The 141,988-nt window shown below is 45.4% G+C and overlaps 2 protein-coding genes, 1 long non-coding RNA gene, 1 other non-coding gene and 1 pseudogene across 8 annotated transcripts; 2 read left to right on the plus strand and 3 right to left on the minus strand.

The window, feature by feature from the left end:
- Window positions 1-16,964: 16,964 nt before the first annotated feature.
- Window positions 16,965-21,303, minus strand: LOC141021673 (uncharacterized). The gene is made up of 4 exons (XM_073497524.1): window positions 20,220-21,303; window positions 17,352-18,911; window positions 17,072-17,259; window positions 16,965-17,027 (listed from the first exon to the last, which is right to left on the minus strand). Exons 1-4 carry the CDS (start codon window positions 21,301-21,303, stop codon window positions 16,965-16,967), a joined length of 2,895 nt encoding a protein of 964 aa, XP_073353625.1.
- Window positions 21,304-22,392: 1,089 nt separating this feature from the next.
- LOC120963667 (small nucleolar RNA Z247) lies at window positions 22,393-22,531 on the minus strand. Its single transcript, XR_005755418.1, has one exon. It is a non-coding gene; the product is annotated as a small nucleolar RNA Z247 (small nucleolar RNA).
- A 29,185-nt stretch (window positions 22,532-51,716) lies between these two features.
- On the minus strand, window positions 51,717-70,817 carry LOC109735113 (uncharacterized). Of its 2 annotated transcripts, XM_020294323.4 has the most exons (12): window positions 70,687-70,817; window positions 70,531-70,602; window positions 69,881-70,054; window positions 69,656-69,784; window positions 68,779-68,918; window positions 68,180-68,263; window positions 54,061-54,186; window positions 53,527-53,679; window positions 52,991-53,092; window positions 52,366-52,536; window positions 52,202-52,281; window positions 51,717-52,074 (listed from the first exon to the last, which is right to left on the minus strand). In XM_020294323.4, exons 1-12 carry the CDS (start codon window positions 70,739-70,741, stop codon window positions 52,053-52,055), a joined length of 1,308 nt encoding a protein of 435 aa, XP_020149912.1. In that variant the 5' UTR covers window positions 70,742-70,817; the 3' UTR covers window positions 51,717-52,052. The 2 variants fall into 2 exon arrangements, with proteins under 2 accessions (XP_020149912.1, XP_040242637.1); XM_040386703.3 differs by lacking the exon at window positions 68,180-68,263 and having other exon boundaries at window positions 51,723-52,074.
- A 15,890-nt stretch (window positions 70,818-86,707) lies between these two features.
- Window positions 86,708-91,041, plus strand: LOC109735114 (uncharacterized; annotated as a pseudogene).
- Window positions 91,042-127,788: 36,747 nt separating this feature from the next.
- LOC109735115 (uncharacterized) lies at window positions 127,789-132,536 on the plus strand. 4 transcript variants are annotated; one of them, XR_006662211.2, is made up of 6 exons: window positions 127,818-128,342; window positions 128,433-128,561; window positions 128,707-128,787; window positions 130,114-130,166; window positions 131,843-131,924; window positions 132,018-132,536. It is a non-coding gene; the product is annotated as an uncharacterized lncRNA (long non-coding RNA). The 4 variants fall into 4 exon arrangements; XR_012181403.1 differs by having other exon boundaries at window positions 127,827-128,342; window positions 130,114-130,175; XR_012181402.1 differs by having other exon boundaries at window positions 128,160-128,342; window positions 130,114-130,218.
- The last annotated feature ends 9,452 nt before the right edge of the window (window positions 132,537-141,988 follow it).

Here is a 141,988-nt window from a genome sequence, read left to right on the forward strand (position 1 = left end):
GGGAGTGGGTACAGGAGCCCCAGATGGGGGAGCTGGTAGCTTTGACTGCCTAGATGGTGGAGGAGGCAGACGCGGTGCAGCATAAGATTTCCTGGGAGCAGGTGCATTTGGACGATACATGTTGTTCGGGATCCATATCTTACGCTTCTGTGAGGGCGAGCCCGAAGATGAGCCCGTGTCACGGTTGCGCCTCTGAGAGCTCTGGTATTCCTGCATACCAGTTTCAACATTGATGGCCTTGTTCACCAAGGTGGTGAAATCAGCAAAGTCATGCACTAGAAGTGCGAGCTTGATGTCAGCTTGAAGGCCATCACGGAACTTCTCCTGTCTGCGTGCATCAGTTGCAATGTCTTCTTCAGCATAGCGGGACAAGTCCAGAAACTCCCGCTGATAAGCTTCGACAGTTTTGTTGCCTTGGGTGAGGTTGCGGAACTCACGCTTCTTCCGGTCCATGACTCCCTGAGGAATGAAGCGGGCACGGAAAGCAGCTTGGAAGTCTGGCCAGGTGATGATTGTTCCAGCTGGCAGAGTACGCCTGTGGCTGTCCCACCATTGAGCTGCGGGTCCCTTCAAGAAGAAGGAAGCAAAATTGACATAGCTGGCAGGGGCTACATCAGCAGACTCCATCTCATAGGTGATGTCACAGAGCCAGTCATCAGCATCCAGAGGCTGAGTTGAGCTGCGGTAGATGGTTGGGTTGAGGCGTATGAAATCTTGAAGAGTCACTTGGGCTGGCTGCTGGTTCATATTGGGGCGAGGAAACTGAGCCATCATATTTTCCATGAATTGGCGGTTCAGTTCAAACTGTTGGATCATACCAGCCATGTACTCAGGTGGTGGTGGGGCATCGCCACCACGACCACGACCACCTGGTCTAACCATCCTGCTAATATATAACAGGGGTAGTTCAGCATTGAGAAAATTTGCAATGACAAGAATCATTCATGATGAAACATGCATAATTGAAAGGAGCACGATAGCTACTACATAGTAGTCGGCATAGTTTACAAAAGGGGTCATGCATAGAGTTCAGTACACAGAGTTCAGGACATAGACTAAAACATCATAGGCGGCACACAGGCTCGCGGCGAATGCATCTAACACTACAAGCAAGCCTACATCAGTCCCAAGAGGTACTGTGGAGGTAATCGTAGCCCGACAGCTGGTAGTGAGGCAACGGATAGCCCTCGACGTCAGCAGACTGGGGGCCGCGGATACTCAAGTGTAGAGCCCGGTGCTCAGGTGGCAGAAAAGGTCCAAGTGCGGGAGAGTAGCCTCCCACCTCTGGCCAACCAACACCGTGGGGCATCACGGTCCTGGCTGGGTAGATCGCAGTACGCGGTACCTGTCCAGACCGGACAAAGGGGTGCAGCAGCGTCAGAGCACGGTAAAGGTGCTGACGGGTGGTGTACATCTCGTGACGAAGAGCTCGGTTAGCTCGATCCAGCCCATCAGCATGCAGAACCAGGTGCTGATGGTAGAAGGGCTCCCGGGTGACAGTGGAGTAGGCAGCAGTATAGTATCCCTCCGCACCAACATCAGAGGCGATAGCAATGTGCCTGAAAGGGGAGATGTCCAACTCCTGATACTCTCCACGAAGACGTGTCAGAGCAGCATAGGCAGCATCGTGGACAGCCATATCGATGGTCACACCAACACCATGTGCGGTGTGCAGCACAGTAGTGGAGTCGTACTCCCGAGAGTAGAGGTGGACGATGGCACGGTACTGCTCCTGGTTAAAGTCCTGGTACTCCTCGTAGACGGTGAACTCAGGGTGCCAGCGATAACCCAGATAGGTCATCATCTCAGCTAGCACCGCAGGTGATCCCGAGGCACCAATGGCCATCGTGTGGCGAACAACCTGCCTCGTGGGTTCCATCTGAAAGCAAAGACGTTTCAAAGGAGTCAAATGACAGTGTGTGAATTGGTCAAAATACTATTCTAAGAAACAACTAAGGCTTATCCATCTTTGGGGTGAACGCGGTCACGGGATCCTAGTGTCAGAGTTAGTAAATTCGTTTAACCCGAGTAGAAGAGAGTTCAGAGTCCCAGAGTAAAGGTCGAGGAGTAAAAGATCCTAGTACCACCCAATGGCGACGTGGGCCCGCAAGACACACAGCCATGTTAGTAAAAGTTTTTGTAATGTCTAGACTCGACTTCGGCCAAGGAGTGTGGAAGGGGGTTTCCTATAGGCAGTCGGCTCTGATACCAACTTGTGACGCCCCCGATTTGACCGTACACTAATCATGCACGCAAATGTGTACGACCAAGATCAGGGACTCACGGGAAGATATCACAACACAACTCTAAAACATAAATAAGTCATACGAGCATCATAATACAAGCCAGGGGCCTCGAGGGCTCGAATACAAGTGCTCGATCACAGACGAGTCAGCGGAAGCAACAATATCTGAGTACAGACATAAGTTAAACAAGTTTTGCCTTAAGAAGGCTAGCACAAAAGTAGCAACGATCGAAGAGGCAAGGCCTCCTGCCTGGGACCTCCTAACTACTCCTGGTCGTCGTCAGCGGCCTGCACGTAGTAGTAGGCACCTCCAGTGCCGTAGGTGTCGTCGTCGACGGTGGCGTCTGGCTCCTGAACTCCAGCATCTGGTTGCGACAATCCGGTATAGAAAGGGGAAAGGAGGGAGAAAAGCAACCGTGAGTACTCATCCAAAGTACTCGCAAGCAAGGAGCTACACTACATATGCATGGGTATATGTGTAAAGAGGCATATCAGTGGACTGAACTGCAGAATGCCGGAATAAGAGGGGGATAGCTAGCCCTGGCGAAGACTACGCTTCTGGACATCTCCATCTTGCAGCATGTAGAAGAGAGAAGATTGAAGTCCTCCAAGTAGCATCGCATAGCATAAACCTACCCGGCAATCCCCTCCTCGTCGCCCTGTTAGAGAGCGATCACCGGGTTGTATCTAGCACTTGGAAGGGTGTATTTTATTCAGTATCCAGTTCTAGTTGTCATAAGCTCAAGGTACAACTCCGGGTCGTCCTTTTACCGAGGGACACGGCTATTCGAATAGATAAACTTCCCTGCAGGGGTGCACCACATAACCCAACACGCTCGATCCCATTTGGCCGGACACACTTTTCTGGGTCATGCCCGGCCTCGTAAGATCAACACGTCACAGCCCCACCTAGGCTCAACAGAGAGGTCAGCACGCCAGTCTAAACCTATGCGCGCAGGGGTCTGGGCCCATCGCCCTATGCACACCTGCACGTTGCGAACGCGGCCGCGAGCAGACCTAGCAACCCACACGATCACGGCGGTTACGTCAAAGCGGTCCAACACGGCGCGCGCCACTCAGTCGCTGACGTCAAAAGAGCTTCGGCTGATACCACGACGTCGGGATACCCATAACTACTCCCACGTAGATGGTTAGTGCGTATAGACCAAATGGCCAGACTCAGATCAAATACCAAGATCTCGTTAAGCGTGTTAAGTATCCGCGAACGCCGACCAGGGCCAGGCCCACCTCTTACCTAGGCGGTCTCAACCTGCCCTGTCGCTCCGCCACAAAGATCCACTTGCGGGTACTCCTACGAGCCGACCCGACTTTAGTCATCACATGTGTCATGTATATAGTATATAAGTATGTACCCGCGATCACCGCCCAGGTGATCACGGCCCGATAGTGTAGCACAGCAGACGGACAAGAATGTAGGGCCACTGATGGAAATCTAGCATCCTAGACTAAGCAGTAGGATAGCAGGTAAGGGGAACAACTGTAGCAACAATGACAGGCTATGCAACAGAATAGGATTAATCGAAAGCAGTAACATGCTTCACTACTCTAATGCAAGTAGTAGAGAGTAGAGTAGGCGATATCTGGTGATCAAGGGGGGGGCTTGCCTGATTGCTCTGTCAAGTAGGAGGGGTCGTCGACTCCGTAGTCAAACTGGGCAGCAGCAGTGTCGGTCTCGTAGTCTACCGTAGAGAAGAGGGGGAAGAAACAGTAAATACAATGCAAACATAAGCATGACGATGCGTGACATGACAATGAGCGGTGCTAGGGGTGCCCTAACGCGACAGTAGGTGGTACCGGTGAAGGGGGGGAACATCCGGGAGGTATTCCCGATGTTTCACGTTTTCGGACAGACGGACCGGAGGGGGAAAGTTGCTAGTTCGATAGGTTAGGGAGGTGTGGTGGACGAACGGACTGCGTATTCGGATTCGTCTCGTCGTTCTGAGCAACTTTCATATAGAAAACATTTTCATCCGAGTTACGGTTTAAAAGATATGAATTTTCAAAGTTTATTTGAATTTCTGGAATTATTTATATTAAGAAAAATGAATTATGACGTCAGCATGAGGCAATGCTGACGTCAGCAAGTCAACAGGTCGGCTGACCAGTCAAACCAGACAGGTGGGTCTAGTGGGACCCACATGTCAGCCTCTGTTAGTCTAATACTTAATTAAACTAATCTAACAGTATAATTAGAGGGATGGGCCCCACATGTCAGTGAGTGTTTAGCTAAACTAATTATTTTTATTTATAAAACATTTTCTTTTTCTTTATTTTTTTAATTTCTGCGGCGGGGCCCGCATGTCAGTGACTGGGCCTGCCCAGTCAGCAGTTGACTGGGTCAACCCAGTCAACTGGGGCCCGTGGGGGCCACTGGCAGTGACCCAGGGGTGGCCCCAGGTGTGCCACGTCGGCGGCCGACGCCGGAGCAACGCCGGCGACCGAAAACACGGCGGAGGCGCTCGGGACCTCGCCGGAATCCACGTACAGGGCACCGTTCAGGGAGTTTTTGGTCGCGTTCGAAAGCTACGGCTGCGCCGCGTCCAACGGTGGTGGTTGTGGCGGCAGGGGTGACCGGAATCGAGCGCGGCGAGCTCATCGGCGGACGACCGGAGTCGGACGCCAGAGGAAAGGGCGACGCAGCATGCTAGCGAGCGAACGGAGAGGCTAGGTGGGACGTGCGTTAGGAGGCGAATGCAACGGGCGCTGGCCCGTGACCATTTGGTCACCGGAGGCACGCCGGCGACGAGCGCAGGCGGCAGCGCGTTCGGGCGCTCAACGGAGGCTATGCTAGGAGGCACGGGGAGGCACGGGCGTGGGCTCGTTGGGCTCCTGGGAGCTCCAGGAGTTTGACTACGAGCTCGGACGCGAGCTCAGGCCACGGTAGCCACGGCGGCGAGGTGATATGCGGCGGCGAGCTCAAAGCAACGGCGACGAGCTAGCTAGGGAGGCTCACGCAGTGCGAGGAGGAGAATGGAGGGAGGGAGGAGCTCACCGAGCGGCTACGTAAAGCCTGCGACAGCTTAGGAGCGCAGAGGTGGCCGGAGACGACGGCGGCCACCGACGCCCGAGGCGGAAGGGGGAGGCTCGATCCGCTGCCCGCGGTGCTCCCCGGCTTGCGTTCGTGGACGGGGACGAGGAAGCCGACGACGGTGGAGCTGCTGGACAGGTTGGCGAGGCGAGGCGAGGTTGGTTGCCGCGGTTGCGACGGCGGACGGCGACGGAGGTGCTCGGGATGATGGGGGGAGCACGGAGCGGCGCGAAGGAGAGGGGATGAGGGAGGCGCAGGGGCCGAGAGTGAGCGGGGTGAGTGGGAGAGAGACCCGAGGAGGCGCGGGGGCTGGCGCCCTTATCCCCTCCGGCGTCGGTGCCGGCGAGGTGGTCGGGCGGCAGCGCGCCCCTGTTCCGACCCGGTCGGGGGAACAGGAAGGGGACGCGGGGGTGAGTTGGGCTGGGCCGGGGTCGGGGCGCGGGTGGCGGCCCAGTTTGGGCCGGGGTTCGGTCCAGACGGGCCACGGGTCCAGTGGGGGGGGGGAAAGGGCTTTTCCTTTTATTTGTTTATTTTCTTTTCTGTTTTATTTCTTTTAAAAGTAATTAGGTATTTTATAAAAATGTGTTTCCTCCACCATAATTACCAGTGTATTATTTAGCACCCACTGAACATTTTTGTTTGAATTTTTGAAAACTTTTATTTTCCACTTTTAAATTTAATTGAAGTTTGAACTAGGAGTTTGACAAGGTTGTGGTTCAAATGTGATCAAGCCCTGTTTAGCAACATGATTAGCTAAATCACAGGGGGTTACTATAGCATGATTCTCAGAGTGTTACACAATCGTTGATGGTTACAAACAGCAACGCGTGCAGGTTAAATTCCTCCTGTTTGTGCTCATCCCACGTACGTACACCGTTTCCATTCCACAGCTGTAAAAGTTCTTCAACTAATGGCCTTAGGTACACATCAATTTTATTGTCGGGTTGCTTAGGGCCTTGGATGAGAACTGGCATCATAATGAACTTCCGCTTCATGCACATCCAAGGAGGAAGGTTATACATACATAGAGTCACGGGCCAGGTGCTGTGATTGCTGCTCTGCTCCCCGAAAGGATTAATGCCATCCGCGCTTAAACCAAACCATACGTTCCTTGGGTCAGCTGCAAACTCAACCCAGTACTTTCTCTCGATTTTTCTCCACTGCGACCCGTCAGCGGGTGCTCTCAACTTCCCGTCTTTCTTACGGTCCTCACTGTGCCATCGCATCAACTTGGCATGCTCTTCGTTTCTGAACAGACGTTTCAACCGTGGTATTATAGGAGCATACCACATCACCTTCGCAGGAACCCTCTTCCTAGGGGGCTCGCCGTCAACATCACCAGGGTCATCTCGTCTGATCTTATACCGCAATGCACCGCATACCGGGCATGTGTTCAGATCCTTGTACGCACCGCGGTAGAGGATGCAGTCATTAGGGCATGCATGTATCTTCTGCACCTCCAATCCTAGAGGGCATACGACCTTCTTTGCTGCGTATGTACTGTCGGGCAATTCGTTATCCTTTGGAAGTATCTTCTTCAATATTTTCAATAGCTTCTCAAATCCTTTGTCAGGCACAGCATTCTCTGCCTTCCACTGCAGCAATTCCAGTACGGTACCGAGCTTTGTGTTGACATCTTCGCAATTGGGGTACAACCCTTTTTTGTGATCCTCTAACATGCGATCGAACTTCAGCTTCTCCTTTTGACTTTCGCATTGCGTCCTTGCATCGACAATGACCCGGCGGAGATCATCATCATCGGGCACTGGTTCCTCTTGATCTTCAGCAGCTTCCCCCCTTGCAGCATCATTGGGCACATCATCTGGTTCCTCTTGATCTTCAGCAGCTTCCCCCGTTGCAGCATCACCGTATTCAGGGGGCACATAGTTGTCATCGTCCTCTTCTTCTTCGCCGTCTTCCATCATAACCCCTATTTCTCCGTGCCTCGTCCAAACATTATAGTGTGGCATGAAACCCTTGTAAAGCAGGTGGGTGTGAAGGATTTTCCGGTCAGAGTAAGACTTCGTATTCCCACATGTAGGGCATGGACAACACATAAAACCATTCTGCTTGTTTGCCTCAGCCACTTCGAGAAAATCATGCACGCCCTTAATGTACTCGGAGGTGTGTCTGTCACCGTACATCCATTGCCGGTTCATCTGCGTGCATTATATATAATTAAGTGTGTCAAAAACCATTACAGAACATCATGAATAGATAATTAAGTGACCAAATTAATAGAATTTCATCATCACATTAAAACCAAAGTACATACATAGTTCTCATCTAACAACCTATAGCTCTCCAGAGCATCTAATTAATTAAACCATACATTGAAACTATGTAAAACATTTCAATGCGAAAACAAATGCGATCACAGTCGCAACCAAGGTAACAATTGATCCAACGGCATAATGATACCAAGCCTCGCGGTATGAATGGCATATTTTCTAATCTTCAAGCGCATTGCATCCATCTGGATCTTGTGATCATCGACGACATCCGCAACATGCAACTCCAATATCATCTTCTCCTCCTCAATTTTTTTTTATTTTTTCCTTCAAGTAATTGTTTTCTTCCTCAACTAAATTTAACCTCTCGACAATAGGGTCGGTTGGAATTTCCGGTTCAACCACCTCCTAGATAAATAAAATCTATGTCACGTTGGTCGGCATATTTGTCATAAATAATAAATGAACCAAATAGTTATAAAAAGATAATATATACCACATCCGAATCATAGACAGGACGAGGGCCGACGGGGGCGGATACCAAAACCATCGCACTATGTAATAAGAAGGAATAATAAAAGTAACAAAATTAGACAAGTATCTATCTAAAGTAAGAATTTTTTTTCTTTCAGAAAGAAGATAAGAACAAGAGGCTCACCACGGTGGTGCTGGCGACGAGATCGGCGCGGGCGATCGACGGCGGTGAAGACGAGGACGGGACATGACGGACCGCTAAACCTAGACAAATCTCGGGGAAAATGGAGTTCGGAGGTCGAGTTTCGAGAGGAGAAAGATTAACTAGTGTGGCTCAGACATTTCATCGAACACCTCATGTGCATAGGAGGTGAGCTAGAGCACCCAAATGCCCTCCCCTCGCCGGAAAAACAGAGCACTGTGGAGTGCTCTGCTGTGGCGATGGGGTATATATAGGCAACTCATTTGTCCCGGTTTGTGGTAGAAACCGGGACTAAAGCTCAGCCTTCTGTCCCGGTTCGAGCCACGAACCGGGACCAATGGTTGTGGGCCAAGAGCGAGGACCATTGGTCCCGGTTCGTGCCTAGAACCGGGACAAATGGGTCCATACGAACCGGGACCAATGCCCACGAGGCCCCGGCCGGCCCCCTGGGCTCACGAACCGGGACGAATGGCCCCATGGGTCCCGGTTCATGACTGAACCGGGACTAATGGGCTTGCCATGCCCGAACGAAAGCCCTGTTTTCTACTAGTGGTGCGACTTTCGCCCTCATGTCCTCGATCACCTATCAGGTGGTTTCGACTACACATGGCATAGTCTACCAGCTCGTGGAAGTTCTGGAGGAATCCTTCTTGGGATAATGACAACAACCATGGACTTGTTGCCTTTTTCGATCGTTGAATTTCATATAAAATTTCACCTGCGGAATAGAGCTGACAATTTTATATGGACTCTTGTCGCTGTCTATGGGGCTGCCCAAGATGAGCATAAATCTGCTTTCCTTCGGGAATTGGTTAACCTGGGTAAGAATAACCTGTACCCAATGCTTACTGGAGGGGACTTTAACATTCTGAGGTACCAGGAAGAGAAAAACAATGACCACTTCGACACTCATTGGCCTTTCCTATTCAGTGCTGTGATAGACAGTTTGGATCTTCGGGAGGCCGGTATGTCGGGGCGTCAGTTCACTTGGGCAAACAACCGATCTGTGCCGGCATACGAGAAGCTCGATAGGGTACTAATGGATACCGAATGGGAACTAAAATTTCCTATGGTAACCGTGCGAGCCCTAGAGCGTATTGAGGCCTTATCGGATCATGCACCCATCATTCTGGATTCTAACTCTACGAACCCAGCCACCCAGCGCCCTTTCAAATTTGAATTGGGATGGCTGAATAGGGACAGATTTGTAGACATGATCAAGAATGTTTGGGAGAGGCCCGCTGTTGGCCGTACACCTATTCAACGATGGATCTTTAAAATAAGAGCCATGAGGCGGCACCTCTCTGGATGGGCAAAACACACCAACGGAATTTATAAAAAAGAAAAACAAAGGCTCTGTACCATCATTGATGACCTCGACAAAATTGCAGAGACGCGCACATTATCTCCGCAAGAGATTGAATTGAAAAATCAATCTAATGAGATGGTTGCCCGTCTACTGCGAGAAGAGGAGATCAAATACTACCAGAGATCCAAAGCTGATTTCATTTTAATGGGTGATAGTAATACAAGATACTTCCAATTGGTCACCAATGGGCGGCATAGGAAGAAATGTATTTACAGTCTCCAACAAGATGAGGGGAGAATCGAAGGTCAGGAGGAGCTCAAAAAGTATATCACCAAATACTCAAATCTCTTTTCGGAGCGCCGAGTGAAGGGAATTTCACCCTTGATGGGACCCGAATAGATGATATTCCACATGTCACGGCAGAAGAAAACTATATCCTAACGGCACCATTCTCAGAAGAGGAGGTATGAGCTGCGGTGTTCCAAATGGAACATAACAAAGCTCCAGGCCCTGATGGTTTCCCCGCAGAATTCTATCAGAATTTCTGGGATATCATCAAGTCTGACCTTTTGGACTTGTTCAATTGTTTTCATGCCGACCGACTTGACCTATTCAGACTTAATTTTGGCGAGATTGTCTTGTTGCCGAAGATTAAGGAGGCCGAACTTATTCAATAGTTCAGACCCATATGCCTCCTTAATGTCAGCTTCAAGATTTTCACCAAAGTGGCGACGAATAGATTAAACTCGGTAGCTGACCATGTTGTTCGGCCATCTCAAATAGCTTTCATGCAAGGAAGGAACATACTCGATGGCGTAGTAATCCTGCATGAGACCGTCCATGAGATGCACCGGAAAAACATGAGTGGAGTAGTATTCAAAATAGACTTTGAAAAAGCCTATGACAAGGTCAAATGGTATTTCCTCCAACAGGCCCTAAGGATGAAAGGCTTCTCCGATAAATGGTGCAAGTGGATCCACAATTTTGTAACTGGAGGAAGTGTGGCCATCAAAGTCAATGATGATGTCGGCCATTACTTTCAGACAAAAAAAGGACTACGACAGGGTGATGCCATATCCCCAATGTTATTTAACATTGTGGCTGACATGTTGGCTATTCTGATTGAGCGCGAAAATCAGGACGGGCAGATTACATGACTAGTGCCACATCTAGTGGATGGTGGTCTCTCTATTCTGCAATATGCCGATGACACAATTCTCTTTATGGAACATGACCTAGACAAGGCTAGAAACCTGAAACTTCTGCTGTCAGCGTTTGAGCAAATGTCGGGTCTTAAGATTAACTTCCATAAAAGTGAATTGTTCTGCTTTGGAGAAGCCGTTGAGGCAACGGCCGATTATGCTGACCTTTTTGGTTGTGCACATGGACAATTCCCAATTAAATATTTGGGAATACCAATACATTATCGACGTCTCACCATTGCGGAGTGGAAGCATGTAGAGGAGCGGCTAGAGAAACGCTTGAGCAGCTGGAAAGGCAAGTTGCTCTCGGTTGGAGGACGATTGGGTTTAATAAACTCTGTCCTCACAAATATGGTTCTCTATATGCTTTCATTCTTCCAGCTCCCAAAAGGGGTCTTGCAAAGACTGGACTATTTTAGGTCCAGGTTCTTTTGGCAAGGAGATGGTGAAAAGAAAAAATATAGGCTGGCCAAATGGAGTGTGGTTTGTAGGCCGAAAGACCAGGTCGGCCTCGGTATTCATGACCTGCAGGTCAAGAATGAGACCCTACTTAGTAAATGGTTGTTCAAACTTATTACTGAGGATGGTGTTTGGCAAACCATGCTGCGCAATAAGTATATAGGCCAAAAGGCAGTTTCTTAGGTATATTGGAAACCTGAAGACTCACACTTTTGGGCCGGCCTAATGGCGGCAAAGAAACATCTCTTTCGCTTTGGGTCTTTCGTAATAAAGGACGGGTCAGAAATTCGTTTTTGGGAAGACATCTGGCTAGGCAATGCTAGCCTCCGAGAACAATACCCAGCCTTATACAGCATTGCACGCGATAAGAATAATACTATTGCGCAAGTGTTCAGCTCATCCCCGCCAAATATTTCGTTCAGGCGGGATTTGATTGGCGCCCGACTTATGTCATGGAATAATCTATTGTCCCGTCTGGATTCGATTATCCTGACACAAGGTCGCGATGTGTTTCGCTGGAACCTTACTACATCGGGGTCTTCCACAGTAGACTCTATGTATCGTGCACTCACGCATTCTGAGGTACCGGTGAGTAATAACAAAAAAAATTGGAAAGCGAAGGTACCACTTAAAGTCAAAATATTCATGTGGTATCTCCGTAGGGGAGTTGTGCTAACAAAAGATAACCTCGCACGACGCAACTGGTCGGGAAGTAAGAAGTGTTGTTTTTGTACTCACGACGAGACAATCAAACACCTCTTTTTTCACTGTAAGTTTGCGCGTTCTACGTGGTCAGCCATCCAAATAGCGTCAAATTTGTATCCGCCCACAAGTGTTGCCAATATTTTTGGTCATTTGCTGGACGGTATTCCAAATAGATACAAAACGCTAATAAGGGTGGGAGCGTATGCCTTACTATGGTCGCTTTGGCTATGTAGAACTGATGTTGTTTTTAATAACAAAACTGTTTCTCCTTTGCAGGTTATTTTCCGTTGTACGCACTCGCTTCGTACGTGGTGTACGCTACAACGAGCGGAGTACCAACCGCTGTTCAAGGCGGTGTGTACGCTGTTGGAGCAGGTGGCTACAGAGGTTTTTACCCAACATGGATGGCAGCATAATCTCCGGCTCGGTCCACCATCTCTTTCGACATGGGCATAGTGTCGGTCTATGGACTCTATTGTTGCTGAATTATCGGTCTTTTATCTTTCTATTTATCAAACTACTGGTGTTTGTTGTGTGCATCCTAATTATGCAGAGGCCGGGTGATACTCTTAATGCTTTGTATCACTTTGATGCTACATTTTGAGATAATAAAAACGCCCTTTATCAAAAAAAAAGTCCAAATATTGTTTAGGAATGGAAAACGACAGTTGTGCTTGTAAATGGTTGGAAATAAGTTTGTCCACGGTGAATGGTCTGTGTTATGGGGACATGTACGGATCATTTTCAGAGATCAGCTTGTAAAATTGGATGTAACGTTGTTGCCAATCAGGCCGACGGTTTCCTGTTTATATATGCGAGAGAAGCCTCACGTAAATATACAGAGTCTGATACAGCTTGGAATCCAAAACAGAGAAGAGGAGATCTATTACAGGAGGTATTCGGATAGAATACATAATGAATGAATGAGAGAGAGAGAGAGAGCTCCTAACACATACAAAGCTATCCTTTTAACACCCTCCTTTAATCATAGCGGAGCTAAGTTGAGTTTACGCTTGAAAGATTCAAAACTCCTTGTAGGCAATGCTTTAGTGAAGGCATCTGCAATCTGATCTCTAGAGTGAACTAATCTGATTTTTAGTTGTTTATTAGCAACTCTTTCACGAACAAAGTGAAAATATATCTCAATATGTTTTGTCCAAGCATGAAAAACAGGATTAGTAGAAAGGTATGTGGCACCAAGATTATCATACCATAAACAAGGAGTCTATCCACGACTTACTCCAAGTTCCTTTAGCATGGACCAAACCCAAATGATTTCTGCTGTAGCATTTGCTAGGGCTTTGTATTCTGCTTTTGTACCAGACCTTGAAACTATAGCATGTTTCTTTGCACACCATGAGATTAATTTTGGTCCATAAAACACTGCAAAAAACCACCTATTGCTCGCCTATCATCAAGGCACCCTGCTCAGTCAGAGTCAGAGAAAGCACTAACAAGAGTGGATAATGACTTGCTAAATGTCAGACAAATACTTGGACCATTTTTAATATATCTCAGTATACGCTTTGCAGCCGTCCAGTGTGCTGTGGTAGGTGCATGAAGAAACTGACATACTTTATTGAGAGCAAATGAAATATCAGGCCTAATAAGAGTCATGTACTGAAGTGCACCAACTATACTCCTGTATTTAGTACCATCTTCTTGATTCAAGAGCTCCCCTTCTGTAAGAGACAATTTTTCTGTGCTCGATAAATGTGTTGGACATGGTTTACAATCCTGCATGCCAACTCTAGCCAGAAGATCATATGCATATTTCTCTTGAGAGAGATGAAGACCCTCCCTAGTTCTTTTTACTTCAATGCCAAGGAAAAAAATCAAGTCCCCTAAATCCTTATGACCAAACTCAAAATTTAAGTCCTTTAGCAATCATGTCACTGCCTGATGAGAAGAACTTGTAACAATGATGTCATCAACATATATAAGCACAAATATGGATGTATTTGACATACTATAAATAAACAATGATGTGTGAGACTTGGAGGGAACAAAACCAAGTTTCTACAATTTGATGCTCAAATGAGAATACCATGCAATGGGAGCATGCTTTAGACCATAAATTGCTTTGTCAAGTCTACACACACGAAAAGGAGCATTCTTGTCTTGAAAACCAGGTGGTTGTTTCATGTATACTTCCTCTTCCAGATCACCATGAAGAAATGCATTCTGCACACATCTAGCCGTCGGAGACTCCAGCCCCTAGATACAACCATGGACAAGACAAGACGAATAGTTGCAACTTTGACAAATGGACTAAAGTTATCCTCATAATCAATACCACACCTTTGTTTAAAACCTTTCGCAACAACTCTGGCCTTATAACAATCGATAGTTCCATCGGACTTTCTCTTAATTCTATAGACCCAGTTGCAATCAATTAGATTTTTACCCTTTTGTGGAGGAACCAAATGCCAAGTTTTGTTCTTCTGAAGTGCAAGATATTCTTCCTCCATTGCCTTTTTCCACCGTGCACCACCAAGTGCTTATTCAAGATTATTCGGTTCTCCTGTGGAACAAGCTAAGCCATATTTTGTAATATGCTTATTATTAACAGGTTGAATAACTCCCTTTTGTAACCTTGTACGGGTAGGCATAGGCAATCCTACACAACCTGCAGGTTGCACACAAGATCCGAATGCATGTACCCATATCCTGAAACATGCGATGAAGAAGCGGCAGCACTTGGTGCACACAATCCTGAAGTAGTCGCATCAGGCTGATCCTGTCACGGCGTACTTTCTGTGATTTTTCCTAGGTTGTGGTTGTGCAGAGTGGCACAGACGATCCCAGGCCTCCATCATGCGCCAATGATTGCACGGCAGCCGAGGGTTGGGCCATACTGGACCCAAAAGCATTATTGCCGGTGGGGGCACGCATGGCACGCGGTTCGCCCGGAAAACGCGAGGCGGCTCGTGGAGTAGCAGGCTGACACGTGAATGGAGAAGACATGGCCGGGTCCAAGTATGTGACTGCCGCGTCCTGGCGTGGAGCGAATCCCGAAGGCGATTCAGCAGACTGCAAGCGTGACGATCCCGGGGTGGATTCTGCTTCGTATTTGTTCCCCGTCGGGATACACATGTGATAATGCTCATTTGGGGTTGGATTTTCACCAATTTCGCGAGGATTTTCTTCTAGTCCACCTGTATCATCAGTAACATCCTGTAGCTCACGTCCAGAATTAGTAGTAGGATTAGTCATTGATCATCATAATTATCACCCTCGTGATCAATGCCAGTTTAAATGAGACAAAAGGAGGATCTCTTTGCAAAGGAGAGCGCCTGCATTAGGATGAAGATGTGCAAAGGGAAAAATGTCTCATCAAAAACCACATCACGAGAGATATAGACACGACCAGTTGGAACATCAAGACACTTGACCCCTTTATGGTGTGGACTATACCCGAGAAGAACACATTGTTTGGAGCGAAACATGAGCTTACGATTGTTGTAGGGACGAAGATTGGGCCAACATGCATACCCAAAAACTCGAAAAGATTTATAATCTGGTATAGTATGAAGCAATCGTTCTACCAAAATTTCATTGTTGATGACACGACTAGGAAGCATGTTGATAAGGTAAACATCAGTCAAGAACGCTTCGTCCCAAAACATAAGAGGCATGGAGGAACGTGCAAGAAGAGCTAATCCTACCTCAACAATGTGTCTATGTTTGTGTCCAGCGAAACCATTCTGTTGATGAGAATGGGGACAAAGAGACATGATGAGAAATACCTAATTGTTGAAAGCAAGAATTTTTGAGTTTCTCATATTCACCACCCCCAATCAGATTGGAGGGCAATAATTTTATGATCAAATTTTCGTTCAACAAGTGCTTGAAAGTTTTGAAAATCTTGAAAGACATCGGATCGTTTCTTGAGAAGGTAAATCCATGTATGTTTGCTATAGTCATCAATAAAACTAACATAATAAGTGTGACGACCAACAGAAGTTGGAGAAGGACCCCGCACATCAGAAAAGACAAGTTGCAATGGTTGAATAGAAACACTAGTAGAAATAGAATATGGCAACTGATGGGACTTAGCCCTCTGACATGAATCACAAATTGTTTCACTACTATGCTCACCAACAAACATGAGCTGATTATTTCTAAGCACTTGTTGAGCTATAATAAAAGAAGGATGTCGCGAGTATGTCATCTCTCCGATGAAAGTTTAGTGACACCATATGCTTGTTTATTTGAGCTTCTAAAGGAAGGAATCAATGGGTAGAGCCCTTGCACACATCTACCTCAATAGAGAATTCTCCTCGTGACCTGATCTTTGATCAAAAAGAAGAAAGGATGAAACTCTAGAAAAACTTTACTGTCAATGGCAATGTGATGAACAGAAAGAAAATTTTGCGAAGCACTTGGGATGTGCAATTTTTTTAGATGTAGATTTTTATACGGGGTTTTGATAATAGAACGACCAATATGACTAATCTGCATACCTGTTCCACTGGCGGTGTGAACTTGGTCATGGCCATGATGCTTCTCGTGCATGGTTACTTTATCTTGTTCGCTAGTAATATGATCTGTAGTATGCGATAGCTGGAAACGTCTTAGCCTGTTGAGGCTGACGGGTTCGTGTTATATAGAGTGGGGCGCACCTCCCAACCATAGCGCATACATTGTTGAGATTACATATGATAAGGAGATATTCAAGGAAGGGATAGAACTTGGAGAGAAAGGAAAGAAACAACCTATCTCTATCTAGCTATCCTAACAACCTGGTGCGCCGGGGTGCACAACATATCATGTGTTTAACACCCTCCCTTAATCACAACTTCATTAAGTTGAGATTATGCTTGAATTCTTCAAAACTCCTTGTGGGCAAAGGCTTGGTAAATCCATCTGCAATCTGATCCTTGGAATGCACAAACCTGATGTCAAGTTGCTTTTGAGCAACTCTCTCTCTCTGACAAAATGAAAATCTATCTCGATGTGCTTTGTTCTGGCATGGAACACAGGATTAGCAGAAAGGTAAGTAGCACCAAGGTTGTCACACCACAAGCATGGAGCTTGTTTGCTTTTCACCCCAAGCTCTTTCAACATAGACTGCACCCATATGATTTAAGCTGTAGCATTTGCTAATGCTTTGTACTCTGCCTCAGTACTTGACCTAGATACAGTAGCCTGTTTGCGTGCACACCATGATATTAAATTAGGTCCAAAAATACTGCAAAACCACCTGTTGAGCGCCTGTCATCCAGGCATCCTGCCCAGTCAGAATCAGAAAAGGCACTGACAAGTGTAGAAGATGACTTGCTGAAATTTAGACCTATGTTTAGAGTATTTTTGACATATCTGACTATGCGCTTGGCAGCTGTCAAGTGAACATCAGTAGGTGCATGCAAAAACTGGCAGACTTTGTTAACAGCAAAAGATAGATCAGGAGATACTGAAGAGCTCCTACAAGGCTTCTATATTTTGTGCTATCTTCCTGGCCCAAAAGTTTACCTTCTGTGAGGGACAATTTTTCTGAGCTGGATAGTGGAGTGAGTGATGGTTTACAACCTTGCAATCCTGCCTTTTTAACCAGATCGGCTGCATACTTTGATTGAGAGAGATGAAGTCCGTTCTGATGCTTCTTTACCTCAATCCCAAGAAAGAAATGCAAGTCTCCAAGATCCTTTAACGCAAAATCTGCACTCAAGTCCTTTAAGAGACCTCTGATTGCTTCATCAGATGAGCTGGTCACAATAATATCATCAACATAGATGAGAACAAATATGCATGTATTGGATCTGTTATAAATAAATAATGATGTGTCTGATTTAGAGGGAACAAATCCAAGTTTTTGCATCTTGTGACAGAGACGAGAGTACCACGCCCTTGGAGCTTGCTTTAATCCATATAGAGCTTTATCAAGCTTGCACACATAGGAGGGAGCATGCTTACTTTCAAACCCAGGAGGTTGTTTCATGTACACATCCTCTTCCAGAACACCATGAAGAAACGCGTTCTGAACATCAAGCTGCCTGAGACTCCAACCTCTGGAAACAGCAATGGACAAAACAAGGCGAATAGTTGCAGCTTTTACCACAGGACTAAAGGTATCCTCATAGTCTATACCATATCGCTGTTTGAAGCCTTTTGCAACTAGCCTAGCCTTATAGCGATCAATGGTTCCATCAGATCTCCTCTTAATTCTGAAAACCCACTTGCAATCAATTAAATTTTTACCTTGCTGTGGAGGAACCAGGTGCCATGTTTTGTTTTTCTTTAGTGCCATGTACTCTTCATTCATTGCCTTCTTCCACTTATCATCACAAAGTGCTGCATCAAGGGTTTTTGGCTCATCTGGTTCTCCTGTGGAACAGACCAAACCATATTTAGTTATATGTTTGTAATTTACCGGTTGAGTAATCCCTTGTTGCAGCCGTGTGCGTCGCGACGGTGGAGCAGCAGAGTCCATAGCCGCAGAGGATCCAGGGAAGGCAGGATCATCAGCTGCAGTTGCAACTGATCCCGAGGAGGATCCTGTCGCGGCAGCAGCTCCAGCGGCCGCAGAGCTGGCCGGATCTTCTGTGGCCAACCGCTGAAGCACCGCGTCCACGCGAGGCACAGAGGATCCCAAGCCCCGCACCTCTGCTTCAGTGCCGGTCGGCCCACCGCTCGTGGGGGGACCCGCTGGGTCCACGCCCTCCCTGGTGTCGGTCGGCCCACCGCTCGTGGGTGGACCCACTGGGTCCGCGCCCTCCCTGGCGCGTGCCGCGTCCCGCTGCTTGTACATGACCGGTTGGGCGCCATATCGCGCGCCACTTGGAGGAGGCCGCGTGTCTGGCGCGGGGTCGTCGCGGCGTGATTCCAGCGCAGAGGCGCGTGCGCCTGCGCCTGTCCCCTCTGCGGCGGCTAATCCCGAGGAGGATCCGATCTCCTGCACCGCTGCCGATCCCGAGGCAGATCCTGTCGCCTGAGCCGCTGCCGATCCTGAGGCGGATCTGTCTCCTGCCACGGGACACATGGGATATAACCCAAATTTTGCACCATTTGCTTCATTTTCTTCACAGTTTTCTCCTGTTTCATCAACACAGCGCTCATGCATGCCATTAGGTGAGTTAGTCAGCAAATGATCATCAACATTTTGTCCCCCTTGATCAAAACTAGTGAGATGCGGTGGTAAGAGAAGGATTTCTTCTCCAAGACGAGCACCGGCATTAGGGTAAAGATCAGCGAAGGGAAATTTTGTTTCATCAAAGACTACATCACCGGATATGTAAACACGTCCCGTGAAGACATCGAGGCACTTGACCCCCTTGTGTTGAGCACTGTAGCCAATGAAGACGCACTGTTTTGATCGAACATGATTTTGCGATTATTGTAGGGACGTAGGTTGGGCCAACATGCACACCCAAAAACACGAAGAGACTTATAGTCTGGTTTGGTGTGGAGTAGCCGTTCTACCGGAGTTTCATGATTGATGACACGACTTGGAAGCATGTTTATGATATGCACGGCAGTGAGAAAAGTCTCGTCCCAAAATTTAAGAGGCATGGAGGCACCTGCTAAAAGGGCAAGGCCAACTTCAACTATGTGCCGATGCTTTCGTTCGGCTGACCCATTTTGCTGGTGAGCATGAGGGCATGAGACGTGGTGTGAAATTCCGAGTGTCTGGAAGAAGGAGTTCAATTTTTCGTACTCCCCTCCCCAGTCGGATTGGACAACAATGATCTTGCTGTCAAATTTTCGTTAAACGAGAGCTTGAATTTTTTTGAAAACTTGGAACACGTCAGATCGTTTCTTTAAGAGATAGATCCAAGAAAATTTGCTAAAGTCATCGATGAAGCTAACATAATAATCGTGTCGACCAACAAAAGTGGGGGCAGGACCCCAAACATCAGAAAAAAATTAACTGTAATGGTTTGGTAGAAACACTTGTAGAAATTTGGTAAGGCAACTGATGACTTTTAGCTCTCTGACATGAATCACAAATTGTTTCATTATGACGCTCACCAACAAACGGGAGCTTATTTTTCCTGAGCAACCTTTCAACTAAAGAAAAAGAAGCATGTCCTAAACGATCATGGCATCGTGTGGAGGAAAGCTTGATAGCACCACAAGCTTGTTTATTTTGTCTTCTAAACTCCGTAATCAACGGATAGAGGCCACCAACACATCTACCGCGATAGAGAATTGTCCTCGTTGCCTGATCCTTGATCAAAAAGAAGTAAGGGTGAAATTCAAGAAAGACATGATTGTCAATGGCAATTCTATGGACAGAAAGAAGACTTTTGTTGGCACTAGGAACATGCAAAAAATTTCGAAGATGAATGTTGCGATTAGGGGTACGAAATATTGAGTGACCAAAGTGACTTATACTCATACCTTCTCCGCTGGCAGTGTGGATTTGATCCTTGCCGCGGTACTTCTCCTTCATGGTAACTTTCTCGAGCTTGTTGGTGATGTTGTTCGTGGCTCCGCTGTCGACGTAACAGTTCGTGTCAACACCATAGGAGCCATCGGCAGCGGCAGCGACCTTCTCCTCATCTTGTGAGTTGTAGTCGTCCTCCTCATACCGGTACCAGCAATCCTTTGTTGTGTGCCCGGGCTTGCCGCAGATTTGGCACCGGGGAGTGTCTGGGCGGTTCCTGCCGCCACCGCCAGCACCGCGTCGACGGCGACCGCGGCCACCAGATTGGGGTGGCGTGGCGCCACGGTTGCCGCCACCAGACCTACCCTTGTTGCGCGATGGACCACGCGATCGGGAGCCGCCGCCCCGCCCGCGAGTGACCACGTTGGCAGAAGATTTTAAGCCGCCGCCGCCGGATCCTTGGAAGTGAGCCATGCGCTGATCGAAGTTGGATAGCATAGCAAAGATCTCATCAAGTGTTACCTCGGTGACGCGAGCGTCTAGGGCAGAGACCAGGGGCTGATAGTCGGCGTCGAGCCCGTGGATGATGTAGGAGGCGAGCTCGTCATCGGGGATCGCCTTGCCCGCGGCGGCCAGCTCGTCGGCGTAGCCGCGCATGGCGGCGAAGTAGGAGGCGACGGAGAGGTTCCCCTTCTGCGCGTTGATGAGGGAAGTTCGGATGTTGTTGATGCGGCTAGCAGATTGCGAGGAGAACATGCCGACGAGCGTCGTCCAGAGCGCGCCCGCGGTGGTGACCGTGGTCACCGTGAGCAGCACCTCGCGCGTCAGATTGTTCAGCAGGTATCCGAGGACCTGCTGATCCTCCCTGACCCAGATTGGGTGGAGAGGGTTGGGCGATGAAGTCTCCTTGCCGTCCTTGTCGGTGGTGACGAGGAGTTTCGCCGGCTCCGGCTGAGTGCCATCGACATAGCCGAAGACACCGGCGCCACGCAGCTGGGGAATGACTTGCGTGCGCCATAGCACATAGTTCGTGCGCGTCAGCTTCTCGGTAACCTGGCCATTGAGGCTGGTTTGGGAGGCGTCGGAGGAGGAAGACATGGCTAGGGCTAGATGGAGTTCGTATGGAGCTTAGATGGGAAAAGGATGGCTCTGACTACCATGTGCGACAGCTGGAAACGTCTTAGCCTGTTGAGGCCGATGGGTTCGTGTTATATAGAGTGGGGCGCACCTCCCAACCATAGCACATACATTGTTGAGATTACATATGATAAGGAGATATTCAAGGAAGGGATAGAACTTGGAGAGAAAGGAAAGAAACAACCTATCTCTATCTAGCTATCCTAACAACCTGGTGCGCCGGGTGCACAACATATCATGTGTTTAACATGTAGCACCGCTGTCAACATACCAATTTGTGTCAACTCCATATGAATTCTCTGCAGCTGTGGCCACTCGTTTTTTTTATAGTTGTTGTCCTCGGCATAGCGCCAATTGCAATTTTTGGCAATATGATTGGGTTTCTTGCAGATTTGGCAGGGACCAAAATCATCGATGTCGTATCCTCGAGATGAGTTGTACTGAACAGGCGAAACTACTCTGTGGACGACAGTTGACCGCACGAACTTTGAACGATGGACGAATTAACGGTGCTATCCAGTATTTGATCAATGCATGGACAGCTTGATGTACTGTGTCGTCTGAAAATCGTTCAGATGTTGTCCTCCTCCTTGGCGGCCCCTGTTGTTGGTGTAGAAGGGGCGCCCATTTCCCGAGCGGTTATTGCTACCATCGCCACCGCCACCTTGCTGGTGGTAGCCACCACCACCATGGTTGTAGCCGTGAAACTGCACAGCGGACGATACTGACGCCCGATGCTTGGACGACCAGTTAATCGAGCGGCTGCTGTCCTTTGACTCCCATGCATGTGCCGCTAGATTAACAAGGTCGTGCACGAATGGTGCAATATTTGTCGTCCGTGTAGCACGGTTCTAGCCGCCTCCTTGCTGGTTGTGGCCACAGCCGTTGTTTTGCTGGTTGTAGCCGCCGCCACCACCACCAGGTGATCCACCAGAATTGTTTCGATATGGGCCACGATAACCTTTGGACGAGCGACAGCCACCGCGTGCAGCAACATTCGCAGAAGATTTGAAGTTGCCGGCGGCGCCCTGAAACAGCTCGACCCGTTGGTCTCGAAGTTGGACATAAGCGCAAAGAGGTGGTCGAGGGTGAGTGGCTCGGTGCAGACGTCGAGGGCGGAGATGAGTGGCTGGTAGTCCATGTCCAAACAAGAGAGGATATGGGAAATCAGCTCATCGTCTTGCAGGGGACGGGCAGCAACCGCTAATTCATCTGCCAGAGATCTCATGTGGGCGAAGTAAGCCGCCACACTTTGCTTACCCTTCTGCGCGTTTGTGAGAGAGACACGAAGGTTGTTGATGCGTGAGCGTGATCTGGAGGAGAACATGTTGGCGAGGTTAGTCGAGAGGGCGCGCGATGTAGGGATCGAAACAATCTGGACGAGTACCTCCTTCGTCAGGTTTGTGATGGTGGTGTCCTTGCCTTCTTTGTCCTTGACGACGACGGTTTTGGCTGGTTCCGCATCTGATCCGTCAAGGAGGCCGTAGAGCAAGTTTGACCACTGGCAAATGGTCTGTGTTCTGGGGACATGTACCATGGTTGTCCCATATCATTTCCAGGGATCAGCTCTGGTTTGTAGGAGGGCAGAATGATGGCTGCTACTAGCACCTGCGTGCTCTTTCTGTCTTTAGTTTGTTTTATACTCTGAAATCAAGCCATGGCCGCTGATCATGCACTCCTGTATATCCATCCCAAAAGTCACTGCTAAGTTTGAATTTTTCTAAGTTTGGTGGCAGCTTTGTGTACATGGCCAATAGCTAAGTTGATACTTTGTACGTTTCGCAGGAATAATTATGCAAGATATTTTTTCTTTCTATAGTATTTTTTGCATCAGTATGTGTGCCGAGGCTTCTTGTAGAGCTAGCTGTGCTGTGCTGGTACGTGGTACCTTATGGGATCTTGTATTTTTTTTTCATCTGGAGGCTTTTTCCTGGGACAAGAGCCTAAAATCAGATTTTGCGCAACTAGATGTCATTGCCACAGCGTCTCTAAGATCAGTAAATTCTCCCAACAAGAACTTCTGATACATCTTCAGTAGTACATAGAGCAGCTGGAATCTTGCATTAAATTAACATTGAAGAAGGTTTCTCTTTACATGTTACAACATGCAGCACTTACCCAAAGGCTCATGAGGTCATGATATAAGAGGGAGTAGCATTACTTATTCCCGTCATTCTTATATCCGTCCATATACTAGCAAGCAGAAAATACAAGAGAGAGAGAGAGAGAGAGAGAGAGAGAGAGAGAGAGCAAGCTGAAGATGATTCAAGTTTATTGCCTTGTCCATTGGAATGAGAGGGATCAGAAACACATATGCTGCTGCTGACGACGATGAAGTAGTAACAGATGACATTGTTTGACAGCGGTATGCACCATCAGTCAGAGTTTAAAGGATCAGAGTACAGCTGGTCTGCCGCCTACAAAGTCATCATCCTCCTCTGCTGCCAAAGTCCCTGGCCGCCAATACCACAACCTTCAGAGCCCCTTGCCTCTTCTGTCTATGATGCTAGCTGACGTGCCAGCTCCCCGCCGGCTCCCCCCAATCCCAAGTTGCTACGTCATGAACTCATGATATGGCAGGCTCTGTGTTTTGCTTTGGAAGAAACTAGGTGCTAATGTAGATTATTATTACTAAGCAAGCCTTTGGTCCTGGCAATGCATGAAACTGCTAACTGCAAATTGTTCAGTTCAGTTTGTTCTGAAGGTTGCAGAGTGAGCTGTTGTGTGATCATTTCTCCTTTGCCAGTTTGTCTACAAAGTGTTTCTGTGAGTAACTTGTTATTAACTAACCATCTTATTTTGTTATTAACTTATAATCCGTTGAATTGAAGAAGCTGATTGCGAGGACGGTAAGATGTAGAAGGTCTAGACTCTAGAGACCTCTCTCTTGATTACGCACGTCCTAGTAACTTGCAACTGAACATGTACGTGTATATTGTATAAACAGACAAATACAGTAAATCACATGTTGTGTTGGAACGTCCGCGGCCTAAGCGATCCCTTCAAGCGCACTCTCTAGTTCGTGCACCAATCTTTTAGATCGTGTCTTTTTTTACATATGTATTTATCGGACGAAGAATGTAAGCTCAATTTTTCCTAGTATTTGTTGCATCAGCAGGTACGCCAAGGCTTGTGGTACAGCTAGCTGTGTGTGCTGGTACTTTATGGGATCTTTGGTTCTTTTGTCATCTGGAAGTTGTCGCCTGAGAGGCCTAAAATCAGATTCTGTGTAGCTAGATGTCATTGCCACAGTATCTGTATGATTAGTAAATTCTCCCAACAACATCTCAATAAATAAATAAAACTTCCAACAAGAAGTTATGATATATCTTCAGTAGTAGATAGAGCAGCAGGAATCTTGCATTGAATCAACATTGCAGAACATTTTTCTTTACATGCATGTTACAGCATGCAGCACTTACCCAAAGGCTCATGAAGTATGATATAAGAAGCTACTAGCAAGCATTACTTTCTTCCTTCACTTCTCATACCCATCCATATAATACAATAGCTAGCAAGCAGAAATACAAGAGATAAAACATGTTGAAGATGATTCAAGTTTAGAGTCATGTTCACTGGAATGGAAGGAACCAGAAACACATGCTGCCTCTGTTGGATGTGTAGGCTGAGAGACAGACTTCGATGTAGCTCAGCTTTCATAAGCTGGACTATTGTGTCAGATCATCTATGATGTTTCTCATGACGTCGTTTACGCTTGGTGATTGTTACTTGAAAACTTTGGCATTTCTGGAATACCAGATTTTCCAGAGTCACTACTGAACAGTTTAACGGCTGACACAGCAGTAATAACAAACCAGGGAGGCATGCAGGCCACTACCTACGAGCAAAACAAGGAAAAGGACGCTGACCGGGAAAGCACCAACGCATCCCTAGGACAACGCGGCCTGATCCGTGTGGCAGATGAAGATCGCCGTGGGCCTTACACGGAGAGATCAGCAGCTCGGTGGCCTCCATGTTGCAATCCTTAGTCAATCATTTCCATTGTTGTAACAAAGACATAAGTTTGAAGATAGAATCAGCAGATTTGTTAGGTAAATATGCGCAATCGTAAATTTGTTCCTAGTAGTTCACAACACCCAGCAAACGGCCGAGAACCCAACCAGAATAAGCGTCTAACTTGCCAAGAAGGGCCGTCCCGTAACTCCGCAAAGGAATTAGAGGCCCATTAACATCAAAGCACGACTGGATGCAGCACCAGAACATGGCAGCTAAGTCACATTTGAAGATGATATGGTCCGTGTCCTTGGTGCAGCCGCACAAAGCGCATAACTCAGATCCCGGGCCATTCCTCTTACAAATTTGGACAGCAGCATGAAGTTTGCCCCTCATGGCTTGCCACATAAAAATCTTAACTTTCAAAGGGGTCCTAGCACATCCTTGTACCGAAAAGTCGATGAACCTTGGACCAGCTTGGAATAAAGAGACTTAACAGAAAAGCTGCCCGAAGCAGTATGGGGTTAGGTCACCGAGTCCTTAGTCTCCGAGAGCAAGGGGAAAACGACAGCAAGTGATGCCAGTCATCCAACTCTTCAAGAGACAAGGCTCGAAGAAAAACCAAATCCCAATTATTACGAGAGAGATCCAAGATGGAAATCCCAGGAGTGGCACGATAAAACAAAAGCACCGGGAGTGACAAACCGAGAGGACTATCACCACACCAATCAAGCAAAAATGAGTTGAGGCCCCATCGCCCACCACAAATCTATTAAGGGAGCCAAAATCATTGCGGACTTTGATCAGTTGACGCCAAAAATGGGAGCCGCCAGACCTCAAGCAAGGGGTGGCCATTTTGGAAAGTATTTTGCCTTAAGGATGTCAAACCGCAGGACCGAGGCTTCGTATGCAAGATTCCCCACCACTGGATGATAAGGCATTTATTCATAATAGAAGTGTTTTTCTTTAGAAAAGGAGGAATCACCCCCCGCCTCTACATCTGGAAGATGCATGCGGACATATTATTTATTATTCACAAAGACCTTACAAAGAATACAACAGTAAGCCTGAGGCCACCATCTAGACGACATCTGTCGCTACTCCTATCCTCTTGATGAAGAGGTGCCGAATGTCCGGGCCAAATACCAAACAGACATCGCATAAAAGCCTAACATCTAACGCTGGATGTCCCATCCAAGCCATAGGCGGGACTGGGTAACACTCCGGTCCGGCGCACTCTCAGTGAGTACCACACGCACACGCTGCAAAGGGCCGTCACCTCCGTCTTCCCTCGATCCATCCTCAAAGCATGTACTGATGCATCGACATTGTCAGGCCTCTCTGCCATCGACGCCACCACGACGCCAGACAATGTCGACCTCCTGCGCGTGTCCATGCCACACATCTGATGCCAAGCCTCCACTGCTCCATGCCGCCGAGAACCGCCGCCATGAATACGTAGAAATAAACACCGCTCCACCGAAGAAGCCATCCGCTGGTCCCTCGGGCCCAAGTGCCACTCCAAGAATGCCGCCCCCAAGGGGGTAACGACACATGAATGCCGCCGTCATCCGATCAGCCTTCATGAAGGAAACGATGATAAGGGCATCGTCATCACCGGCTCCGGCCAATGACCGAAGACCAAGTTTTCACCTGGATCCCTCCCAAGAAATCCACCCGACAACCTATGCACTGTCTCGACCGCCTTCAAAGCCCTAGATCTAGCCGCCTAGATCCGGCGACCAACCGCAACAGCAGTGCCACCGTAGGAGTCCTGGCGCACCGGCCACTGCCTGAGTGCGCCACCACTGGAGCCCGGGAGGAGGGCTCTCACCCCACCTCGCCAAACCGCGAGAGCCGCCGAGATGATCCCGCGCACTCATCACCGTGTCTGATCTGAACCAATCCGCAGCAAAACCACGAGATCGGCGGTGCAGATCCGCCTTGGATAGGGATAGCACCACGCCATGCCGCCGCGGGAAGCCTGAGCTTCACCTGCCGCCACCTTCCAGGGCCGCCGCCCCGGGATCCAGCCGCCGCTGACAGGCCGAGCCGCCGGCCACCGCGACCAAGGCCGCCATGACCCCGCGAGCCCATCGAACGATCGGCGCCACCAGATCTTCCTCGGAGCCTAGCAGCTCCGCCGCCCCCGCCCAGCACCACGCCGCTGCCTTGCGCCGTCGCCTAGACGCGCCGCCGCGACGCAGATCGGAGGAGAGCGCCCCGGCGCCATGGGTGACCCGCCTCACCTGATCTGGCCCGGGAGGGAAGAGAGCCTCCGCCGCCGCCATCAGCCACCTGGGGCTTCGCCCGGCGACCTCCTCTAGCGGCGGCGGAGGGGAGGGGAGGATGGACGTGCCCGGCGGCGGGGGCTAGGGTTTCCACCCGAGCCGCCCTAGCGGGAGGGCGACGCGGGGGCGAGAGAAATGGTCGATTTGCTGGATACCAAAATTCATAATAGAAGTGTTAGTGACATCCAACCCCCCAAGGTTTTTTAGACGACACATGATAGACCATTCAACTAGCCAATATTTTTTCTTATTACCAGAGGAATTAATAGCACCCACGCCATGGCATAACCAAATTAGCCGGTTAGCAACTAAGCCGGTTAAATGGATGGGGAAAAGTCTTTGGAGCACAACTGAAAAGGGGAAATGGGTAAGCCAAGATAGACAAAAAGGGTACGATCCCACGTTACAACTAAGCCGGTTAGCAACTCTGCATTCCTCTGCAACAGAACAGCCAATAAGGATAACTTCGCTCTTAAAAGAACTTAGTTGAATGTTGGGAATACCCAGAGGGCAGCATGTTGGATACAATTGGAGAGATGTTCCCAGCAACCGCAACCCGATTGAGAATGTACACCAAGGCATCAGCAAAAACATTGAACAAGATGGGAGAAATATGGTGTCCTTGCCTGAGGCCCCGGCCATTTTAAAGAAAGGGCCCACAACCCCACTAACAGACACAATCCTGTGGCCCCCACCAACCAGCTACATAAGACTATGGACATATGCCCCCTCAAAACTTTTGGCTAATAAGACATCACAGAAGAAGGGCCAACTAACCGGGTCATCGACTTTTTCAAAATCCAGTTTTAGAATGATGTCCTTGCTTCCCCTAAATCGCAAATCGTGTACAACCTCGTGCAGACAAAGGATACCATCCAAGATGAAATGACCTTTACTAAAGGCAGATTGATATTGCACAATCGCCCTATGAGCCACTGGGACAGCCGTGAGGCAAAGCCTTTGGAGGGAAATTTGGCAATATTGTTCATAAGGGCAATGGGTCTAAATTGACGAATGAAATCAGCCCCTTTAACCTTTGGGATGAGAGAGATAACCACATAGTTCAGACGAGAAATATCAACGGTACCAAGGCAAAACCCCGAGATAATGGCATAGCTAGGTGTTTTAACATGGGCCAGAATTTCTTAAAGAAAGGATAAACATTTACATCAAACTTGTGCATAAAAAAACCTACCTAGAAGACCTCCAAGAAATTATCTTACCACAAATGAAGCAAAACAACAATTTTCAAGGAGGGCCTTGATATTTTCATAAAGGGGCAAAGTATAGATGATGCAAAATCATGTATTTAGAGGTCAAAATCATATATAGTGCCGTTTTTTTTGCGAAAATAGAACTTCTCACTCATCAATCAGGGTTGTAACATTCAAGGTTACACAAAGGGGTAATTTCCACAGGTGCATGGCGGAGCCAAACGGCTGTGTGTGGCGCCCTACCCATCTGAGCAAGCTCATGGCTAAAGTGATTCCCATCTCTCCTAACATGTGTTATCCCATCCTCACATCCTAGACCCAGCAAACGCTTTGTTTCTTCCACTAGCGATGCAACTGGCGACCTATTAGCTGCCGCCTCAGCGATCATAGCTACGGCAGTTGTACTGTCAGTCTTCAGGATGAAAGGATCAGAGCTCCATTCAAGTGTGAGAGATACACCCTCCATACATGCTGCGATCTCAGCTTCAAGCGCACTTGAGCACCTCGGCAGGAATCGACAGGAGGCCAAGATCACAGCGCCGTGATGATTTCGCAGGATCATACCTGCAGCTCCGGTCCCATCCGCTTCAGCAAAGGCACCGTCAACGTTCAGTTTGCACCAACCTACAGGGGGCTTGGATATAACATTTGGACTTGAGAACACACACACACACACACACACACACATTCTCCTTGAGATACAACTGTGATTTCACAGTGCTCCACAACTAATACTATTGGTTGCGGCCACATGTCACATTAGACTAATATAATGAGCAAATTACACGGGATGACCCAGTTAAGAAAAGTGTAGAGCTAACAACAACAACAAGGAACATGAACAATGTTTCAGTACCGTTCACACGGTTTGGTACATGACTCGTAAATTCTCCCAATAAATGAACTTATGATATATCTTCAATTATAGTAGATAGAGCAGGAATCTTGCATTGAATTAACATTATAGAACTTTTTTGCTTCATGTTATTTCAACACTTACTCAAAATCTCATGATATAAGAGGATGTAACATTGCTTGTTTTCCCCATCTCTTCTCATACACATACATAGAATAACTTAGCTAGCTAGAAGAAATACAAGAGAGAAAACAAGCCAGGAGAAGATAATTCATATCTAGAGTCTTATTCATTGGAATGAGAGGAATCAGAAACACACGATGACTTTGTTGGATGCATAGGCTGAGATAAAGAAGTCCACACAGCACATCTTTCTTGCGCCGGACTTGTATTAAGGCATGACAGTACCACATATATTGTTGGCAATGGCACGGTTATAAACTAAGTGGTACTAGACCATAATGTTTGGCATCCAATCGGCATCCTAGGTCATATTTTAAATGACGTGGGTACATGATTTATGTTTTTATCTGAGGACTAGCAAATAAGTACTTGCGTTTCAAGCCATGTCATGCTTTGTCTGTGTAGAGGCAGAGGCAGTCTTTTAGGATAGCAAGCAACACAATAATAAAAGTCATTTTCATCTATATCCCCCCCTCTCTCCAATAAACATGCCATCATGTTTAATTACCTTATGAGAGAATTAAACAAAACAACAATTTTTGTCGTTGTGTAACAGTAACAACAATATATTTGTGTAATCTCTCAAAACGACTATTGCCATTTGGCACCTTCATTTTTAGGGTTTGAAGAAAAGACCATTTGACTTTATTGTAACCTTTTTAGAAGTCAATCCTAAATATCATTCCCGCATGTTTTTTTTTGGGTGCATTTTATGGATGATCTCATGTAGGATAACAATTTCATCCAGCATGTTTCGTCCTTGCATAAATGTCGCTTGAGACGGCTGAACCACGTGATTTGCGGCCACATTAATCCTCTTGTTGGCTGCATTGGTGAAAAATTTGAAGCTACGTTTATTTTATTTTATTTTTTTGAGAACTGCGTTTAGGAGACATATAGGACTGTATTGTTGTCCATTTTGCGTCCTTTAGTGTCTTCGGCAACAAAATGACTCACCAAAGTTTGGCCTTGAAAGATCTAGCTGGGCGCCATGCAGAAAATTGAACATCCCAGTAAGATTTGTCTTAATGACATCTCATAAGTTCTAGTAGAACTCACTGGAAAAGCCATCAGGACCTGACACTTTATCGTGATCCATCTAAAACACTCTCCGCTCGCACCTCTTCTTCTGAGAAGGGTGTGAGGAGTTCATTTTCCACATTTGAGATCTGGGGTATATCCTTGGTTTGGGACTCATCTAGGGAAACATGATCCTCCTCGTGAGCCCCAAATAGAGTTTTGTAACATTCGGTTATATACTATTCGACCTCCTCCGCTTGACCTTCAATCAAACCTTCATCCTGTTAGAAACTATAATTGCACATTTTTCAATGGTGGCCACTAGCTACCATATTGAAATATCTCCCGTTGTTGTCTCCTTCACGATGAATTGAGCTTTGGACCGTTGTACTCCTACCATTTAACTTCCTCTTCATGTAAGAGACATACCATCTACGCATTGTCAACATGCACTAGTAGAAAACTGGGCTTTGGTCACAGGGAAATATTCACATTAGTCCCGGTTCGTGCGGCCAGGGGCCTGCCGGGCCTCGTGGGGGCATTGGTCCCGGTTCGTCCGGCACCTTTGGTCCCGGTTGGTGGGACAAACCAGGACCAATGGGCCACGCTCCTGGCCCACCACCCTTTAGTCCCGGTTCATACCACAAACCGGGACTAAATGGCTGGTCCTAGTTGCGGCCAGTGTTTAGTCCCACCTCGCCAACCGAAGGGCGCTCACACCAGTTTATAAGCCCGTCCCTCTCTGCCTTGTTGAGCTCTTCTCAAAGTGAAAATAGATGCCCTTATACAGAGAATTTGACCTAAATTCACAGTAAATTTCTTTGAATTTCATAGAAATTTATTATGAATTTAGGTTGAATTTTCTCTATAGGCGCATCTATGTTCATTTTTTATAGTAAATAAAATAAATAAACCTTAATAAAATAAATAAAAATAAATAAATAAACCTTAATAAAATAAAATAAAATAAACTATAGTAACTAAAATAAATAAACCTTAATAAATTATATAAAAATAGCAGCAGTAAAATAAATAAAAATAGTAGCAGTAAAATAAATAAAAATAAAATAATTAAAGTAAAATACATAAGTAATTAGATATAAAATAAATAAGTTTTTTGTTGTAAGTATAAACAAAACAAAACAAATAAAGCAAAAGAGAAAACAAAAATAGAGAAAAAAAACTATGCCACCTACTGGGCCACCACGGCCTGAATACGACTTGAAACCCATCCATGGGCCAGGATTCAGGCCCGCAGAAGGCCCAATAGGCCCCACAGGCAAAGAGAACGGTTAGGCCCGAAAGCCTGCAGTTGAGAGGAGCTCGAGAGGGTGGGCGCAGCAGCGCTTATAAACCACTCTCGAGCCCTCTCAACTAGCGAGGTGGGACTAAACTTTTGACGCGGGGCAGCACAAGGCCTTTGGTCCCGGTTGATGCCACCAACCGGGACTAAAGGGGGTCATTGGTCCCGGTTCGTGGCACCAACCGGGACCAAAGGCCTTTAGTCCCGGTTGGTGCCACGAACCGGGACCAATGAGTTCCCTATATATACCCCATCGCCACAGCAGAGCACTCCACAGTGCTCTGTTTTTTCTGGCCGGCGAGGGGAGGGCATTTGGGTGCTCTAGCTCACTTCCTATGCACATGAGGTGTTCGATGAAATGTCTGAGCCACACTAGTTAATCTTTCTCCTCTCGAAACTCGACCTCCGAGCTCCATTTTCCCCGAGATTTGTCTAGGTTTAGTGGTCCGTCACGTCCCGTCCCGTCTTCACCGTCGTCGATCGCCCGTGCCGATCTCATCGCCAGCACCACCGTGGTGAGCCTCTTGTTCTTATCTTCTTTCTGGGCTGGTAGCAGCGGCCACGTGGAGGACCTTCTGTCCCGGTTCGTGTAAGAACCGGGACTAAAGGGTTAGGGCTTTAGTAACGACCCTTTAGTCCCGATTCGAAAACCGGGACAAAAGGCCCTTACAAACCGGGGTAAAAGTCCCTTTTCCTACTAGTGATGGTGCCCAGCCTCGTCAGCTGTGGGTATAATGCTCCTAACCCCACACTCGACTAAAAAAAATCGCCCACTGCCTATTCTTGTACCACCATTTGGGTGCCAATTTGTTTCCATACCCATACCCGACCTGGTAAGAAAATACCCACTTGTAAAAATATCAGCCCTGCCCATTCAACATTCCAGCACATATTGTTAACTCAACGTACAACTGTACAAGGCAGGAGAAGTTTAGCGATTACGGAGAGATCATGCGTCCGCACGTACTAGATCATGTGTTGCCTACTTGCCTGCTTGCACAAAAAAAGGTCCAAAACAAATTTTACACTCACATCTGCTAGCCAATTCATGAGGCACCTATCTTGCTTAATCTAGAATCAAAAGCATCCGTGTACTCGCACCTGCCCTACCTGACGGGTATATATATATTTTTCCCATTTATTATCTATGGGTATTTATTTTTCTCATGCTTTTACCCTAATGAAATGGGATAAAAACCCATCAGGTAATCGAGTAGTGGGTATCCATTGCCATGTTGACCTTGTGTAGATAACATTCACGTCTACGTGATTTTATCGAGGTCATCAATAATGGCCCATAGACAGTTGTCTTTCTTTTTTATATATCCTGCTAGTGTGCTTGGCCCATCTCCCATCGCAAGAAAGAAAAATACGGTCCTATCTCAAATAGTCTTAACCTAGTGCGCAAAGCCATTCCGCTGTAACCATCCAAATTCGGCGTGCAGCTAAACTATTTGTAAACCTCGAGTGGAGAATGATTGAGGCATGGTCCGGCAACGACTCAATGCGCTCAAGCGCATGTACAGTTACTAGAGGAACCATAAGCAGCTCGTAGCTTCTCCTGGGCGGGGACAAAGAAAGACATGCAGACAACGGCCCATCGATCCTTGGTGCGTAAATGGTGGATTTGGTAAATAAACATCTAAGCTTATCAAGTACTCCCTCCGTCCCATAATGTAAGATGTTTTTTTGACACGTTACATTATGGGACGGAGGGAGTAGATGGTAGAAATGAGGTTTTGATCATCTGTGTTGGCTCAAAGTACACTTGTATCTGTATGAAGCGGCTAAATCGGGTAGACGTGGAGGAACCACAACAAATGTCAACCCTCGCATGCAGCTTCGTGAGACCTATGAAAACAGGGAGAATATCTGATGCATAGGAGTTTGCGGTGCTACCGGCGCGTCGAACGCACATTGTGCTTTTAAGATATTCAAAAGATTCTAAAAAAATTTAGCACACTCACACAACATCAATGTAGGTTGTCACAAAATTTCAAGTCCAAATTTAAAACATAACTCGAAAATAAAAATGACAAATTTAACATTGAATAGTACATAACATAACTTGTGCTTTAGATTTAGCCCACTATCACACTGATATGAAATTTGTCATTTTTGTATCTCAAAAAATATTTTAAATTTTTATACAAATTTTTGTGACATCATACATTGACATTGTGTTAACATGCTAGAATTTTAACAGATTTTTTAAAATATTCTATGGCATCCAGTGCACCGGATACATTTCCTAAAAACATCGACGAGCCTCATTAGGGACATAAGGGCATCTCTAACGCCAACCCACAAACCGCCCCTAACCATCCGGACCGCGTTGTCAGACTACGGAAGCCATTCAACGTGGTCATGTATCGGTCCGCGGCGTGGTTCGGACGTATTTTCTGCCGCAAAGCGAAGAAACGAGAGGGCGGTTTGCGGGCATCGGGATAGCACCCAAGCCCGCTTCTGACCACACTGTCCCATCCAAACCCCCTCCTTCTTCACCCACGCGTGTTCCCGCTCAGCACCAGCTACCTGCATTCATGCCGCTGTAGAGCGCACCGCTCCACATTGAAGCCGGCATAGAGCGGACACGACCTCTCACTATGTTCGTCATTGAAGCGGCGCGTCGGCCGAGGGCGCCGCCAACGATGCATCTCCAGTGTCCGCGCATGTTCAATGCCGGAGACGCGTTACTGGACGGGACGAGACAGATATCTACCATGCTCGTTGTATGCCCAGTCCGTCCGTATGCCGCTAGTAAGCAGGCTTGCTGGCCGAGAAACTTACTCCGGCACCACACATTGACGCACACGAACGCCTTGCCTCACCGGAATCCGCTATTTAAAGGCGGCCACACCCGGCTAACTCCATGTCACAACACAAGCCGTTCCCCATCCTCCTCCCTTGCACTGCATTCGCCATGGCTGCATGTGGCGAAGCTCTGCGGAAGAGCCATTCCATGTAGGCACGAGGTGGCCGCCCTTAACGCCGTTGTGCCAGGTGGATCGAGGACGGCTTGCCAGCCAGCTCGCCCGAGGTCTCAAACAACGAGGACGGCCCCATGATGGAGACGGGCTCCGACAACACCGCCTCCGTGTTGAGTAAATAGGCAATTTCTCGATTAAATTAATCCACGAGTAAATCACTAGCATGGCATTGACACATATAATCGTATACTGATATTCAGTCAAACTAGCACATACTACGCTAATTGCAGAAAGATCTACGTATAACGCTAGCATGGCTAAAACAGAAAACAGTAGGAGCGGGATAAACGAGTTATACCCTCCAGTAGGCCATGCAGAGGCCGCGGCTTTGGTGGCAGCAGCGGCGTCCTCGGCGGCCTTCTTGTCAGCTTCAGCTTTCTCGGCGGCGGCACGTTCGGCGTCGGTGGACATGGTGATGATGAAGGCGACGCGGACGTGGAGGAAGTAGACGATCGGAAGTGAGCAGTCGCGTAATCGCTGCCCAAAAACCTATTCGCCCCTCACCCCGTACAGGAACCAGAAGGGCGTGGTTTCGGAGACCTGCTCTCCCGTCGACCGTGTACGCGGCGGACGGGATGGAGTCACCGGCGGCAGCAGCAGCAAGGGAACGACGGTGGGCGTGCGCGTGGAGCAGATGTGATCTGTTCGTGGCGGCTAGGGTTAGGAGACACCGCACACTTATATAGGCGCAGCCGCGTGGAGAGACGTGGGCTCGACCCACGATCCGACGTCTCAGATCGTGGCCCAGCTGTCAGAGAACTCTCCGTTAGTGACTGGCAAAAATAAGCGCGTAGGTGTGAGCTCGGCTCGGCTCAATCCCGCAACCCGCGGCGCGGCGCGTCGTGACGAGGCGTGGCGAGGCGGGCGGCGGAGGAGGAGTGCGCGAGGGCCTCTTCTCTTCTCAAGCTCCAATAGCATGTAGAAGAGAAACCCTTATAAGGAGGTCCAACTCCTCTTCCACTTCCGGGGTGGGACTAAACTTCCCACTACACCTAGTGCCATATAACCCACATGGGCCCTTAGAGATTTTTCAGAAATTGCTACATGGGCCTAGAGCCCATCTCAAATTTCAGCAATCCCCCACCAGATCTCGAGGGCCCATTGTGTCCTCTGTTCCAATTACTGTTTCGATATACCAGTGTTTCAGTGAAGACCTGTTAAGGTTGAGCTTCACCTAGAGCAAGTAGCTACACTCCTTCACAACTGAACAATGGACTATGCCTTGAATTGTCAGTTTGGCGTAAAGAAGTTTCACCACATGTCTCACTAGTACTGGGCTGCTGAAGGCTGACCCCTCGGGTGGAGCATATAAGTCACACTCCTGGCCTATTCATGAGCTTACTAGAGATCACCCCAATCTCATAGACTGTGACCAGCAGTCGGACTCATATAGGTGTGTTCCTCCAAAGATCACTCTGTAGGATAGCATCTTGCTTATATAAGCTTCGGAACACATTAAGACAGTAGTCATCCTACCATACAGTATCGAGAGTATTGCATCTCCAACGGAGTGGGTTAGTATAGTTACTCTCCTCAGTTCACCACTGGCTTGTTTTCCCAGGTCCTAATTCACGGGATCTCCGATCACATAGGTTGGGTTACTACCATGGCAACTCATGTGGGTCTCATACCCATCTCCCTCGATGCATTATCTATCACAACACGTGATAGCCCTTTCGTAAAGGGATCTGCCAGATTCTTAGCCGTATGGACATAGTCCAACGCTATCACTCCGGAGTTTCTTAATTTTCTGACAGCTTTTAATCTCATTCTTATGTGTTTGGTGGACTTCATGTTGTCCTTTGAACTCTTCACCTTGGTGATGACAGTCTGATTGTCACAGTTCATAAGGATAGCCGAAACCGGTTTATCAACCAATGGCAAGTCCATCAAAAGATCTCGAAGCCATCTCGCTTCAACACCAGATGTGTCTAATGCCGTTAATTCTGCTTCGAGGAAGCGATCTCGTTAAGATCGTTTGCTTGCAAGACTTCCAGGAAATAGCGCCACCTCCAAGAGTAAACATATACCCAGTTGTGGCCTTCATCTCATCAGCATCAGAGATCCAATTTGCATCACTATACCCTTAAAGTACCGACGGGTCTCCGGTATAGTGAAGTCCATAGTTCATAGTACCTTTCAGATAGCGCATAACTCGTTCAACAGCATGCCAATGTACATCACCTGGTTTGGAAACAAACCGGCTCAGTTTGCTCACAGCAAACGCGATGTCGGGCCTCGTTGCGCTCGCTAGGTACATCAGTGAACCAATGATTTGAGAGTATCTCAACTGATCTATAGCCGTGCCTTTGGACTTTCGAATCAACACGCTAGGATCATATGGTGTTTGAGATGGTGTGCAATCCGAATATCCAAAACGACTCAACACCTTCTCAACACAGTGGGATTGCAGAAGTGTAATCCCACCCTCATTATCTCTCAGTAGCTTGATGTTCAAGATAACATCAGCCACACCGAGGTCTTTCATCTCAAAGTTCTGAGACAAAAACGACTTGACCTCCTCAATGACTTTGAGGTTGGTTCCGAATATCAGTATGTCATCAACATACAAGCACAGTAGAACTCCTTCGCCCCCACCATGGCGATAGTATACACATTTGTCAGCCTCATTAACAACGAAACCAACAGATGTCAGAGTTGTATTAAACTTATCATGCCATTGCTTAGGTGCTTGCTTCAGGCCATATAAAGATTTCAGCAACCTACACACCTTTCTTTCCTGACCATCTATCACAAAGCCATCTGGCTGTTGCATGTAGATTTCCTCGTTTAGCTCTCCATTTAGAAAAGCCGTCTTAACATCCATCTGGTGGACGAGAAGACCATGCGAGGCTGCCAACGAGAGTAATACTCGAATGGTGGTCAGTCTAGCTACAGGTGAATAAGTGTCGAAGAAATCTTCCTCTTCTTTCTGGTCATAGCCCTTGGCCACAAGCCTAGCCTTGTACTTTTCAATCGTACCATCGGGCCTAAGCTTCTTCTTGAACACCCACTTACATCCTAATGGTTTGCAACCATAGGGACGTTCAGTGATCTCCCATGTCCCGTTAGCCATGATGGAATCCATCTCATTACGGACCGCATCCTTCCAGTAGTCAGCTTCTGAAGAGGCATACGCTTCTGAAATAGAAGTGGGAGTATCATCCACGAGGTACACGAAGAAATCATCACCAAAGGTCTTTGCAGTCCTTTGTCTCTTGCCCCTACCAAGGGTTTCCTCGTCATCCTCCTCAGGATTTTCATCATGTGTTTGTTCATAATATTCCATAGGGATGGCAGGTTCAGGAGTCTCCTCAGATTCCTGTCTAGAAGTGCTTTGCATATCTCTCATAGGAAAAGTATCCTCGAAGAATGTAGCATCCTTAGACTCCATAATTGTACCGACCTTCTGGTCGGGTACCTCAGATTTCACTACTAGAAATCTATAGCCAACGCTGTTCTTAGCGTAGCCCAAATTAACGCAGTCCACAGTCTTGGGTCCAAGCTTACGCTTTTTGGGGATCGGCACATTGACTTTCGCCAGACAGCCCAAGTGCGCAAGTACGAGAGTGTTGTCCTCCTCTTTGCCCATTTCTCATAGGGAGTGATCTCATTATCCTTTGTCGGAACTTTATTCAGGACATGACATGCCGTCAATATAGCCTCCCCCCACCATGCCTTGGATAAACCCGATGTATCTAACATGGCGTTAACCAAATCAGTTAGAGTACGGTTTTTCCGCTCGGCAACCCCGTTTGACTGGGGTGAATAGGGAGGCGTCCTCTCATGAATAATGCCGTGTTCCGCACAGAAGGAATCAAACTCACTCGAGAAGTACTCTCCACCACGATCTGACCGGACTCGTTTAATTTTCTTTTCAAGTTGATTCTCAACTTCTGCCTTATAGATTTTGAAGTAGTGTAGAGCCTCATCTTTAGTATTTAACAGGTACACATAGCAATATCTAGTGGAATCATCTATCAATGTCATGAAGTATTTCTTTCCACCTTTAGTCAACACACCATTCATCTCACAAAGATCAGAATGTATGAGTTCTAATGGTGCCAAGTGTCTCTCCTCCGCGGCCTTGTGAGGCTTGCAAGGTTGCTTAGCTTGCACACATGAAAGGCACTTAGAGCCTTTGGCTAAAGTAAAACTCGGGATTAAATCCAACTTGGCTAGCTGCGTCATAACACCGAAACTAATGTGACAAAGACGTGAATGCCAAACCTCAGATTCATTAACATTCGAATGAACATGGTTCACGACTTTATTACAAAAATCTGCGAGGGAAAGGCGGAACATCCCTCCGCTCTCATAACCTTTTCCAACAAAGAGTCCATATTTCGTAACAACAAATTTATTAGACTTGAAAACCAACTTAAACCCTTCTCTACATAGAAGGGAGCCACTAACGAGGTTCTTCTTGATGGCGGGGACATGCTGCACGTTCTTCAGCTGCACGATCCTTCCCGAAGTAAACTTCAGATCGACCGTGCCAACACCATGAACAGAAGCACTCGCGTCATTCCCCATCAATACGGACCCGTGGCCTGTGACCTGGTAAGAAGTGAACAATGACATGTCAGCACACACATGTACACCTGCACCTGTGTCCACCCACCAATCGGTGGGCGGAAAAACTGAAAAAACAGTAAATAAATTATCGTACCCAGGTGCACCATTCTCATTGTTGTCCACAATCATGTTGACGGACTTGTACTCATGTCCTGACTTCTTGTACTTATTTGGGCACTTGTTGGCCCAATGTTCAACCAAACCACAAGTAAAGCAGCCCTCGTCCTTCTTGTTCTTCTTGAAGGTCTTCTTACCCTTCTTCTTAAATTCGGTATTGTGTTGGACACCGTTCTTTCCCTTGGGCTTGTGGGAGTTGAAGTTCTTCTGGTTCACCATGTTGGCGACAGAAGTCCCTTCGGCCCCTTTTCCGTGCGAGTCCTTTGCCCTTGAATTCTGCTCAACACTCAGATGGCCAATGACATCCTCCACAGAGAATTCACGCCTCTGATGTTTCAAAGTGGTGGCAAGGTTCCTCCAGGAATTAGGGAGCTTAGCGATTATGCAGCCCGCGACAAACTTGCCCGGTAACTCGCACTTAAGAAGTTCAAGCTCCTTAACAATGCATATTATCTCATGAGCCTGCTCCAATACAGGACGGTTTTCAACCATCTTGTAATCATGGAACTGCTCTATAATATACATCTCGCTTCCGGCATCGGCTGCCCCGAACTTAGATTCGAGCGCCTCCCACAAGTCCTTGGCGACATGCACATGTAAATATGCGTCGACCAATTTGTTGGGGAACGTAGTAATTTCAAAAAAATTCCTACGCACACGCAAGATCATGGTGATGCATAGCAACGAGAGGGGAGAGTGTTGTCCACGTACCCTCGTAGACCGACAGCGGAAGCGTTATCACAACGCGGTTGATGTAGTCGTATGTCTTCACGATCCGACCGATCAAGTACCGAACGTACGGCACCTCCGAGTTCTACACACGTTCAGCTCGATGACGTCCCTCGAACTCCGATCCAGCCGAGTGTTGAGGGAGAGTTTCGTCAGCACGACGGCGTGGTGACGATGATGATGTTCCACCGACGCAGGGCTTCGCCTAAGCTCCGCAACGGTATTATCGAGGTGTAATATGGTGGAGGGGGGCACCGCACACGGCTAAGAGATCTCAAGGATCAATTGTTGTGTCTCTGGGGTGCCCCCCTGCCCCCGTATATAAAGGAGCAAGGGAGGAGGAGGCCGGCCCTAGGAGGGGGCGCACCAAGTGTGGAGTCCTACTAGGACTCCCTAGTCCTAGTAGGATTCCACCTCCCATATGGAATAGGAAAAGAGGAAGGGAAAAAGAGAAGGAAGGAAGGGGGCGCCCCCCTTCCCTAGTCCAATTCGGACCAGACCAAGGGGAGGGGTGCGGCCACCCTTGAGGCCCTTTTTCTTCTTTCCCGTATGGCCCAATAAGGCCCAATACGTATTCCCGTAACTCTCCGGTACTCCGAAAAATACCCGAATCACTCGGAACCTTTCCGAAGTCCGAATATAGTCGTCCAATATATCGATCTTTACGTCTCGACCATTTAGAGACTCCTCGTCATATCCCCGATCTCATCCGGGACTCCGAACTCCTTCGGTACATCAAAACTCAATAAAACTGTCATCATAACGTTAAGCGTGCGGACCCTACGGGTTCGAGAACTATGTAGACATGACCGAGACACGTCTCCGGTCAATAACCAATAGCGGGACCTGGATGCCCATATTGGCTCCCACATATTCTACGAAGATCTTTATCGGTCAGACCGCATAACAACATACGTTGTTCCCTTTGTCACCGGTATGTTACTTGCCCGAGATTTGATCGTCGGTATCTCGATACCTAGTTCAATCTCGTTACCGGCAAGTCTCTTTGCTCGTTCGGTAACAAATCATCCCGCAACTAACTCATTAGTCACAATGCTTGCAAGGCTTATAGTGATGTGCATTACCGAGTGGGCCCAGAGATACCTCTCCGATAATTGGAGTGACAAATCCTAATCTCGAAATACGCCAACCCAACAAGTACCTTTGGAGACACCTGTAGAGTACCTTTATAATCACCCATTTACGTTGTGACGTTTGGTAGCACACAAAGTGTTCCTCCGGTAAACGGGAGTTGCATAATCTCATAGTCATAGGAACATGTATAAGTCATGAAGAAAGCAATAGCAACATACTAAACGATCGAGTGCTAAGCTAACGGAATGGGTCAAGTCAACCACGTTATTCTCCTAATGAGGTGATCTCGTTAATCAAATGACAACTTATGTCTATGGCTAGGAAACATAACCATCTTTGATTAACGAGCTAGTCAAGTAGAGGCATACTAGTGACACTCTGTTTGTCTATATATTCACACATGTATTATGTTTCCGGATAATACAATTCTAGCATGAATAATAAACATTTATCATGATAAAAGGAAATAAATAATACTTTATTATTGCCTCTAGGGCATATTTCCTTCAGTCTCCCACTTGCACTAGAGTCAATAATCTAGTTCACATCGCCATGTGATTTAACATCAATAGTTCACATCACCATGTGATTAACACCCATAGTTCACATCGTCATGTGACCATCACCCAAAGGGTTAGTTCACATCGCTATGTGATTAACACCCAAAGAGTACTAAGGTGTGATCATGTTTTGCTTGTGAGATAATTTTAGTCAACGGGTCTGTCACATTCAGATCCGTAAGTATTTTGCAAATTTCTATGTCTACAATGCTCTGCATGGAGCTACTCTAGCTAATTGCTCCCACATTCAATATGTATCTAGACCGAGATTTAGAGTCATCTAGATTAGTGTAAAAACTTGCATCGACGTAACCCTTTACAACAAGCCATTTGTCACTTCCATAATCGAGAAACATATCCTTATTCCAGTAAGGATAATTTTGACCGCTGTCCAGTGATCTACTCCTAGATCACTATTGTACTCCCTTGCCAAAATTAGTGTAGGGTATACAATAGATCTGGTACACAGCATGGCATACTTTATAGAACCTATGGCCGAGGCATAGGGAATGACTTTCATTCTTTTTCTATCTTCTGCCGTGGTCGGGTTTTGAGTCTTACTCAATTTCACACCTTGTAACACAGGCAAGAAACTCTTTCTTTGACTGTTTCATTTTGAACCACTTCAAAATCTTGTTAAGGTATGTACTCATTGAAAAAACTTATCAAGCGTCTTGATCTATCTCTATAGATCTTGATGCTCAATATGTAAGTAGCTTCACCGAGGTCTTTCTTTGAAAACTCCTTTCAAACACTCCTTTATGCTTTGCAGAATAATTCTACATTATTTCCGATCAACAATATGTCATTCACATATACTTATCAGAAATGTTGTAGTGCTCCCACTCACTTTCTTGTAAATACAGGCTTCACCGTGAGTCTGTATAAAACTATATCCTTTGATCAACTTATCAAAGCGTATATTCCAACTCCGAGATACTTGCACCAGTCCATAGATGGATCGCTGGAGCTTGCATATTTTGTTAGCACCTTTAAGATTGACAAAACCTTCTGGTTGCATCATATACAACTCTTCTTTAATAAATCCATTAAGGAATGCAGTTTTGTTTATCCATTTGCCAGATTTCATAAAATGCGGCAATTGCTAACATGATTCGGACAGACTTAAGCATCGCTGCGAGTGAGAAAATCTCATCGTAGTCAACACCTTGAACTTTGTCAAAAACCTTTTTCCGACAAGTCTAGCTTTGTAGATAGTAACACTACTATCAGCGTCTGTCTTCCTCTTGAAGATCCATTTTAATCTCAATGGCTCGCCAATCGTTGGGCAAGTCAATCAAAGTCCATACTTCTCATACATGGATCTCATCTCAGATTTCATGGCCTCAAGCCATTTTGCGGAATCTGGGCTCACCATCGCTTCTTCATAGTTCGTAGGTTCGTCATGGTCTAGTAACATAACCTCCAGAACAGGATTACCGTACCACTCTGGTGCGGATCTTACTCTGGTTTACCTACGAGGTTTGGTAGTAACTCGATCTGAAGTTTACATGATCATCATCATTAACTTCCTCACTAATTGGTGTAGGAGTCACAGGAACAGATTTCTGTGATGAACTACTTTCCAATAAGGGAGCAGGTACAGTTACCTCATCAAGTTCTACTTTCCTCCCACTCACTTCTTTCGAGAGAAACTCCTTCTCTAGAAAAGATCCATACTTAGCAACGAATGTCTTGCCTTCGGATCTGTGATAGAAGGTGTACCCAACTGTCTCCTTTGGGTATCCTATGAAGACACATTTCTCCGATTTGGGTTTGAGCTTATCAGGATGAAACTTTTTCACATAAGCATCGCAACCCCAAAATTTTAAGAAATGACAACTTTGGTTTCTAGCCAAACCACAGTTCATAAGGCGTCGTCTCAACGGATTTTGATGGTGCCCTATTTAACGTGAATGCAGCTGTCTCTAATGCATAACCCCAAAATGATAGTGGTAGATCGGTAAGAGACATCATATATCGCACTATATCTAATAAAGTACGGTTACGATGTTCGGACACACCATTACACTGTGGTGTTCCAGGTGGCGTGAGTAGTGAAACTATTTCACATTGTTTTAACTGAAGGCCAAACTCGTAACTCAAATACTCTTCTCTACGATCAGATCATAGAGACTTTATTTTCTTGTCACGATGATTTTCCACTTCACTCTGAAATTCTTTGAACTTTTCAAATGTTTCAGACTTATGTTTCATCAAGTAGATATACCCATATCTGCTCAAAACATCTGTGAAGGTGAGAAAATAACGATATCCGCCACGAGCCTCAATATTCATCGGGCCACATACATCTGTATGTATGATTTCCAACAAATCTGTTGCTCTCTCCATAGTACCGGAGAACGGCGTTTTAGTCATCTTGCCCATGAGGCACGGTTCGCAAGCATCAAGTGATTCATAATCAAGTGATTCCAAAATCCCATCAGTATGGAGTTTCTTCATGCGCTTTATACCAATATGACCTAAACGGCAGTGCCACAAATAAGTTGCACTATCATTATTAACTTTGCATCTTTTGGCTTCAATATTATGATTATGTGTATCACTACGATCGAGAGCCAACAAACCATTTTCGTTTGGTGTGTATGACCATATAAGGTTTTTATTCATGTAAACAGAACAACAATTGTTCTCTAACTTAAATGAATAACCGTATTGCAATAAACATGATCAAATCATATTCATGCTCAACGCAAACACCAAATAACACTTATTTAGTTTCAACACTAATCCCGAAAGTATAGGGAGTGTGCGATGATGATCATATCAATCTTGGAACTACTTCCAACATACATCGTCACCTCGCCTTTTACTAGTCTCTGTTTATTCTGCAACTCCCGTTTTCGAGTTACTACTCTTTAGCAACTGAACCAGTATCAGTTACCGAGGGATTGCTATAAACACTAGTAAAGTACACATCAATAATCTGTATATCAAATATACCTTTGTTCACTTTGCCATCCTTATTATCCACCAAATAGTTGGGGTAGTTCCGCTTCCAGTGACCAGTCCCTTTGCAGTAGAAGCACTTAGTCTCAGGCTTAGGACCAGACTTAGGCTTCTTCACTTGAGCAGCAACTTGCTTGCCGTTCTTCTTGAAGTTCCCCTTCTTCCCTTTGCCCTTTTCTTGAAACTAGTGGTCTCGTCAACCATCAACACTTGATGTTTTTCTTGATTTCTACCTTCGTCGATTTCAGCATCACGAAGAGCTCGGGAATTACTTTCGTCATCCCTTGCATACTATAGTTCATCACGAAGTTCTACTAACTTGGTGATGGTGACTAGAGAATTCTGTCAATCACTATTTTATCTGGAAGATTAACTCCCACTTGATTCAAGCGACTGTAGTACCCAGACAATCTGAGCACATGCTCACTAGTTGAGCGATTCTCCTCCATCTTTTAGCTATAGAACTTGTTGGAGACTTCATATCTCTCAACTCGGGTATTTGCTTGAAATATTAACTTCAACTCCTGGAACATCTCATATGGTCCATGACGTTCAAAACGTCTTTGAAGTCCCGATTCTAAGCCGTTAAGCATGGTGCACTAAACTATCAAGTAGTCATCATATTGAGCTAGCCAAACGTTCATAACGTCTGCATCTGCTCCTGCAATTGGTCTGTCACCTAGCGGTGCATCAAGGACATAATTTTTCTGTGCAGCAATGAGGATAATCCTCAGATCACGGATCCAATCCGCATCTTTGCTACTAACATCTTTCAACATAATTTTTCTCTAGGAACATATCAAAAATAAACACAGGGAAGCAACAACGCGAGCTATTGATCTACAACATAATTTGCAAAATACTATCAGGACTAAGTTCATGATAAATTTAAGTTCAATTAATCATATTACTTAAGAACTCCCACTTAGATAGACATCCCTCTAATCCTCTAAGTGATCACGTGATCCATATCAACTAAACCATGTCCGATCATCACGTGAGATGGAGTAGTTTCAACGGTGAACATCACTATGTTGATCATATCTACTATATGATTCACACTCGACCTTTCGGTCTCCGTGTTCCGAGGCCATATCTGTTATATGCTAGGCTCGTCAAGTTTAACCTGAGTATTCCGCGTGTGCAACTGTTTTGCACCCGTTGTATTTGAACGTAGAGCCTATCACACCCGATCATCACGTGGTGTCTCAGCACAAGGAACTTTCGCAATGGTGCATACTCAGGGAGAACACTTATACTTTGATAATTTAGTGAAGGATCATCTTATAATGCTACCGTCAAACAAAGCAAGATAAGATGCATAAAGGATTAACATCACATGCAATCAATATAAGTGATATGATATGGCCATCATCATCTTGTGCTTGTGATCTCCATCTCCGAAGCATCGTGCTTGTGATCTCCATCTCCGAAGCACCGTCATGATCACCATCGTCACCGGCGCGACACCTTGATCTCCATCGTAGCATCGTTGTCGTCTCGTCAATCTTATGCTTCTACGACTATCGCTAGCGCTTAGTGATAAAGTAAAGCATTACATGGCGATTGCATTGCATACAATAAAACGACAACCATATGGCTCCTGCCAGTTGCCGATAACTCGGTTACAAAACATGATCATCTCATACAACAAATTATATCACATCATGTCTTGACCATATCACATCACAACATGCCCTCCAAAAACAAGTTAGACGTCCTCTACTTTGTTGTTGCAAGTTTTACGTGGCTGCTACGGGCTTAGCAAGAACCGTTCTTACCTACGCATCAAAACCACAACGATAGTTTGTCAAGTTGGTGTTGTTTTAACCTTCGCAAGGACCGGACGTAGCCACACTCGGTTCAACTAAAGTGAGAGAGACAGACACCCGCCAGTCACCTTTAAGCAACGAGTGCTCGCAACGGTGAAACCAGTCTCGCGTAAGCGTACGCGTAATGTCGGTCCGGGCCGCTTCATCTCACAATACCGCTGAACCAAAGTATGACATGCTGGTAAGCAGTATGACTTATATCGCCCACAACTCACTTGTGTTCTACTCGTGCATAGCATCAACGCATAAAACCAGGCTCGAATGCCACTGTTGGGGAACGTAGTAATTTCAAAAAAATTCCTACGCACACGCAAGATCATGGTGATGCATAGCAACGAGAGGGGAGAGTGTTGTCCACGTACCCTCGTAGACCGACAGCGGAAGCGTTATCACAACGCGGTTGATGTAGTCGTATGTCTTCACGATCCGACCGATCAAGTACCGAACGTACGGCACCTCCGAGTTCTACACACGTTCAGCTCGATGACGTCCCTCGAACTCCGATCCAGCCGAGTGTTGAGGGAGAGTTTCGTCAGCACGACGGCGTGGTGACGATGATGATGTTCCACCGATGCAGGGCTTCGCCTAAGCTCCGCAACGGTATTATCGAGGTGTAATATGGTGGAGGGGGCACCGCACACGGCTAAGAGATCTCAAGGATCAATTGTTGTGTCTCTGGGGTGCCCCTGCCCCCGTATATAAAGGAGCAAGGGAGGAGGAGGCCGGCCCTAGGAGGGGGCGCACCAAGTGTGGAGTCCTACTAGGACTCCCTAGTCCTAGTAGGATTCCACCTCCCATATGGAATAGGAAAAGAGGAAGGGAAAAAGAGAAGGAAGGAAGGGGGCGCCCCCATTCCCTAGTCCAATTCGGACCAGACCAAGGGGAGGGGTGCGGCCACCCTTGAGGCCCTTTTTCTTCTTTCCCGTATGGCCCAATAAGGCCCAATACGTATTCCCGTAACTCTCCGGTACTCCGAAAAATACCCGAATCACTCGGAACCTTTCCGAAGTCCGAATATAGTCGTCCAATATATCGATCTTTACGTCTCGACCATTTTGAGACTCCTCGTCATATCTCCGATCTCATCCGGGACTCCGAACTCCTTCGGTACATCAAAACTCAATAAAACTGTCATCGTAACGTTAAGCGTGCGGACCCTACGGGTTCGAGAACTATGTAGACATGACCGAGACACGTCTCCGGTCAATAACCAATAGCGGGACCTGGATGCCCATATTGGCTCCCACATATTCTACGAAGATCTTTATCGGTCAGACCGCATAACAACATACGTTGTTTCCTTTGTCACCGGTATGTTACTTGCCCGAGATTTAATCGTCGGTATCTCGATACCTAGTTCAATCTCGTTACCGGCAAGTCTCTTTACTCGTTCCGTAACACATCATCCCGCAACTAACTCATTAGTCACAATGCTTGCAAGGCTTATAGTGATGTGCATTACCGAGTGGGCCCAGAGATACCTCTCCGACAATTGGAGTGACAAATCCTAATCTCGAAATACGCCAACCCAACAAGTACCTTTGGAGACACCTGTAGAGTACCTTTATAATCACCCATTTATGTTGTGACGTTTGGTAGCACACAAAGTGTTCCTCCGGTAAACGGGAGTTGCATAATCTCATAGTCATAGGAACATGTATAAGTCATGAAGAAAGCAATAGCAACATACTAAACGATCGAGTGCTAAGCTAACGGAATGGGTCAAGTCAACCACGTCATTCTCCTAATGAGGTGATCTCGTTAATCAAATGACAACTTATGTCTATGGCTAGGAAACATAACCATCTTTGATTAACGAGCTAGTCAAGTAGAGGCATACTAGTGACACTCTGTTTGTCTATATATTCACACATGTATTATGTTTCCGGATAATACAATTCTAGCATGAATAATAAACATTTATCATGATAAAAGGAAATAAATAATACTTTATTATTGCCTCTAGGGCATATTTCCTTCACAGTTTATCTCCGATCACGCTAAGAACTGCTCCGAGAAACACAACGGTAGCCTCCTTGAACGCCTTCTCCTGTTCAGGAGCAATCGTTCCCGTGGAGACACCGGTGACCCAGAACACGTTCATAGCCGTGAGCCATTACGTGGTCTTAGTCTGCCAACAGTTAAAGCATGTACCGGTAAACTTATCCGGTTTCAGTGCAGCGGCAAAGCCACTTGCCGAAAAATTCCTACACAGAATAGGTTTTTGGATTGTTGAGTAAATAGGCAATTTCTCGATTAAATTAATCCACGAGTAAATCACTAGCATGGCATTGACACATATAATCGCATACTGATATTCAGTCAAACTAGCACATACTACGCTAATTGCAGAAAGATCTACGTATAACGCTAGCATGGCTAAAACAAAAAACAGTAGGAGCGGGATAAATGAGTTATACCCTCCAGTAGGCCATGCAGAGGCCGCGGCTTTGGTGGCAGCAGCGGCGTCCTCGGCGGCCTTCTTGTCAGCTTCAGCTTTCTCGGCGGCGGCACGTTCGGCGTCGGTGGACATGGTGATGATGAAGGCGACGCGGACGTGGAGGAAGTAGACGATCGGAAGTGAGCAGTCGCGTAATCGCTGCCCAAAAACCTATTCGCCCCTCACCCGTACAGGAACCAGAAGGGCGTGGTTTCGGAGACCTGCTCTCCCGTCGACCGTGTACGCGGCGGACGGGATGGAGTCACCGGCGGCAGCAGCAGCAAGGGAACGACGGTGGGCGTGCGCGTGGAGCAGATGTGATCTGTTCGTGGCGGCTAGGGTTAGGAGACACTGCACACTTATATAGGCGCAGCCGCGTGGAGAGACGTGGGCTCGACCCACGTCCGAGTCCGTGACAGCCCACGATCCCGCAACCCGGGGCGCGTCGTGACGAGGCGTGGCGTGGCGAGGCGGGCGGCGGAGGAGGAGTGCGCGAGGGCCTCTTCTCTTCTCAAGCTCCAATAGCATGTAGAAGAGAAACCCTTATAAGGAGGTCCAACTCCTCTTCCACTTCCGGGGTGGGACTAAACTTCCCACTACACCTAGTGCCATATAACCCACATGGGCCCTTAGAGATTTTTCAGAAATTGCTACATGGGCCTAGAGCCCATCTCAAATTTCAGCACTCGGCTCCCGCGCCTGTGCACGCGGACTTCACCATGAAGTAGGCGCATACGCACTACAACGCCACCATGGTGGAGGTGCAGCCTGCATCGGCACCTTTGTCGGCGTTCCAGCAGGCGCAGGAGGAACAACAGTACAACATGTTCCTCCTAGAGCAGCACCGTCAGGTGGAGGGCCAGATCTACGGCGAGCGCACGAGCGAGGAGGCCGCGGTGAATCCCAACTTCTTCGCGGAGCAGCGTGCCATCTATGATGTCGTCCGCGCTCAAGTCATCGCCACCAGGAAGCGGCCGCCGCCGAGGCGTAGCTCGAGGCGATCGCGGAGGAGAACAACGCCGGCTGCGCCTCCTACGCGCCGCCGACGAACTATCTGGCGGCCCGGCGGAAGAAGGACAGCCTGAGCGCCACCATTTCCATCATGGACATCGCGTCCACCAACAACGGACAAGGCGCGGACTCCTCCGAGGATAAGCAGGGCACGGGAGGCGGCAGGGCCTTGTGTCCCATGTGGGTCAGTCTGTCTCCCATGTTCTACTCTTCCTCGCCGGAGACCGCAGCTTCACTTCATCGGTCTTATCGCTGGTGCTCATGGAGACGGCCGATGGAGGACGACAAGGGCTTGGATGCCGGGCGCCACCACCGTAGGATAGGTTTACAGTCGAGTAGGGTTTTTTTGTTTTGTTTCTAAATGTTCAAAATCCAATGAATATCCACCATGCTTGCATGAATGTAGTCCGGTTTTGTATGAAATCCGTTGTGTTTGCATGAATTTCATCTGGTCTGTTGAAAAGTGTTTAAAATGTATGTGCGCAACGTTGGATCGCAGCCTCTCGCATCCATGTCTGCGGACGGACGCGGAAGGAAATTTGCGGGTCACCTTTGGAGATGCCCTAAATGAGTATAATGGGTATTCTCCGTCCATGTTTGGTTCAACTAAATGAACTAAAATATCAAAATCGTATCGCCTTTGAACAGTGGAGCATGGCAAATCCAAGAATAAGAATGTACATCAAACTTGTACAGAAACAAAGAAACCCCTACCTAGAAAACCTCCACAGAGTAATTATCTTACGAGAAATGAAGCGGATCAGCGTAAGAGTCATGTATGTGTGCAATGATGTTACCAAAAATGAAGCAAAACAACAGAAATTTCGTGAGGCATCATAATTTCGCAAGAAAATTAAAGTATAGATGATGCAAAATCAAGTATTCAAAGGCTAAAACTAATCATATATAATGCTGGATGTAACACTTGGACTTGAGAGGAGGCACACAGGCACATTCTAGTTGAGGTGATACAGCTATATATGATTTGACAGGTGCTCCACAACTAATACTTTTTGATGCAACCACATATCACATCAGACTAACTATGATGAGCATATTACACGTGATGACCAGTTAAGAATAGTATATGGCTAACAGCAACAAGGAATATTAACAGTGTCCACGCAAAAGAAAAAAAGGAACATAAACAGTGCCAATGATTTTCCCTAAGTAAAATATCAACAATTTGCGAATTCATGCTAGCAGCTTATCTCAATTATCAGTGCAAAGAACCACTCTTCGACAAAAACGTGCAGGAATTGGCAATGCAAAGTAGCATGATCTTCTGCCAACATTTCGCTCCAGCAATAACCAATTCAATTCACCACCACTGCTGCCACGCTTCCATACAGAACAGGATGTGAGTTTCATAAAACTCAAAATAAGTAGCCACTAGTCAGAAACATGTTTTCCTGTAAGCTGCTGCTGCTGCTATTGTCCATGGATTACATCAAAACAGAGGGCGCCATAATTCGAAGTTCAGTGCTTTTGTCTGAGAATGCAAAAGAAAAAAAAGAGCTTGAGATTTAGCGTGAGCTTCTCTCTGCAGCGGGCATGCAGGGCATGATCACTTCAGTTCCATCGCCTTCCTGCATGAATCAGTTCATCACAACATTTTAAAAGAAATTCTACTAATACATTTTAAAAGAGGGCTCAAATTCTATGCAACATCTAGAATTACTCAAGAAAGAAGAAGATGAAAGGTGAATCCCTTACCTGAATAATTTCTCAATGTCTTTGTTTTCTGGGTCCAACTCTAAAGCACGCGAGAGTGCTTCATAAGCTCCACCATATACCTAAGGCACACACACAGCAGAATCAGATAACAGATACGAAAGATGCAATGAAATTGTCAGTTTGAACTCCATCTCTGAGTGCACCTTCATGAACATTAGAGCTGCTCCTTGCCGATAGTGCGCCTTTGCCCACTTCGGGCAAATTATCTTGCGTTCAGTTGCATCATCATAAGCCCTTTGTCCATCACCCATGCGAAGCCAGCAGAGGCTCCTGTTTGATAACAACTTAGGATCGAAGTTATCCATCTTCAGTGCCTGCAACAGACAAAACAGTGCAAAATAGCTATTGGAAATGCTGCTCAGTTTAGAGACCCAGCGGTGTGTCATTTGTTTCATAAGTACATGAAACAAAAAATGAAGCTGTGACAAAAAGAGCAACTCCGACCTGAAATTCCTCCCAGTGAAATGGAAGACCAAGATGAATGTGTATTCATTCTCTTTTTTTCACACAATTATCACAATTTTTGTTACCCCTAGCTTTGGCGTGAAACTTAAGTCTACACTGTGTAGCTAAAACCCCATCCCCATATTGCTATGAGATGCGCACATTAGTAGTGAGTAGTGACTTATCTTTCAACAGGTGAGTCTGTTGATAAATGGTCAATATTTATCCATTGCCAAGGTGTGAACTAATGCTAATGATAAACCAACCAAATCAATGCTAATGATAAAAACTAAATCGTAATGGAGGTTCCACTGGTATATGCACCTGTGTGTAGAGCACTGATGCATTTAGATAACTTTGCTTCTTAAATGCTTCATCTGCTTGGAGTTTCAGCTCGGACATCCTCTTTTTCACAAAATTGTCATCCTAGGAAATTCATAAGAGCTCAAGTCTGGTGCGTGAGGGAGAAACAGCACTATAGCAAGATATCAAGGTGAAGTGAACAAATACAAGAAACAGTTTTAGTTAATTCAAGATTTCACAATCCCACTTGCAACGCTGATAGGAAATGAAGTAAGAGAGCTATTTAAATAAATAAAATGAATTGGTCCACCTGTTATTTTGAAACAAAATAAGAATTAATGTATTACCATTTGAGCAAGGCAGGTTATCAAATAAAGCATCATTAAAATAAAATGATTTTTCAGGAACAATGCAAATGCAAGAAAACACATGCGGATTCGATGAGTTTCCTATATGAAGTTTTGGTTAAACATCAAGTTGGCACCACACCAATACTGTTCAGAGTTAGCATGAACAAAATAGTCATAGGTGTGCAAGAAAATATGCTAGTGACATACCTCAAGTTGCTTGATTTCCATCTCCACGTGACTAATGATTCCATCAACGCTCCAATTTGCCGCAGTTGAAACAGGAGAGGTGAAAGGAAAGAGAAGCTCAACGTCTTCCCGTGTACCATACTCAACAGCCAACTCTATTGGCAACCTACCAAACTGTAGAGAAACAAGGAAAGCTTTACAAAAGCAATATTCAACATTAAGAAATAAGCTTTGTTCTAGACATGATCAATGCAAACCGTATTGAATTATTGATGGACTACCCTCACATTAGGTCAATGTAATGGTAGTGTGTCGCATCTATACATACCTGACAAAATTAAGGACACGGCACAAAGGAGGAAAGGCAAAACGATAACAAGCTTATACAAATATGGCAACTTAGCACAGCATTTTATTTTTCTTTTGCAGATAGCATCATGTAGGCCTATTTACCGCATAACTCTTACGTTTGTTGCATATCAATACAGGACAGGTCTACCTAAACTACAAAGCCAAGCCAGAGACAAGAATATGTGACAAAAAGAGCATTCTCACCCTGTCAAAAACATTTGGGTTTGCACCAGCTTCCAACAAGCACTTAATAGCTTCAGTTAAGCCCTTTTCTGCAGCCGTCAGCAAAGGATCATAATAAGGAAAAACACCGCTCACATTAGCTCCACCCTATCAGAAAAAGGCGTAGAAGAAAGTCAATCATACAATTGTGTGGTCGTTGATACAAAGATAACTAAATCAAACCTCAGTTATATAGAAATTGTTAAATTGTGATCCAAATTCTATTGTATTGGACTAGACGTAGTACATACGGTGTGGGCCTTTGCGTTGGTACAGATGCGTACGAGTACAACTCGTTTACTTGTCCTCCAAGGACTCTCATATATTGCCCTCATATATACCCCATGTAGTCGCACCTCAGACGGCATGTCGTCTCGTGCTTGTAATACTCCTCCTCATAGTGATTGCGCCTTCGTGCGTCCGTGGTTTTCTCCCGTAAGGGTTTCCACGTAAAAATCCATGTCTCTTTGTCTCGTTTATTTCTCGTTATTATCTAACAAGTGGTATACAGAGCCAAGTTACAGATACAAGATTTGAGATCGGGAAATTAGGGTTGCGGCCTCCAGTGCGCCGCCGCCGACGCGACCTGGCGATCCGAAGCCAGATCGATTAAAAGTCGAGACCGACAGTTTTTCTACTGCTGATCCGATTCCTACCCGAGCAATCCACGCTGCTGTCAAATCACAAGATTCACTGAGTTCCGCTGCTGTTTCCCGTCCACGACAGCCGCGCAACGGAGTTGCTGCTGCTCCAAGTCTACGTACAGGATCAAGTCCCGAGGCCTATCCGCCGAGTCGCTGCAACTCCAGGTGAAGACCGAATCAAGCAAATCAAATTGCTACTACTATTAGTACTTTTACTAGTAGTGCTACTCATGTTCATCACGTGAAGCCAAGATCAGATTTTGTTCCCGATTGCTACATGCACACACTACCAGGTGCTATTTACTCTGTTTGTTTGACCGCAAATTAATTCTGTCCAGAATTTTTTCTACCGGCTTGTACTACTTTGTGAACACAGATTTAATCTACTCATGGCATCCATGAAGTACGATCTTCCGCTGCTGGACCGTGACACAAGGTTTACCCTATGGCAAGTCAAGATGCGGGCGTTGTTGGCACAGTCTGACTATGATGTAGCACTGGATAGTTTTGGAAAGAATAGAATTCAGGACTGGACTGATAAGGAGAAAAAAATTGATTCTAAGGCTTTGTCACTAATTCAACTCCATTTGCATAATAATATTTTGCAGGAAGTTTTAAGCAAGAAAACTGCCGCCGCTCTATGGTTAAAGCTGGAAGGGATTTGCATGACTAAAGATCTCACCAGCAAGATGCATCTGAAGCAAAAATTATTCCTGCACAGGTTACCCGAGGGAGGTAATGTTTTGAATCATATTTCAGAATTTAAAGAGATCATATCTGATCTAGCGGTAATGGAGGTTAAGTATGAAGAGGAAGATACTGCTTTAATGTTGCTTTGTTCACTGCCAAGTTCTTATACCAATTTTAGAGACACCATATTATACAGTCGTGATACTCTCACACTTAATAAAGTTTATGAAGCTTTGAACTCTAAGGAGAAGATGAAATTAATGGTGCCTCATGATGGTTCAAGTTCATCCCAAGCCGAGGGATTATCTGTTCGTGGCAGGACAAAGGAGAAGGACTCACATAATGGAAACAGAGGCAAAAGTAAGAACGGCTATAGGGGCCGGTCGCAATCCAGAGACAAGAAGTATTGCAGGTATTGCAAGAGAGACGGGCATGACATCTCAGAGTGTTTCAAGTTGCAGAACAAGGAAAAGAGAAAAGGTAACAAACAAGGTGACAATTCTGCTAACGTTGCTCGTGATGATAGTTCCGATGATGCTCTTGTCGTTATTGCTGGATGTGCTGAGACCAATGATGAGTGGGTACTTGACACCGCATGCACTTTTCATATGTTCCACATAAAGATTGGTTTAACACTTTTGATTCCAACACTTCTGCTGGTTCTGTTTTGGGTTTTGATAATTCACCATGCAAGATTGAAGGCATTGGTTCCGTTCGAATCAAGATGTTTGATGGCACAGTCAGAACTTTGACAGATGTTCGTGTTGGAAATATGCCCTAGAGGCAATAATAAATAAGTTATTATTATATTTCCTTGTTCATGATAATCGTTTATTATCCATGCTAGAATTGTATTGGTAGGAAACTCAGATACATGTGTGGATACATAGACAACACCATGTCCCTAGTAAGCCTCTAGTTGACTAGCTCGTTGATCAATAGATGGTTACGGTTTCCTGACCATGGACATTGGATGTCGTTGATAACGGGATCACATCATTAGAAGAATGATGTGATGGACAAGACCCAATCCTAAGCCTAGCACAAGATCGTGTAGTTCGTTTGCTCAGAGCTTTTCTAATGTCAAGTATCATTTCCTTAGACCATGAGATTGTGCAACTCCCGGATACCGTAGGAATGCTTTGGGTGTACCAAACGTCACAACGTAACTGGGTGGCTATAAAGGTGCACTACAGGTATCTCCGAAAGTGTCTGTTGGGTTGGCACGAATCGAGACTGGGATTTGTCACTCCGTGTAAACGGAGAGGTATCTTTGGGCCCACTCGGTAGGACATCATCATAATGTGCACAATGTGACCAAGGAGTTGATCACGGGATGATGTGAGTTACGAAACGAGTAAAGAGACTTGCCGGTAACGAGATTGAACAAGGTATCGGGATACCGACGATCGAATCTCGGGCAAGTAACATATCGATAGACAAAGGGAATTGTATAAGGGATTGATTGAATCCCCGACATCGTGGTTCATCCGATGAGATCATCGTGGAACATGTGGGAGCCAACATGGGTATCCAGATCCCGCTGTTGGTTATTGACCGGAGAACGTCTCGGTCATGTCTGCATGGTTCCCGAACCCGTAGGGTCTACACACTTAAGGTTCGATGACGCTAGGGTTATAGGGAAAGTATGTACGTGGTTACCGAATGTTGTTCGGAGTCCCGGATGAGATCCCGGACGTCATGAGGAGTTCCGGAATGGTCCGGAGGTAAAGATTTATATATGGGAAGTCCTGTTTTGGTCACCGGAAAAGTTTCGGGTGATATCGGTAATGTACCGGGACCACCGGAAGGGTCCCGGGGGTCCACCAAGTGGGGCCACCAGCCCCAGAAGGCTGCGTGGGCCAAGTGTGGGAGGGGACCAGCCCCAGGTGGGCTGTTGCGCCCCCCCCCCCCCCACCAAGGCCCAAGGCGCATGGGTGAGTGGGCGGGGGCAAACCCTAGGTCCAGATGGGCCTTAAGGCCCACCCTAGTGGCGCCCCCCCTCTCCTCCCCTTGGCCGCCCCCCCTAGATGGGATCTAGGGCTGGCCGCCAGCCCTTGGGGTGGGAACCCTAGAGGGGGCACAGCCCCCCCCCCCTATATATAGTTGAGGTTTGGGGCTGCCCATACACATGAGAACGTCTCTCTTTCGGTGCAGCCCTACCCCTCTCCCTCCTCCTCCTCTCCCGCGGTGCTTGGCGAAGCCCTGTGGGATTGCCACGCTCCTCCATCACCACCACGCCGTCGTGCTGCTGCTGGATGGAGTCTTCCCCAACCTCTCCCTCTCTCCTTGCTGGATCAAGGCGTGGGAGACGTCACCGGGCTGCACGTGTGTTGAACGCGGAGGAACCGTTCTTCGGTGCTTAGATCGGAATCAACCGCGATCTGAATCGCTACGAGTACGACTCCCTCATCCGCGTTCTTGCAACGCTTCCGCATCGCGATCTACAAGGGTATGTAGATCCACTCCCCTTCCCCTCGTTGCTAGAGTACTCCATAGATTGATCTTGGTGATGCGTAGAAAATTTTGAATTTCTGCTACGTTCCCCGACAGTGGCATCATGAGCTAGGTCTATGCGTAGTTTCTATGCACGAGTAGAACACAAAGTAGTTGTGGGCGTAGATGTTGCCAATTCTTCTTGCCGCTACTAGTCTTATCTTGTTTCGGCGGCATTGTGGGATGAAGCGGCCCGGACCGACCTTACACGTACACTTACGTGAGACAGGTTCCACCGACTGACATGCACTAATTGCATAAGGTGGCTAGCGGGTGTCTGTCTCTCCCACTTTAGTCGGAACGGATTCGATGAAAAGGGTCCTTATGAAGGGTAAATAGAAATTGGCATATCACGTTGTGGTTTTACGTAGGTAAGAAACGTTCTTGCTAGAAACCTATACAAGCCACGTAAAAACTTGCAACAACAATTAGAGGACGTCTAACTCGTTTTTGCAGCATGTGCTATGTGATGTGATATGGCCAGAAGATGTGATAAATGATATATGTGATGTATGAGATTGATCATATTCTTGTAATAGGAATCATGACTTGCATGTCGATGAGTATGACAACCGGCAGGAGCCACAGGAGTTGTCTTTATTTTTTTTTGTATGACCTGCATGTCATTGATTAACGCCATGTAAATTACTTTACTTTATTGCTAAGCGCGTTAGCCATAGAAGTAGAAGTAAACGTTGGCGTGACAACTTCATGAAGACACAATGAAGGAGATCATGATGATGGAGATCATGGTTTCATGCCGGTGACAAAGATGATCATGGTGCCCCGAAGATGGAGATCAAAGGAGCAAAATGATATTGGCCATATCATGTCACTATTTGATTGCATGTGATGTTTATCATGTTATGCATCTTATTTGCTTAGAACGACGGTAGTAAGTAAGATGATCCCTCACTAAAATTTCAAGAGACGTGTTCCCCCTAACTGTGCACCGTTGCGAAGGTTCGTTGTTTCGAAGCACCACGTGATGATCGGGTGTGATAGATTCTAACGTTCGAATACAACGGGTGTTGACGAGCCTAGCATGTACAGACATGGCCTCGGAACACATGCGAAACACTTAGGTTGAATTGACGAGCCTAGCATGTACAGACATGGCCTCGGAACACAAGAGACCGAAAGGTCGAACATGAGTCGTATAGTAGCTACGATCAACATGGAGATGTTCACCGATGATGACTAGTCCGTCTCACGTGATGATCGGACACGGCCTAGTTTGACTCGGATCATGTATCACTTAGATGACTAGAGGGATGTCTATCTGAGTGGGAGTTCATTAATCAGATGAACTCAATTATCATGAACATAGTCAAAAAGGTCTTTGCAAATTATGTCATACGCTTTAGTTCTACTGTTTAAGATATGTTCCTAGAGAAAATTTGGTTGAAAGTTGGTAGTAGCAATTATGCGGACTGGGTCCGTGAACTAAGGATTGTCCTCATTGCTGCACAGAAGGCTTATGTCCTTAATGCACCGCTCGGTGTGCTGAACCTCAGCGTCGTCTGTAGATGTTGCGAAACATCTGGCATACACGTTTTGATGACTACGTGATAGTTCAGTGAGTAATGCTAACGGTTTAGAATTGTGGCACCAAAGACGGTTTTTGAAACGTCGCAGAACATATGAGATGTTCCGAAGATTGAAATTGGGATTTCAGACTAGTGCCCACGTCAAGAGGTATGAGACCTCTGACAAGTTTCTTAAGCCTGCAGACTAAGGGAGAAAAGCTCAATCGTTGGAGCATGTGCTCAGATTGTCTGAGTGCCACAATCGCTTGAATCGAGTGGGAGTTAATCTTCCAGATGAGATAGTGATGGTTCTCCATAGTCACTGCCACCAAGCTATTAGAGCTTCGTGATGAACTATAACATATCAGGGATAGATATGATGATCCTTGAGCTATTCGCGATGTTTGACACCGCGAAAGTAGAAATCAAGAAGGAGCATCAATTGTTGATGGTTAGTAAAACCACTAGTTTCTAGAAGGGCAAGGGCAAAAGGGATACTTCATGAAACAGCAAGTCATTTGCTGCTCTAGTGAAGAATCCCAAGGTTGAACCCAAACCCGAGACTAAGTGCTTCTGTAATGAGGGGAACGGTCACTGAAGCAGTACTACCCTAGATACTTGGTAGATGAGAAGGCAGGCAAGGTCGACAGAAGTATATTGGATATACATTATATGAATGTGTACTTTACTAGTACTCCTAGCAGCACCAGGGTATTAGATACCGGTTCGGTTGCTAAGTGTTAGTAACTCGAAATAAAAGCTACGGAATAAACGAAGACTAGCTAAAGGTGAGATGACGATATGTGTTGGAAGTGTTTCCAAGGTTGATGTGATCAAGCATCGCATGCTCCCTCTACCATCGAGATTTGGTGTTTGCGTTGAGCATGATTGGATTATGTTTATCGCAATACGGTTATTCATTTAAGGAGAATAATGGTTACTCTGTTTATTTGAATAATACCTTCAATGGTCTTGCACCTAAAATGAATCTCGATCGTAGTGATACACATGTTCGTGCCAAAAGATATAAAATAGTAATGATAGTTCCACATACTTGTGGCACTGCCATTTGAGTCATATTGGTATAGAACGCATGAAGAAGCTCCATGTAGATGGATCTTTGGACTCACTCGTTTTTGAAAAGATTGAGACATGCGAACCATGTCTATTGGTATATATGCATGAAGAAACTCCATGCAGATGGATCGTTTGGACTCACTTGATTTTGAATCACTTGAGACATGCAAATCATACCACATGGGCAAGATGACTGAAAGTCCTCGTTTTCAGTAAGATGGAACAAGAGAGCAACTTATTGGAAGTAATACATTTTGATGTATGCAGTCCAATGAGTGCTGAGGCATGCAGTGGATATCGTTAAGTTCTAACTTCACAGATGATTTGAGTAGATGTTGAGTGTATTTACTTGATGAAACACAAGTCTGAATTATTGAAAGGTTCAAGTAATTTCAGAGTGAAGTTGAAGATCGTCGTGACAAGAGGATAAAATGTTTGTGATATGATCATAGAGATGAGTATCTGAGTTACGAGTTTGGCACACAATTAAGACACTGTGGAAAGTGTTTCACAATTAATACCGCCTGGAACACCATAGTGTGATGGTGTGTCCGAACATCATAACTGCACCCTATTGGATATGGTGCATACCATGATGTCTCTTATCAAATTACCACTATCGTTTATGGGTTAGGCATTAGAGACAACCGCATTCACTTTAAAAGGGGCACCACGCAATTCCGTTGAGACGACACCGTTTAGAGAAACCTAAGTTGTCATTTCTTAAAAGTTTGGGGCTGCGATGCTTATGTGAAAAAGTTTCAGGCTGATAAGCTCGAACCCAAAGCGGATATATGCATCTTCATAGAATACCCAAAACAGTTGGGTGTACCTCCTATTTCAGATCTGGAAGCAAAAGTAATTGCTTCTAGAAACGGGTCCTTTCTCGAGGAAAAGTTTCTCTCGAAAGAATTGAGTGGGAGGATGGTGGAGACTTGATAAGGTTATTGAACCGTCACTTCAACTAGTGTGTAGCAGGGCACAGGAAGTTGTTCCTGTGGCACCTACACCAATTGAAGTGTAAGCTTATGATAGTGATCATGAAACTTCGGATCAAGTCACTACCAAACCTCGTAGGACGACGAGGATGCGTAATACTTCAGAGTAGTACGTGATCCTGTCTTGGAAGTCATGTTGTTGGACAACGATGAACCTATGAGCTATGGAGAAGCGATGGTGGGCCCATATTCCGAAAAATGGTTAGAAGCCATGAAATCCGAGATGGATCTTTAAGAAGAAGACGGACGTGGACGGTAATGTTACCGTCTATGAAGCTCGACTTGTGGCTAAGAGTATTTCCACAAATTCAAGGAGTTGACTACGATGAGATTTTCTCATCCGTAGCGATGCTTAAGTCCGTCGGAATCATGTTAGCATTAGCTGCATTTATGAAATCTGGCAGATGGATGTCAAAACAAGTTTCCTTACCAGTTTTCGTAACGAAAGGTTGTATGTGATACAATCAGAAAGGTTTTGTCGATCCTAAGGATGCTAAAAGGTATGCTGGCTCCAGCGATCCTTCCATGGACTAGAGCAAGCATCTCGGAGTCAGAATATACGCTTTGATGGAGTGATCAAAGTTTTTGGGTTTATACAAGGTTTGTTGGAAACTTGTATTTACAATAAAGTGAGTGGGAGCGCTACAACATTTCTGATAAGTATATGTGAATGACATATTGTTGATCCGAAATGATGTAAAATTTCTGGAAAGCATAAAGGGTTGTTTGAAAGGAGTTTTTCAAAGGAAGACCTGGATAAAAGCTACTTACATATTGGGCATCAAGATCTATAGAGATAGATCAAGACGCCCGATGATACTTTCAAAGAACGCACACCTTGACATGATTTTGAAAGAGTTCAAAATAGATCAGCAAAGAAGGAGTTCTTGGCTGTGTTACAAGGTGTGAGTATTGAGTAAGACTCAAGACCTGACCACAACAGAAGAGAGAGAAAGGACGAAGGTCGTCCCCTATGCTTTAGACGTAGGGCTCTACAGTATGCTATGTTGTGTACCGCACATGAAGTGTGCCTTGCCATGAGTTGGTCAAGGGGTACAATAGCGATCCGGGAATGGATCACATGACAGCGGTCGAACTTATCCTTAGTACCTAGTGGACTAAGGAATTTTCTCGATTATGGAGGTGAAAAGGAGTTCGTCGTAAAGGGTTACGTCGATGCGAACTTTGACACTAATCCGGATGACTCTGAGTAGTAAACCGGATTCGTATAGTAGAGCAGTTATTTGAAATGGCTCCAAATAGCGCGTGGTAGCACCCACAAGATGACATAGATATTCGTAAAGCACACGGTTCTGAAAGGTTCAGACCCGTTGACAAATAACCTCTTTCACAAGCATAACATGATCAAACCAGAACTCATTGAGTGTTAATCACATAGTGATGTGAACTAGATTGTTGACTCTAGTAAACTCTTTGGATGTTGGTCACATGGTGATGTGACCTATGAGTGCTAATCACATGGTGATGTGGACTAGATTATTGACTCTAGTGCAAGTGGGAGACTGTTGGAAATATGCCCTAGAGGCAATAATAAATAAGTTATTATTATATTTCCTTGTTCATGATAATCGTTTATTATCCATGCTAGAATTGTATTGGTAGGAAACTCAGATACATGTGTGGATACATAGACAACACCATGTCCCTAGTAAGCCTCTAGTTGACTAGCTCGTTGATCAATAGATGGTTACGGTTTCCTGACAATGGACATTGGATGTCGTTGATAACGGGATCACATCATTAGGAGAATGATGTGATGGACAAGACCCAATCCTAAGCCTAGCACAAGATCGTGTAGTTCGTTTGCTCAGAGCTTTTCTAATGTCAAGTATCATTTCCTTAGACCATGAGATTGTGCAACTCCCGGATACCGTAGGAATGCTTTGGGTGTACCAAACGTCACAACGTAACTGGGTGGCTATAAAGGTGCACTACAGGTATCTCCGAAAGTGTCTGTTGGGTTGGCACGAATCGAGACTGGGATTTGTCACTCCGTGTAAACGGAGAGGTATCTTTGGGCCCACTCGGTAGGACATCATCATAATGTGCACAATGTGACCAAGGAGTTGATCACGGGATGATGTGAGTTACGGAACGAGTAAAGAGACTTGCCGGTAATGAGATTGAACAAGGTATCGGGATACCGATGATCGAATCTCGGGCAAGTAACATATCGATAGACAAAGGGAATTGTATACGGGATTGATTGAATCCCCGACATCGTGGTTCATCCGATGAGATCATCGTGGAACATGTGGGAGCCAACATGGGTATCCAGATCCCGCTGTTGGTTATTGACCGGAGAACGTCTCGGTCATGTCTGCATGGTTCCCGAACCCGTAGGGTCTACACACTTAAGGTTCGATGACGCTAGGGTTATAGGGAAAGTATGTACGTGGTTACCGAATGTTGTTCGGAGTCCCGGATGAGATCCCGGACGTCATGAGGAGTTCCGGAATGGTCCGGAGGTAAAGATTTATATATGGGAAGTCCTGTTTTGGTCACCGGAAAAGTTTCGGGTGATATCGGTAATGTACCGGGACCACCGGGAGGGTCCCGGGGGTCCACCAAGTGGGGCCACCAGCCCCAGAAGGCTGCGTGGGCCAAGTGTGGGAGGGGACCAGCCCCAGGTGGGCTGGTGCGCCCCCCCCCCCCCCACCAAGGCCCAAGGCGCATGGGAGAGTGGGAGGGGGCAAACCCTAGGTCCAGATGGGCCTTAGGGCCCATCTAGTGGGGCGCCCCCCCTCTCCTCCCCTTGGCCGCCCCCCTTGATGGGACCTAGGGCTGGCCGCCTCCTCTTGGGGGTGGAAACCCTAAGGGGGGCGCAGCCCCCTCCCCCCCTATATATAGTTGAGGTTTGGGCTGCCCAAGACACACGAGAACGTCTCTCCTCTCCCGCGGTGCTTGGCGAAGCCCTGTGGGATTGCCACGCTCCTCCATCACCACCACGCCGTCGTGCTGCTGCTGGATGGAGTCTTCCCCAACCTCTCCCTCTCTCCTTGCTGGATCAAGGCGTGGGAGACGTCACCGGGCTGCACGTGTGTTGAACGCGGAGGCACCGTTCTTCGGTGCTTAGATCGGAATCAACCGCGATCTGAATCGCTACGAGTACGACTCCCTCATCCGCGTTCTTGCAACGCTTCTGCATCGCGATCTACAAGGGTATGTAGATCCACTCCCCTTCCCCTCGTTGCTAGAGTACTCCATAGATTGATCTTGGTGATGCGTAGAAAATTTTGAATTTCTTCTACGTTCCCCAACAGTTCGGTATATTCCGAAGATGAAGAGAAATCTTATCTCTGTGAGTGCCCTTGATGCAAAGGGGTACAAGTATTCAGGTGGAGATAGTGTTTTGAAGGTCACCAAAGGTTCCCTTATTGTGATGAAAGGTGACTTAAGTTCGACCAATGGTCTTTATTACCTTCGAGGTTCTACCATTTCAGGTAACGCTACTCCAGTTATTTCAAAGAATTCTGATTGTGATGCTGCTAACCTTTGGCATATGCGTCTTGGACATATGAGTGAACTTGGTTTGGCAGAGTTAAATAAGAGAGGTCTTCTTGATGGATATGAACCTGGTAAACTGAAATTTTGTGAGCATTGTATCTTCGGCAAGCACAAGAGGGTGAAGTTCAACACTTCGACTCATACAACCGAAGGTATTCTTGATTATGTGCATTCTGATTTATGGGGACCATCTCGCAGAAAGTCACTAGGTGGTGCTAGTTACATGCTGACTATTATTGATGATTATTCGAGAAAAGTTTGGCCTTATTTCTTGAAGCATAAATATGAAGCATTCTCAGCTTTTAAGGAGTGGAAGATTATGATTGAGAGACAAACTGAAAAGAAGGTAAAAATACTTCGCACTGATAATGGTATGAAATTCTGTTCTAAGCAATTTAAGAATTATTGCAAGTCTGAAGGCATTGTCAGACATTACACCGTTCCTTATACTCCTTAACAAAACGGTGTTGCTGAGTGTATGAACAGGACCATTATTTCCAGAGCCCGTTGCATGTTGTCCAATGCAGGTTTGCATAGGCGTTTTTGGGCTGAGGCCGCTTCCACTGCTTGTTATCTCATTAACCGTTCACCATCTATTGCTCTTAATAAGAAAACTTCAATTGAGGTATGGTCTGGTTCACCTGCTGATTATTGACAGTTGAGAGTTTTTTGTTGCACTGCTAATGCTCATGTTGATAATGGAAAGTTGGAGCCTAGAGCTGTTAAGTGCATCTTTCTTGGTTATAAATCTGGTGTTAAAGGTTTTAAATTGTGGAATCCTGAAACCCAGAAGGTTGTTATTAGCAGAAATGTTATCTTTAATGAATCTGCTATGTTACATGATGTTTCATCTACTAATGTTCCCGTTGAGAGTGAACATCAGCCTATTGTTCAGGAGCCTACTGTTCAGGTGGAGCATGTTATTGATTCAGGTGATACATCTGGTAATGAAATTATTGATGCACATGATGAACCCGTCGTTAATGATGATAATGTCACTCCCACTCCAAATCAGCCTATTGTTCCGCCCAGTTGGAATCTCGCACGTGACAGAGTTAGACGGGGTATTAATAAACCGGACAGGTTAATTGAAGAGTGCAATATTGTTTCTTTTGCTTTATCTGTTGCAGAAGAAATTGAAGGTAATTCTGAGCCTTCTTCATATTCCGAGGCTATTATTTCGGGTGATAGTAATAAGTGGATGACTGCTATACATGATGAGATTGAATCACTTGAAAAGAATGGCACTTGGGATTTAGTAAGATTACCTAGAGAGAAGAAACCTATTCGTTGCAAGTGGGTTTTCAAGAGGAAAGAAGGTGTTTCTCCTAATGATGATACAAGATATAAAGCAAGGTTAGTTGCTAAAGGTTACAGTCAAATTCCAGGTATTGACTATAACGAAGTCTTTTCTCCTGTTGTGAAGCATAGCTCTATTCGCACTTTACTCAGTATTGTTGCCATGCATGATTTTGAGCTGAACAATTGGATGTTAAGCATTTTTACATGGAGAATTAGAAGAGGATATTTATATGGAACAACCTGAAGGTTTTGTTATTCCTGGAAAAGAAAAGCTTGTATGTAAGTTAAAGAAATCTCTTTATGGATTGAAGCAATCCCCTAGACAGTGGTACAAGAGATTTGACACCTTTATGCTCTCTCAAGGTTTCAAAAGGTCTAATTATGATAGTTGTGTTTATTTGAAAATTGTCAAAGTTTCAACTATTTATTTGCTCCTTTATGTTGATGATATGCTTATTGCTGCAAAGTGTATGTCAGAGATTAATGAACTAAAGAAGCAATTGGGTAATGAATTTGAGATGAAGGATTTGGGTGCAGCAAAGAAAATTCTTGGCATGGAAATATCCAGAGATAGACCATCTGGAAAAGTGTATCTTAGTCAGAAGGGATATATTGATAAAGTTCTTCGTCGTTTTAATATGCATAATGCCAAGCCAGTAAGTACTCCGTTAGCTGCACACTTTAAGTTATCATCAGCCTTATGTCCTAAGTCAGATGCAGATATTGAGTACATGTCTAGAGTTCCCTATTCGAGTGCAGTTGGTTCACTTATGTATGCCATGGTTTGTTCTCGTCCGGATTTATCTTATGCATTGAGTGTTGTCAGTAGATACATGGCTAATCCTGGAAAAGAGCATTGGAGAGCAGTTCAGTGGATTTTCAGATACCTGCGAGGTACTTCTAATGCTTATTTACAGTTTGGGAAAACTAGAGATGGACTTGTTGGTTTTGTTGATTCTGATTTTGCTGGTGATTTGGATAAGAGAAGATCACTCACAGGTTATGTTTTCACCATTGGTGGTTTTGCTGTGAGTTGGTTAGCAACTTTGCAGTCTATTGTGGCTTGTTCCACTACTGATGCCGAGTATATGGATATTTCTGAGGCATGCAAGGAAGCTATCTGGTTGAGAGGTTTGTACGCTGAGCTTTGTGGAGATTCATCTTGCCCTACCATATTTTCTGACAGTCAAAGTGCCATATATCTTACAAAGAATCCAATGTATCATGAGAGGACAAAGCACATTGATGTCAGATTTCATTATATTCGAGATGTTGTTGCTGAAGGCGATTTGAAGGTATGCAAGATAAGTACTCATGATAATCCTGCTGATATGATGACAAAGCCAGTTCCGACCAATAAGTTTGAGCTTTGCTCAGGCTTAGTTGGTATTTCTCACTAGTCCTATGGACTTTGACGCACAAGGTGTTTATGCTGATTTGGATGGAGTTATTTACTTTTTCGACTACGGGAGGGAATTTGGCTCAAGGTGGAGATTGTTAAATTGTGATCCAAATTCTACTGTATTGGACTGGACGTAGTACATACGGTGTGGGCCTTTGCGTTGGTACCGACGCGTACGAGTACAACTCGTTTGCTTGTCCTCCAAGGACTCTCATATATTGCCCTCATATATACCCCATGTAGTCGCACCTCAGACGGCCTGTCGTCTCGTGCTTGTAATACTCCTCCTCATAGTGATTGCGCCTTCGTGCGTCCGTGGTTTTCTCCCGCAAGGGTTTCCACGTAAAAATCCATGTCTCTTTGTCTCGTTTATTTCTCGTTATTATCTAACAGAAATCCTACATTCCTACTGCAATATAAATAGGGGTACTGTACCTGAATCAATAGCTTCACACAGGACACGAAAGATTTGTCTAATGCCATGTTTAAAGGTCCAAGTATACGAGTAACAATGTTGGGCTGGCAAAAAAACAAGAACTTCATTTTCATGCCGGAATAAGCAATTCTAAGAGAAAAATGGAGTTTGTATGGAAAGGAGATGAGCTTCTTTGTGGGATTACAACTTATATAGTGATATGTCCCTTTGCTTCAACTGATTTTTCAGAGTTGTTGTGTGGGTTATTGAAACCACCATGTCTGGTTCGGCTCACACATTAAAGCTACGAGAAAGGCTTCTTTGGTTGTTTTTTGAAGGTTGCCAATATTTGCCACACTTTTTCCTAACATATCTAAGGTTACATGATGAAAATGAATGTTATACTTTGCAAACCTAAGAATCCTACCACACTATTTCTGAGTCGGTGACACAAGCGACCCAAGTTGCAGGAGGTGACTAACTCAAACTTTTGGAATGGCATGGTTAGTCACCAACCAAAAAGACCTACAGGTGAGAACAATTGGGGAAGTAGCAAAACCCAGAAAAGGGAAGAATTTGGAGTTAAAGACAACATATCAACAAAGAGTTTCAACAGTACATCTGACTTGTGCTCCAAAAGGATCTTGACAATACTAGGAAATCTTCTAAGAGTAGCATCCATGAGTGGTGTCCCAAGTTCTGACATAGCATGGACATTAGCTCCCCTCGCAAGAAGAAACTTCACTATTTCATAGTACCCTGAAGAGAAGAAAGAAAAAAAGTCATAACCATGAACAAAATCGTTTTTGCGCAAAAAAGTTTCAATAACTAGTGGGGGAATGATTTTTGTTGGTTCACATTTCTCTGAATATGAATACCATAATCAGTTAACATAAGAAGGCAGTAACATACTCAATACGTATCTGAGAACAGAAAATTAGGAATCACTTTGCAGAGAAATGTGAACCAACAAAAATCATTCCCCCACTATCAGTTCCTAATTTTCTGCTCTCAGATAATTCACTCATACTCTTGATCCTCTAAAGGTTCTTCTCTGTCAGTAACAAAAAGTACATCTAAGCCTTGCGGAAGCACTTTAGAGTGCCTAGAAGCTAAACAATCTGCTTCTTCTTTTCTCTAACCTAGAGCACTCTTATTTCAATACATACGAAGAAACTCCATGAAAGCCAGCTATCACTCCTATGAGACGGCTAACTCATAAAAGATTGATCACTTTGCAGACGCCGATGAACAGGAGAAACAAATAAGATCAGGCTACTTTTAATTTATGGCAACAAGAAAATTGTTTATATTAGGCTAGCTAATTAGCACTTGGTATAGTAAACCCACTTTTATCACCCTTGTAGGTCCAGCATAAAAACAATTTTGAGAAAGGAAAAGCTCAAGCACAAAACAAGGGAGCAAGGCAATAGTAAAAGACTGTGAGAATGAAACCAAGGAATATTCGGGCCAACAAGTGAAGTTCCATTTCATACCATGAACTACAGCCATATGAAGAAGGGTGATTTTTCCACGTCGCTGATGCAGATCAGCGCCATGATCCAGAAGGTACCTGACAGCAGGAAGGTGGCCATACATGATGGCATGCGACACGGGCGTAAACTCTAGCATTAAGACACACACAATCCATTGAATCAGTTCATGATCAGGTCATAAAAACTACATATGCTTTAGGATCGGGAAAGGCGTGCACGAATTACCCTGAGCGGTGTCAGGCATGTCGACATCCATCTTGACCTCCTCGACAAGATGCCGGTAGATCGGCAGCTTGCCGCCGCCGCCCGCGGCGTGTAGCGCGTTCATGCCCATGTAGGTGGTGTTGGTCACCATCGTCCGGATCCCATGCCCCTGCACGTCCAGCTCCTTTGCAATCTCTGAATTTCACACAGAAAAGGGGGACACTTTCAGTCAGGAATCGTGACAAGAACCCAGTACTGCAGCGCATATACAGTGCAATCAGAATCAGTAGGAAACAAAGGGGGCAATTTTAGTTACCAACCATGGCAAGAACGTAGTATATATATATATACACTACGCTGCAATCAGAATCAGGAAGACAGCGCCCAATCAAAACGTGGTACGGTATATACTATGCTGCTGCGTGGTTCTTCAGTAGTTGGTCAGAAACCCCCGATTTAATTGCAAGGAGAAGACCCAAACCCCGGGCATCCCAACCTAAATCACAAGCTAAATCCACATCCTGGAGACGTAATCTGCGGCAAGAACAGAATCGGAGCACAGACGGCGGCGAAACCCTAAGGCCGCGGCCAGATCTAGCGAGCAAATGGGCACAGGACGCCGGAGAGGGAGGGAGAGGGGTTGGGGAACTTGGTTAAGATGCGGCCCTTACTCTTGATCTCGCGGACGTCGCCGTTGTGGGCGGCTTCGAGGAACCTGGCCTCCGGCGGCCACCGGTCGCGCTCTGCACGGCAAGCGGAACGAACGATGAGACGGCGTGGGGGACGGAGCCGTACGTACAACTGAACTGAGGGTGTTTGTCGGTTACCTTCGCCGTGGAGGACCTCATACAGGCGAGGCAGCGGCCACTCCCGCATCCCCATCCTCCTCCCTCTCTCTTTTCCTTCGCCGGCGGTCGGGGTGGCGGTGGGGGTGGCGGTGGAGGAAGGGAGCTTCCGGAGTGGGTGGAGGGGGGTGGGGAATAAAAAGGGCGGGAGAGAGAGAGAGAGCAGGTGGACGACGCAATGGGATGCCGACACGTGCCCAAGCACGGGTCGTACGATCTGACACTCGTGCCAGGAGAAGCACGGCGCATGGCGGCCTCTTCCTTATGTTTCGAGTTTTGAAATTTGAATTCAAACTTCACAATCTTCTCCTTTCCACGGTGATTAGAGCAAATCTAGCAAGTCGCCATATTGACGCCCCATATGGATATGGTAAACGGCCCTTGCCAGGCGACTGGCTAAGACTTTGGCCGACCGCTTGCGCTATCGGATCAAAAGAACATCCTATATATGACCATAGCCGAAGCTCCACACACGCCATGCTTCAGTAGGACCCACGTGCCACTCAACCCTCCCTCAATGTTATCTCTTCCCTAGCCAGTCACTCCTTACCTTTTTTTCGTCGGCGACCATGGCTGATCTCCATCCCTCTTTCCAAGACGCCAGCGCGGGGTGGCCGCAGACATGAGCGTTGTTCGACGCCTCGCCCCGAGTTGTAGGAAGTGTTGGAAATATGCCCTATAGGCAATAATAAATGGTTATTATTATATTTCTTTGTTCATGGTAATTGTCTATTGTTCATGCTATAATTGTGTTATCCAGAAATCGTAATACATGTGTGAATACATAGACCACAACGTGTCCCTAGTAAGCCTCTAGTTGACTAGCTCGTTGATCAACCGATAGCCATGGTTTCCTGACTATGAACATTGGATGTCATTGATAACGGGATCACATCATTAGGAGAATGATGTGATGGACAAGACCCAACTTAAGCATAGCATAAAAGATCGTGTAGTTTCGTTTGCTAGAGCTTTTCCAATGTCAAGTATCTTCTCCTTAGACCATGAAATTGTGCAACTCCCGGATACCGTAGAAGTACTTTGGGTGTGCCAAACGTCACAACGTAACTGGGTGACTATAAAGGTGCACTACGGGTATCTCCGAAAGTGTCTGTTGGGTTGGCACGGATCGAGACTGGGATTTGTCACTCCGTATGACGGAGAGGTATCTCTGGGCCCACTCGGTAATGCATCATCATAATGAGCTCAATGTGACTAAGGCGTTAGTCACGGGATCATGCATTGCGGTACGAGTAAAGAGACTTGCCGGTAACGAGATTGAACAAGGTATTGGGATACCGACGATCGAATCTCGGGCAAGTAACATACCGATTGACAAAGGGAATTGTATACGGGATTGATTGAATCATCGACATCGTGGTTCATCCGATGAGATCATCGTGGAACATGTGGGAGCCAACATGGGTATCCAGATCCCGCTGTTGGTTATTGACCGGAGAGGCGTCTCGATCATGTCTGCATGTCTCCCGAACCCGTAGGGTCTACACACTTAAGGTTCGGTGACGCTTGGGTTGTAGAGATATGAGTATGCGGAAACCCGAAAGTTGTTCGGAGTCCCGGATGAGATCCCGGATGTCACGAGGAGTTCCGGAATGGTCCGGAGGTGAAGAATTATATATAGGAAGTCAAGTTTCGGCCACCGGGAAAGTTTCGGGGGTTATGGGTATTGTACCGGGACCACCGGAAGGGTCCCGGGGGTCCACCGGGTGGGGCCACCTATCCCGGAGGGCCCCATGGGCTGAAGTGGGAGGGCAACCAGCCCTTAGTGGGCTGGGGCGCCCCCATGGGCCTCCCCCCTGCGCCTAGGGTTGGAAACCCTAGGGTGGGGGGCGCCCCACTTGCCTTGGGGGGCAAGTATCCCCCCTGGCCGCCGCCCCCCATCCAGATGGGCTCCTGGCCGGCGCCCCCCTCCCAGGGGGCCTATATAAAGGGGGGAGGGAGGGCAGCAACACAACAGCCTTGGGCGCCTCCCTCCTCCCCTGCTACACCTCTCCCTCTCGCAGAAGCTCGGCGAAGCCCTGCCGAGACCCGCTACATCCACCACCACGCCGTCGTGCTGCTGGATCTCCATCAACCTCTCATTTCCCCTTGCTGGATCAAGAAAGAGGAGACGTCGCTGCACCGTATGTGTGTTGAACGCGGAGGTGCCGTCCGTTCGGCACTCGGTCATCGGTGATTTGAATCACGGCGAGTACGACTCCGTCATCCACGTTCATTGGAACGCTTCCGCTCGCGATCTACAAGGGTATGTAGATGCACTCCTTTCCCCTCGTTGCTAGTATACTCCATAGATGGATCTTGGTTAGCATAGGAAATTTTTAAAATTATGCTACGATTCCCAACAGGAAGACGGTGGGGGAGGGGGCAACACTGCATGAAAGCTGCCACTGCGATGCTGTAGAGAAGGTGAGGGGTGAGGGGCGATGCTGCAAGGGGAGCCTCAATGCTGCTGATTGTTGTGAGTCAGCGCAGGGGACGGTAACCTATGTCGACGACCATGTGGATTGCGGCGGTGACAGTAACCAGATGTGGCTACAACCCTCAACGCGGACGAGCTACCACTGTGGCCACCGTGGAGCTGCGATGGGAGGGCCCCATGCTACAACTGTTAATGGTAGATGCTACATCCGGAGACGATGGGACCTGCAACCACAACGGTCAAGAGCTGCGGCAAGGACGGTGTCCCCATGCTACAACCATTGATGGCAGAAGCTAGATCCGACATATGCAAAAGCTACGATCGGCACCTGCAGAAGCTGCAACTGGCGAGGCGACGGGTGTGTCTAAAGGCTGGAAAGCTGCAACCGGCATGTGTGGAAGCTACGACCAGCACCAGCTGCAACTGACGGCTTGAAAAGCTTTGACCATGGTGGGGAAATCTGTAACCGGGTACCGTGAACAGGGTCCCCTCTCCCTCCGTCTCCCCAGCAGACGCTCGCGTGAATAGGTCCGCATACGCCCGTGAACGGACGGTGCTCCCGCAACCTCAACCAAGCTAGGGAGGATACAAGTAATCAAACGTTGTGCACAAAATGAATTTTTATCTCTGCATCTGCTTAATCAGACCCAACTGAGTCATACTCCCTCCGTCTTTGAAAGAGTGTAATTTCAACTTTGTTGGAAAGTCAAACATTTTTATGTTTGACCGTATTTAAACAATAATAGACCAACATTTAGGGGGAGTCCTCTGGCTTGTGAAATCCTCGTATCCAGCCTCGGAGTCCAGCCGAACGGTTCCAATCCTGGTTATTGGGCCGAGAAGCTGGCTCTGGACTACGTGCAAAATTGACGGAGTCGAGGAGCTGGAAAAAGGTGGCTCCACGAAAATTGGGAAGCGAGAGTTGGCTCAATTTACAACTGATTGCCTGACCGTAGGTACCGCTTCGAGGCAGCGCTCGTCTCCTCCCTCGACTCGATCCACTGCTCCCCCGTTCCCCTCCACGCCCGCGACGAACCCTAGCGCGCCGCCACGACCACCCAACCGGCGCGGGAACCGGCGACCGCCCTCCCCACCGCCACGCTCGCCCTCCTCCACCTCCCTTCTGACCGGAACTCGACCCCGCCGTCCCCGACCGGAGCTCTTCCCCGCCGCGTCGACCGAAGTTCTTCGAAGCCGTCCCGACCGGAGATCGACCCCGCCGTCCCCAACCACCGGAGCACGCAGGCTGCGTTAGACGAGCTTGTCCCCGACCTCCTTCTCTGCCTCCTCGAGTACCTCGTCCGTGTCTCTGAAGAAAAAATCGAATTCATTTCACAGTAGCCCACGTATGCCCAGGCCGAAGAGAAAGGAGGCCTGCTAAAATGGGCCGAACAAGCACTTTCTGGCCTTTTGGCCTCGTCGATCGCTGCCTGCGAGAAGCTGCCGCACCGAATATATCAGTAGCTCCAGGAGTTTACGTGGGAAGATGGCGGCTGGATCTGGGTGGCGGATTTAAGGATTTTGCAGCCGTGGGAAACTACCGAACACGCCCTTATGCCATCAAATTAATAGCATTAGATTCATGATAAAATATATTTTTGTCATATATCTATTTGGTTTCACAAGCATTGACATATTTTTGCACAAATTCGGTCAAACTTTGAAATAGTTTGACCCTTCAACAAAGTTGAAAATACACTCTTTCAAGGACGAAGGGAGTACATGTAAAGATGAAAAAAATGCCCCTACCCAAACACGCGCCTAGTAGGGACGAAAAACGGAGCGGAAACGGACGGAACTGAGTGCTATCATATTTGTTTTCATTTTTTTTTGCAGAAGCGGAAATGAATACGGAAACACCGGAAATGAATACGGAAACAGATACTATCGGAAACGGACACGGAGCGAATACAAAGCGGATACGGAAATAGAAATAGGCATTGATCGAAACTTAAAAACCCTTAAATCATAGAGAAATACACACAAAAACAAACAAATCTAATGAGTTGTTAACATGGCTACAAAATAATATCATTATGTTAGCAACTTAGCGTAGTATTGTAGTAGTACCGGACAATTGCGTATAGGGTCAAGCTGAGTACATGTGTGGTAGTAGAAGTTGGGCCTTAGATCCATTCTACTAACTGTGTCATTGGGTTCTCTTTGGTGGTTGGGCTACAAAGCTGTAGCGACCAGACCTCAAATGGTCTGTGCTGCTGTGCACCAGTGTCATCCCTGGATCAGTAATGCTGACACGCACAGTACAAATGGAGGATTTATAACAGAGTAGCAATCACACACTTATTACATTGAATATCTCCGAAGAGATTAAGTATGATAAATATGGCTTAAGGCCATCTAATAACGATAACAGGGGAAGACTTGGAAGATAAGTGAGTCCATCAACTCCAGCGGCATCACTGAGTATAAGACCACGACCTAAGGCACCTTACTCGTCGTCTGAAAAGTCTGCAACATGAAACGTTGCAGCCCGAAAACGGGTCAGCACATAGAATATGCTGGCAATGTAACACATAGAGAGTAATGAACAATAATAATGCTATACTACATGCATATAAGGCTGGTGGAAAGCTCTACGGTTAAAGTTTATGCGTAAAGCCAATTTTTCCCTACTGCAAAGGAATAAATTTTATTTAACTATCATGGTGGTTGTTAAACATTGAGAAGGTACCTCCAACTCAATCCCAATTAAGTATCATCATTAACCCAACAAAATTAATTAAAAGTAACATGGTGATGAGATTCAAATGATAATCCAGGTACTAGATACTCAAGTTGTCCATAACCGGGGACACGGCTAACCATGATTAGTTTGTACACTTTGCAGAGGTTTGCGCACTTTTCCCCACAAGACTCGATCGCCTCCGCTTGATTCTCGCACTACATGATGTTTGAGAAACGGATGACCGAGACACAGTCTTTCAGAAACAATCACTCTTTACTCTGGATGGACCGGTATACCTACTTTCCCCTACATCTGCTAGCCCACCTCTTCAAGAGATCATGTAACCTACTCAACTATGCTAGAGCCCATAATAGCTTGTGGCTGCACACGGAAGTTTCTAGCATGAATAATCTTATGATCCCTTTGAGCCTGGGTGGCGGACCTTATAAAATCAGACAACACTGGGTTCTCCAGGTGCCTCAATCCACCCAGATGTGAGTTTTAGTTGCCACCTTAAGTTGAACCATTAATAAACATCTCACATCTGTCATGAATATCTCTCAAAACCCAATCCACCTCTACGAGCATAGCATGGCAATATAATAGCAACGTAGAAGTAACTCCCAAGGGTTTGATAAGAAAACAGGTAATAGGTACTACCTCAACTACTTCCCAGTTCCCACAATTTAATCAGGTCCTAATCATGCAATTGTTTGAGGAATAGATCTAATGCAATAAAACTGGGTATGGAAAGTATGATCAAAGTGTTACTTGCCTTGCTGATGATCCGCAAAACCTAGCGATTCGAAGTAACAAGCGGCACACTCCGGGTACTCTATCTCAGACAAACAAGCAAACAATAAGTACTCATCTAATGCACAGGTAAAACTCGAATGAAAGATCCAACCAGAACGTTCAACTTAAGAACTCCGGTTTGCAAAAAGAATCAACTCGAAAGAAGCAACGAAAGTCAAACGGCGAAAGAAACAAGCTTCGTTTACTAATCTGGATCTAGGTCAAATTTTACTGTAGCAAAAACTTGTTTGAGTAGGTTAAACGGAAAGAGAATTTCGAGACGAAACTCTAGGCGCTTGAATCGCCTAATTCCGATAAACGAGCGAGAAGTTAAACAAAAACGAAGATTCGATCAGAAATCGAATCTGAGAAAAATAGCGGAAAAATCCGACGAAAAAGAAAAACGGACGAACGGTTAAAGAACGGACGTTCGTTAACAGAGAAAAACCGACGAACGCGTTCGTTAAAACGAACGGTTCGGTGAACGCTTGCAAAATAACAAAACCGAAAAAACCAATCTAGGGTTTTTTTTAAACGAACGGTTTTAAAACAAAAAACAAAAACCGGCGACGAATGGCGGCGAGGTACCTCGTCGGGGGCGGGCTCCGGCGGGGCTTGGCCGGCTCCGGCGAGGGCGGCGGGGTGCGGGGGTGCTCGGGGGGGGGGGCGAGGGGCAGCGGCAAACGGCGGCGGCGGCGGCTCCCGTGCTCGACTCCGGCGGCGGCGGGGCGGGCAAGTGCGGCGGCGGCGGGGGTGAGAGAAGAGGGGGGGGCGGCGGTATTTATATGGGGGGTGGAGGTGGCTTGGGGAAGGGGGCGGGCGGCGGCTCCCGTGTGCGAGCGGGACTCGGCGGCGGCGGCTCCCGTGCGTGAGGAGGGCGACGCGGGGATGGGCCGGCGGGCTGGCGCGGCTGGGCTCGGCCCAGTCGGGCGCTGCGCTGTTTTTTTTAAATACGTTCCGCGGAAAATAATTCGTAGAAAAATAAATAAAAGTCCAAAAAAGATAAAATAAATTTTTCCCGTCTAGTTAGAAAATCTAGAATAGGGTGAACATTTTTTAACACAAAATAAATATTTTGAAAACATGCAATATTTTTAATGCAATAAAAATTGCAAATAAAATCCGAATAAAATCCAATAGATGATTTTAACATTTTTCCTCCGGTATTTCAATTGTTTTGGAGAAGTCATATTTTCTCCTCTCATTTATTTTGTTTAATGAAATATTTTTCCGGAGAGAAAATAATTAAAACCAAAATCCTCGTCTTATTATTTGATGAAAATCAAATATGAAAATTCGAGAAAATCCCCAACTCTCTCCGAGGGTCATTGAGTTGCTTAGGATTTATCGAGGATTTGTCAAAATGCAATAAAATATGATATGCAATGATGATCTATGTATAACATACCAAATTGAAAATTTGGGATGTTACAAACCTACCCCCCTTAAGATGAATCTCGCCCTCGAGATTCGGGTTGGCTAGAAAACAGGTGGGAGTGGTCCTTCCGTAGATCTTCCTCTCGTTCCCAGGTGGCTTCATCTTCCGTGTGGTGACTCCACTGGACTTTGCAAAACTTGATAACCTTACTGCGGGTAACTCGGCTGGCATACTCAAGAATCTTAACTGGTTTCTCCTCATAGGTCAAATCACTTTCCAGCTGAATCGCTTCCAGTGGCACAGTATCTCTCAGTGGTATCTCAGCCATCTCTGCGTGGCACTTCTTCAACTGGGAAACGTGAAATACATCATGAACTCCCGACAATCCTTCGGGCAATTCCAGCTTGTAGGCAACCTCTCCCATACGTTCCACAACTCTGTATGGTCCGATAAAACGGGGCGCTAACTTTCCCTTAACTCCAAAGCGCTTCACTCCTCGAAGTGGTGATACTCGAAGATACACTCTGTCTCCGACTTCGTGAACTATCACTTTTCGTTTAGAATCAGCATAACTCTTCTGCCTGGACTGGGCTACCTTGAGCCTGTCGCGAATCAACCTTACTTTCTGTTCAGACTCCTTAATCAAATCTGGTCCAAACAACTGACGGTCTCCAACTTCGTCCCATAACAACGGTGTTCTACACCTCCTTCCGTACAAGGCTTCGAAAGGGGCCATCTTCAAACTGGTTTGATAACTGTTGTTATACGAAAACTCTGCATATGGCAAATTATCGTCCCAACTAGATCCATAATCTAGTGCACATGCTCTCAACATGTCCTCCAAAATCTGGTTGACTCTCTCGGTCTGTCCATCTGTCTGCGGGTGGAAAGCTGTACTAAATTCCAGCCTGGTTCCCAATGTTTCATGTAACTGCTTCCAAAACTTCGAGGTAAATTGGGTTCCTCTGTCTGATACAATGGTCCTCGGAACTCCATGCAAACATACGATCCTGGTCATGTATATCTTTGCCAACTTAGCACTGGTGTAAGTGGTCTTCACTGGAATGAAATGAGCCACTTTCGTCAAACGGTCGACTACAACCCATATTGAGTCATAGCCTGAACGAGTCCTGGGCAATCCCGTGATAAAATCCATGCCTATTTTATCCCACTTCCATTCGGGTATTGGCAATGGTTGTAGCAATCCTGCTGGCTTCTGATGCTCTGCCTTCACTCTCTGACATACATCACAAACTGCTACATACTCAGCAATATCCTTCTTCATTCCGGTCCACCAGAAAGTATTCTTCAGATCCAAATACATCTTGGTATTCCCTGGGTGAATCGAGTACGGTGAATCATGGGCTTCTTGCAAAATCAACTTCCTGATCTCCGGATCATTTGGCACATATACGCGGTCCTCAAACCATAAGGTATCGTGCTCATCCTCACGAAATCCCTTGGCTTTTCCTTTGCTCATCTTCTCCTTTATCTCTTCGATCTCCTTGTCTGTCTTCTGAGCTTCTCTGATCCTTTCCATCAAGGTAGACTGTATCTCCAATGTCGCTAAATAGCCTCTTGGGACTATCTCCAAACATAGCTCGCGAAGATCCTCGGCTAACTCCTGAGGTAACTCTCCTGTCATGAGGGTGTTGACATGACTCTTGCGGCTCAACGCGTCTGCTACTACGTTAGCCTTTCCTGGGTGATAATGCAATCTCATATCATAATCCTTAATGAGCTCCAACCATCTCCTCTGTCTGAGATTTAACTCCTTCTGCGTGAAAATATACTTCAAACTCTTGTGATCCGTGTACAGCTCACAATGGTTCCCGATGAGAAAATGTCTCCATGTCTTCAATGCATGCACCACGGCTGCTAATTCCAAATCATGCGTAGCATAATTCTTCTCATGGGGTTTAAGTTGTCGTGAAGCATATGACACAACTCTTCCTTCCTGCATAAGCACTGCTCCAAGTCCTCGACGAGAAGCGTCGCAATAAACTTCATAATCCTTGCGTTGATCTGGCAGAATCAACACTGGTGAGGTAACCAATCGTTTCTTCAACTCCTGGAAACTAGCTTCACATTCCTCAGTCCAATTGAATTTGGTGTCCTTCTTCAATAGCTCAGTCATGGGCTTAGCAATCCTTGAGAAATTCTCGATGAATCTCCGATAGTATCCTGCAAGTCCAAGAAAACTCCGGATTTCTCCAACTGTCGTGGGTGATTCCCAACTTGTTACTGTGTCAACCTTGGCAGGGTCTACTGCTATTCCTTCTCCAGAAATAACATGTCCGAGGAATCCAACTTTTTTCAGCCAAAATTCGCATTTGCTGAATTTGGCATATAACTGATGTTCTCTAAGCTTCTCAAGTACTAATCGCAAATGCTCCTCATGCTCTTCCTCATTCTTGGAAAAGATTAAAATATCATCAATGAACACCACGACGAACTTATCCAGAAATTCCATAAACACTTTGTTCATCAGGTTCATAAAATAGGCAGGCGCGTTAGTCAGACCAAATGACATAACGGTATACTCATACAATCCATATCTGGTGGTAAATGCCATCTTGGGTATATCCTGCTCTCGAATCTTTAACTGATGGTATCCTGATCGTAGATCGATCTTGGAAAATACTTTAGCTCCTTGTAGGCGGTCAAACAAATCATTGATCATCGGCAGCGGGTACTTGTTTTTGATGGTCACTTCATTCAATCCTTGGTAATCAACAACCATCCTCAGCGATCCATCTTTCTTCTCCACTAGAAGTACTGGTGATCCCCAAGGTGACGAACTTGGGCGAATATAGCCTTTATCCAGTAACTCCTTGATCTGCTTCTTAATTTCCTCCAAATCCTTTGCGGGCATCCTGTACGGTCTCTTAGATATTGGCCCTGTGCCTGGCAAAAGTTCAATCAAAAACTCAATGTCTCTATCTGGTGGCATGCCTGGCAACTCTTCTGGAAATACATCCGGGTAATCCTTCACCACTGGTACTTCCTCCTGTACAACTCCTGATAAGGAATTCACTTGAGTCCTCTTCGGCATATGCCGGGATACATACTTGATCCTTTTTTCCTTTCGGGGTGGTAAGCAAAATCGTCTTGTTGGCACAATCGATGTTTCCTCCATACAACGATAGCCAATCCATTCCCAAAATCACATCCAAACCTTGCGACTCCAAAACTATGAGGTCTGATGGGAAAACATGCCTTCCAATGGCCAATGGTATCTGAAAACATCCTTGGCTGGCCATATATTCTGCTCCTGGCGAGGTTACTAACATAGGAGTTTTAAGAACTTGGGTGGACATCTTAAACTTATTCACGGATCCCCTTGATATGTATGAATGCGATGCACCAGTATCGAAAAGAACGGTTGCAGTAAATGACTTAACCAAAAACTTACCTATTACTGCATCAGGCTGAGCTTCAACCTCCTCCACGCTCACGTGGTTCACATGTCCTTTGTTGAACGGGTTCGGCTTCTTCCCAGAGCTTCCATTGCCATTTCCATTTTGGGCTTCAGGACAATCAGTTGCATAATGTCCAGTCTTCTGGCACTTGAAACAAGTAATGTGGCTTAGATCCCTCTTGGTTGGGGTAGATGGGTTGGTGCGGTTCTGTCCGTTGCTTCCTCCATTCCCATTACCATTCTTGGAGCCATTATGGTTGTGCGAACTACCTCCTCCATGGGTATGCTGAAACTGTCCTCCCGGTTTCGGGGCAAATCGTGGCTTCTGCTGAGCTCCGGAATTATACTTTCCTTGTCCATACTTCCTCTTGCGGTTTTCAATCTGTTGTTGCTTTCCTTCGATCATGAGAGCTCTATCTACCAACTCCTGGTAGTTGTTGAAGGTTGCTACCATCAACTGCATACTCAGTTCATCATTCAGTCCTTCCAAAAACTTCTCCTGCTTGGCTGCATCTGTAGCAACGTCATCTGGTGCATAACGTGCTAACTTACTGAAATCCTCCACATACTGGCCTACGGTGCGTCCTCCTTGGCGTAGGTTACGAAACTCACGCTTCTTCATAGCCATAGCTCCTGCTGAAACATGAGCTGTACGGAAAGCTTGCTGAAACTGGTCCCATGTGACGGTGTCAATAGGGTGCGTGGCTGTATAATTCTCCCACCATGATGCTGCGGGTCCATCAAGCTGATGTGCGGCAAAACGCACTCTTTCCGCATCTGTGCATCCTGCAGTGGTCAACTCCCTTCCAACTTTGCGGAGCCAATCATCTGCAACAATCGGCTCGGTGCTACTGGAAAACACCGGCGGGTTTAGCCTTAAGAAACGGGCTAAGTGATCAACAGGTGGTGGTGGCGGTGGGTTGTTGTTGTTGTTGTTGCCTTGGTTCTGCACTAACACTTGCATCAGGGCATTCTGTTGCTGAATCAACTGGGTGATCTCTGGCGGGAAAACAAATCCGGTGTCGCGTCTCGGAGGCATCTGATAGGTTTAGAAAAGGTGAGAGTTAAGAATAGAATGAGGTCTAGAGAGAAAACACTACCCATATGCTCATGAGACAAATACAATCAATATCACTCAATCAATTCAAACAAGGCAAAACAATCGATCTAACTAGCGTTACAAAGTGCTTGAACTATACTATTAAATGGGGGAAAACTACTACTGATGTGGTGGTCTAATAAAAATTCTAATCCGTTGAAGACTCCATGATGTCTGCTCCAGCTTCGTCAACCCAGTCATCTTCACTTGGTTCCGAGTCGGTGTCGTCGATAATGATGTAGTTAACCGGGCAAGTGCATTCGTCGACTTCTGCTTTTGGCACTGGATTTCCCATGAATACTCCAATCTTCTTCTCCAGGTCGTCATTCTTCCCTACTAGTGCGATGATTTCCTCCATATAATCCTCGCGTGTAGCCTTGAGTTCTTCTTGGAGCTCCTTGATCTTCGTCAATGCCTTCTTCAGTTCTTCCTTGTCCGTGCACATCTGGTTCTCCTGGCGACGAATATGTTGGTTTTGCTCCTGGATGAAAGCTTCAATTGATCCATCCTTCTTGGTTCTGATCATCTCCCATTGCGCGTCTCGGCGTCCACAAATTTGGTAAATTGTATCCTTAAGCTCCTGGTGATAGACTTCTCCAATGCGTCCCATGGCGATGTGTGCGGCCATGCTCTTCCCTAAACTCCAGGTTGGTGCTTCGAAAACCAATCTTATGGGTTCAGTAACTGGCACAAACGTCCTTCCTGGAATAAGAACTTGAATCTTCCAGCTCTCCTCTTCGGGTAATGTGGCGTTGTAGGTTCCGGTGATGCTTGGTATTCCTATGTTCAAATACTTAGTGACTTCCTTCAAGTGTCGACCAAAAGGCGTGTCTTCATCTGGTTGCATGAACTTGCTCCTTGCATCCGCCATTCCTAAAAGAGTAGAAAAAGGAGAGGGGTCAGAAATGAGAAGAGAGAAGCTTTCTAGGGCTTAAGCTTAGTGGTCGTGTCCTACAGTCAACGTGTGCTCTGATACCACCTTTGTAGCGACCAGACCTCAAATGGTCTGTGCTGCTGTGCACCAGTGTCATCCCTGGATCAGTAATGCTGACACGCACAGTACAAATGGAGGATTTATAACAGAGTAGCAATCACACACTTATTACATTGAATATCTCCGAAGAGATTAAGTATGATAAATATGGCTTAAGGCCATCTAATAATGATAACAGCGGAAGACTTGGAAGATAAGTGAGTCCATCAACTCCAGCGGCATCACTGAGTATAAGACCACGACCTAAGGCACCTTACTCGTCGTCTGAAAAGTCTGCAACATGAAACGTTGCAGCCCGAAAACGGGTCAGCACATAGAATATGCTGGCAATGTAACACATAGAGAGTAATGAACAATAATAATGCTATACTACATGCATATAAGGCTGGTGGAAAGCTCTACGGTTAAAGTTTATGCGTAAAGCCAATTTTTCCCTACTGCAAAGGAATAAATTTTATTTAACTATCATGGTGGTTGTTAAACATTGAGAAGGTACCTCCAACTCAATCCCAATTAAGTATCATCATTAACCCAACAAAATTAATTAAAAGTAACATGGTGATGAGATTCAAATGATAATCCAGGTACTAGATACTCAAGTTGTCCATAACCGGGGACACGGCTAACCATGATTAGTTTGTACACTTTGCAGAGGTTTGCGCACTTTTCCCCACAAGACTCGATCGCCTCCGCTTGATTCTCGCACTACATGATGTTTGAGAAACGGATGACCGAGACACAGTCTTTCAGAAACAATCACTCTTTACTCTGGATGGACCGGTATACCTACTTTCCCCTACATCTGCTAGCCCACCTCTTCAAGAGATCATGTAACCTACTCAACTATGCTAGAGCCCATAATAGCTTGTGGCTGCACACGGAAGTTTCTAGCATGAATAATCTTATGATCCCTTTGAGCCTGGGTGGCGGACCTTATAAAATCAGACAACACTGGGTTCTCCAGGTGCCTCAATCCACCCAGATGTGAGTTTTAGTTGCCACCTTAAGTTGAACCATTAATAAACATCTCACATCTGTCATGAATATCTCTCAAAACCCAATCCACCTCTACGAGCATAGCATGGCAATATAATAGCAACGTAGAAGTAACTCCCAAGGGTTTGATAAGAAAACAGGTAATAGGTACTACCTCAACTACTTCCCAGTTCCCACAATTTAATCAGGTCCTAATCATGCAATTGTTTGAGGAATAGATCTAATGCAATAAAACTGGGTATGGAAAGTATGATCAAAGTGTTACTTGCCTTGCTGATGATCCGCAAAACCTAGCGATTCGAAGTAACAAGCGGCACACTCCGGGTACTCTATCTCAGACAAACAAGCAAACAATAAGTACTCATCTAATGCACAGGTAAAACTCGAATGAAAGATCCAACCAGAACGTTCAACTTAAGAACTCCGGTTTGCAAAAAGAATCAACTCGAAAGAAGCAACGAAAGTCAAACGGCGAAAGAAACAAGCTTCGTTTACTAATCTGGATCTAGGTCAAATTTTACTGTAGCAAAAACTTGTTTGAGTAGGTTAAACGGAAAGAGAATTTCGAGACGAAACTCTAGGCGCTTGAATCGCCTAATTCCGATAAACGAGCGAGAAGTTAAACAAAAACGAAGATTCGATCAGAAATCGAATCTGAGAAAAATAGCGGAAAAATCCGACGAAAAAGAAAAACGGACGAACGGTTAAAGAACGGACGTTCGTTAACAGAGAAAAACCGACGAACGCGTTCGTTAAAACGAACGGTTCGGTGAACGCTTGCAAAATAACAAAACCGAAAAAAAACCGATCTAGGTTTTTTTTTAAACGAACGGTTTTTAAAAAAAAAACAAAAACCGGCGACGAACGGCGGCGAGGTACCTCGTCGGGGGCGGGCTCTGGCGGGGCTTGGCCGGCTCCGGCGAGGGCGGCGGGGTGCGGGGGTGCTCGGGGGGGGGGGGGGGCGAGGGGCGGCGGCAAACGGCGGCGGCGGCGGCTCCCGTGCTCGACTCCGGCGGCGGCGGGGCGGGCTAGCGGCGGCGGCGGGGGTGAGAGAAGAGGGGGGGGGCGGCGGTATTTATATGGGGGGTGGAGGTGGCTTGGGAAGGGGGCGGGCGACGGCTCCCGTGTGCGAGCGGGACTCGGCGGCGGCGGCTCCCGTGCGTGAGGAGGGCGACGCGGGGATGGGCCGGCGGGCTGGCGCGGCTGGGCTCGGCCCAGTCGGGCGCTGCGCTGTTTTTTTTAAATACGTTCCGCGGAAAATAATTCGTAGAAAAATAAATAAAAGTCCAAAAAAGATAAAATAAATTTTCCCCGTCTAGTTAGAAAATCTAGAATAGGGTGAACATTTTTTTAACACAAAATAAATATTTTGAAAACATGCAATATTTTTAATGCAATAAAAATTGCAAATAAAATCCGAATAAAATACAATAGATGATTTTAACATTTCCTCTAGTATTTCAATTGTTTTGGAGAAGTCATATTTTCTCCTCTCATTTATTTTGTTTAATGAAATATTTTTCCGGAAAGAAAATAATTAAAACCAAAATCCTCGTCTTATTATTTGATGAAAATCAAATATGAAAATTCGAGAAAATCCCCAACTCTCTCCGAGGGTCCTTGAGTTGCTTAGGATTTATCGAGGATTTGTCAAAATGCAATAAAATATGATATGCAATGATGATCTATGTATAACATACCAAATTGAAAATTTGGGATGTTACAAAAGCAGCTATAGGTCTATAGTAAAAACAGAAATTCCATATTCACGGAAACGAAATGTTCCATTTCCATGCATGTTCCACCGGAAAACACCGTTCCGTTTTTGTTTCCGTTTCCGCATAAAAAAATTCCATTTCCACTTCCGTTTTGCAAATTTCCGTTTCCGTTTTCATATTTTCTCTTCATTTCCATTTTTCCTCCGGAAAAACGGAAAGTTTCCACTCCATTTTCATCCCTAGCGCCTAGTAACGCGGAATACAAAATTTATTCCCCTCTCCCTTCCACTCCCCAGCAGGCATTCCCGTAAACCAGGTCCGCGTACACCCACGAGAGGGCCGCGGCCTGAGCCACGGCCCACAGCCGTGCGCCGGGTCCAGCGTGCACCAAATAAACCACAGCGTTGCCTAAAAAAAACAAATAAACCACAGCGAGATAGCGAGGGAGGATGTCCAAATTCCAACCCCCCGCTTGCATTCCAATTTCAAAAGAGAAAAAAAAAACGCTTGCAACCGGCGAAGCCTTCTTCTGGAAGCCTCCCTGCCACTGCCGACGAGCGCGAGGCCGCCCACCCATGGCTCCGCCGTTCGTCTACGCCCGCAGCTCCGGCGACGGCACGGGTACGGCGAGGCTCCCCCACTCTCCCCTCCTCTTCCTCTCCCTCTCTCTCTTCGGCTCTCTCCGTTTCTCTCTCTAATTACGGGCGATTTGCCCCGCGCGCTTACTTTGTGTGTGCAGCTCACGACGCGGCCCTGCGAGCGGCCTTCTACGGCGACCTCCGGCGTCTCAGAGGTTGGCCTCTCCTCCTCTTCCTCCGCCCCATCCCCATGCTCCTGGGCCTCCCCGGGCCTCGCTTGGCCATAATTTGTTGGGTTGGGCTAGGGTTTTGCTCTGGCTGCGGCCGTGATCGAGTTCCCGGCGGCTGGATTAGGTATGTCGTTACAGGATGAGATGGTGCAATTGCCACCGCTGTTCTGTTAGCCACACCAATTCGGGTCCTATTTGATTTGTAGGACACTAGGAATGGTCCCTCGTTAATTTTCCTCCTGCACTTGACTTGTGTGGACTGTGGAGTAGTATGCTGTTAATTTTGGGGTCAGCTTTCGCGCTGCAGACAATTAAGTGTAAAATTTTCCTCCTTGTGTGGACTAGCAGTTAATTCGCTGCTGTACAATCAGATGTGGAGCCACATGACTTATGGAATTATTTTATTCACGGCAGGAAGCTGTAAGGTTACTGAGTTCCTACTTTCAAAAGGAGTACCTGTTGACATACACTATGGCTATGGTACACCACTCCATCTAGCTGCTACCAATGAACAAGATAAAATAGTGAAGATTTTGTTGGAACACCATGCAGATGTATATAACCCTTACCATTTCTTATTTTCATTTTTCGTTTTCTAGATTTTGTTCCTTTGTATTTGATGATAATTATTACTCTTGGACCATAGAGAAATTCTCATGTTTTTCTTTCAGGCTAACACCAGTGTCACCAGTTTGGGTTCTGCGTTGATGGGTGCTCTTTTATGCCGTTCATTGAAGTGCATGAAGCTGCTGATTAAGGCCAGTATTCTATTGTCTATATTTGTTCATTGTTATGTTCTGATTTTACACCGAGATGGAACCATGAAATGTTTTATTCCACAATCCTTTTCACAGGGTGGTGCTGATGTCAATCGGATGACCTCACTTCTGATGACTCCGTTAGTGTTCACTGCAGGGCGCAAAGACTACACCAACTTTATGCAATTTCTGTTAAAGGCAGGAGCGGATCCTAATATTCCTGATGGTGTATGTTTTCCTTATTTTCTTGATCTATTGTACTAAAACTTATGCTGACAGTATTATTCAACTCTTAAGGAGGATAGTTAAGCTTTAGCAATGAATTCATGGTGCTTTTAGTCTTTGACTATGTGATGAGAAGTTTGCATTTATCTATGTGCAGGCAATAGGTAGGCGTGTGAGCTACAATTTTAACGGTTTATATCAACAAATGCATATTGATGTTGTTGACTAAAAGAAGTTTGACTTAGGAGAGAACTAGAAAATATTTTGGAATGAAGTAGCAAATTTTGAGTTCTGGAGCATGCTCTGTTCTGTGCAATCCTGTATATATGTATATCGTTAGTCTGAAATGTTTTTGAATATGGTGGATGTCCTTGTATTGAGCCCACAGATAGCCAAGATATGTCAGTGTTTCTCTATTTAATATGAGGCCGGTGCTTAACTTAACAGTTGATGAGATAGCGACATCTCATAATGCAGCATTCAGGCTTCAGGGTAGCCGCATTTTCCAAATGTACTCATCCAGCAATCACTAAAATGACTTGACTTCTCTTAGCTTACTTTATGTTGTTTTCTTCATCCCAGCGGTTGGTACTTTTTCAATTACTCTAAAGTGTCAAATTAAAATTCATGTATAGCTATTTGTCCTTGTTGTTTTTATCTATATAATTCATGGGGACTCCTAAAGGGCATGCCACTAAAAATTATTGTTGCTTCTCAATTTCAATTCTTGCTGAAATGCCTGTTTTTAATCCCTTGCTGAAGGATGGCCTTTTGGTATGTTGTCGGAGTATATTGACTGTTTAAATTGCTACTAGAATTTAGAAATGCTTGCTGGGATAAATCCTGGTTGAAACATTTGGTACCAACATTATGTAAACCCTGGTTCTCTCCCATGGCATTGCAGTTTATTATATGGGTTATATCTTTTCATAATTTTCATATTCTTTTACTGCATTCTATAGGGTCCTTTAGTTATGTAGTTAATTTCAAAAGAGTTGACATTTTTCCTTTTGTTGCCCAGTTTGGTAGGTTACCAATAGAGCATGCTGCTAGACGTGACTGTATGGAACAAGTTGAAATGCTGTTTCCTTTGACTTCCGCAATTCCATCTATCCCAAACTGGAGTATAGATGGAATCATCTCATATGAAAAATTTGAAAGTGCAAAGCCACTGGTACGTTATTTGTTGCTGTTGCGCCCCGTGGATAAATTTTACTCCCTCATATATTGGTTGTAATAACATCTTATATTATGGGACGGAGGGACTACTTGAATGGCTGGTCATATTTTTTGCTCGCCAGTCCTGAATTTGTCCGTCAACTGTTATGACTTGGACTTACTATATATGCATGAGATCACACTTAAAATGATAGTCATGACCTTTTTATGGTTTTTCTTCAGAGCATCACCTCATCATAACCATTAAATTGAAGTAGTTAAAGCTCTTAGAACAAACTACCAATTATAATTTTGGAAGGACCAGATTTGGACCCCTTATTAGTTCTTGGCTGTTCAATAAAAAAAGTAACTTGGTTGTTCAGTATCGATTCATGAACTGCTGTAAACTTCTCGTCATGCGTAGTCTTCAAGAGACAGGAGTGCTTTACAAGCATATATACTGTCGATGTGAAGTTGTGAACTGTGAAATATACAAATATAGACAATGTGCTATACAGCTATACTTGTGATCAAATTCTTGTTGTGTGAGTAACTGCTGCCTTTTGCTGTGCTATACAGCTATACTTGAGAAATTACCTCAATGTGCACTTTGCATTGCAGCATAAGCATATCAGATACGAAGCTATGGCAAATGTGTAACAGAGTTGTTAAGTTTCTGTTTTAATTGGAATATCTTTGAAACGACGCTTCATTCCTTAATTTTTTGCATTGTTCTATCATTCAGGATCAGAGGCACCTTGAGCGAGCAAAAGCTATATTCAAGTCACAGGCAGATTATGCATTCAGGCTGAAGGACTAAGTTCGCATCAAAATCATATGATCTGGTAAGCCCCTTAAACCTTATCTATGGACAATGGTGGTTTAGAAGGCGACATTTTTCTAGGGACCGATTGCAGAACATTATTTGTTTGCTAACAAGGTTTCTAATATTGTTCTCTAGTTTCCCTGTTTATTATCTGTTAGTTTGCCATTATGATGTATTTCTGTTGGACTAATATTATTTTGCCGGACTAATCTTCCTAACCTGTCATCATGAGAAGATAATCGCATAACCTGTTGTGTTTGACCGACCATAGGCAATAGATGCCGCACCGAGTGCAACATTGTACGCAAACAGGAGTCTTTGTAAACTGATGTTGGACGATGGTGAAGGTGCTCTGTCAGACGCTCTCAGCTGCAGAATGCTGCGACCTAACTGGGCAAAAGCTTGCTACCGTCAGGCTGCAGCTCACATGCTTCTCAAAGTGAGTTACTACACGTCTAGCTTGCCATCGTGTTTCCCTACTCTACAGTCTATGCAGTCGCTCATGTGCCTTTGATGTGCTCTACGTCTAGGAGTATAAGCAAGCTTGTGACGCTCTCCTGGACGCTCAAAAATTAGATCCTGGAAACATAGAGGCGGAGAGAGAGCTACGGTAATCTACTGTCTTGTACTTGTTTCTTTTGTAGCATGAATGATATGTACTTCCATACTAACGACCAGCAGTCGCACGCTGGACCAGCGCGTCGAATTCCATTAGCATTTCCATTTCAATTTCACCAAACTGGAGACTAACATTTCCATTTCAACTTTTGGTGCTATTGTTCCATATAGCTCTGTGGGTTAAAGCTGAAATTTGTTCCATTTTGGTTTAACTCTGTACAGGAAAGCCAGGGAATTAATGAAAGCTCCTGGTGAAGCTGATAAGTGAAGCATGGTGGTTAGCATCAGAGTAGAGCTTGTGCTTTATGCTTTGTTAGGCAGAAGTTCTTTTGGCTTGCATTAGAGTAGTTGTTCAACTGAATGTGATGGTACTTGCTGTAAAACTTGCTCACTTGTGTAGAAAAGAGCTGAATCAGGCAGGAAGCTGGAGTGCTGAAATGTCGATGGGGCTTTACCACTTGAGTTAATTACATTACAAGTTTTACTGAATCTAGCACAAATGCGAACGATGTTTCCTTATGAATTTTGAATACAGTACCTTCCAAGTTTTCATACTGCAGTTGAGAACAGAAAAAACTGAAACAGTACCACCCTTTCATTTGCATCTTCCAGCATTTTTGGGCCATTCAGTCATTCTCAGTTACATGAGGAAGATTCTATTCAACATGGTTGCTGGCTCATTGCTTCTGCGAATAAGCATGCACTCCTCTACATATTGATTGTTTCAGTAATAATACATTTATAAACATCATCTGGATTGCAAAGTTTCTTTATAATTGTACATCTCAAGATCAATTGGTTAGAGAAGTAGCAGCTAGTGACTACTGTAGATGAAAAAGAATACTGTACATCGGCTGGAATTGCATTGGATGCATCCATGCCAGGGAGTACCTCTGTTCCGAAATATAAGTCTTTTTATAGATTCCACTACGAATTACATATGGATGTATATAGACATATTTTAGAATGTAGATTTACTAATTTTGCTCCGTATGTAGTCCGCATTGAAATCTCTAAAAAGACTTATATTTAGGAACGGAGGGAGTACCTTGCAAATTCCGCTGAGAAATCATACATGCAGATGATGGGTACAACGCCCATACCTCATTGAAACACAATAACGGCTTCCTTGTTCATGTAAAATGGCGAAAGAATTAGAGTTTGAGCATAATTACTAATTCAAATTGGTTCAAGTCCTCGAGACCCTAATCTACATGCCTTCTACAAAAATGGAGAAATTTCAAATAAATTTGGAGGATCGTCAAGCATATGATGCCTACAAGTCGTGGAATGTGATCACTGGCTTAAATGTCTAGGGGTTAAACACATGACACTGATCTGTGCCCTGTCAAAGACACTTTAAGCTCTCAACATGTGCAGTTTAGCACATTTTTTTCTGCAACATTGCTCTTAATGACCAATTTTATGAAGCTGAAGTAAATTTTCTAGTCGTCCAAAAAAGTAGCTGAAGTAATTTTTTTTCCTTTTAGATCATCACTAATTATACAATATATTCTCATATTGTATTTATTGATGTTTCATATGCCCATATGTTTTCTATCACTACTGGGAAAATCGTCGTTACCGAGTACATTGCTGTTTGCCGAGTACCAGACCACGGGATCACGGTAATGGCCATGTAAGCCGAGTGTGGCTCTCGGCAGACAACAGGACACGACACACGCCGGTAGTTGCCGAGTCTCTGCTACAATGTGCTCGGCAAAAATAGAACACTCGGTTTATGTGATGTATGCCAAGATCCTCTGCTACAGCACTCGGCAAACAAGTGCCAGGTGGCACGGCTGACGGTGTCCTGGATGAAGGAGTTCATATCCAAACCAGGTGTGGTTCCTAGTGCATTGGATCCCATGGCTATCTATTGTGACAACACTGGTGTCATAGCCATTGTCAAAGAGCCACTGTCTCACAAGAAAACCAAGCATATCAAACGTTTCTTTAACTCCATCTGTGACTACGTCAAGGAAGGTGACATAAAGATTTGCAAAGTTCATACGGTTCTGAATGTTGCAGACCCGTTGACCAAACCTCTTCCACGAGCAAAACATGATCAACACCAAAACTACATGGGTGTTAGATTTGTAACAATGTAAACTTAGATTATTGATTCTAGTGCAAGTGAGAGACTATTGGTAATATGCCCTAGAGGCAATAATAAAGTTGTTACTATCATATTTCCTTGTTCTTGATAAGTGTTTGTTCTTCATGCTATAATTGGATAACCGAAAACTCAAATCACTAGTAGAAAAAGGGTCAAATGTCAAGCACATTAGTGCCGGTTTGCTTTTGAGCCGGCACTAATGTGTGCATTAGTGCCGGTTCCAACGGCTAGCCAGCCGCTTTCATTAGTACCGGTTCGTGGCCGACCTTTAGCACCGGTTCGTGCCACGGACCGGTACTAAAGTGAGTGGTGGCAGGATGTTGTCAGTCCGGGGCCCCTCCAGCACCTTTAGTACCGGTTCATGGCACGAACCGGTGCTAAAGGTCGTCCTACATAAACCCTTCGTCCACCCGAGCTCGCTCTGTTCTTTCCCTTTCCCCTCTCCTCTCTGTTCTTCCCCTCTTCGTCTCGAGCTCATCACACATTTTGCCCAAAATTTGTCAAGATTTGAAGGCCCCCATCCATTCAAATGATCACAAAGGTTAGCAACTTTGTCCTTTCATCTCTCATTGCTAGATTAGCTCTTGCAATGCTTTGTATAGTGATTAATTTATGAGTTTAGTAATTTGGTAGAAAATATATGTGCTAGTATTTGATTTATATGCAATTTGTGGTCAAAACTAACACTTAGTTTGCATATGTAGGTGTGGTTTACTTAGTGCCTTCTAAATCTCCCTCGTTACCACAGTCGATCGCCCGCACCGTTCCGTCGCCGGCACCACCTTGTGGTGAGCCTCTTGTTCATGAATGTTTTACATTACCAAATTGATGTTTGTGTGATTTGGATATATAGTTACTCGTATAATTATCTTACCCGTACGTTGTTTGTTATACATAGTGCCATGGTTTTGATATCCGTCCCCGTCGGCCCTCGTCCTTGTTATGATTCGGATGTGGTATATTCTCTTTTAAAACTAGTTGTTGCATTTCGTGTTTATGACAAATTATGCCCATCAAGTTGACATAGATATTTTTGTCTAGGAGGTTTGTGAACCGGAAATTCCAACCGACCCTATTGTCGAGAGATTAAATTTAGTTGAAAGAGAAAACGAGTATTTGAAAGAAAAATTGAAAAGAATTGAGGGGGAGAAGATGGAATTGGAGTTGCATGTTGCCGATGTCGTCGATGATCACAAGATCAAGATGGAGAAAATGCGCTTGAAGATTAGAAAGATTAGAAAATATGCCATTGATAGTGAGGCTTGGTATCATTATGCTGTTGGATCAATTGTTACCTTAGTTGCGATATTGATCGCATTTGTTGTTGCATTTAAATTCTTTAGTTAGAGAGTTATTTGTTTGTTGCATTTAAGTCTTGTATGAACTTGTATTAATTTGGTCTATTCGGTGTTGTGTAATGAAGATGAGCCGACAATGGATGTACGATGACCGATGCTCTCCCGAGTTCATTAATGGCGTGCAAACTTTTCTGCTTGCGGCTGAGGCAAACAAGCGGGCGGATGGTTTTATGCCTTGTCCATGTTTAGTCTGTAAGAATGATCACAATTACTCTACGTCAAGAACCATTCACGTCCACCTGTTTAAGTCCGGTTTCATGCCCCACTATAATGTTTGGACCAAGCACGGAGAAAGAGGGGTTATGATGGAAGACAATGAAGAAGAAGAGGACGACGACAACTATCCTGGCCATGGGTTCCCTGAATACGATGATACAACAATGGGGGAAGAAGCTGAGCTGGCAATGCGGGAAGAAGCTGAAGAAGAGGCATCAGATGAGCCCGCTGATGATCTAGGTCGGGCCATTGCCGATGCAAAGAGAAACTGCGCAAGTGATTTGGAGAAGAAGAAGTTGCAGCGCATGTTAGAGGATCACAAGAAATTGTTGTACCCGAATTGCGAAGCTGACAAGAAAAAGTTGGGCACCACACTGGAATTGGTGCAATGGAAGGCAGAGAATGGTGTATCTGACAAGGGATTTGGAAAGTTGCTGGTAATGATAAAGAATATGCTTCCAAAGGACAACGAATTGCCCGAGAGTACGTACGAAGCAAAGAAGGCTGTCTGCCCTCTAGGGTTAGAGGTGCAGAAGATACATGCATGCCCTAATGACTACATCCTCTACCGCGGTGAGTACGAGGATTTGAACGCTTGCCCGGTATGCGGTGCATTGCGCTATAAGATCAGGCATGATGACCCTGGTGATGTTGAGGGCGAGCGCCCCAGGAAGAAGATTCCTGCCAAGGTGATGTGGTATGCTCCTATAATACCACGGTTGAAACGTTTGTTTCAAAACAAAGAGCATGCCAAGGCGATGCGATGGCACAGAGAAGACCGTAAGAAAGACGGAAAGTTGAGAGTACCCGCTGACGGGTCGCAGTGGAGAAAAATTGAGAGAAAGTACGGGAAGGAGTTTGCAGATGACGCAAGGAACGTATGGTTTGGTCTAAGCGCAGATGGCATTGATCCTTTTGGGGAGCAGAGCAGCAACCATAGCACCTGGCCTGTGACTCTATGTTTGTATAACCTTCCTCCTTGGTTGTGCATGAAGCGGAAGTTCATTATGATGCCAGTGCTCATCCAAGGCCCTAAGCAACCCAACAACGACATTGATGTGTACCTAAGGCCATTAGTTGAAGAACTCTTACAGCTATGGAATGGAACAGGTGTACGTGCGTGGGATGAGCACATGGGGGAAGAATTTGACCTAAAGGCCTTGCTGTTCGTGACCATCAATGATTGGCCTGCTCTCAGTAACCTTTCAGGACAGACAAACAAGGGATACCGCGCATGCACGCACTGTTTGGATGATACCGACAGTATATATTTGGACAATTGTAGGAAGAATGTGTACCTGGGACATCGTCGATTTCTTCTGAGCAGGCATCCCGTAAGAAAGAAAGGCAAGCATTTCAAAGGTGAGGCGGATCACCGGACGAAGCCTCGCCACCGTACTGGTGCTGATGTACATGATATGGTCAAGGATTTGAAGGTAGTCTTTGGAAAGGGTCCTGGCGGACAACCTGTTCCGAATGACACCGACGGACGCGCACCCATGTGGAAGAAGAAATCTATATTTTGGGACCTGCCCTATTGGAAAGATCTAGAGGTCCACTCTGCAATCGACGTGATGCACGTGACGAAGAATCTTTGCGTGACCCTGCTTGGCTTCTTGGGCGTGTATGGGAAGACAAAAGATACACCTGAGGCACGGGAGGACCAGCAACGTATGCATGGAAAAGACGGCATACATCAGGGTCATGCCAGCTACGCTCTTACCAAAGAAGAGAAGGAAATCTTCTTTGAATGCCTGCTCAGTATTAAGGTACCGTCTGGCTTCTCGTCGAATATAAAGGGAATAATAAATATGGCAGAGAAAAAGTTCCAGAACCTAAAGTCTCATGACTGCCATGTGATTATGACGCAACTGCTTCTGGTTGCATTGAGGGGGCTTCTACCGGATAACGTTCGATTAGCCATTGTGAAGCTATGTGCATTCCTCAATGCAATCTCTCAGAAGGTAATCGATCCAGAAATCATACCAAGGTTAGAGAATGATTTGGTGCAATGTCTTGTCAGTTTTGAGTTGGTGTTTCCACCATCCTTCTTCAACATCATGACGCACGTCCTAGTTCACCTATGCGAAGAGATTAACGTTTTGGGTCCTGTATTTCTACACAATATGTTCCCCTTTGAGAGGTTCATGGGAGTCTTAAAGAAATATGTTCATAACCGTGCTAGGCCAGAAGGAAGCATCTCCAAGGGCCATGAAAATGAGGAGGTCATTGAGTTTTGTATTGACTTTATTCCTGACCTTAAGCCGATTGGTGTTCCTGAATCGCGGCATAAGGGCAGATTGGATGGAAAAGGCACGCTAGGAGGGAATCAAAAAATATGTATGGACGGACATTCTCTCACTGAAGCACACTACACAGTTATACAGAATTCCGCCTTGGTGGCGCCGTATATGGACGAACACAAGAATTTTCTACGCTCCAAACACCCGGAGCGGTCTGATGACTGGATTACACGTGAACAAACCAGGAGTTTCGCCGGCTGGTTGCAGACACGTACCATGCATGACGCCTCTATTGAAGATGACCTGTACTCGCTATCCCAGTTACCATCTTCGAATATAATGATTTTCAAAGGGTACGAGATAAATGGTAATACATTTTACACGATCGCCCAAGATAAGAAGAGCACCAACCAAAACAGTGGTGTCCGCTTTGATGCAACAACCAAGACGGGAAAGGAAACATATTATGGTTACATAGAGGAGATATGGGAACTTGACTATGGACGTGGTTTGAAGGTCCCTTTGTTTCGGTGCAAATGGGTCAATATGACACGATATGGGGTAACGGAAGACCCGCAGTATGGAATGACAACAGTGGATCTCAACAATCTTGCGTATGTAGACGAACCATTCGTCCTAGCTAATGATGTGGCACAGGTTTTCTATCTGAAGGATATGTCTACCAAGCCGAGAAAAAGAAAAGATAAGGAAGCGAATGCATCATACGATGAGCCAAAGCGCCACATAGTTCTTTCTGGGAAGAGAAACATCGTGGGAGTGGATGACAAGACAGACATGTCAGAAGATTATGAAAAGTTTGATGAAATTGCTCCATTCACAGTGAATATTGACCCGAGCATCCAGTTAAATGATGAAGATTTTCCATGGCTATGGCGCAAAGGGACATACGCGAAGAAGAAGTTTCACACCCAAAGATCTGGGATGTGATCGGCTTCACTATCATCACTTTCTTCTGTGTTTCACACCCAGGAGGGAATCTCTGTAATAGTTAGGGTAGTTATGTGTTTTGGCATTTGAAACGCGAAGAAATTTTATGTGCAAACAAATTCTTTCATGCATTTACTGATTTTTCAGCTAAATGACCCTGAAATTGAAAAGCATTTCAAATGAACTCGGAAAAGGTTGAAAGTTGGCATGGTATCATAATTTCACCCACATAACATGTGCAAAAAAGTAGAGAGGGTTACCGCAAAAACTGGATGCACTTCGTGTATAAAATGGACAATCTCTTTCGAAGTATCAGGGTTTCGGACGAAAACTCATCCGTTACAAAGGCATTTCATTTTTTAAATAACCTAAGCATTACCAAATTGAATATAATGTTAAAACACACTAGTATTAAACATAAGAAAAAAGAATCACTGAATATCTATTTTCAAAGTTAAGTTATTCACAAACTAGTGATTCACACAAATTTCAAATAATTCAAAATGTAAACTATTCGAATTTGTAAACTACCGGCACTATAGAAAGTTTGTAATTTTTTGTACCTAAAGCAAAAATATTCACAAAGAAACTCTAAATACAGCAAAAAACAACTCAAAAATAAATAAAACAAAAATAAATAAAGCAAAAATAAATAAAGAAAATAAAGAAAATAAAAAAGCCCGCCTACTGCGCCACAGCGGCCTGCATACGACTAGAAACTCAACCTGTTGTTGGGCAGGATGCAGGCCCGCAAAGGCCCAGTAGGCCCACAGGACAACATAGAACATTTAGGCCCAGTACGCCTGCTTTGGAGAGGAGCTCGAGAGAGCTACCGCACTGGGGCTTATAAACCAGTGCGGACGCCCCTCGGCTAGCGAGGTGGGACTAAACATGACGCACCGCACCTGCGCCAGCGCACCACCTTTAGTGCCGGGTGGTGGCTCAAACCGGTATTAAAGGGAGGGTCTTTAGTACCGGTTGGAGCCACCACCCGGTACTAAAGGTGGGCGCTTCCCGCCGCTTGGCCTGGCCAAAATTGACCTTTAGTACCGGTTGGTCGCTCCAACCGGTACTAAAGGCCCATCCTATATAAAAAAACACTTCAAAAAATTCAGTTTCTCATCTGCTTCTTCTCCTCTGCCCCGTCGCCTACCGCCCCCCGTTGCCGCCCCCGTCGCCACCCCTCGTCGACGCCCACGTCGCCGCCCCGGCCGTCCCCATTGTCGCCCCGTCCCCGTCCCCGTCGTCGCCGCGCCCCGCCCCGTCGTCCCGTCGTCCCCGCCCGGCCCGTCCCCGTCCCCGTCGTCACCGCCCTGTCCCCATCCCCGTCGTCGCCGCCCGTCGCCGTCCCCGTCGCCTCGCCTCGCCGGTGAGCTCCTGCCCCGGCCGCCATGTCCACACACACACACACATTTTTTTTAGTTTTTTAGTTATAGAAATTTTTCTGTTTTTTAGTTATAGAAATATTAGAAATGTTATAGAAATGTTATAAATTTTTCTGTTTTTAAGTTATAGAAATATTTATAGAAATGTTAGCAATTTTTCTGTTTTTTCGTTATAGAAATATTAGAAATGTTATAGAAATGTTAGTTATATATATAGAAATGTTAGAAATTTTAGAATTAGTTTTAGGTAGATGAATTAGATTAATGTCAAATTGTTAGAATTTGCATATAGAATTTTAGTTATCAAAATCCAATCATTTAAAAAATGTTACTTTTTGCGGGCATATAGTATTTGTTCTCGACGATGCCCGGCTCGCATCCTCGCCGTCGACCCGTTCGCGACGACGTCCGGCTGACCCATGTCCGGGATTGGGCTCCGCCGGGCTGGCACTGGGAGGTGCTACCTGGAGGGGCATGCCGCTTGGTGAGGAACCCGACCTCGGGTCCCGTCGTCGACCCTGATCTCCTTTGGTGGCGTTCGCGTGGGCCACATTCGGTGCAGAGGGAGCCGGCCCCGCCGGAGGTGGTGCGTCGTCGTGTCAGGGAGGAGGACTAGCACGTCCATCGCTACATGGCTGCTATGGACGTCAGGTTCTCCAATACCTGGCAGGTTCTTTGGGCAGATGACCGGAGATATGATCCTGTGATGGTTCCTTGTCTTTGGGTGTCCACCGCCCGCGCCCCAGGAACCGCGAGTGGCCTAGATTCTTCTATAGTATTCGATCTTTATTAGCTACCTAGCCAGTGATGTATTCGAGATTATATATTATTCGAGACGATGTATTCGAGATTATATATTATTCAAGACGATGCATATTATGTACTATATGATTCAGTTTTTCCTTATTGATTGCATCCATGCATTGTAATTTGAATACTAAATTGTTTTATATTTCTTCTGTATTAGTTAAATAAAAGCTATGGCGGACAATACCGGCAGAGAGGGAGAAGAGGCCCTGTTCGAGATCATACGCAGCCCTAGCAGGCCAGATGATCTGAATGAAGCAAATGACGGCTCCCAATATCTGAACAATACCGGGGAGGGTGATGATAAGATATTCGATCTCGACGACCGAGCTGATGAAGTCATGAACTATGATTATGATTATGATGACGCAGACAATGATTATGATGACGAATACAATGTTGATCTTGAAATAACAAAGACTACCGGCGAGGTATATTTATATAAGCAGGCATCTAGTGATCATCACATGTTTTTTTATTTGAAGATATATTAACAAATCGATCTTTCTTATTTCAGCCCTCCGGATCGAGCAAATCTGCTTCTACAGACAGCAGGACAAAGCGCGGTCCGGGCAAAAAGTTGAAGGAGGGTGTAAAGTACAACATCGATTCCATCAAAGCTAGTGGCGAACCCCTCACGCCTAAGAACATTGCGAACAAGTTCGTTCGTCAGTGCGGAGTTCTTGTGAAGGACCAACTCCCGATCTCCATTCAAGAATGGAAAGAGCCAAAAACTAAACGCCCAGATGTTACTTGGGTCGACGACAGAGCAAAACAAAAGCTTTGGGAATCTCTGATGGAACATTTCACCCTACCAGATTATTTCACTGATGCAGATGTGCAGAAAGTCAAGGACGCTGCTCTTAAGAAGATGGCAATTCCATTCAACACCCACAAGAAAACTGTATGGGCCAACTACCTCGCTGCAGAAAGGAAGACTCCAGAATTCAAGGGAACACAGGAGAAGCAAAGAGAACACTGGCCCGCTTTCGTGAAATTCAAGGAATCAGAATTATCTAAGGAACGGTCGAGAAAAAACAAGGCCAGTGCCGCAAAAAAGACGCAGTTCCATAGGCTGGGTCCAGGTGGCTACGCGGTGGCAATGCCTAAGTGGGATAAGTCTGAGCAAGAGATGGAGGATGCAGGGGTCACTCTGGTTACTAGAAGCTGCCCCCCAGGTGCAGAACTTGGTTCTATGCGCATGGGGGGGCGTTGGACCCGAAGAACAGGCCTGGTTTCGAAGAAGGCAAGTCTAAAAGGAGCAGAACAAAAGTTACTTGACGCAATAGAAGATGCTCGAAAGGGGGTGTTCACGCCCAACAGAGAGAACGACGAGCTTACGCGCGCCCTGGGAAATCCTGAACACCCGGGAAGAACACGAGGCAAGGGCGTTATTCCCTGGTATGAGGGCTTTTCGGAATGGAACGACGACTACAGGACCCGTGCAAGAAAGAAGATGGAGGAGGAGAAGAGGAAGCTGGAGGAGGAGCAGAGGAAGCAGGACGCGGAACGCCTTCAAGGCCTAGAAGCAAGACACGCAGACTTGGCACTCAAATTCCAGTAGCAGTAGCAGCAGATCGACTCACTTAGCCAGGAAAGGGGGTCTCAGCAGTGGCAGCAGCAAGCGGATGATCATCCAGCATTGGATAGCACCGTCCCGTCCATGCCGAGAAGCAGCGTTGGTTCCGCCCTGGGCGACGCACTGCTGGATACATACCCTGTGGATGATATCATTGAGAACACTAACTATGAGCTACACTTCAAAATGAAGAACATATCCATGAAGGTGGCGGACGTCGTTGCTTTTACAATTACCCCCGAAGCAACCTTCCATTGCGCCCCGATTCCAGAGGGCTATGCTCGTGTCTTGGTTGATGAGGTGGTGGACCCATATTCGGGGCTAGATCTTGACATTCCTGGAGGTGACGACGAGCACACACTGGGAGAGGCCATACATCGTATCATCCTATGGAGAAAGGATTGCATCATCTTTCGAAGTCCACCGACACCGCGTCTGCCGACTCCTCCTCGAAGTCCGCCACCGTGTCAGCAGACTCCCGCTCCTCCAAGTCCACGAACGCGTGAGCAGACTCCCGCTTCAAGTCCGGCACAGCGTCAGGCCACTCCTCCTGTTTCAAGTCTGACACCGTGTCAGGCCACACCTCCTGCTTCAAGTCCGGCACAACGTCAGGCCACACCTCCTGCTTCAAGTCCGACACCGTGTCAGGCCACACCTCCAGCTTCAAGTTCGGCACAGCGTCAGGCCACTCCTCCTGCTCCAACTAAGCCACGTCAGCCGTCTCCGCCGCCTAAGCAATCGCAGAAGAGACACGCCGCAGCTATGGTGCGTAGCGGTACGAGTCGAGGTAGTACAGAAAGTAAGAGACAAGCGATATAAATATGGTCCAAGCAGCCTCGCTCCTCTTCCTCAGAGGCCTTACGACATGACCGAGGAGCAAAATGATGCAATAGTGCGGGCCGAAGTGGACGCTCATTTTCGACCAAAACCGGCAACGCCGCCGAGGGAGAAAGTGCCTGAGGAAAAGATTGACCACTTCATTCGTATGGCTAGACCACCAGCTCCCAAGCCTGTTGACTCAGACTATGAGCGCCAAATCAGGAAGGCACATCAAGCACGACTACAGAAAGAAGCAAGCTCGAGCTCGAGCCAACAAGCAGCTGTCAAAAAATGCGGGAAAACCGTTCCCCAGCTGGGAGAACAGGCGGCGCAATCGACCCCCCCCCCCCCCCCCCGCTTGTTGTGCCAACAACACATGAGAGTACGCGCGCCCAATATTATTGTGGGCAAACCGTTTACGTTCCCGATCTGGGCGATGTGGTAATAACCGAGGAGCATATAATGCAGGCTAAAATGCTCAACATCACTGTTGGACAACTCCTCGATATTGAGCCCATGTCTCCGCTTAGAGAGGAGGAAATAAAACGGAAATATGTCCGGGGCCAACCTTTGGTCGAGCTCGAGGAGGTCAAGAACCTCCCAACGAGAATGTATGAATTGCATGATTGGTACATGAAAATTACCAAGATTTCCAATCGAGAGTCCCTCATGGTGCAAGTCGAGGAAGATCATTACTTCAATAAGAAAGCTCTGTCCGTTGAGTATTCAGAACTATTTCAGTTATTCAATCAAGATGCACTCGACAAATCTATCGTCAGTTGCTATTGTCTGTAAGTGATGTGATGGACAGACCCAGTCACAAGCCTAGCATCTGATCGTGTCACTAAGTTTAAATTGCTACAACTTTCTTAATGTTAAGTATCTGTTCCATAGCCCATGAGATCATGGCACTCCCTAGTACCGAAAAAATGCTTTGTGGGCATCAATTGTCACTTCGTAAATAGGTGATCATAAAGAAGCTCTTCGGGTATCTCGGAAGGTACTCGTTGGGTTGCATGGATCAAGACTGGGATTTATCACTCCATGTGATGGAGGGATATCTCTGGGCCCTCTCGGGAATACAACATCCGAAGTAGCTTTTAAGCATATAACTAATGGGTTTGGTCACGGGGATATTGTATTACGGAACGAGTAAAGAGACTTTGCTGGTAACGAGATTAAAATAGGTATGATGAGACCGACGATCGAATCTCGGGCAAGTAACATATCGCCAGACAAATGGAATTGTATACGGGGTTATCGAAATCATTGAGAACATGGTTCAGCCGATTAAATATCTTTGTCAAATATGTGGGAAGCATCATGGGCATCCATGGTCCCTTTATTGGTTATTGATTGGCCTGGAGTCTTGATCATGTCCACATATTCTCGAACCCGTAGATTCACACACTTAACGTTCGGTGTCGTTAGGGTTTGATGAGATAATAAGATGGTGTTATCGAATTTTTATTCGGAGTCTCAGATGGGATCCTGGACATCATGGGGTTACCAAAATATATATTCGGAGTCTCGGAATGGTCCATAGACAAAGAAAACATATATGGAAGGTATTTTCAGGGTTACCAAAATATTTCGGTATTTTTTGGTATTGTATCAGGAACATTCTAGAAGGTTCCAGAGTAGGACCCACATGCGCGGAACCCACATGGATGTGGGTAGTGAACCAAGGCACCACACCTCTAGTCCATGCGCACCAAAATCCCCCGTAAAAGGAATGGGATCAAATCCTGAAGGGATAAGATCAAGATCCCTTAAAAGGAGGGATCACAATCAGTGGGAAAAGGAAGGATCCCCCCTTTGGTGCACAACCCCTAGAGGCTTGGAGGATGGGCCAAGCCGCCTCCCCCATGCCTATAAATAAATAGAGGAGAGAGGGGCAGGCCGCAGGACTTGACACCCCAGTTGCTGGCCGCCTCCCTCTCGTTCAATACATCCCTCATCCGCGCAGTTCTTAGCAAATATCTGCCAGATTTCCACCATACTTCAGCCACCACACCGTCGTGCTGCTGAGATCAATCTCATCCGCCTCTCCCCCTCGCTTGCTGGATCAAGGAGGAGACGACATCAAGCTGCATGTGTGTGCAATTCGGAGGCATCGTTCGAGTGGTGCTACATCGGATTGATCCGAACGAAAGTACGACTACATAACCCATGATCATTAGATCGTTAAACGCGTGTGTTCTACAAGGGTATGTAGACCTTCTCCCACTCATTGCTAGCATCTAGTAGATTGGATCCTGGGTTTATTCATTCTCTCGTAAGAATTTTTTTGTTTTCCTTGCAACGAATCCCATCACATAATGATGTGCATAACACAATTTTACTAGAGCGAACCTAAAGGCAACATTTTGTCCAAGACTAGCAAAGATGAACGATAAACACCATATACAAAAGAATGTGTTGGCAGAAATAGCAAATATGTGATAAAGATGACAAGAATCACAAGAAAGTGAAAGACTAATATTAAGAACATACTTCCGACAGGTAAGTTTAAAAAGAATAAAATATCTTCTAAATGTGTATTTCCAAATGGTTGTTTATCTTGATATTATTTTTTCTTTTCTAACACTTTTTTCATTTTTTTGTAGGAGTTGTTGAATATCGAGGAGATAAATCAAAATGTTCCCAAATTAAAAATACTTTGCAAAACAATAAGTTAAACATTCATGTCAAAAAATATCAAAGGAAGAAGCTCTTAAGCAAAAATAGTAAGAACCTTTCTCAACAAGAGAATCAAATTTCGTAGAAATGTTTTAACAAATACTTTCATACTAAACTCTCATCTAATATGAAAACTTTTCCACGCAGGTATTCATACCCATCGAGAAGGAACACTAGTACACTCTATATGTGATGGACAAATATAAGAAGAAACCTCATATCCTTGATACAAAAGAAACCTCTCTTGGGGATGAAGAAATGGAAAACCAAGAATACATATTGAAACTAGATGCCATTGAAAACAATAGAGCAAGGAAAAAGGGAAGAGTGCCACACTCATAAAATAAAAATGGTAAGTATTTTAATACCAATTTTCAGTTTTATGAACTGCACTACAAGATTCTTATGCAATTCTCAGATGCCTAGGATTAAGGAAGTCTTCAAAATTATGTTTGGAGATGAGGAATCCCAAAAGAAAAAACAAAGACTTCATGGGTAAATGGGATTGTCAATGGGGTAGAAGGTGTGCCACAAGTTGAACATGGTGAATCACTATATGTTGTTTTAAGATTTGCATTGCTCTATAACGGTGAAAGGTTCATCAAAGACATAGATGATTTTGAAGTAAGTTTTCCTTGAAATTCTTCTAGGCGCACTATATTGAAATTTTGTAATAGTTTTAGTGCTTTACATATACACCTATGTGCACTAATTCTACGAATGTTTCTTTTTGTTGGTGAATGCTACTTCTGAAATGCGTTGGGATTTCCTGAAGAGGGAGGGTGAAGTAATATAGTAGCAGAAAATATTTCCCTCAGTAAAGAACAAAGGTTTATCGAACCAATAGGAGATTCACACAAACGCCCTTTAGCAGTACCTACACACAGAAGAGCAAATACTTGCACCCAACGCGGGCAAGAGGGTTGTCAATCCCCTTGTACTCGTTAATTGCAAGGATTAAATCTGATAGTAGGAGATATGTAAATTGCAAAGTAAAATAAAAGTAAAGAAATTGTAGCAAGGTTTTAGGGTTTTAGCAATATGATTCAAATGGACCCTGGGGCCATAGCTTTCACCAGAGGCATCTCTCTCAAGAACATAGCGATATAGTGGGTGAACAAATTACTGTGGGGCAATTTATAGAATAGCGCATAGTTATGATATTATTCATGGCATGATCAATACATAGGCATTACGTCCGTGATAAGTAGACCAAACGATTCTGCATCTACTACTATTACTCCACTTCAAGAGCGCTTCTATGCTTGCCTCTCTAGGTATTAAGTTCATGAAAAACAAAGTAATGCATTAAGTATCATGACATAATGTAGACAAAATAAGATCAACTAATATGATCGAACCCCATCGTTTTATCCTTAGTAGCAACAATACAAATATGTGCCTCGCTACCCCTTCTGTATGAGGTGAGGACACCGAAAGATTGAACCTACTACTATGCACCACTTCCACTCAAGATGTAATCATCAACTTGGCCAAAGATAACTCATAGATTGGAAAACATTACATAGCTATAACAATCACACACAATAAAGTTCAGAAATAACTCAATTACTTTCAATGAATAATCTGATCATAAACCCATAATTCATCGGAGCCCAACAAACACACCGCATAAAAGAATTACATCATATCGATCTCCGAAGAGAACATTGTATTGAAGATCAAAGAGAGAGAGAGAGAGAGAGAGAGAGAGAGAGAGAGAGAGAGAGAGAGCCATCTAGCTACTGCTATGGACCCATAGGTCCTGTGGGGAACTACTCACACATCATCAGAGAGGCAACAAGATTGATGTAGAGGCCCTCCATAATTGATTACCCCGCCGGCAGAGTACCGACGGAGGCCTCCAAATGGGATCGCGGAAGAACAGAGGCTTACAGCGACGAAATAATTGTTTCGCATCTCTCTCTGGTGGTTTCTAGATTTTATGGAATTTATGGGCCTGGAATTAGGTCAAGCAGAGTTGCGAGGGGGCCACAAGATCAGACGGCACCCCCTGGGGGCGCAGCGTGTGAGCTTGTGCCTCTCTCGTGCGGTGTTTGGTCTCCCCCCAAAGGTTCTTGGATCCCTTCTGATTCAGAAAAAAAAGCATCATAAAGTTTCATCATGTTTGGACTTCGTTTGGTATGGTTTTCCTGCGAAACAATAAAATAGGCAAAAACAGGAATTGGCATTGGGCACTAAGTTAATAGGCTAGTTCCCAAAATGATATAAAATTGCATATAAAGCATACAAGATTAATAATATAATAGCACGAAACAATCAATTATAGATACATTGGAGACGTATCAGTGAACTTGTAGGTTGAGGTAGAAAACGGAAAGGCAGAAGCATTATACATGCTTTTGGCTAGCAATGAGAATAACATCAAACCTCATGAAACTAGATGAAAAGCCCGTGCGTTCCAGCGGGAATTTGTATAAAATGAAAGTTGCACAATAAAAAATGTGTGAACTAATCAACCCAGTCAATGTCTTTAAAATTTCTCCTATAGCAAGGTGGGTTTTCATCAATATTTTAAAAATAAACAAATGTGTATCTCTATGTGTAAATAAGAATGGAGCATAACAAAGCAAAATATAAAATGCACACCTCAGTTTTCTTTCATGGAGCACCGTATTGTGAGCTACATGCAGGTGTCATTAATTTTCTTTCTCAACTAATATAGACTTCATGCATCAGTTACTGCATGCATTTTTGCATGCATCCGTCACTTATTGCATGCGCTTGGTACTACGGTTCTTAATATGTAGATCCGATGGCTATTGTAGACCGAGCTATTATAGCCAATGACTAAATTAATTAGGGTGATGTGGCTCAAGGAGAAGACAAAGAATTCTTAGAAATGGGGGCTAGTTATTTAGATATAGTAGATGGGTAACGAGATTAGCAAGATCCTCAACTACAATGCAGACTAAACCTTCTTATTAGCCAGGCTAATACCATCAAACCTAGCAAAATGGATCACATTAGCAATATCTTTGAAGGAGTAATGATGAACAATAGAAAGACTAAGAACACTTTCTATTTTTAGATATTTTGTATGGACTCTATAAACTTAGATTGAATAATTCATGCCCCCCCAAAAACAAGTGTTTGAATAATTATTGCAAACTACTTCTAAGAACAAGAATTAGTTAAGTAGTTAAAATACCTAGATTCCCCCCCAACAAACCACACACCTTTGATAGTTGAGGATAAGATCAGGTTGAGATGACGCTCTCACCTACCACCCGCCCTCTCGCCTCACCTACCACGAGTAATGGCGCCGCAACCACCGCCATTAATGGCCGCGCGGGCTTATCTAGCCTCCCTCCCCCTCGCCACATCATCTCCCTCCCCTGGCGGCTGCTCTTCGTCAGATCCCACGGCCCAGTCGAGCGACAGAGATGGTGGGGGGCTCGCAGAGGGGTGCAAGGGCGCGATGGGCGCGTCACAATCACCAGGTGATGGCGCCGATGGCCCCCTGCCGCCGGTGCCGGTGTCGCAGTTGCCGGTGACCGAGCGGGGGTCGCCAGAGGCACACGCGGAGATGATTCGCGTGGTGAGGGAGCGATTCCCGAACCGCGACAACTGGCCAGCGACCCTCATCGAGGTCATACAACACGCGACATTCGAGGAACGCGCGCGGTTCGCCGGCGATGATGGGGGGATGGATTACGAGCTCATCTTCTGGGCCATTCAGGAGGCGGAGTCAACGGATCCGAGGCAGGCGGCGAAGTGGGCGAGATTCAGGACAAGGAATCCGTCGCGACTCAACATTCAGCCTCCGGCGGTGGTGCAGATCTCCAACATACCACCAAAGTACCTACCGCCAGGGACCGTCCTGCCCAGGGTCCCCTGAATCGAGGGGAGCCCGACGTGCACGCCCCGCAGGGCTTCTCCAACCTGTGGGCGCGGCGTGGGAGGGGCGAGGCGCGCTTCCTCAACCTTCCACCATGGCCGGGCGACCGCGGGGAGATTCCACATCTCCCTGACAAGGTGAGAAAATCCAGACCCAAATCATATGTTCGTTCGAGATCTGATGGTGATTTGTGCGCTGAATTGATCGTTAAGGAAGATAGGGTTGTCCCTTGCAAGAGTATTTGTGACTCCACTTCTATTTTCCCTAAGTCAGTGAGAGATTCTTATGAATCTACGAGTCCGGCGAGCCATTCCGCCGCCGACGAGCTCGCTTCTGCGGGAGGGGCGGGATTGGATTCGAATCTGGAGGTCCCACAAACAGGGCCGATCTCTCAACCACCGCCGTTGATTTCGGGTCGTGTAGTTGGGAAGAAAACGGGTCGTAAAAATACGCTTTCTACCTCTGCTAGCGGGGACGGGGAGGAAGTGGCGGATTTTTATGGCCAGCTATGGGTGGTTCCTTCTCCCAGCCGCCGCCAGCACCTACATATAGAGGGGCAGCCGCCGCCGAACCCTAGCTTTGCAATCCCCAAATTGTTTTGGGTTAGAAAGGATCTGTTTAGGGATAGAAAATTCTCAGCATAAGACTGTTTCCCGATTCGGGCAGTGGGCAGATTTGATCCAACTCCTACTATCTTTAAAATTTCCACCGAGAAACTAGGTTTTCCTAGATCGTTTGTTGAGGTGGTTAAGGGAGGGATGGAGCGGGGGCAGCGAAGGCAGCGGCAACGCCGTCCGCCGCCAGGGAAGAAGCCTGCTTCTCAAGATGGGAAGACAGGGGCCACGCCGGCGGGAGGTGCTGCCAAGCCGGGGCAGCATCCTCCCAAGCAGGCGGCGCGTGGGATCCAGCAGCAGCAAGTGGCCGATACAGCAGTCCCAGCTCCACCTCCTCCTCCTGCTGCTACAGTTCAAGCGCTGGATCCAAGGTACAAGGATATGACATGCTTTAAGTGTAGTTGGCTGGGGCACTATGTGGGGAACTACATTGAGCCGAAGAAGTGTTTTATCTGCGCGGGAGGTCATAATGTCAATAACTGCGCTGCCTGGGCAAAGCCACATCCTACAGCGACCTACTTTGGTAGGACAGCGGCTGGCCTGGGGTTTTACCATATTGATGTACCCACTGCTTCAGAACTAAGTTGGCTTAACTACAAGAATTGTGCAGTTCTCAAAGTGGTTAAGGGTGAGGTTTCTGCCTCAGAGTTGCTGATTCAGCTCAATGGAATTTTTTGCAAAAACAAAGAGTGACCTTGGCAGATTAGGGACTTGGGAGAGAAGAAATTCTTGCTGATATTTCCACCTTGGAAAAATGTCGAAGACCTGATTGAGTTTCCTGCATTTGAGCTCCCAATTGATGGTGTTTCTGTCAAGATCTGTGAATGGGTGGGAATGCTAGAAGAATTTGGGGGACTTACTGAGGCCTGGGTTCAAATTGAGGGGATTCCTCCAAAGTGGTGTGCATGGAAGGTGTTTGCCCAGATTACAGCTTGCTTTGGGATCCTGGTAGATGTGGACTGGAATGGTATATTTAAGAACTTCTATGAGAATATCAGAGTGAAAGTGGCTTGTAGAGACCCCAGGAAAATTCCTTTTGAAGGGTTTGAACAACTGGGAGAGGACTCTGATGGAGATGATCTGGACCCAGATTTGGACAATATGGAGAAAAAGGATGAAGATAACAATGAAGACATGTCTAACAAGGATAAATCTCAAGGAGAAGACATGGGAGAACCTATTGATGAGCTGGACAAGGCAAATTTCCCTCCCAAAAATACTCTGGCTGCAAGTTCCAGTCAGTCAAACTCATAGAGAGCTGCTTCTGCAGTGGAATTCCACCCTACCAACATGCTGGATACAATTCATGAGGATTTTGTGGAAGAAATTAGGAGCAAAACCCCTGAGAAGAATAAGGAAGCAGATAATGAAAAAACCACTCCTGCAAAACCCTTTCCTTCTGAAAGATCTGATCCCATGTCAGCACATCTGGAATATTGCTCTGAACAACTAAGCAGGTTTGAAATGGTTGAGACTGATGAAGAGGAGGAAGATTTGGTGGATGAGATGCAATGTCTCCCTGAGGATTTGGCTCTGGCAATGGGATATGTTAAGAGATCTCTACTGGAAACTCTGGATAGTGTGGAATCGGTGCAGAAGAAAAAACCAAGTGTCAAAAATTCTCCTGTCTGGGGGCCAGTGCTCACAAGCAAACCAATAACTAGGAATCATGGAGACATTAAGATCATGGACAAAGCAGCTGCATATATGAAGAGGAAGAACTTGGAAATCCCCACTACTTTCAAAGGTATTTGCTGTCCTTGATCCTGACGTTCTTGTCTCAAATACTAGTAAGGTTGATTTATGCATTGGTAGTAACATCGATGAACAAATAGCTATTGTCATGGATATGATTGATGAGGAGAAAAATCCTTGCCTTAAGTTTGCTGATGATAATCCAGAGATTGTTCTCCCTGAGAATCTAGATTTAGAAACGATGATCGATGAGACCAAAGCTACTAACAGTGACTTTTACATTAATGGTTCAGATGGCACTGCTGGACCGTTAATGGAAAGCCCTGTCTTGAATACAAAAAAAGCCTTGTGGCTTGTCGCACCCATTTAATGTTGGGAATCGTAGCATAATTTAAAATTTTCCTACGCTCACAAAGATGCATCAATGGAGTCTACTAGCAACGAGGGGAAAGGAGTGCATCTACATACCCTTGTAGATCGCGAGCGGAAGCGTTCCAATGAACGTGGATGACGGAGTCGTACTCGCCGTGATCCAAATCACCGATGACCGAGTGCCAAACGTACGGCACCTCCGCGTTCAACACACGTACGGTGCAGCGACGTCTCCTCCTTCTTGATCCAGCAAGGGGGGAGGAGAGGTTGATGGAGATCCAACAGCACGACGGCGTGGTGATGGATGTAGCGGGTCTCCGGCAGGGCTTCGCCGAGCTTCTGCGAGAGAGAGAGAGGTGTTGCAGGGGAGGAGGGAGGCGCCCAAGGCTGTAGGTTGCTGCCCTCCCTCCCCCCCACTATATATAGGGCCAAGGGAGAGGGGGGGCGCAGCCTTGCCCCTTCCTCCAAGGAAGGGTGCGGCCAGGGGGGAGTCCTTCCCCCCCAAGGCACCTCGGAGGTGCCTTCCCCCTTTAGGACTCTCCCTTTTTCTTATCTCTTGCGCATGGGCCTCTTGGGGCTGGTGCCCTTGGCCCATATAGGCCAAGGCGCACCCCTTACAGCCTATGTGGCCCCCCGGGGCTGGTGGACCCCCTTGGTGGACCCCCGGACCCCTTTCGGCACTCCCGGTACAATACCGATAAAGCGCGAAACTTTTCCGGCGACCAAAATAAGACTTCCCATATATAAATCTTTACCTCCGGACCATTCCGGAACCTCTCGTGACGTCCGGGATCTCATCCGGGACTCCGAAAAACTTTCGGGTTTCCGCATACATATATCTCTACAACCCTAGCGTCACCGGACCTTAAGTGTGTAGACCCTACGGGTTCGGGAGACATGCAGACATGACCGAGACGCCTCTCCGGTCAATAACCAACAGCGGGATCTGGATACCCATGTTGGCTCCCAGATGTTCCATGATGATATCATCGGATGAACCATGGTGTCGAGGATTCAATCAATCCGTATGCAATTCCCTTTGTCAATCGGTATGTTACTTGCCCGAGATTCGATCGTCGGTATCCCAATACCTTGTTCAATCTCGTTACCGGCAAGTCTCTTTACTCGTACCGCAATGCATGATCCCGTGACTAACGCCTTAGTCACATTGAGCTCATTATGATGATGCATTACCGAGTGGGCCCAGAGATACCTCTCCGTCACACGGAGTGACAAATCCCAGTCTCGATCCGTGCCAACCCAACAGACACTTTCGGAGATACCCGTAATGCACCTTTATAGTCACCCAGTTACGTTGTGACGTTTGGCACACCCAAAGCACTCCTACGGTATCCGGGAGTTGCACGATCTCATGGTCTAAGGAAAAGATACTTGACATTGGAAAAGCTCTAGCAAACGAAACTACACTATTTTTTATGCTATGCTTAAGTTGGGTCTTGTCCATCACATCATTCTCCTAATGATGTGATCCCGTTATCAATGACATCCAATGTCCATAGTCAGGAAACCATGACTATCTGTTGATCAACGAGCTAGTCAACTAGAGGCTTACTAGGGACAGGTTGTGGTCTATGTATTCACACGTGTATTACGATTTCCGGACAATACAATTATAGCATGAATAATAGACGATTATCATGAACAAAGAAATATAATAATAACCATTTATTATTGCCTCTAGGGCATATTTCCAACAGTCTCCCACTTGCACTAGAGTCAATAATCTAGTTACATTGTGATGAATCGAACACCCATTGCGTCCTGGTGTTGATCATGTTTTGCCCTAGGGAGAGGTTTAGTCAACGGATCTGCTACATTCAGGTCCGTGTATACTTTACAAATATCTATGTCTCCATTTTGAACACTTTCACGAATGGAGTTGAAGCGACGCTTGATATGCCTGGTCTTCCTGTGAAACCTGGGCTCCTTTGCAAGGGCAATAGCTCCAGTGTTGTCACAGAAGAGAGTCATTGGGCCCGACGCATTGGGAATCACCCCTAGGTCGGTAATGAACTCCTTCATCCAGACTGCTTCCTGTGCTGCCTCCAAGGCTGCCATGTACTCCGCTTCACATGTAGATCCCGCCACGACGCTTTGCTTGCAACTGCACCAGCTTACTGCTCCTCTATTCAAAATATACACGTATCCAGTCTGTGACTTCGAGTCATCCAGATCTGTGTCGAAGCTAGCGTCGACGTAACCCTTTACGACGAGCTCTTCGTCACCTCCATAAACGAGAAACATATCCTTAGTCCTCTTCAGGTACTTCAGGATATTCTTGACCGCTGTCCAGTGTTCCTTGCCGGGATTACTTTGGTACCTTCCTACCAAACTTACGGCAAGGTTTACATCAGGTCTGGTACACAGCATGGCATACATAATAGACCCTATGGCCGAGGCATAGGGGATGACACTCATCTCTTCTATATCTTCTGTCGTGGTCGGGCATTGAGCCGTGCTCAATTGCACACCTTGCAATACAGGCAAGAACCCCTTCTTGGACTGATCCATACTGAACTTCTTCAATACCTTGTCAAGGTATGTACTCTGTGAAAGACCAATGAGGCGTCTTGATCTATCTCTATAGATCTTGATGCCTAATATATAAGCAGCTTCTCCAAGGTCCTTCATTGAAAAACACTTATTCAAATAGGCCTTTATACTTTCCAAGAATTCTATATCATTTCCCATCAATAGTATGTCATCCACATATAATATGAGAAATGCTACAGAGCTCCCACTCACTTTCTTGTAAACACAGGCTTCTCCATAAGTCTTGTAAACCCAAACGCTTTGATCATCTCATCAAAGCGAATGTTCCAACTCCGAGATGCTTGCACCAGCCCATAGATTGAGCACTGGAGCTTGCATACTTTGTTAGCATTCTTAGGATCGACAAAACCTTCCGGCTGCATCATATACAACTCTTCCTTAAGGAAGCCATTAAGGAATGCCGTTTTGACGTCCATCTGCCATATCTCATAATCATAGTATGCGGCAATTGCTAACATGATTCGGACGGACTTCAGCTTCGCTACGGGTGAGAAAGTCTCATCGTAGTCAACCCCTTGAACTTGTCGATAACCCTTAGCGACAAGTCGAGCTTTGTAGATGGTCACATTACCATCTGCGTCTGTCTTCTTGTTAAAGATCCATTTGTTTTCTATGGCTCGCCGCTCATCGGGCAAGTCAGTCAAAGTCCATACTTTGTTTTCATACATGGATTCTATCTCGGATTTCATGGCTTCTAGCCATTTGTCGGAATCCGGGACCGCCATCGCTTCTTCATAGTTCGAAGGTTCACCGTTGTCTAACAACATGATTTCCAGGACAGGGTTGCCGTACCACTCTGGTGCGGAACGTGTCCTTGTGGACCTACGAAGTTCAGTGACTTGATCTGTAGCTTCATGATCACCATCATTAACTTCCTCCCCAGTCGGTGTAGGCACCACAGGAACATCTTCCCGCGCTGCGCTACTTTCCGGTTCGGAAGGGGTGACTATCACCTCATCAAGTTCCACTTTCCTCCCACTCAATTCTTTCGAGAGAAACTCCTTCTCTAGAAAGGACCCGTTCTTGGTAACGAAGATCTTGCCTTCGGATCTGAGGTAGAAGGTATACCCAATAGTTTCCTTAGGGTATCCTATGAAGACGCATTTTTCCGACTTGGGTTCGAGCTTTTCAGGTTGAAGTTTCTTGACATAAGCATCGCATCCCCAAACTTTTAGAAACGACAGCTTAGGTTTCTTCCCAAACCATAATTCATACGGTGTCGTCTCAACGGATTTCGACGGAGCCCTATTTAAAGTGAATGCGGCAGTCTCTAAAGCATAGCCCCAAAATGAGAGCGGTAAATCGGTAAGAGACATCATAGATCGCACCATATCCAATAGAGTGCGATTACGACGTTCGGACACACCATTTCTCTGAGGTGTTCCAGGCGGCGTGAGTTGTGAAACTATTCCACATTTCCTTAAGTGTGCACCAAACTCGTGACTTAAATATTCTCCACCACGATCTGATCGTAGGAATTTTATTCTCCTGTCACGTTGATTCTCAACTTCACTCTGAAATTCCTTGAACTTTTCAAAGGTTTCAGACTTGTGTTTCATTAGGTAGACATATCCATATCTACTTAAATCATCAGTGAGAGTGAGAACATAACGATATCCTCCGCGAGCCTCAACACTCATTGGACCACACACATCGGTATGTATGATTTCCAATAAGTTGGTTGCTCGCTCCATTGTTCCGGAGAACGGAGTCTTGGTCATCTTACCCATGAGGCATGGTTCGCACGTGTCAAATGATTCGTAATCAAGAGACTCCAAAAGCCCATCTGCATGGAGCTTCTTCATGCGCTTGACACCAATGTGACCAAGACGGCAGTGCCACAAGTATGTGGGACTATCGTTATCAACTTTACATCTTTTGGTATTCACACTATGAACATGTGTAACATCATGTTCGAGATTCATCAAAAATAAACCATTGACCAGCGGGGCATGACCATAAAACATCTCTCTCAAATAAATAGAACAACCATTATTCTCGGATTTAAATGAGTAGCCATCTCGAATTAAACGAGATCCAGACACAATGTTCATGCTCAAAGCTGGCACTAAATAACAATTATTGAGGTTTAAAACTAATCCCGTGGGTAGATGCAGAGGTAGCGTGCCGACGGCGATCACATCGACCTTGGAACCATTCCCGACGCGCATCGTCACCTCGTCCTTTGCCAGTCTCCGTTTATTCTGTAGTTCCTGCTTTGAGTTACAAATATGAGCAACCGCACCGGTATCAAATACCCAGGAGCTACTACGAGTACTGGTAAGGTACACATCAATTACTTGTATATCACATATACCTTGGGTGTTGCCGGCCTTCTTCTTGTCCGCTAAATATTTGGGGCAGTTCCGCTTCCAGTGACCACTTCCCTTGCACTAAAAGCACTCAGTCCCGGGCTTGGGTCCATTCTTTGACTTCTTCCCAGTAACTGGTTTACCGGGCGCGGCAACTCCCTTGCCGTCCTTCTTGAAGTTCTTCTTACCCTTGCCCTTCTTGAACTTGGTGGTTTTATTCACCATCAACACTTGATGTTCTTTTCTGATCTCCCCTTCCGCTGATTTCAGCATTGAATATACCTCGGGAATGGTCTTTTCCATCCCCTGCATATTGTAGTTCATCACAAAGCTCTTGTAGCTTGGTGGAAGCGACTGGAGGATTCTGTCAATGACCGCGTCATCCGGGAGATTAACTCCCAGCTGAGACAAGCGGTTGTGCAACCCAGACATTCTGAGTATGTGCTCACTAACAGAACTGTTCTCCTCCATTTTACAGCTGAAGAACTTGTCGGAGACATCATATCTCTCGACCCGGGCATGAGCTTGGAAAACTAGTTTCAGCTCCTCGAACATCTCATATGCTCCATGTTTCTCAAAACGCTTTTGGAGACCCGGTTCTAAGCTGTAAAGCATGCCGCACTGAACGAGGGAGTAATCATCAGCACGTGATTGCCAAGCGTTCATAACGTCTTGGTTCTGTGGGATTGGTGCATCACCTAGCGGTGCTTCTAAGACATAATCTTTCTTGGCTACTATGAGGATGAGCCTCAGGTTCCGGACCCAGTCCGTATAGTTGCTGCCATCATCTTTCAGCTTGGTTTTCTCTAGGAACGCGTTGAAATTGAGGACAACGTTGGCCATTTGATCTACAAGACATAGTGTAAAGATTTTAGACTAAGTTCATGATAATTGAGTTCATCTAATCAAATTATTTAATGAACTCCCACTTAGATAGACATCCCTCTAGTCATCTAAGTGAAACATGATCTGAGTTCAACTAGGCCGTGTCCGATCATCACGTGAGATGGACTAGTCAAGATCGGTGAACATCTCCATGTTGATCATATCTTCTATACGACTCATGCTCGACCTTTCGGTCCTCCGTGTTCCGAGGCCATGTCTGTACATGCTAGGATCATCAAGTCAACCTAAGTGTATTGCGTGTGTTCCGAGGCCATGTCTGTACATGCTAGGCTCGTCAACACCCGTTGTATTCGAACGTAAGAATCTATCACACCCGATCATCACGTGGTGCTTCGAAACGACGAACCTTCGCAACGGTGCACAGTTAGGGTGAACACTTTCTTGAAATTATTATAAGGGATCATCCTACTTGCTACCGTCGTTCTAAGCAAATAAGATGCAAAAACATGATAAACATCACATGCAATCAAATAGTGACATGATATGGCCAATATCATCATGCTCCTTTGATCTCCATCTTCGGGGCACCATGATCATCTTTGTCACCGGCATGACACCATGATCTCCATCATCATGATCTCCATCATTGTGTCTTCATGAAGTCGTCACGCCAACGATTACTTCTACTTCTATGGCTAACGCGTTTAGCAATAAAGTAAAGTAATTTACATGGCGTTATTCAATGACTCGCAGGTCATACAAAATAATAAAGACAACTCCTATGGCTCCTGCCGGTTGTCATACTCATCGACATGCAAGTCGTGATTCCTATTACAAGAATATGATCAATCTCATACATCACATATATCATTCATCACATCTTCTGGCCATATCACATCACATGGCACTTGCTGCAAAAACAAGTTAGACGTCCTCTAATTGTTGTTGCAAGTTTTTACGTGGTTTGTAGGTTTCTAGCAAGAACGTTTCTTACCTACGTATGACCACAACGTGATTTGCCAATTTCTATTTACCCTTCATAAGGACCCTTTTCATCGAATCCGTTCCGACTAAAGTAGGAGAGACAGACACCCGCTAGCCACCTTATGCATCTAGTACATGTCAGTCGGTGGAACCTGTCTCACGTAAGAGTACGTGTAAGGTCGGTCCGGGCCGCTTCATCCTACATTGCCGCCGAAACAAGAAAAGACTAGTAGCGGCAAGAAGAATTGGCAAACTCAACGCCCACAACTGCTTTGTGTTCTACTCGTGCATAGTAACTACGCATAGACCTGGCTCATGATGCCACTGTTGGGAATCGTAGCATAATTTAAAATTTTCCTACGCTCAACAAGATGCATCTATGGAGTCTACTAGCAACGAGGGGAAAGGAGTGCATCTACATACCCTTGTAGATCGCGAGCGGAAGCGTTCCAATGAACGTGGATGACGGAGTCGTACTCGCCGTGATCCAAATCACCGATGACCGAGTGCCGAACGTACGGCACCTCCGCGTTCAACACACGTACGGTGCAGCGACGTCTCCTCCTTCTTGATCCAGCAAGGGGGGAGGAGAGGTTGATGGAGATCCAACAACACGACGGCGTGGTGATGGATGTAGCGGGTCTCCGGCAGGGCTTCGCCGAGCTTCTGCGAGAGAGAGAGAGGTGTTGCAGGGGAGGAGGGAGGCGCCCAAGGCTGTAGGTTGCTGCCCTCCCTCCCCCCACTATATATAGGGCCAAGGGAGAGGGGGGGCGCAGCCTTGCCCCTTCCTCCAAGGAAGGGTGCGGCCAGGGGGGAGTCCTTCCCCCCAAGGCACCTCGGAGGTGCCTTCCCCCTTTAGGACTCTCCCTTTTTCTTATCTCTTGCGCATGGGCCTCTTGGGGCTGGTGCCCTCGGCCCATATAGGCCAAGGCGCACCCCTTACAGCCCATGTGGCCCCCCGGGGCTGGTGGACCCCCGGACCCCTTTCGGCACTCCCGGTACAATACCGATAAAGCGCGAAACTTTTCCGGCGACCAAAATAAGACTTCCCATATATAAATCTTTACCTCCGGACCATTCCGGAACCTCTCGTGACGTCCGCGATCTCATCCGTGACTCCGAACAACTTTCGGGTTTCCGCATACATATATCTCTACAACCCTAGCGTCACCGGACCTTAAGTGTGTAGACCCTACGGGTTCGGGAGACATGCAGACATGACCGAGACGCCTCTCCGGTCAATAACCAACAGCGGGATCTGGATACCCATGTTGGCTCCCAAATGTTCCACGATGATATCATCGGATGAACCATGGTGTCGAGGATTCAATCAATCCGTATGCAATTCCCTTTGTCAATCGGTATGTTACTTGCCCGAGATTCGATCGTCGGTATCCCAATACCTTGTTCAATCTCGTTACCGGCAAGTCTCTTTACTCGTACCGCAATGCATGATCCCGTGACTAACGCCTTAGTCACATTGAGCTCATTATGATGATGCATTACCGAGTGGGCCCAGAGATACCTCTCCGTCACACGGAGTGACAAATCCCAGTCTCGATCCGTGCCAACCCAACATACACTTTCGGAGATACCCGTAATGCACCTTTATAGTCACCCAGTTACGTTGTGACGTTTGGCACACCCAAAGCACTCCTACGGTATCCGGGAGTTGCACGATCTCATGGTCTAAGGAAAAGATACTTGACATTGGAAAAGCTCTAGCAAACGAAACTACACGATCTTTTATGCTATGCTTAAGTTGGGTCTTGTCCATCACATCATTCTCCTAATGATGTGATCCCGTTATCAATGACATCCAATGTCCATAGTCAGGAAACCATGACTATCTGTTGATCAACGAGCTAGTCAACTAGAGGCTTACTAGGGACAGGTTGTGGTCTATGTATTCACACGTGTATTACGATTTCCGGACAATACAATTATAGCATGAATAATAGACGATTATCATGAACAAAGAAATATAATAATAACCATTTATTATTGCCTCTAGAGCATATTTCCAACATTTAAGATTAAATGATAGGGGCCTTTTGGAACATTCGGGGGATGGGCCAGACTGGGAAAAATCAGTGCCTAGGTGACTTTGTTAGTAACAGTCATGTGGATTTTGTGTGTTTCTTTGAAACCAAGAAAGAAAATATTGATAATTGTGTTCTCAAATATATTTCTGGTAAGGAGGAATTTGTATGGCATTTTTTACCGGCTGTGAACACTGCTGGGGGGATCCTTGTGGGTCTTAAGAGTGAATTATTTGAGGTGATAGGCTTTATTAATAAAGAGTTTTGTATTGTGGTTACTGTTAAGAATAAATGTGATGGTTTTATGTGGCATCTAGTGGCTGTTTATGGCACTTCTTATAATGATAAAAAGTTAGAGTTTATTGCTGAACTCCATGACACTATGGATAACCTTACTTATCCAGTTTTACTGGGAGGGGATTTCAATTTGGTTAGATCGGCTGATGATAAAAATAATGGGATTATTAATAACCAGTTTTCCTATCTGTTTAATGATTGGATCAATAAATGGTCTCTTATGGAGATCAAGAGTGCTAATAGGAAATTTACTTGGAGTAACAACCAGAATAATCCTATTTTTGCCACTATAGATAGGGTTTTTTCTTCTGGTTCTTGGGATATTAAATTCCCTCTGTCTGTTGTGACAGCTCTCCCACGTGTTGGGAGCGATCATACCCCTTTACTTATTGACACTGGTGCTCGGAGGGTTACCTCCCCCAAGATATTTCGGTTTGAGAAGTGGTGGCTTGACCAACCTGATTTCAAAGATTTAGTGCGTAAAATTTGGAACACACCAGTCCCTGGCAAGACGGCCATGGATGTTTGGATGAATAAAAGTAGACTATTTAGGAAGAAAGTAAAAGGCTGGAGCATTAATATTGAGGCAGGCATTAAGAGAAGGAAGAGAGAGCTTCTGCTCGAATTTGATATACTTGATGTTTTTTCGGAGAGGAATCAAATTAATGACGTAGACAGGTGCGGGATGGAGGAGATTAAGAAGGAACTAGCTGGTATTTGGAGTAAAGAAGAAACTGCTTTCTGGCAGCGCTCCAGAGACCGTAAGATTGTTGATGGTGATAAGAACAACGCTTACTTCCAAGCTGTAGCTAATCATAGACATAGAAAGAATCACCTTTCCGAGCTTAATAGTGATAATGGCCCTGTTTATAGCACCAAGGAGATGCTGGAAGTAGCTACTACCTTTTATAAAAACCTATTTGGAGCTGAAAAAAACCTCATGTACATCTTGGGCCTTCCTTCTGGGAGGATGGTGACTTGGTTACCGAGGAAGAGAATGAACGTCTCCAAAGTAACTTCTCTGAGGAGGAGATCAAGGAGGCGATCGTTGGTTCGTATGCACATGGTGCACCCGGACCAGATGGATTGTCATTTCTTTTCTATCAAACCTTTTGGGATGTTATCAAAACTGATTTTATGGCGTTAGTGAGAGACTTTGAAGAAGGCAAGCTAGATATGTAGAGAATGAATTTTGCTTTGATAGTCCTTATTCCTAAAGAGTCTGACGCCAAGGATTTGAATAAATTTAGGCCAATTAGTTTGAGCAACTGTGGTATTATTATTTTTTCTAAAGCCATGACCAATAGGGTTTCCCCTGTTGGCCGTAGATTAATCTCTTCAAACCAAACGGCCTTTATTAAAGGGAGATATATATTAGAGAGTGTTGTCATGGCACATGAAGTGATTCATGAGGTCAAAAAATCTGGTTCTCAAGGCTTAGTGCTTAAGTTGGACTATGAAAAAGCTTATGACCGGGTTAACTGGGATTTCTTATTTGAAATGTTACAATCTAGGGGTTTTTGCCCCAAGTGAATTGCTTGGATTAAATGTACATTAATTAACAGTACCTTTGCTGTGAGAATCAATGATACTAATGGGACATATTTTGTTGGAGGGAAAGGGCTTAAACAAGGAGATCCACACTCCCCCTTGTTGTTTAACTTAGTAGCTGATGTGTTTACTAAAATGCTAAAAAAAGCTGCCTCCCAAGACCTAATTTCCGGGCTTCTGCCCAATATAATTCCAGGGGGTGTGGCGAGTCTACAATACGCAGACGACACTATCCTTTTTTTGGAGAATTCGGTTCATAAAGCCAGAAACTTCAAATGGTTTTTATCGTGTTTCGAATCCCTTTCTGGGATGAAAATTAATTTTCATAAAAATGACTTAATGACCATCAATATTGATGAGGAAGTGGCTGATGACTTTGCCCAGATTTTCTGTTGTAAAAAAGGTTGCTTTCCTATTAAATATTTAGGTGTGCCTTTGCATTATGACAAATTGAAGAGAGAGGACCTTCAGCCCATTATTGACAGAATTATTAAGGGCATTTCTGGATGGCTTGGGAGATATCTCACATATAGAGGCAAGATTATTTTGCTTTGTGCATGCTTGATCAGCATACCTGCTTATCTCATGTCTGTCATTAAATTTCCCAAGTGGGCGATTAATGCCACCAATTCCCAAATGGCACACTTCTTTTGGGGAAATATTGGGGACCAACACAAATACCACCTAGCTAATTGAGGCTTTGTTACTAGGAGGAAAGAGTATGGAGGTTTGGGGATTCCTAACATCAAAGAATATAATATGGCCTTGCTAGCTTCCAGGGGCAAAAGGTTCTTTGATGAGTCTGATTCAGATTGGAAAAAATCATCTGTTACAAATATAGAGTGAATGTTCCTAACCTACTTTGGGCAAAAGGTGATGGTGGTTCTACCTTCTGGAAGAGCATCACCTGGGCGTTAGCTGCCGCAAAATTTTTTTACAGATGGAAATTGGGGAATGGTGAGTTAATTAGCTTCTGGCACGATACCTGGGTCGGGGAATGTTCCCTGAAGGTACAATTTTGGGATTTATACTGTATTTGTAACCAAACGGAGTGTACTGTTGCTCAAGTGTGGGACGGGCGTGAACTTAAGTTAACTTTTAGGAGATGCGTTGACCAAAGTGGACTTGATAGATGGGAACTATTGTTGTGGGTGGTTCAGCAGTGTACCCTATCAGATGGATCTGATATGCCAAGTTGGTCTTTGGAATCTAATGGATTATACTCTGTGAAATCCTTCTACAAAAGCATCAACTTTGGGGGGATAGCTTCTGCTATCAAAGATGACCTTTGGAAAATTATGTGTCCTCAGAAAATACATGTGTTTTTGTGGTTGTGTGCTCATAACAAAATCCTGACTAGGGATAATCTTGCTAAAAGGAGGGAGGTGGAGGACCCTTCCTGTCTTTTTTGTGCGGAGTTCGAATCTGTGCAACATTTGATGTTTGATTGTGTGGTGGCACAACTTGTGTGGGGCTTTATATCCGATTTCTTTGAGATTGATAGAATTACTAGCTTTGACAATATTTTTGCTTTCTGGCGAGTACATAAAAAAAGCCTGTGCTTAACATGGTTATTGCTGCTTCCTTGTGGAGCTTGTGGAGACTAGGAAACAAATTTTGTTTTCAGGGGCAGAAATGGAGAAACGTGAACTGCATTCTTGCAAAACTAAGCTGTTATTTGCACCAGTGGAAAGTTCTCTGCGATGATGCTCAAGCAACCCTGCTGCAAAGGTGCATCCTTTTGTTGGACAAGCGACGTGGAGAACTGATGCGGATCGCCTGGAAGTGAGGTGTGGGAGGGGAGCATGAGGGGGGCGACCCAGTGGAAAAAATCTATCGTTGTTCCCTTTCCTTCTGATGTGGCTCTGTAATAATAAGTACCTAGATTTCGTTCCTTCTATGTTGGAGAGAACTTCTGCTCTCGAGCTCTAGGTAACGTAGTCTCCTGGAGAGTAGCTTTATTCCCTACTTAGGCGCTGTGAAACTGGTTGTGACTGCTTTATCTGCTTCAATCTATAAAATTGGGGCAGGGGGGGGCAACCCTTTTCATTAAAAAAAAACCACATACCTTTTCTCTAGATTTAGGGAAAAAGAAGCAATGTCCAGGATTCTAAGAATCTAATATCTGTGCTTCGATAACTAGCTTTTCTTCGAAAAGGAGGTTATCCCCCAGCCTCTGTGCTGATGACTAGCTGAGTAAGAACTACATGTGCTTCCACAAAGCCTTCACCAGTGCCTCGAAAACAAGGTAGAAAAACAGTGCCCTAAAGGACCATGAATTTGTGCTTGCAGACTAATAGAGGAACCACTTCGTGTGCTATGGAACACTGATTAGTGCCCCAAAGGACAACTAAAGAAGGAACTACTGCCCGTGCCTCACAAAGAAACACTAAACAGTGTCTCCAGCCAGAACTATTGAAGGAAGTACTTCCTGCGCCGTGCCTTCAAGACCAAAGACCCACTAATCTTTTCCTCTAAAACTAATGGAGGAAGCATTGCCTGTGCCACGAAGGAGCACCGATCTATGCCCCAAAGAAGCACCGATCTGTGCCTCCAGAATCGTTGCTGGAATCACTGATCCGTGTCAAGAAGAAGCATTGATATGTGCCCTCGGAACTGTTGGAGGGAAGCACTAATCTGTGTTAAGAAGAAGCATCGATCTTTGCCCCGAGAACCATTGGAGGGAAGCACTGATTTGTGTCTCGAAGAAACACTGAACCGTGCCTCCAGAACAATTGCGAGAAGCACTGATATGTGACTGGAGCCAAGCACTGATTTGTGTCCCAAAGAAGCACTGAATTGTGTCCCGAAGAAGCACTGATCTGTGCCCCCATCCAGAACCATTGCAGGAAGCAGTGGTTGTGGCGAGAAGGAGTCGTCGTGCCTCATATACCGGTGAAGCTGGATGCATGAGGTTTTTACGACAAACGTGATGTACGACCAACACGCTATACGACCAATGCGTTGTAGGAGCAACACACACTTTGACCTATGCCCCTCTTCAAGATGTTTATGAAAATTTAATGAGACGGAGACGAGCAAGAGTCATGCGTCCTAGGCGCCATGTGCCGAGGAAGCCGGATGCACCAGGCACTAGTGGAAAAATGGCTAGCCACATTTTTTGTTGGTGGCGTGCCATTTCCAACCAACACCATCACTATTTTTTAGAATAGTGGTGGCGTCGGCATTTTATGTACACTACCTTTATAGAGTTAGTAATGGCATTGCTTTTTTCTAAAGGGCCACAAATGTCTGGACCCATCTGTACTGACCAAGCAAAAACTAATGTTGGCACTGTATTTCTGTCTGACGTTGTAGATAATGTTTTAGTGCTCGCATAGCAGTTTATAATACACCACAAATTTGAGTCTTTCTATAGTTTTGAGTTTTTTATTTATTATCTTGAATCTTTATAATTTTGAGTCTTTCTATAATTTTGAATCTTCATATTTTGAGTTTTTTTATTGTTTTAAAGTCTTCAAGAATTTTGAATCTTTTATAATTTTGAGTCTTTTTATTTTATATTTTTTGAATCTTTTATATATATTTTAACTTCTAATTATATTCCTGAAAATGGCCCATTGGGCCTAGCCCTACACTTCCGACGCGCCCGGGTCAAAACCTAGGGGGGGGGGACATAGTCCCCTCGCTCCACTACTCGACACACACACACACACTCTCTCTCTCTCTCCCCCCCTTTCCTTCTCACCGCCACCTCCGTCGATTGACCCCCTTCTGTCGATGATTCCAGCCATTTCCGGTGCTGAAGTATTCTTTTAGGCCTCCCCCTCTCGTTGCCATACATCTACACCTCCCCTCTCGTTGCCATTTATCGACCATTTTATGTTAATCATTTATTTCATCCAAAATGTTAGGGTTTCGGTAATGAAGGCAGGTGACAGCGACAAAGACGTAGGCGGTTAACGACGCACCGCGCTCCAATCTTCGGTGAGCATCTCCCTCCCCATTTGTTTTCTTCACTCTCGATTAGTTAGGGTTCAGTGGCAGAGCTTGAGATGGAAACATTGGGGGGGGGCATGGGCTGAAAATATGTTTATGTTACTCTCTAGCTATTATACTGAACATTGATTATGAAGTTTCAGAGTATGTAATCTTCTAAGTTCTCTGTATGCATGAACTGTGGTGAATGGTTATTGTTTAGTTGAACTTTTTTAGGAATAATTTGGTTGATTCGTAGTAATGCCACATCATGAGTTATTCATAATAACTTATTTGATCTGATTTGACATGATGGAATAATTCCTTAGTGCCGAGGTTATCTCTAGCAAATGTATCATGCACGTGTGTGCTTCCTTCCTTGTTGTCATATATAGTTCAATTGTCAAATGTCATATTGTAGGCAACTGTTGTCATGCATAGTTCAATTGTCATTTGTTGTCATAGTTCAATGGTCCTAGAGCCAAACACCTCAAAGTATTGTAGTGTTCTTGACATACTTTAAAAATAGTTTGCAACCCAACATAACATTGTTTATTTTTCTAACAAATTAAAGTGCATCAGATCATGGCCAATTATAGAGGCAACGGCAATCTCTTCAAGGGTCACCTATATACCACCAATAGCCTGCAAGAGGTGAATGCCTCGGTGAAGGCGAAGACAGGTCAACTGCTGAACGAGAAGGCTGGTCTCTTCTCCAAGACTAATAGGATGATGGACGAGAGAGATCAGCTGATCGAGGAGAGGGATAAGTTGAAGAAGGAGAGAAAACTCCTCAGGACCGAGGGGAATGACCTCGAGATGGAGATAAATCATTTGAAAAAAGATGGACAGACACAAGATTCGCCAGTTGAAGTTAATTCTTGACCAAGAGTGGACTATTTAGTTTGTGAAGTTGAATTACGGAGTTCTTTAACTAGCTAGTATCTTTTATGAATTTGAATTATTTAGTTTGTGAAGTAGAATATATTTTTTATTAGCGAAAGATCAATTTGCTGGTGTTGGCCAATAAGGTACGACAGTGGTAAGGTACACTTATTGCTAGTGTTGGCCACGTGGCACATCATCATCATATGAAATACTTCTGGCGTGGGCTCTAACGGCACCACTAATTTTTAACAGTGGCGCCATATTGCTGGCGTTGGGTGTCGACGCCAGCAAGACCGTTTTTGCCACATCATAGCTAGACGTTTCCGCACTAGTGAGGTTATTACGACAAACATGTTGTACGACCAACAGATACTTTGACTTATGCCCCCCTTCAATATTTTATGAAAAGTCAACGAGCAGAAGTTTTGCGCCGTAGGCGCCGTAATATTACTCAAAACTTCATTTTTCATAGTGGAAAGTTGACATTAGATAGTGTGGGAAGCCCCTACCTGTATTAACCCCTTAAAATTCCATTTTCCGGAAATATAATGGGGAAAAGAAAAGTAAAAAAGGAAAAAAAATCAAACCTACAAACTAACTTTGTTTGGCGTATTAAAAAGTATCAAATATTTTGAAAAAAATCGTGTATTATAAAAATGTTAACGAAATTGAACAAAATTATCGCCAGTTCAAATATTGTTCATTAGTTTTAAAAAATGTTCTACAAATTCAAAAAATTTCCCCGGACCACAAATTAGTTCATCGATTCATAAAATGCTCGTGATTTAAAAAAATGTTCACGAATTTGAAAAAATGTTCACCAACTTAAAAAATGTTCATGATTTAAAGAATAATTCAAAAGTTTTAATAACCGCCATAGGGGCGCCCGTGTCATGGTAGAAATATATATATAGGGACACGTAGGTATTTGGAAATTGGAAAAAGTATTTCCACATGGATCCCCCGAGCCCCACCCCGAGTCCCGACTCTGCCGCTGGGCCTAGCCAGCCAGCGGAGCAGCCTTCCTATGATGACTATGTTGCGTCCCTGTTGGGTGGCCCGTCCACCCCGACGGTGTGGCAGCGACGCCCCCCGTCTCCGCCGCTGCCGCAGCCACCGGCCTCCCCCGCAGCCGCGTCGCCGCCGCTGCTGCAGCCACCGCCCCTCCCCGCAGCCCCGTCTCCGCCGCCGCCGCCGGGACCGGCCTCCCCCGCAGCCCCAGGGCCGCGGCCGCAGCCGCCTGACGTCCCTAGTACTTACCAGCTCGTTCCGCGGGCGGGAGCCCCCAACGCCCCACCTGCTCGGCTGCCTCCCCCTCGTCAGCCGGCCGCTCTCAAGCGGTCCGTCCACACGACGGTCATGCCGTCCGGTTGCGCTGGGGCAAACAGGGCCTCGGATGTGATGGTCTTCGCCGGCCTGCTCGCGGAACTCTCCCGCGACCGCCAGTGCCCCCGCCGGAGGTGGTCCAGCTCCCGCATCCGGCGGCGCCCGTTCAGGAGCCTGCTCCACTGGAGCCGATTGAGGAGGACGCCCCCCACCCCCCCTCGCCCCAGCACGGCTCGCCACCGCCCGTCGTCGCGGAGGAGGTGAATCCCCATCCAGCAACATTTCTTGGTGTTTCTTGCGTTTCTTGCGTTCCGTCGAGTCTTACAGTCGATTCTTTTCCTCTTGCATAGGTACGTGTAGGTTCCTCCTCCCCCTCCACGGAGCGTGGCCAGGCCTCACCTTCACCATCGGGAGCGGCAGATGGGGATTCTAGCGACCCATCGGCGGCGGCGGCGGCAGCAGCAGCAGCAGCTGTTGAGGTGAGATTGTAGCGACTTTCTTTGCTATTGTTCGTTTTCTTGCCTTTTTCGGTTCAAAATTTACACCTATTTCGGGATTTGCATATCAAAACAGTCGAATTATTAGGAGTACAACCAAGTCACTGGTTTATCTTCTTCTGTTCAGGGCGAAGCAGCTGATGGTGAAGAGCAAACTTTCCGATTGTGATATTGATGCTATCTTGACAGGATCGTGACTGAACTCGAGGTAATGGATGCTATGAACCTCATTTTTGTTTACTATTGCTGTTGAATGCCTGAAAAACATGATCCTCAATGCCCATGATTGTGGGCATTGCCCCTGACCTCATTGAAAATGGTGTAGTGTCTTATTTGGCTGTTCCTGTCACTTTTTCTACTCTCAAAACTTGTGACCTTGTATTCCTGGAAGCTAGGATGATTAAAAAATTAGATGCCTGGATTGGTGGTACAGCGTCTTCTGGTGTTAGATTGACCCTTGTCAATTCTAGCCTCTCTGGAATCATCTCGTTTCTTATGTCTATGTTTCTTTTCAATAATATCTTACTGAAAAAACTTGATAAGCCTCGGTGGCGTATGTTTTGGGAAGGAAATGGTGGTAAATGTAAGTACCACCTTGTCAAGTGGAAAGTTCTGTGTCGTTCAAAGAAAGAAGGGGGATTGGGTATCCTGGATCTGGAGAAACAGAACATTAGCTTAATGACTAAGTGGTGGTCGAAATTAGAAACCCAGGATGGGCTGAAACCTACTTTTAATGACTCCCCTTGTTAGAAACATATTATAAAAGTGAAAAGCGTCTATTTTGCGGGGAGGGAGGTGGTTCGGAATAGAGGTAACTTGGTAAGACTGGTCAGATCTGTGGTGTACACCCTTACAGATTTAGTCACCATTGCTATTTGACATTTGTCAAAAAAGGACTGCACAATTGCAGAATTTGTTGCTGGTGACTACCAGGTTCCCTTTCGTCGTCGGTTGACCCGGGATTTGTTGGAACAGTGGTCCGGCATTTGCCAAACTGTTCGAGAAAAGAATTTGAACCCTTTGCCTGATAAGGTTTCGTGGTCGCTAACTAAAAGCAAACAGTTCACTACTAAGTCTGTGTATAAATGTCCTTGAACGTAGTATTTCGGGTACTAATAACAAGTGGCTGTGGAAAGCCAATGTTCCTCTTAATATCCAGATTTTTACATGCCAGCTTTTCCGCAATGCTATTCTAACTAGGGATAAACGTAAATGCTTGGGGAATCCTATATGTTCTTTCTGCGACACGATGGGAGATGCAAACCACCATTTCTTTGGGTGTCATATTGTAAAAGCTGTATGGGGAACTATTGGTAATGTTGTTGGGGCCTCTTGCGTGCCTAAGAATTTGTGGCAAAGTTTTCTTGGTTGTTTTCATATTTGCCTGGGGGGAGCAAAATTTATATGATTGCTATTGCTGCTGTTTGTTGGAGTATATGGACAGTGAGGAACAAGATCACCTTTGAGAATTATATTGTCAGATCCCCTACAGGTGTGGTTTTTACAGTGTGCTCTTTCCTGATGTATTGATCAGGTCTCTTGAAAGATGCTGATAGGAAGGTGCTTCAGCAAGGAGTGATGAACAAGGTCCTGATGGTTGAAGCTTCTCTGCTGGATTCATCGACTTCACCCTTTTTGAGTCTGATAACTAGCTTCATGTTGCTGTTTGCAAACTATGTCTGTTTTGGTTCGAGGTTTAGATGCGTGGTAACAGGTTTTAGCCCTGTAGCTTAATGTTTCGACTTCGAGCTCTTAGCGGCAGGTTTCTTGTTAGTGCTCCCGACTAACTTCGCCTCTCTTACTCCCCTTTCGTCCCCTTCTTGCCTTCTCTCGATCTGCTGCCGCTGGGACAGTGTTGGAAAAAAGACTGTATTTCGTTAAGAAATTAACGGAAAGGGACGAGGCCTGGTTGGAGACTATGTCTGGACTTAAGCTCAATTATAGTCAGAATATTTTTCCGCTGGCAGTGATAACACCAATACTGAATTTTATTCAGATTTATTTGGATGTCAACTAGGCTGCCTTCCTATGAAGTGTTTGGGGTCCCTGTCACTTTTTCTGCTCTTGAGACAAGTGATTTGTCCTCCGTAGAAGCTAGAATGATAAAGAAATTAGATGCTTTGATTGACTCTTGCCAATTCTAGTTTGGTGGGAATTCCCTCTTTCCTGATGTCTATGTTCTTGTTTAACAAAACTCTACTGAAAAAACTGGATAAACCTTGTGGACGCCTTTTTTGGGAAGGAAGTGGGTGTAAACGCAAATACCACCTTGTTAAGTGGAAAATCCTTTGTCGTTCCAAGAAAAAGGGAGGTTTGGGAATCCTAGATTTGAAAAAGCAGAATATTAGTTTAATGACAAACTGGTGGTGGAAGGTAGAGACCCAAAAGGGGCTGTGGCAGGATACTATTAAAGCCAAATATTTTCGGAATCATACTGTGGCTTCGGTCAAAGCCCGTTTAATGATTCTCCCCTGCTGGAAACACATTTTGGATGTAAAAGATGTTTACTTTGCTGGAAGGGAGTTGACGGTGATTTGGTTAGGCTGTGGTTAGATCCCTGGTTAAATTGTATTCCATTGCAAGTCCAGTTTCCTGAACTTTTTGACATTTGCCAAAAACAGAGTTGCACGATTGCAGAATTTGTTAATAATATTACCATCTACTCTTTCGTCGTCGTTTATCTGGTGAGATGCTGGAGCAATGGAACAACATTTTCCGAGCTATTCGTGAGATAGAATTGAATTCTTTCCCAGATAAGGTTTTGTGGTCCCTGACAAAAAATAAGCAGTTTGCTACCAAGTCCACATATATGTGGCTTGAACGTGTGTTTTCTGGTGCTAATAACAAATGGCTTTGGAAAGCAAAGATCCCTCTTAAAATCAAAATCTTTATGTGTCAGTTATTCCGTAATGCTATATTAACTAGAGATAACATGAGAAAAAGAAAATGGTTGGGAAACCCGACTTGCTCTTTCTGTGACTGTACTGAGACTGCTACTCATATTTTTTGGCTGTCATATGGCAAAAGCCGTGTGGGGCACTATTGGTAACACTATCGGGGCTCCTTGTGTTCCAAGAAACGTATGGCAGAGTTTCACTTGGTTGTTCTCCTTTCTACCTGGGGAAAATAATATGTACTATATGATTGCTATTGCTGCTGTTTGCTGGGGTGTCTGGACTGTGAGGAACAAGATTACTTTTGACAAACATGTTGTCAGATCCTCTACAAGTGTGATGTTTACGGTTTGCTCTTTCTTAATGTAGGAGATGCTTCAGAAGGGAGTGCAGGTCTTGATGATTGAAGCTTCTCGGCTGGCTTCGGCGACTGTGCCTGCTGCAGGAACTGGTGCGGGGTGATAATCCATCTCTGGAGTTTTAGTGAGCTTCTGGTGGTTCCTGTGAGGTGATCAATCACAAAATCTGGTTCTGTCTTCTGCAGCTGCTGCTGGCGTGCATTGTGCAGAGAGAGCGGCAAGGGAGGACTGGCGTCGGGAGGAAGAAGACGGTCGGTCTTATCCTCACCTCTTCGGTCTCACGTTAGCCGAAGACAGCTCTCCGGTCGCCCGGAATTTGGGTGGGCCGGCCCAAAAACAAGAGCAGCGCCACAAAAACTGGCTTCCGCCCGGAATCGAAGGGAGTTTCTATGTGACGCGTTCTGCGTCAAATTGCCGCGATTTCGCACAGGCACGCCGTTCGCGTGCGACGATTGGGCTGGCCCATTGCAGTGCGCCACAGAAACCAGCTGAAAAAAAAAATCGCTAAAAGGTAGGCGCAACCACTGGGAATCGAACACAGGACCACAGACTTGTGCTCGCTCCATGCTAGCCACTAAGCTGGAACACCTCAGTTGACAAATGAACAGCAAAAATCTAAAAGAACTAAAGAATGTATAAGACTTAACACTGTTTGAAAAATATCCTTTACCATTTTCCAAATTTTAATTAAATTTTTAATAGTACGATTTTCTTTTCAAAAAGCAAACAATTGTATGATTTCGTGAACAAAATATTGAATTTCCCAAACATTTTTCGAAAACATGAACATTTTCAGAATTTGTGAACAATTTTCTAAAGCACGAACATTTTTAAAATTTGAGAACAAATTTCGAAACGGAGAACAATTTTGAAAATCCCTAACAAATTTGGAAGCACAACATTTTTTTAGTATGTGAACAAAATTTTGAAATCCAGAACATTTTTTGAAATATTTGAACAAAATTTTTAAAACATGAACATGTTTTTTTACAAAACATAATCTTTTATTTGAAAAAAATCCTATCATTTTTGGAATGGCAAAAAATTGGAATATTTTAAACTTTTTTTTGTTTTTCATTTTGTGAACATTTTTTTGCAAAAACACGAACATTTTTTAAAATTTGAGAATAATTTTTGAAACTTCTGAACATTTTTTGGAAATGTGAACAAATTTTGAACAGTTTTATGAAAAAATCAGGACAAAAGAAAAAAAACAAACAGAGAAACAAAAAAAGAAAAAAGGAAAGAGGAAAAAACAACAGAAAAGAAGAAAAGGAAACAGAACAAGGAAAAAATAAAGAAATGGAAACAAAAAAACAGAACAAAGAAAACACTGGTTCAGAAACCTTCTAAAAGTTTCCCAAAACCAGCAAAAACCGGCTGGAAACCTGTAGAAGATTCCGAAAACCGGGACGTTGAAAAGCTTAAATGGGCGGGCCCAGTCGAACGATCGCTGCATTTTCCCTGTGCGAAACGCCGACAGCTTGACGCAATATGCGTCCAATAAGAAATTCCGGAATCGAACACGCGCCATCGCACTTATGTACATATTGTCTAACCACCTGACCAACTAACAGTTCGCGACTGTGTATAGCGCGAATCTTAAGAACGAAAATAGCAGACTCACTATTTATTGTGCATTTACCGTACCGTTTAGATTTTTTAAATATTTAAAAACATGTTCACATATTTCAAATGAAGTTCACGAACATGCAAAAAAAGGTTCACGTATTCACCAAAAAGTTCACCAAATGGAAAAAGTTCATGAATTCAAAGAAGTTAATTTTTATAATAAAAAGTTCATTGTATTTTGAAAAATAGCAAATTCAAAATAGTGTATGAATTTGAGAAAACAAAAAATTGAAATATTCATGGATTTGAAAAAAGTTCATCAATTTTGAAAATAGTTCATCGAATTCAAAAAAAGTTCATCGATTTTGGAAAAAGTTCATCGAATTTGGAAAAAAGTACATCGAATTCGAAAAAATTCATCCAATTCGAAAAAAGTTCATCGAATTTGAAAAAAGTTCACCCAATTCGAAGAAAGTTCATTGAATGCGAAAAAAGTTCGTCGGTATTGAAAAAAGTTCATCGATTCGAAAAAAAGTTCATTCAAATGAGCAAAAGAAAAAAAAAGAAAAAGAAATAAAAAACCGAGCAAAACCATTCTGAAATAAAAAAAGAAAAAAAAAGAAATAAGAAGTAAAAAAAGTTGAAAAGAGCCGAAGATGTGAGGCTGGTGGGGTGGCTAGCGCAGGTTGCGAATGACGAGGAGATCTTAGGTTAAAATTCCGCCCTATGCGTTGCTTTTTTTTTCTCTTGTACAGAAAGAAGAAAAAATGGCAAGATGGGCCTAGCCCAATTAGATGCGCCTGCAGGCGCCTGTTGACGAACCGACGCATAAGCGCCAAATAGGATTTGCCCTCTTTGGCCCCACATAAACCGAAAAGGCAACTTCGATCGGACGGTGGCCGAAAAGCTCCTCTCGGGCCAAAAGAACACAAAAGACTGCCTCTTCGGTCTAAGGGTGACCAACATGGTCATAGAATTGATATCTTTTTTATTTAGGCATACATTTTCGGAGTTTCTTATGAAAAACAATATTAAAAAAATCTGTCCTGTCTTAGATAACTTTGAAGTACTTTATAGGAGTTCATCTTATTTATTCCAAACATTCTAGACTACATTGCCAAAGTTGAAATTGAATCATTAATACAATGGCAATCCTTTAAGTTACACCATATGAATGAACAAGTAGCGAACAAATATTTCCTTGCTGTATCAAGACAGCGCACACTCATGAGTCATCATGGTAAAAAGCAAGAAATTTGTTAGCATTACTTTCAAGTTAATAGACAAAGCTCGCAAGTCATCATGTTTTCGTTCTTTCTTTCCTAATTGGCATGTCAAGTAGAAGCGACACGACAAACAAATTTGACGATTTCTACTAAAAAAAGTTCTACCCTAAGTAGAAAATAGGTTTCTACACTACACTAATAAATCAATTTCTACTAAGTATAATCGGATACTACACTACAAAATCTAATTCTACACTACTAATTTTATACACAAATATACCAAATTCACGGGTTACGTGGAATCCAAGGTGTCTGCGGACGAGGGGGACGCAAGGGGAGGAGAAGAAGATGCGCACACGCGCGCGCGCGGGGGGGGGGGGGGGTGTCTCACCTGCTGACTCAGAGGTGACGGTGGGGGCGCTGGTCCGGCGTCGATGAGCGGCGTGGTCGGGAGGTGTCGGCGGTGGCGTTGGTCGAGAGGGGGACGAAGTGAAATAGATGGGGTGAATCGGACTTAGGTTTTTTTGATTGGATATGTAGTTAGCAGATGGACTAGTGTTGGCGTGAGCCTAATGGGGTACGCCATAACAAATTGTAGAAAATAAAAAAAAACTTAGCAAGTGTTGGGGAACGTAGCAGAAATTCAAAATTTTCTACGCATCACTAGGATCAATCTATGAAGTTTACTAGCAATGAGAGGGAAGGAGTGCATCTACATACCCTTGTAGATCGCGATGCGGAAGCGTTGCAAGAACGCGGATGAAGGAGTCATACTCGTAGCGATTCAGATCGCGGTTGATTCCGATCTAAGCACCGAAGAACGGTGCCTCCGCGTTCAACACACGTGCAGCCCGGTGACGTCTCCCACGCCTTGATCCAGCAAGGAGAGAGGGAGAGGTTGGGGAAGACTCCATCCAGCAGCAGCACGACGGCGTGGTGGTGATGGAGGAGCGTGGCAATCCCGCAGGGCTTCGCCAAGCACCGCGGGAGAGGAGGAGGAGGGAGAGGGGTAGGGCTGCACCGAAAGAGAGACGTTCTCGTGTCTATGGGCAGCCCCAAACCTCAACTATATATAGGGGGGGAGGGGGCTGCGCCCCTCTAGGGTTCCCACCCCAAGGGGTGGCGGCCAGCCCTAGATCCCATCTAGGGGGGCGGCCAAGGGGAAGAGGGGGGGCGCCACTAGGATGGGCCTTAAGGCCCATCTGGACCTAGGGTTTGCCCCCTCCCAATCGCCCATGCGCCTTGGGCCTTGGTGGGGGGGGGGGGCGCACCAGCCCACCTGGGGCTGGTCCCCTCCCACACTTGGCCCACGCAGCCTTCTGGGGCTGGTGGCCCCACTTGGTGGACCCCCGGGACCCTCCCGGTGGTCCCGGTACATTACCGATATCACCCGAAACTTTTCCGGTGACCAAAACAGGACTTTCCATATATAAATCTTTACCTCCGAACCATTCCGGAACCCCTCGTGACGTCCGGGATCTCATCCGGGACTCCGACCAACATTCGGTAACCACGTACATACTTTTCCTATAACCCTAGCGTCATCGTACCTTAAGTATGTAGACCCTACGGGTTCGGGAACCATGCAGACATGACCGAGACGTTCTCCGGTCAATAACCAACAGCGGGATCTGGATACCCATGTTGGCTCCCACATGTTCCAAGATGATCTCATCGGATGAACCACGATGTCGGGGATTCAATCAATCCCGTATACAATTCCCTTTGTCTATCGGTATGTTACTTGCCCGAGATTCGATCGTCGGTATCCCTATACCTTGTTCAATCTCGTTACCGGCAAGTCTCTTTACTCGTTCCGTAACTCACATCATCCCGTGATCAACTCCTTGGTCACATTGTGCACATTATGATGATGTCCTACCGAGTGGCCCCAGAGATACCTCTCCGTTTACACGGAGTGACAAATCCCAGTCTCGATTCGTGCCAACCCAACAGACACTTTCGGAGATACCTGTAGTGCACCTTTATAGCCACCCAGTTACGTTGTGACGTTTGGTGCACCCAAAGCATTCCTACGGTATCTGGGAGTTGCACAATCTCATGGTCTAAGGAAATGATACTTGACATTAGAAAAGCTCTGAGCAAACGAACTACACGATCTTGTGCTAGGCTTAGGATTGGGTCTTGTCCATCACATCATTCTCCTAATGATGTGATCCCGTTATCAACGACATCCAATGTCCATGGTCAGGATACCGTAACCATCTATTGATCAACGAGCTAGTCTCCTAGAGGCTTACTAGGGACATGGTGTTGTCTATGTATCCACACATGTATCTGAGTTTCCTATCAATACAATTCTAGCATGGATAATAAACGATTATCATGAACAAGGAAATATAATAATAACCTATTTATTATTGCCTCTAGGGCATATTTCCAACAGTCTCCCACTTGCACTAGAGTCAATAATCTAGTTCACATCACCATGTGATTAACACTGACAGGTCACATCGCCATGTGACCAACATCCAAAGAGTTTACTAGAGTCAACAATCTAGTTCACATCACTATGTGATTAACACTCAATGAGTTCTGGTTTGATCATGTTATGCTTGTGAGAGAGGTTATTAGTCAACGGGTCTGAACCTTTCAGATTCGTGTGTGCTTTACGAATATCTATGTCATCTTGTGGATGCTACCACGCGCTATTTGGAGCCCTTTCAAATAACTGCTGTACTATACGAATCAGGTTTACTACTCAGAGTTATCCGGATTAGTGTCAAAGTTCGCATCGACGTACCCTTTACGACGAACTCCTTTTCACCTCCATAATCAAGAAAATCCTTAGTCCACTAGATACTAAGGATAAGTTCGACCGCTGTCATGTGATCCATTCCCGGATCACTATTGTACCCCTTGACCAACTCATGGCAAGGCACACTTCATGTGCGGTACACAGCATAGCATACTGTAGAGCCTACGTCTAAAGCATAGGGGACGACCTTCGTCCTTTCTCTCTCTTCTGTTGTGGTCAGGTCTTGAGTCTTACTCAATACTCACACCTTGTAACACAGCCAAGAACTCCTTCTTTGCTGATCTATTTTGAACTCTTTCAAAATCATGTCAAAGTGTGCATTCTTTGAAAGTATCATCAGGCGTCTTGATCTATCTCTATAGATCTTGATGCCCAATATGCAAGCAGCTTTATCCAGGTCTTCCTTTGAAAAACTCCTTTCAAACAACCCTTTATGCTTTCCAGAAATTCTACATCATTTCGGATCAACAATATGTCATTCACATATACTTATCAGAAATGTTGCAGCGCTCCCACTCACTTTATTGTAAATACAAGTTTCTAACAAACTTTGTATGAACCCAAAAACTTTGATCACTCCATCAAAGCGTATATTCTGACTCCGAGATGCTTGCTCTAGTCCATGGAAGGATCGCTGGAGCTAGCATACCTTTTAGCATCCTTAGGATCGACAAAACCTTTCTGATTGTATCACATACAACCTTTCCTTACGAAAACTAGTAAGGAAACTTGTTTTGACATCCATCTGCCAGATTTCATAAATGCAGCTAATGCTAACATGATTCCGACGGACTTAAGCATCGCTACGGATGAGAAAATCTCATCGTAGTCAACTCCTTGAACTTGTGAAAATACTCTTTTCCACAAGTCGAGCTTCATAGACGGTAACATTACCGTCCATGTCCGTCTTCTTCTTAAAGATCCATTTATCTCGGATTTCATGGCTTCTAACCATTTGTCGGAATATGGGCCCACCATCGCTTCTCCATAGCTCGTAGGTTCATTGTTGTCTAGCAACATGATTTCCAAGACAGGATCACGCACTACTCTGAAGTAGTACGCATCCTCGTCGTCCTACGAGGTTTGGCAGTGACTTGATCCGAAGTTTCATGATCACTATCATAAGCTTCCACTTCAATTGGTGTAGGTGCCACAGGAACAACTTCCTGTGCCCTGCTACACACTAGTTGAAGTGACGGTTCAATAACCTTATCAAGTCTCCACCATCCTCCCATTCAATTCTTTCGAGAGAAACTTTTCCTCGAGAAAGGACCTGTTTCTAGAAGCAATTACTTTTGCTTCCAGATCTGAAATAGGAGGTATGCCCAACTGTTTTGGGTATTCTGTGAAGATGCATTTATCCGCTTTGGGTTCGAGCTTATCAGCCTGAAACTTTTTCACATAAGCATCGCAGCCCCAAACTTTTAAGAAACGACAACTTAGGTTTCTCTAAACGGTGTCGTCTCTACGGAATTGCGTGGTGCCCCCTTTTAAAGTGAATGCGGTTGTCTCTAATGCCTAACCCATAAACGATAGTGGTAATTCGATAAGAGACATCATGGTATGCACCATATCCAATAGGGTGTAGTTATGATGTTCGGACACACCATCACACTATGGTGTTCCAGGCGGTATTAATTGTGAAACACTTTCCACAATGTCTTAATTGTGTGTCAAACTCGTAACTCAGATAGTCATCTCTATGATCATATCATAGACATTTTATCCTCTTGTCACGACGATCTTCAACTTCACTCTGAAATTACTTGAACCTTTCAATAATTCAGACTTGTGTTTCATCAAGTAAATACACTCAGCATCTACTCAAATCATCTGTGAAGTAAGAACATAACGATATCCACTGCATGCCTCAGCACTCATTGGACTGCATACATCAAAAATGTATTACTTCCAATAAGTTGCTCTGTTTTTCCATCTCACTGAAAACGAGGCCTTTCAGTCATCTTGCCCATGTGGTATGATTTGCATGTCTAAAGTGATTCAAAATCAAGTGAGTACAAACGATCCATTTGCAAGGAGTTTCTTCATACACATATACCAATAGACATGGTTCGCATGTCTCAATCTTTTCAAAAATGAGTGAGTCCAAAGATCCATCTACATGGAGCTTCTTCATGCGTTCTATACCAATATGACTCAAATGGCAGTGCCACAAGTATGTGGAGCTATCATTACTATTTTATATTTTTTGGCACGAACATGTGTGTCACTATGATCGAGATTCATTTTAGGTGCAAGACCATTGAAGGTATTATTCAAATAAACAGAGTAACCATTATTCTCCTTAAATGAATAACCGTATTGCGATAAACATAATCCAATCATGCTCAACGCAAACACCAAATCTCGATGGTAGAGGGAGCATGCGATGCTTGATCACATCAACCTTGGAAACACTTCCAACACATATCGTCATCTCACCTTTAGCTAGTCTCCGTTTATTCCGCAGCTTTTATTTCGAGTTACTAACACTTAGCAACCGAACCGGTATCTAATACCCTGGTGCTACTAGGAGTACTAGTAAAGTACACATTCATATAACGTATATCCAATATACTTCTGTCGACCTTGCCTGCCTTCTCATCTACCAAATATCTAGGGTAGTACTGCTTCAGTGACCGTTCCTCTCATTACAGAAGCACTTAGTCTCGGGTTTGGGTTCAACCTTGGGATTCTTCACTAGAGCAGCAAACGACTTGCTGTTTCATGAAGTATCCCTTTTGCCCTTGCCCTTCTTAAACTAGTGGTTTTACTAACCATCAACAATTGATGCTCCTTCTTGATTTCTACTCTTGCGGTGTCAAACATCGCGAATAGCTCAAGGATCAGCATAACTATCCCTGATATGTTATAGTTCATCACGAAGCTCTACTAGCTTGGTGGCAGTGACTATGGAGAACTATCACTATCTCATCTGGGAGATTAACTCCCACTCGATTCAAGCGATTGTGGCACTCAGACAATCTGAGCACATGCTCAACGATTGAGCTTTTCTCCCCTAGTCTGCAGGCTTAAGAAACTTGTCAGAGGTCTCATACCTCTTGACGTGGGCACTAGTCTGAAATCCCGATTTCAGTCTTCGGAACATCTCATATGTTCTGCGACGTTTCAAAAACCGTCTTTGGTGCCACAATTCTAAACGGTACGCACTGAACTATCACGTAGTCATCAAAACGTGTATGTCAGATGTTTCACAACATCTACAGACGACGCTGAGGTTCAGCACACCGAGCGGTGCATTAAGGACATAAGCCTTCTGTGCAGCAATGAGGACAATCCTCAGTTTATGGACCCAGTCCGCATAATTGCTACTACCAACTTTCAACTAAATTTTCTCTAGGAACATATCTTAAATAGTAGAACTAAAGCGTATGACATAATTTGCAAAGACCTTTTGACTATGTTCATGATAATGAAGTTCATCTGATTATTTAATGAACTCCCACTCAGATAGACATCCCTATAGTCATCTAAGTGATACATGATCCGAGTCAAACTAGGCCGTGTCCGATCATCACGTGAGACGGACTAGTCATCATCGGTGAACATCTCCATGTTGATCGTATCTACTATACGACTCATGTTCGAACTTTCGGTCTCTTGTGTTCCGAGGCCATGTCTGTACATGCTAGGCTCGTCAAGTCAACCTAAGTGTTTCGCATGTGTTCCGAGGCCATGTCTGTACATGCTAGGCTCGTCAACACCCGTTGTATTCGAACGTTAGAATCTATCACACCCGATCATCACGTGGTGCTTCGAAACAACGAACCTTTGCAACGGTGCACAGTTAGGGGGAACACGTCTCTTGAAATTTTAGTGAGGGATCATCTTATTTATGCTACCGTCGTTCTAAGAAAATAAGATGCATAACATGATAAACATCACATGCAATCAAATAGTGACATGATATGGCCAATATCATTTTGCTCCTTTGATCTCCATCTTCGGGGCACCATGATCATCTTTGTCACCGGCATGACACCATGATCTCCATCATCATGATCTCCATCATTGTGTCTTCATGAAGTTGTCACGCCAACGATTACTTCTACTTCTATGGCTAACGCACTTAGCAATAAAGTAAAGTAATTTACATGGCGTTATTCAATGACACGCAGGTCATACAAAAATAAAGACAACTCCTATGGCTCCTGCCGGTTGTCATATTCATCGACATGCAAGTCGTGATTCCTATTACAAGAATATGATCAATCTCATACATCATTCATCACATCTTCTGGCCATATCACATCACATAGCACATGTTGCAAAAACAAGTTAGACGTCCTCTAATTGTTGTTGCAAGTTTTTACGTGGCTTGTATAGGTTTCTAGCAAGAACGTTTCTTACCTACGTAAAACCACAATGTGATATGCCAATTTCTATTTACCCTTCATAAGGACCCTTTTCATCGAATCCGTTCCGACTAAAGTGGGAGAGACAGACACCCGCTAGCCACCTTATGAAACTAGTGCATGTCAGTCGGTGGAACCTGTCTCACGTAAGCGTACGTGTAAGGTCGGTCCGGGCCGCTTCATCCCACAATGCCGCCGAAACA

This window comes from Aegilops tauschii, chromosome 4, assembly GCF_002575655.3.
Source record: "Aegilops tauschii subsp. strangulata cultivar AL8/78 chromosome 4, Aet v6.0, whole genome shotgun sequence".
NCBI classification, from domain to species: Eukaryota; Viridiplantae; Streptophyta; class Magnoliopsida; order Poales; family Poaceae; genus Aegilops; species Aegilops tauschii.

Excerpts from the sequence above, each read along its gene's own strand:
- LOC141021673 (XM_073497524.1), bottom strand. The coding sequence starts at position 21,303 with ATGTCTTCCTCCTCCGACGCCTCCCAAACCAGCCTCAATGGCCAGGTT. Across the intron at positions 17,260-17,351 it reads AAAATTGTCCCTCACAGAAG|TCTGCCAGTTTTTGCATGCA; the intron begins GTAAACTTTTGG and ends CTGTTAACAAAG. Across the intron at positions 17,028-17,071 it reads GCTCAACAGGTGGTTTTGCA|GCTACTGTATCTAGGTCAAG; the intron begins GTATTTTTGGAC and ends GCACGCAAACAG.
- LOC109735113 (XM_020294323.4), bottom strand. The coding sequence starts at position 70,741 with ATGGGGATGCGGGAGTGGCCGCTGCCTCGCCTGTATGAGGTCCTCCAC. Across the intron at positions 70,055-70,530 it reads CGACGTCCGCGAGATCAAGA|AGATTGCAAAGGAGCTGGAC; the intron begins GTAAGGGCCGCA and ends TGTGAAATTCAG. Across the intron at positions 69,785-69,880 it reads CATGCCTGACACCGCTCAGG|AGTTTACGCCCGTGTCGCAT; the intron begins GTAATTCGTGCA and ends TCTTAATGCTAG.